The 131432-nt window shown below is 39.1% G+C and overlaps 3 protein-coding genes across 11 annotated transcripts; 2 read left to right on the top strand and 1 right to left on the bottom strand.

Annotated features, from left to right (window-relative positions):
- Positions 1 to 10210: 10210 nt before the first annotated feature.
- Positions 10211 to 45824, top strand: SLC9A2 (solute carrier family 9 member A2; the record flags this gene model as incomplete). The annotated part of the gene is made up of 12 exons (XM_083884926.1): positions 10211 to 10490; positions 15919 to 16382; positions 21683 to 21933; positions 28481 to 28698; positions 30156 to 30358; positions 32902 to 32991; positions 34292 to 34362; positions 35795 to 35956; positions 36554 to 36650; positions 37545 to 37676; positions 39572 to 39662; positions 41719 to 45824. The coding sequence occupies 12 exons, from the start codon at positions 10211 to 10213 to the stop codon at positions 42087 to 42089; spliced, it is 2430 nt and encodes an 809-aa protein (XP_083741052.1). The 3' UTR covers positions 42090 to 45824.
- Positions 45825 to 50070: 4246 nt separating this feature from the next.
- MFSD9 (major facilitator superfamily domain containing 9) lies at positions 50071 to 57356 on the bottom strand. Its single transcript, XM_083884927.1, is given in 7 exon segments — positions 50071 to 50861; positions 50863 to 51256; positions 51782 to 51991; positions 52371 to 52500; positions 53703 to 53746; positions 55026 to 55113; positions 57023 to 57356. Coding segments are annotated over 7 exon segments (1362 nt in total). The 5' UTR covers positions 57128 to 57356; the 3' UTR covers positions 50071 to 50470.
- Positions 56279 to 87452, top strand: TMEM182 (transmembrane protein 182). Of its 9 annotated transcripts, none has more exons than XM_083884930.1 (7): positions 56444 to 56506; positions 66447 to 66532; positions 67541 to 67578; positions 68040 to 68139; positions 69535 to 69633; positions 78692 to 78829; positions 86362 to 87452. In XM_083884930.1, exons 4-7 carry the CDS (start codon positions 68121 to 68123, stop codon positions 86583 to 86585), a joined length of 480 nt encoding a protein of 159 aa, XP_083741056.1. In that variant the 5' UTR covers positions 56444 to 56506; positions 66447 to 66532; positions 67541 to 67578; positions 68040 to 68120; the 3' UTR covers positions 86586 to 87452. The 9 variants fall into 9 exon arrangements, with proteins under 9 accessions (XP_083741054.1, XP_083741061.1, XP_083741056.1 ...); XM_083884932.1 differs by having other exon boundaries at positions 56482 to 56502; XM_083884933.1 differs by lacking the exon at positions 56444 to 56506 and adding an exon at positions 57413 to 57483.
- Positions 87453 to 131432: the final 43980 nt, after the last annotated feature.

Below are 131432 nucleotides of genomic sequence, written 5' to 3'. Positions count from 1 at the left end.
TGCTGTCATTACAGGACTGGCACCAACATGCTGGTCTAGCTGAGATGAGAACCAAACTGCTTATGTGACAACTTTTCTTCACCACAAGACAAGCAGAGTTTAATTGCACAGGACAGATATACAGCCTATGCTCCTCTCCTCAGAACTGACATTTCCCAAGGCACCTGCAAATGGAAAAGGGGATTTGCTTATTTCTAAGTATCAAGAGGTGATAAACCTTGTTGCAAGTTATGTCAGAAATTTTTCTAGTTCTGTATTTTGGCAGTGTGTTCCTTCCTCAGAAGGTATAGACGGAGTGTCACATGGGAGGAGTTAAAAAAATACTGGTAGTTAATGACTGTGAATATAACTGCTCCACCTTTTTTTTCCATGACGCAATGTTCCAAGAGAGACTGTTGCATAAGAAAGTAATCAGAGGCCGGTTAAGTTACAAGGAAATGGATACAATCTTCTCAATAAAGTAATACTATTCTAACGCAGCTTTTGTGAGTAGATTTGTTTCTTGTAGGCATTGGACACACTTTACCGTTCCACTTCACTTTTCTGCTAGGGTACTTAGGATGGTTTTCTTCAGGGTGTAGTTATTTTTTGTTTGTTTGTTTTTCTTTTCTTCCTAGGGTTTTTTGTTTGTTTGCTGTTTTTTTTTTTTTTCCCCGTGTTGCCATTTCTTGGATTAAAAAGTATGTTCACATTTTGGTACCCATGGAAGATATATAAAATATAAATAAAATTATACTCATTTATATGTGCATTTATATGTGCATGTGTGTTTGTGTGTAAATGTATTGATATAGATACTAAATATATACAAAAGGAAAAGGGGCTGTCTTTAGTCATTGAAGAAGCAGTAAATTTGTTCTCTACTAAACTATTAGCATTTGAGTATAATCAAAACCAGGCTATTAGATAGGTGAACAGGGTATGGGGTGTGGGAGCCAGTGATTATCAAAGGATTGTCAATGCTGAAAATGTTCATCAAATCTTTTCAGTGGTATGTTCTGTATATTTTGCATTTCACATTTTGTCAAATGCTGAGAAAGTTAACTGAAATAATTTCACTGAGACAAAGAAAATCTGCCATCTTTCTCACTATGCTAATGTATTCAGTTTGTTTCTATACCAGTGAGAAACCATTAGTTTGTTAACAAAAAAATTCTATTCTTCTCAAAGCTTTCCAAAGAAAGTCCACATTTTCCATTCCTGAAACCTCCAGTATGTATCTTCCCAGTTTAAAATGCTATATAAATTCTTTGAGAAGTTTTATAATATCAGCAATTTTTTGCCATTACTTTTTTTTATTTGGAAAACTCTGCTAATTAAAGTGTTGTACTCCACTCAAGAATACAAGAGTATTTCTTGATACTCTTTTGGAATGTTAAATGAGTCATAGGGTTCAATAATACTGCCTTTGAAATAATGAGAAGGCTCTGTCTAGGAAAAAAAAAAAAAAAAAAAAGATTTTGATGCCTGGCTTCTGTGTACTCTAAAGCACTGCAGCTTTGCTTTCTTAACCCCACACACTGATGCTATTCCACTTTGGAACTGCTAAAACCCAGGCTGTAGGCTGGGGAGGGTTTCTTGTGCAGCTGAATGTCATATCCTTTATCTCTGGAGTGCAGGGACAGAATTTAACAGCTGTAGTCCTTTTGACTCTAAATTCAGGGTGTCTTCAAATCGGGGTCTTTCTTCTAACTCTCACAGCCTCTCTGACTATTCTACCAAACACACCTCCTCTTTAAGAAGCAGTGGGAAAGGTGGACTTTCCCATGATATGTCTTCTTGAATGAATGAGTGATTATCTTTTATTTCTTACCTGATTGTTTGTGTTAACTTTCCCAAGGACAGGGTTATATGAAGAGGTGAAGAAGATTTATTTTTACATTTTTACACATGAATCATAGGAACAATGAACTGGAGTGATTTTTATTGGAAACAAACCTCACATAGCATTCTGTGTAAAATTTAAAGCCAAACTCCACCAAGTCAAGTGGAAAACCTGTGTTCACACCAGCTGCCTTTTGGTCATAGAGCCAAGTAGCTGAGATAAACACTTGAAGATTCTGCAAAGGTTTATGAACCTTCTGCAGTGAAAATACAGTGGCATAAGAGATGGCTAATTGACTCAGTGCATAGGCTGGATAAAGAGAAGTAAGTAATGGAAAACTGAGTAAAGATATACAAAACACAAAGCCAGTGAAAAGAAGAATTAATCAACTCTTGAAATACATCTTTCTGAATCCAAACAGAAATTTATATATAGTCTATTATAATTACCACTTATTATAAGTTAATTTTTTCCTAGATAACATATGCTTATTATTTAAGTCCTGCATGCACAGTATTAGTGTACAGACACTTACTTCTCTGGCTGACCACTGCAGCAATTCACAATTGCAAAACACTTTCTTTTTACTGGGGCTACTTCAGCTGTTAGGAACACTTCCCTGGCTTCAGTGGGATACATACAGTATTACTCAAGACAGAGTCAGCTTTGAGGTTTGTAGAGAATGTAAGGTAGGTTTTTATGCCTTTGCTAAAGGATGGTTCCTTGTAGCAAGTGATGACCTGAGGAAGCACTGGGTGCATTTATTTGTATTTTGCAGGTGGGTTCTTGGGATAAAGAGGGGAAACAAGAAGGTGTCAGAAACAAGGTACAGATGAGAAAGGGGCCATGGGGTGAACAGCTCCCTATACCACATATTAATGCTGTTCCAGCTACTGTTATCAACTGACCTTCATCACTGCCACAGGATGGCATTGTGTAGGCATCCCAGAAGATATTTCTAGACTCCTGCTCAGGACCTGAGTCCTCTTAGAAAAGTCCTTATCAAGGCCCTAAATGTGACCTGAATACCTATTCAATCCAGCTTGTGCTGGTGAGAGGGGAAGCAGTGTTTTGGCTGTGCTTAACTGAGAATAAAGTGGTAGTTGATTTCTTTCAAGACAGAGCACAGCTTCCACGCATTTTTTGCTTGCTTCAGAACTGCTTAAGAAACATTGTAACTTTTATTTTTAAAAATGAAACTTCTTCGGGGAAAAAAAATCCACAACATTTTTGAAAGCAGCACTTGTTCAACACACTTGTGTCATTGATCTAGTGGCAAAGACTGCGCTGAAAATGTAGCTTAGCACAACTGGGTCAGTCTTTACCTAGCCCTTTGCAAACAAAGGTTACACCTCTCAGTTTCAAAGGTTGTCACAGTTGTAAATATGGGCTACAGCACTAAAGAAATCACTTCAGCCTCCAATTTCAACACTTGAACTCATGGAAAAGTATTAAGAAATATGTTTATCATATCTGCCATAATCTATCAAACTCTGGTTTCAAAGGAAAATTCTCGTTGTTGCTGATGGCATTGTAAAGCTTAAACTGGTGGTGTTCTTTTAGTCATTAACTTTTTTTTGCCCCAGAAGTTAAACATTTAAATTAGTATTTCTGTATTCATGGCAGTGACAGGTGCTAAGCTTGAGAACAGTGGCTACTTTTGACAGCCAGCGTGGGGACACAGCCTCAGAAATCACTCAATGACTAAGTGTCCTGGTGCAGAGTGAGCTAAAGAGGGGATTTACTGTTTAAACATTAAACATTTTGCTTAGCTATTAAACAATTAGATTGTTCTAAGCCTTAAGAGAAGGAGACCAGCCTGTCACCTTGAGTTCTAGATTTTCAGCAAATGTGCTCAACAAGGTAATTTTTCAGCGATATCCAGATCACCTGAAACAGAAGTAATAAAAACAGTACAACCACTCTCTGGGCAACTCCTTTTGATTTCGCCTGTCTTATGAATAGAAGGGCACTTTAATTTGAATAGCAGAAATTTACTTCATGGGTTATTAGTCTTCCTGGGTTATATATGTCCCTCTGGAGCTAGAAACATCACTTAGCCCTCCTGCAGCAGTTTATGACATGTCTCTTTTTTGTTCTTTGGGATGATGTTTAATTCTTATGCCCTGCAGTGCTGCTAAAACCTCTCTGTTATTTGTTATGAGGCACAAAAGGCTCTCCAGGGCTTCCTGGCTGCATCTACTAGAGATGCTTACTCATGGTGAGCAGAGTACTGGGTACCCACCTGCTGGCTGGGGAAAGCCTTAGGAAAAGTCTTTAGGAGAGTGTTCACATGGGTGTAATTACTCTGATACCCAGATTAGTCCTGGCTTTGGGGAGGTGTTTGCCTGTAATCCAAAGAAGCAGCAACACATTGCTCCCTCAGGGCTTCATGCTGGAATAACTGTGACTAGTGCTGTGACTGGTGCCGAGTGTGGCCTAAGGAAACCCCAGAAAAGCAGAGTTCATCGCTGAATTCAACACTTCATTTATGGGGCTGCTTTTGAAGATTAAAAAAATATTCGTGCTCCTTCCCTCATGTTCTGCATCTGTAGCCAGACAATCTGCTGCTTCTACCATTCCTGGAGGCCTGGAATATTAGGTGGCTGATGATACCTGTCACCTCTCTCAACTCTTTCCAATTAAACAAAACAAGTTGTGCAGACATAACAGCTAACAGAGCAAGGGCCTTAAAAGGGCTAACCAAAGTTCAGACCTGCAGAGCTAAATTGCTGCCATTAACGTGCCTACATGAGCAAGGTATAATGCCTCTGGTGGACCTGGTTTATATGGACAGTTGCTAAGCAGCCCTGGAAAGGTCTGTGGAAAAACACATCCTCAATGGACTATTGATTTCAGATAAAAAATCATTTGATAGTTGAGATATTAATTCACTAATTAATGGATTTAGAGACAGATCCAAGACCCTGGTGACATCGTCCTTATGGAAAGAATCAAACCCCTGATGGAATAAGTTTTGAGAAATTATTGTTAACATAATGCATATAGATGAGTTACCAGCTCCACTCCTGGAGAAAACCACTCTCAGTAAAGTGTGTTTGTATCTTATAATCCTTAAATCTTCAATGAGGCTACTTTTAAACAAGTAAAAAACAAATCTATGTCCCCTCTTTGGTGTGTGTTTTCACTTAACTCCTGGAACCTCATGGTTGCATGTACTATGGGTACAGGCTTTCCTTGTGTAATAGTGATTCCCATACAATTGCAGATGTCAAGATGAACCATCTCTTTGGCTGATATAGCCCAGAAACTTCCTTCTTTTTTTCTAATGGAAATACTAGATTTTTAAACAAATTTATTTTAGTAACGCACTAAATATTCAGAATATTTCTAATATTCTGAATAAATATTTCTGTATTTCAGAAAGGTGGTCTGTGTTTAAGTCTCCTGTGAGTTAGGGGAAAACACTTTTGGAGAAAACTGGAAAAAGTCTTTGGCTGTTCTGGAGAACTCACTAGAAAGAATGGTGAAATTTATACTTTTCTTCTGAACAAGGAAGACAGGTTTTACAATACTGCTATATGGACTGCATCAGGGAAAATTTGAGAAGTATGCAAGAGTAAGCTTCTCTGCATAGGGCTAATTTCCATCAAAATAAAACATCAGCAGTAGAATATATATATATATATATATATATAAATCTGCTGAAATTGTCTGTCAAACTAGAACAGCAATGGAAATTATGGACAAATATTTATTAATATGTTTATGATTTTCCCTCCAACCATTTTGATTTTTGATCATATTTACAAGAGAAGACTTATAACATTTCTTGTAGGGGATCCAGTTACTGACATAGTCCCATTAACATTCCAGAATGCTTCCCTGATGACCAAGACAGGTCAGAACATCAAGTATGAAAATATGACTTCATGATTTCTAGGGAATCCCTAAAATATGGAACTAAATTTATGATATGGTGAAAATTCTCATTGTTTTCAAATTACTTCTTTTGCTTTTCATTGTGAAAGCAAAGTTTTTATAACAGCAATGGATTGATCTTTCCTACTTAAAAGACAAAGCTGGATTAATACACGCAGACAACATACAACACCGTAACTCAAAGCCATGTTTCCAATAAGAAAGTCCCAGTGCCTACTCCAAAAAAACCTAAAACTAAACTGTCCTAACACCTGTATGAACCACTCAAGCTACTGCAAACTTGTGTGGTGTGTCTGCCAATGCCTCCCTTTCCCAAACAGCATTCTGTGGGTACCACGGGCAGCCCCTTGCTCTGGTAGCTATTTCCAGTAATAGTCAATAAACGGATTAAAAGATAAACAAAGTGAATCATGTGAGTTAGCATCTTGATGTATGAAGTAACATGCACTTTGTCACGTGAAAGGCTGTTAGCACTGTATCTGGTAAAACAGACAATGCCTGCGAGCAGAATTAAAGAGATGAAAGTAGAGCGGGGCAGATGGCAGCGGGCGGCGGAGGGGGCACTGCGGGAAGGTCCTCTATGGATCAGCTGGAATCAGGCAAGTGCGGAGTACGTGCTTTCTGTTTGTGCTATCACTGAAATGGTGCGGAGCGACCTGACAGAAAATTGTTCTGAAGTGGAAGCAGATGCATTGAGCTGTCAGGCGCAGAGCCATGACGAGACACCGCGGCGCCAGGGAACACACCTTCACGTCTCCCCTGGAGCCCTCCCTGAGCCCCCTCCCTTCTCTTCTTGGGCAGCATTGAGGCTCAGGGATATTTTTCTCTGTATGGTGAGGTCCCCAGTCATGGCTTCAGGAGAAGCTGCTCCTTGCACAGATACCTGCAGGGCTGGCACAGTGCGAGGGGCAGTGGAGGGGACTGAAGGTGCTGCTGCTGTCTCATACAGCCTGCCTGGGTGAGGCAGAGGTAATAGGAATACCATACCCCATTCTGCTGTCTTAGGCAAAGTTCTGCCTGGATTCAAATACCTTCCACCCGTGCTGAAACCCTCAGCATCTGTGGGACCAGGGCCAGTGGCAATGAAAAGCAGCATGTGTCAATATATTGACAGAATCTTCGTAAGCACTTCAGTTCCTCATATCATGCTGAGCTTCACTGCAACGCTTTCAGCTAGGTCCAGAGTCAAACAGGGTCCTCTCCCCTGCTGCATCGTTCTGTTCTCTAAAGGCAATTCCTATTCAAATGGTGGATATTCTCATCTATATAATCCATCCATAAAATATATTACTTTGGTGTAATAATAAATTATAATCTCAAACAATTATTTTCAATTCCCATTTTCTTTATTCTCTCCGTGTTTGGGGTCTGTGTCAATGCATTATTTCCCTTTTTATTACTTCTCAAAATTAATGACATCTTTCCCTCATTGTTTTTTATTCCCATTTACCAACTTCTCATTTTCTTAATGTAAAAAGTAAGCCTATTAACCAAAACGACAGCAGTGTCAGAGCTAGAAGGATTCTGCTGTCTATGCCCTTTTATTTTTGGAGTTAAGGAGAGTAAGAGGACAAATTATGGCAAATATCTGGACGGTGCCCCAAGGAAGGGTCCGTTTTCCCATGTGTGGGCGAAACTGTGACTAAAAGCACATGACCTGGGTGCTGAAGCATCTCTCTGTCTCTGCCAGCATGCAGCAGCCGTGCTCTGTCATCCTTCACTGCCTGGGATGAACAGGGCAGCAATGAGGAACATTTTCCATGAGAAGGGACCTTCCTCCACTTTTCTATGACTCAGTCTTTTCCCACTCAAAGTCTTCCTTCCCCTCTTATGGCAAAGTGAAATTCCTCAGGCTGCTCACAAATTTCCAAACATTGGTTGATGCTGTTTTACACTACAATGACACAGATGGCTGAAAAATTACTCTTTTATTTTTGGGATGTGTCTTTCTTATATACTATTTTACACAAACTAATTTCATTGGTGACACAAAGGAAAACCTCTTCACTCACATTAGTTAAACCAGAGGGATGTCAAGAAGAAGTTCCTCCTAAGAAAAAGAAAGAATAACACAGTTACAAAAACATGTCTCTTGTTTACAGAAAATTCCCTGAGAAAAAAAATTTCAAAAAACCAAAACATCTCAGGCACAAAACCAAAGCTACAATTGGTCTGGGGGCAGGTGCACCTGCAGGGCTGTTGCACAGTCGCTCAGTTCCCTGCTCTGTGCTGTGTTTTGGCTGTGTTACTGGATGGGGGTATGAATTCCAGCATAGATCAGAATGATGAGATGATATTAAGAAAAGGGTCGATGGGACAGCTTGCTCTTGCCAATACTTGACACTACTGAAGATAAGTGACAAGCCCCGGTTCAGTGCAGCATCCTGCAGGTAGATAATTAGAAGGGATACTAAGAGAGCAGGTATTGTGTTTCATAACTGTATTTTTCAGAAAGGTTTTCTTCATCTCCAGAAAAGGTCACAAAATGAGACATGCAAGTACCATTACATCTTGTAATTTTCATTAGATCTTGTAATCTTAGACTGAATTATATTTATTATTTATAATAAATAGTGCTATCACCTTCACCTGAGGGTTAGACTTCTCTTCCTATGGATGGTCTGACTGGGACAAGAGGATTCAAAAATGAAAGAACACCTTCTTTTTGAAACACTTTTCCTTTTCCATGTAAAGAAAATACCCTCAGAATTGGCAATGTTTATATGTTTCTCCTATATCAGAGAATCTAATAAAACAAATAAAAGAAGATATGAAAATATTGCATCAAGCTAGAGAATTAGATGGTGTATAATGTAACATGTTTTCATGACTGAATTGTAGATAAATAAAGAATATTTTTTTATTAATATCATGTCTTAAAATTTGTCATTAAAACCACAGGCTTAGTGCCTTTTTTTCAGGTTCTGAAGGGGAAACACAACTACAGATATTCAGCTAATTGATTCTGAACTTTAACACTCTACAGAAACAGCCACTGATAAATTTGTGGGAAAAATAGCTCCTACTTCCTGCTTTAGTTTTATTAGAAGGCAAGAAAGACATGCTTTGCTACAGAGGCATGCTGAATGGTGTGCTCTAAAGATTTTATGAGTTTGAGCTTTGGAATACTGACTTACTCACAAGTGGTGAAGTCATGAGTAAATCATGGGTGAGATTCTATTCTTTCAGGAAATACGGAAACCTGGTGCTCAGTAGTATCTGATGGAATCAGATCCCAGTGCCTTTAGAAACAAGATTTTGACAATCATATGTTCAATATTTGCAACACACACTGTGCACTTTTAACTGCCTGAATTAATAGAATTTATATCTCTTAATTAAGAGATATGAGATTGTGCCTATCCCATGTTTGAGAGGGGGAAACATATAGAAAATATACAATGTATTATTTTATATATTAAATATATACTATACTATATAACTATATATCATAAAATATAAAATATATTATATATCAGACATATACATATATATGAACCTACATACATTTATGTATATAGCGTGTATACATATCTTTTGCTCTCCAAATTAATGGAGTTTTACTCTTATTTACTGTGAACAGAATGCTGTCTTTCATATATGTGGTAGAAGCCCCTTTTCTGCATTTGGTAATGGTGAAATATATATATATTGAAACATATATTAAAATTACTTTATTAATACATATGCATATATAAACATTTACAGGCATATATATATAATTATCATTATATATTATATAATATATATTATTATATATATGCGTGTGTTACATATTCTATATAAATAATATATATTTGTTATATGTATACATAATATATAATATAGATTATATAATATAGAAAAGTATATGTTATATTAGTATGTAATATAGTATATATTATTAATATCATATATAATAGACACTATTATATGTATTGCTATTATACACGCATTAACATGTACATGTATAGCTGCAGACATGCATACACATAGTCCCTAAACTGCTTTTAGGTACACGTGCTTAGAGACTATATATGTATCCACAGGCGTATTCTTATAGAGTGTGTTAACACTTTAGATAAGTTTATATATAAATATGTTTGTGTGTATTTATATGCCTGCATCTCTCTCTGTCTCTTAGAGTAATCTGCAGGTAAAGGAACACCCCCGGCTCTGCCTCCCCCTGCGCAGCCCCGTCCATCCCCGCAGGTTCTGGGGACGGGACCCGGTGCCGGGGTCCCCGAGCGCGGCGCCTGGATCGGGACACAGGAGCAAGGTCCCGCCGGGCCCGGGGGCGGCCCGGGGGCGGCCCGGGGGAGCGGAGCGCGGCGGGGGCGGCCCGGGGGCGGCGGGGGCGGCCCGGGGGGAGCGGAGCGCAGCGCGGCGGGACTCGCCCAGTCGGCGGGAGGAGGCGGGGCCGGCGGGGTGGCGGCAGGTGCCCGCGGCGCGGGGATGGTGGCGGCGGCCGGCGCGGGGCTCTAGGGCAGCGCAGCGGGGACCATGGGCAGCCGCGGCCGCCCCCCGCGCCCCGCCGCGCCCCTGCCGCCCCTGCCCGCGCTGCTGGCGCTGCTGGCGGCGCTGGCGGCACTGGCGGAGGCGCGGGCCACCTCGGAAGGGCAGCTGCCCGGCGCCGCGGCGATGGGCACCGGCACCCCGCCGAGCCCCAGCGGCGCCGCTTTCGAGGAGACGCGGCTCCACGTCTTCACCCTGGACTACCCCCACGTGCAAATCCCCTTCGAGATCACCCTCTGGATCCTGCTGGCCTCCCTCGCCAAGATCGGTGAGCGGGCCGTGGGGCGACCCTCCCCTCCCCTCCCCTCCCCTCCTCTCCCCTCTGTGCCGGGTCTGTCGGGGCGCCGCTCGGGGCCGGCGCGGGGGGCGCGGGGCGCACGGGGGGGCTGATGCTGCTCCGCGGGGCGGGATGAACGGGCGGGTTTGGCTGGGGGAGTCGGGGTCCTCTCAGCTGGGAAAGGTGCGGACGAGAAAACAGACTGGTAAACCCCGGGCTAGAAGGACAGTAAACCCAGAGCTCACCCGGTGCGTGAGTGACTTTTTCTCGATCACCCTGCTGTCATTTGAGCACGGTCTTCTTTCTCTTAAAATAACGCCGGCTATAATGGCAGTCTTAAAGCAGAACAGCGGATCGATGAAAAGCAAATATTTATGAGGGTAGAGTGTGCTTCCTCCTTACTCTGCTTTTCCACCATTCACTTGCGTCCTGAGAAAAATATAGAAGACAGCGCTGTAAGAGTAAGAAAGGCCACCTCTTCCCTCATGTGGAAAACATTTGCATTGCATAGTTTCACTGGGTTTTTTGCAGCTTATATGTCACGTTTTTAGTTAGGTCCTGTGTCCCAAACAGGGAATTGAGTACAGCATAATAATCTAAAGGATGTCAGGTAATGGTGTGCTAGACAGCTATTTAAAATCCAGCAAATCTCTATGAAATATGAACTTTTCTTTCTTACCTAGAAGATAATGTAAGGAATAAAGCTCTGGGAACAAAATAAGTAAGTTTACACACACTACAGTTGTTTTGTTGAAAACTCTGACTTTGCAGCACAGATTACACATAAAAATACCATTAGGGTCATTCTGATAAAGCATTTTTATCAAAGTTAAAACTTTTAACCTTTGCTTGTGACATTTAAATAGACTGTGTCACAATTTGGTTAGTGATCAGGTAATTAGGATTCTCAAAAAACCAAAACCTGCCATGTCTAACATTGTCCTTGGGGGCCTGATCATTGACCCAAGTAGTTTGGTCTGCTGTCATTCCTGCAGAAATACTGTGTTGCAGCCATTAAGTGGGCATGCATCCTGATGCATGTGTCTTAATGCATTAAAGGTGCATGCTTAGTCCTAAGTATGCATTTAGGTATTTGCAGAATCAGGACAGAATTCAAATATGTTACACTCAAATATATCATGAACTGTAATAACCAGGAAATAGGGGAATTTGGTAGAGAATTTAGCCTGTTGAGTATTGAAAATTGCTCTGGCTTTTGAGTTTAGATAAAGCAAAAACTCTTGAATAAGCTAAAACTATTGAAAAGTTTCTATTTTATTAAAGGTTTTTATTAAATGGGAAGCCATTTGAAACATGTAAATACACACAGATGCAATAATATATATTTTTTAAAAACTGTACATTCTAACTATCATGGTATTTTGCTAGTGTGTAGGCATCTAAAAAGTTTTCAAAAAAAAAGAAGTTGCCTGACTAATTTATTTTTCCAGTCTGATTTTAGTAACTAAGCAAGCCAACAGTGTAGGTGAAGAAAAACAGATATAATTTTAAAATCCTTTCAGTTACATCAAATGAAAGCAAGTGTGGCTAATGTAGGGCATGCTGTTGTCAGTGTGTGTGCGCAGAGCAATGAGGGCCAGATCCAGGAGTGGCCCTAGGTGTGGCAGTGCTCAGCTTCACCACACCTATCTGCAGGCGCCCTGACTCCAGGACTGGAATTAGGAACATCCAGTTCTTGCTCCTGGAGCTCTGTCTGTGCTTCATTATCCAGTGAGTGCATCAGGTAAACCTTCCCAGGTCAGGCTCCCATCTCTTCTAAGTCACATTCCATGCCAAATGTTCAGATTTATGCCTTGTTTTCTATTGAAGGTAGGCCAGATAGGCAGTTTTGAACCACCAAGATTCCTAAAATAGTGCTCTGCCATGTCCTGCTGGTTACTAGGAGTGAGCCATGTGTGTCAATTCAAAAGGATGGAGATGGATTTCCCAGCCCAACTCACTGCCTGTGGCCCTAAGAGGGGCCCTCTGAGAGAGGAGGCTCTCTGGTGCATTCCTCTCCTCATCATTTCCTGCTGGGCAGCACAGGCATCTTGCCCCTGACGTGCCAGGCAGCGTGAAATCCACCTCGAGACTCCCGCACTGCCCAGGAAACTTCGGTGCTTAATCTGGCATCACAAATTCCTTTCTGGGGCTAGGCACTGAATGCTTACATTTGGCACTGCTGAGTATCAAACCTTTATGAACAGATCCCTAAGGTCTTTTCAGCTGTGAGGAGCTCAGAAGATAGGGTCCTGTGTAATAGCAGCTCTCTCAGTGGGTGAAAGATCCCAAAGAACACTCAACTGCAGCACCTAGTTATGAATCTTAAAAAAAAATACATTTTCATGGAAGTGTAGTTTCACCAGAGCTGAAATGTTCCAGCATTTGCAAATTTTTATAGGGAATTTACCTGAAAGATTTGTCTGATCCTGCCTGTGATCATGTTGCTGTAAGCTTGGTTTAGAGGGAGCAAGAAAGACAGCATAAGAAAGGAAAGCCTGAGGTTGTCAAGCAGAACTTGAACATTTTGACAAGGTAAATTTTCACAAGGACATTTGGAACATGGTGCTTTTTATTCCAGTATAGGACATGAGCACAATTTGAAATCTAATAAATTGCCTTGAATGGAATTATTTTATGGCTACCTCTTCTTATTTCTTATTTTGTGTGTTGATACCAGAGGTATGTTACATGCTTATGGACTCCATGAGCATATTAGATGGGACCATTGGACCTGAATATGCTGAAGTCTCTAAGCACTGAGACTAGTCTAAATAATCCCCAGTTTTGCTTAATTTATATGCTACAAAACCTACAAAATATTGTGTAACCTGTCCAGATTCCCGTTATTTCTATGTTTAATCACAAATGCACAATGAGAAGTGTTTTTTCTGGCAATTGAGCTGATACCCTTCCAACCCTGCTCTCCTGAAAGAAAGTTTAAGCTGTTCTGAGGTACTCATCTCAGTGGCATTTCCAGCATCAGAAAGCACTGGAATTCACTCAAAAAAAGAAGGAAACTGGGATTCTAAGGACCTTTATCTTGAAATATGAACTTGACTTTAGATAAGTGTCCTAACTGCCATTTTTGCCATGATATATGGAGGATACTTACTCAATAAACATCTTCCCTGCTGTTGGAGCTGAGTCACTGCATAACCTGAAGCCCAAGGCCAGGGTCAGAGGAGAAGAAAGTAGCTGTAGTCTTGCATTCAGCATGAAAGTCTGAGTGTTCCTGTACTGCAGGGGATCTGCTCCCAGGGTGATCCTGGACGTGTGGCTGTGAATCTGTCAGAGCACGGAAGATGTCCCTCATTGGGCAGGGCATCTGCTATTGACTTGACATGCATGGATTCTAAATTCTCTCTCTCTGCCTTCAAATCAGGACCATAGCCTATCCCTAATTGCCCTTGAATACTTTCCAGGTAGGCAGGAAATCTTCCAGGGATTTTGATGCTGTTTACATGAATAAAAAGCATATTTAACTTAGTGGGAGGCTTTCCATTACCTTTAAGAATGAGATGGAATCCCAAACCTCTGAGAAGCTATGAACTTTCCAGAGTGATTTGTAAAGAAGAAAAGATTTCAATTTTTTTTATTCACAGTAGACATTTCATTGCCATTGTATTACAACTGGTTGGGATTTTTTCTTGTTTTTGTCAAAAACTGCATTTATAAAATTTCCTTTCTCGATTTTTATTGAGAAAATGATTTAAAAATTACTTTTGAAGGGTTTAAACAAACTTCTGGCAAAAGTCACTTTCTCAGGAAAAACTTCCTGACCATTGTATTGGATTTGTATTTCTGCCACTGCAGAAACTAAGATGAATCATAAAATGTTTGTGTGGAAGTGGCCAAAAGGTGAAGAGTCAAGTCTCCAGCTGCAAATTCTTGATTTTTCCAGGATCGTTATCTCTTCTGCCAATATAGGGCATTGGCAATTCTGGTTTTGAAGAATGGCATTGAATTTGGCAGTTCTTCTACTAAGTCACATAGACTGTGTTTCTAATTATTTAAAGCAGTCTATGTTCATTCAAAAAGGGGAAAAATGCAGCTTGAGTTGCTTGCTTTTAAAAATAGCCTTAATAGTTACAGAATATATAAGTAAAAAGTCCATGGATTAAAACAACTTTGCTTTTGTTCCTTCTTAACCATATGTTTTTCCTAATTATAAGTTCAGGCTTTCTTCTAACTGGAAAAAAAAGGAGTATTAACAAAATAGGTGTTACAAGATATATAACCCTGAAGCTGGGAAACTGGATGTAAACTATAGCAAGATTGCAGTAATTTAACTGTTTCCACTACAGGTGTGATTTTTACTGAAATAGTTTTACTGAAATAGATGCCCGTTATTACCACACCCAGTGTTTCTGTGCAGCTCGCATTTAAAATAATTAAAATGCTTTTTAGTTAGGCAGGGATTGTGGGATCTTGTGGGTGGGGATCAATTTCTATATAATTATATGTGCCAAATATAGATAAGGAGGAGTCTGGAAAAGATTGGCATCGCTAGGACCTGGAATGTGACCTTGGTGCATAAGGTTGATCATTCCATTAGACTGGCCAGACTAAGTTGCTTCAAAACTTTTCTCATTCATTACTAGAATTATTCTTCTAAAAGTAATTGAAGTCTTTAAATCAAAACTGCATAGCTTTGAGAGTTTTAGAAGGCTAAGTAATATTCAACCTCTAAGTCCTCATTAAGAACATTTTAAAATTAATTTCTTCAGTACTTTGCAGATTTTTATGAGAGAATCCTGACTCTACTACAATTCATATGATACAGAGAATGAACATAATAGTACAGGCTACAACTTACTATCACTTTATGGAAAACATGTTGATTTTTGTGAAATTAATTTGGAGGCTCCTCTAAAAATAATAATTGTATCTGTAAATGCTTCTCCTGGTGGTAAGGGAAGTGGTCATGGGTGACTGGATGGAGGTCACATGTGCTAGTTCCCCTCACTAGCTTTGTGACTCTAAAAGTAAAAATTACTCTTTAAACTCCTTTGTGAAGCTGTGCAGAGAGGAAGCAGTGGTTAGTATGATTTTTTTTCCTCTATCTAGATGTAACTTACCCTAGAGAAGTGTTTGGATTGTATTTCTGGAGGATTCCACATTTAAAAAAAACCCCACAGTTTCACTGAGAGAGCCCTTGCACACAGTTGCTCCATCCAGCCTAGCTGTTGAGTGGAATGTCTAGCTATTAATTTGTCTCTCCACCAAATCAGTTAAATTGACCATGCTAGCCAATATATTTGCCTTGATTCACTGTGGATGTCCAGTTCAGTCTTTGCAATGAAAATCAAATTGCTGTTTGTTTAGTATAGAAATGACAGTAACAGAATCCAGAATAATCTTATGGATTCTGTACAAATAACCATTTCCCTTTCTTCTGTTTGAATTTCCTTTGAAGGCTTTCATCTCTATCACAAGTTGCCCTCAATAGTACCTGAAAGCTGTCTCCTTATTCTGGTTGGATTGCTTCTTGGTGGGATTATTTTTGGAGCAGAGGAGAAGTCCCCACCTGTAATGAACAGTGATGTGTTTTTCTTGTATCTGTTACCACCTATTGTACTCGACGCTGGATATTTTATGCCAACTCGTCTGTTTTTTGAGAACTTTGGTACCATATTCTGGTATGCTGTGGTGGGCACACTCTGGAATGCCATCGGCATTGGAATTTCCCTATATGGAATTTGCCAGATCAGTGCATTTGGTTTGACTGATATCACTTTGCTGCAGAATTTGCTCTTTGGCAGCCTCATTTCAGCTGTGGATCCTGTGGCGGTGCTAGCCGTCTTTGAAAATATCCATGTCAATGAGCAGCTTTATATCCTGGTGTTTGGAGAGTCTTTGCTGAATGATGCTATAACAGTGGTAAGTTACTTGATAAATGATAAATTGATAAAAATGATGAATGATTGTTTACATGCCACTCCATGGTTTATCTTTGTATCTGGTTATTACAGTTTGCTACTAGATAGAAGTCAAGGAGTGCTAGTGTGTCTAGCTAATTCTTTAAACTTTAGATTTAGAAAGCATGGTAGTCTTACTACATGAAAGTAATGGTAGCATATTTACTGTAGGGATTTTACTATTGATCACTCTAGTTTCTGTATCTTTGTAATTCTGTTACTTCTGTAATCTGAAACTGTAGGCTTTCCTCACCTGCACAAATGTTGTTGAACAGGAAAGGGAAAGGGCCAGTGTGGGGTGTTGCAGTGTGTTAATGGGGAGGATAGCAAATCATGGAGATGGCACAGGACTTTGCTGCGGTTTACTTTTTTGCATATGCCCATCAACTTGAAACTGCCCTGAAACCACCAATACATGTATCCCAAGCTACAGATAAGATATGACAGCCACCTGGAGGCAATAATTTCTAATTATTAACTAGCTGAACTGGGGTTGTGGTGCTGACCCGAGAACAGCAATCTGCAAATTCCATTTTTCCCCCCAGTGTCCCTCCTTTGTACCTGATGACACTGTCTGGGGCATTACTCCCGTTTATGTATGCCTTTAAATCCTGCCTATGTCTAGCATGCTTTCTGTTTTGTGAGACATAGAAGTCCAGTTTTTCATATGCTGGAAGGATCAGAAAGATTCATTAATTGGTTTTGCACTTTCCTGTCTCTGGCTTCTTATTCCAGTCCCATTCTATGCAAATTGTCCTGTTTGCCCCTTTTCTTGGACTTTATCTTACCTGTTTTTCCCTTTTCATGGACTTTCCCTCACCTGCTTAACACATGTATAGTCATAATTTATTCTGAGCCTTCATATTGATAAATTCTTGTGTGTCTGTGGGAATACTATATTATTTTTTCAATTACACTGCATGCTTTACCCGAATCTGTTGCTATCCAGTCAGCTGAATCACATCTCCTCTTACAGGCTTGCCTTAAAGCCTGGCTTTTCTCATTAGCTTAGAGTTGAAACTGGGTGCCAATGCTAAACTGGTACTTTAATCCAGTCCTGTAAATAAATAGGTATACATACTGAGTTTCAAAAGGGTTAGCAGTTCAGTCATGGATGGGTCTGTCTCTAGTCACTCTAATGGCCACTTGTGCGATGGATGTCTGTTCATACAATTGTTTTTTTCTGGGGGAAAGGATTTGGTTATTTAGAACTTGTTGTATGGTGGATTTTCCCAACAAAAATCAGTTTTTTCAATGACAAAGTCAGCCACTGGGGCAGCAGTTAGTACAGCATGATTTGCTAGGAAAATTCTGCATCCTGATCACTGGCATATTCATATGTGCTAATTCCCAAAGGCAAATTTATCTAAACCACCATTTTTATAGAGGCTGGCATGGCAATTTAATGTGTAGCTTTCCTGTAGGCATCATTATTGCCTTCTCTGGAGGTTTCCTTATGGCCTGCCTCCCCAGATGCCCTAACAGAGGAAAGATAATCTGAGAAGTCTGTAGGGTCAGTCCAGTAATGCACTGGCCTTACATATATTTATGAAGGAGAGAAAGAAATGTAGACTACCTTTGCTCTTACTTCCTATCCCTTAAAGGTAGCACTGGACAGAGATCAAGTTGTTTCCACATGCATATAATTGGTCTGCTAATGGTTCCTTGTTATGTTTTTACACACTTGCAATCATGTGTTTATACCGAAAACGTGACCCAGGCCGTCATAAGGATTCCTGGGGCTGTCCTTAGAAGACCTTGCCTTCCCTGCCCACAGCAGATACTGCTGGAGCAGTCCTTGCTGGGCTACTCAGCGCTGTGCATGGAGGAGGTGATATTTTGTACTCTCCCTTCCTCTGCCCCTGTTTAACGGGGAGCTGACAAGACCAGCAAAGCTCAGAACCTTTCAGCTTTGACCTTCTGGAGCCCTTGAGTCCCACCTGCTCTGGCAGGAGCCTGCAGTGGGAGGTAGGGATGAAGTAGGAAGGGAGTTGAATGCAGGTTGGCCACCCATGGAAGCTGCCTAATTCCTATGGCCACTGCAATATCAGAAAACCAGGGACTACACAGATAGACAGTGCAAAACAGAGTGGCTTTGTTAAATGTGTCTCTATTAGAATAGCATTGTCATCTATGCTTTCCTTTCCAGAGAACATGCTCCCACACCTTCACTTTGTATACAAAGAAAGGTGTGTTTTCTCAGGAGTATCAGTTCTGCTGCATTTTTCAGATGGTCTTCCATGCTAATAGATTTTGCGATATGTCTGTGCATCTGAATGTTCTTTCTCCTCCACTGGTGGAATTTTGGAACTTGAATTTGGCAAATGTTTGAAAATTGGATTCTTGATCAGAGCTGATGCTTTACCAAAAAGCTGAGCTAGACATAATGAGCAAGGCGATAATAAATTATAAGATTACAGCTGAGTGTTAGCAGTTCAAACTCCAATTCTGGGCTTAAAATCAGAAAGAAGGAGCCAGTGTCATTATAATAATATTACTCCCATGTTGGAAAACATTACGGCAGTATTTTGTACTTTGTATCTGCTGACAACATTATTTTAGTGTGCTTTAAAGTAATTTTAGAATTTAAAACTGAGTAACAGAGAACTGATGAAAATAAGCAATTAGTGTTTCAGAGATACTCTGAGACAAGATTAAAAACTGATCAGTGACTAATATTACTTGGTGGACCTTCAGTGAGTTCAGCTGAAGGCTATTGAGTAAATGAAAATCTTGAACTTCAAAGAAACTCTGTTCTCACATCAAATGCCTTAAAAATGTGACTGGAGTTGGTGTTTGCTGCACTGGAAGTTTAGACAAAGCTCACTAAAACTGAACTGCTGTAGAGTAAAAGGGGAGCAAACTCGATTTTTATCTCATTTGCAACAGTGTAAATAAAAAACAATTAAGAATGAGGTTAAAATCCTGTTCATGACATTCCATAGTTGTAGCTGCTGTTTTAAGCATGGCTGAAGTGCAAAGGAGAAAATTGCTTTTCTTCTTTCAAATAATTTATGGCATTAGACTTAAGATTTATGAGGATGTCTCCATGTGGAGCAGCAGGCTCCATTCTCTTTGCAGAGTGAATACTTTGCTGTGAAGATGAAATGACATCATGGAAAGGCTTGGATAGATCAAAATTCTCTGCTTCTTTACAAGAATCTTGCAGTTCTCTTACATTAGAGACTAGCCTTATATATATTTATATAGTTTTTAAAATATAAGAAATACTGTTTAGAACTCCAATTAAATAAAATAATCAGCTTCCTTAATATGTACCAAGAGAGTATTCTGCCAGGTTAAATTCTGTAGGTGTCTTAGAGAAGAACACAACTCTGGGATTGTCCCAAGTTTCAACAAGTGACTCAGGGAAACTCTGCACACAACTCAAGTCAGCAGTATTCTTCAGTCTGTGATTAATGGAGTCCTAGGAGTCTGTGGAATGAGAGGTCCTTGTAAAGTGACTGGCAAAGGCACTCTTACTGTCAGTAGGTTTAATTCTGGTGTACCTCTCTCCATGCAAATCCATGAGGTCTGCAAATCAAAACAGGTGGAACAACTGTGAAGTCTATGACATCGTTTTCCTGTCTGGTACAGTACATAGTAACAAGGAATGGGGAAAAAAGGCTGGGAATCTGCCTCAGAGCAGCAACGGGTTTGTCCAGATGAAAAAGGACACTTCTCCCAAGTGGACTCATTCTGAGAGCATCATTCCTATCAAATAAATAGTTCATGACCCTCCTCTTACTATATTTGCTGCTTTGTAATGAAAATTACTGGTGATCATTCTAGGTTTGATTTAACCTTCTATTTTCATGCTTGCTCTGGAATATATTTTCTCTTTTCTGTTTCAGTTCTTTCCTTTCACTTAGCCCAAAGGACCCACAATAAGCCATGTCTTTGCATTAAACTATTAGTTTTGCAAGACTTACCCAGTTTTGACGAAGAGGGGCTGAACAGCTAATGTTCTGTCCTGTGAGAGAGAACAAGACTGCAAACATGAGAAATCCTTCTACAGCCACTACTCAAACACCTACTTTGTTGGCACAATGCAAATACTGATAAAATACTGTTCTCTCAAGTAGCATTCCTGATAGTGAAACCTGTTTGGTGTACTAAGAAGTCCACAAGGAAAGCAGAGATTTAACTCCTGTGAGCTGTGTAAGATGAATGGTCTTCACTGGCTTAGTCTGTGAACCCACTGGGACAGGAATAGGTGCCAAAGTTAGCTCTGTGACCAAAGTTAGCTCTGTACGAGGGGACAGTGTAGGCACCCTGGTACAGCAGGGCTGGGAGCATACATGCAGCACCAGGGAATGGTTAAGTCTCCCAAGGGGATCTGCTGATGAGGCAACCCTTTAAAGTTTCTTTAAGAGTAACTGATTCCATTTGTTTATGTTTTGGAGAAACTAAAATACTGGATATTAGAGAAATGTGGACTTTGGATTGTTCTGTTTCCTGTATAAAACAAAACGGGTCTCTGGCTAAGAAAATGTCATAATCCTATTGATCTAGTTTGTTTTGAAGGATGGTTATAGACACTTTGAAAATTAAACTAGTCAAACACATGGCAACAGGCTTTTTAATGGCAATGAAATCCAAACCTCTAGAAATACTTGATATTTTGAACAGTCTTTAAACCATTGGATTCCTAATGGTCAATAATTTTGAGAAAGAGCACTATTTCTTTTACTTCTTGAGGTGGTCACTGTCCATCCCCAGCTGCCTCTACATCCCCTCCTACCTCAGCAGTTTAGATGAATTTGTGGCCTAGTTCAGTACTCTACCTCACAGTGTCATGTAGATCAAACAGATTTGAAAATAACATGATTTTTCACTGGTGAGGAAACTGTTGGGTTTTTTTCTCCTTCTGTTTTATTTCTTTTAGTCTGGGGAAAATCTGAAATGGACATGTGTGAAGAAATTAGGAGTTCTGTAAATAAATGATTTTAAAAGAAAAATTAGATAGATTTATGCTCCTGGCTCCCAGAGCACCACGGGTTAAGAAATCTGTCCCATTTGCAAAAAATGGGAGTAATTATATATATATATATATATAATTTATATCTTGTGTCTTTGTGTATCTCCCTGTAATATATGGATGACAAATAATATGCCAGACATAAATAACAGCATACATAAAAAGCAAATTCAAGGTAGATAGAGAAATTCAATGTTCAATATTTAAGCAGGGGAACATAATGACATGAAGGGAAATTAGGAATAGTTCAAAAAGATAATGTGCTTTCTTTTTCCTCATAGGTCCTGTACAATTTGTTCAAGTCTTTCTGCCAGATGCGCACAATTAAGGTTATTGACATATTCGCTGGGATTGCTAACTTCTTTATAGTGGGGATCGGTGGAGTGTTGATTGGAATCCTTTTGGGATTTGTAGCAGCCTTTACCACCCGTTTCACCCATAAAATCCGAGTGATTGAGCCACTCTTTGTCTTCCTGTACAGTTACTTGTCATACATAACAGCTGAAATGTTTCATCTCTCGGGCATCATGGCGTAAGTACCCCAAACTTCAGTAATCATAGCATCCAAGTAAGAATGCCAAAGAAAATTGGAGAGAGGATCAGATTTTGCAAACCTTGCCATGTGGCATTGTTCCATGGTGCATGGCAGAGCTGCCGGCTTGAGGATTTCCGGCCTCTTCCCTCCTGCTTCCACCCCATTCTCTCAGCTTGCCACCACACCAGCTGTGTCACTAAAACTGCTCATGGCATCACATCATAAGCCATATCTTTAAAATGTTCCAAGTTAAAAATATTCACTTGTATTTTCAGTGGGCTTATTTTTAACCCAGGTCACTTTGGTGACCTGTGTCCTAATGTGACCTTTCAACTAGGCATAAGGGCATGGGTGAGGAGTGGCCCACGGTGGTGTAGGGGCAATGGTGGCAGGGAAGGAGTGGCAGTGGTAGCAGGGAACTTCATGAGCCACCTTCACTTTCGATGCCAATATATTGTGAAACTGTGTTTAACAGTTAGTCATGTGAGCAGCTAGCAAGCACCATTCAATGAAGACAATGTATATATCATTAAGGCAAACCTCTGCTGAATTACAGGCACAATAAGGATTGGGTGAATGTAAAATTTGCAGTCCAATGGTAATATAATCCTGTAGTTTAGTATCTTGATACGTGTGCCTGTGTGTTACAATGTTCTCTGTATACATCCTTATGTATAAAATAATATTTTTCTTCCCACGTCCAACAGATAGAAATATTTTCACTTCTGGTTTTCCACTCCTTGTCTTCAGTAAAAAAAGAGCACAGCCTCTCTCTTCCCTCTGTTTATACTGTAACAACTTCAACACTAAAAAGGGCCTTTGATGACATTTGATATAATTAAATGTTTTGCTCCAGTTCCAAGCAATATTTTTAAAGTCAACTTTCCTTAAAGACTTTCTATTGTTCTAGTGGCAAATATGAGTCATTCAGGCATGAGAAGCAGAGCTTTTTGTGTAAGCTTAGATGTTACTGCTGAGTGTCACTAATACTCGATAATACCTCATCTGATTATTATCTTTTAGGCAAGTGAAGATAGGTTTAATATCATAGTCATGCCAATATAAGGTTTTCTGGGGCTGGGAAGCAATTTACAAGGAAACTTACAGGTGATGATTTCAGTAGTATAAAAATAGGATTATGCCATGAAACCACAGGGGTTGGAACTTTAACGTAAGTAAAGAGCGGAAGATTGCATGGGTTTCTTTCTCTGATATGAGCCTAAATAAAGCAACATATGCATCCACTTTGACCGAGTTCATAAATGTGCCATCTCTTTTCATAGCTTCTATTCATAGCATTTGTGTGGTTTCTAGTTTCCTCCACCTCTTAAGCCAAATGTCCTTGACATCCTATGATCAAATACTTACAGCGTTTCTAAACTAAAAATGTGTGGCTAAACTGTACATGGAAAAAATTGTGGCAGTGTTTATGAAAATACTGATTTGGATCTGCTGCATCCAGGACACAATGCAAAGTGCATGGTGGGTCTGCTGGTGAGTCAGGGGACCCACCACATGCCAATGCCTGCCACCAGCCCACCAGTGCTTCCCACAGCACTTGGAACCTATTCATTTTCATTTGTGCAGTGGCCCCTGAATGAATGCAGAACAGAACAGGAAACACAAAGTATTTTTGCCCTCAAACAGCACGAGAGAAAATGATTTATCTTTAAAATGTTCTGTCTGTTTTTGTCTCTAAGCATTTTTTGTAATAGCTGACAGAGCTGTGTACAGCAGTAACACCCTGGCTGGGATGGAAGGGCTCCCTGCTGCCATGCAGGGTCTCAGCTGCTATAAGCCGTAAAGCTTTCCCCCTCCCAGCAGTGCTGCTGACAGCCTTGGAGCTCCTGCAATCTCTGCATCCTCTTGGACTAAATCCTACCCTGTTGTTGTCACATTTCTTTGGCCTTTGAACTACAGAAAGTAATTTTCTCTCTGTCACAGTGCAAAAACATACACTAGTGTTGAGTTCCCTGGCGTTTTCTGCAGCGACTGACTCATGTAAGGATTCCTTGGGTCTGATTTAAAAGCCAGCCCTCCTGTGAGCAGGTAGTTGGAGCAAATGACCTTGGAATGTCCCTTACAACAGAGATTGTTTATTTATTATTTGCTTCTGTGGTCATTTACAGTTCAGACTATGAGGAATAATTGCCTGACCTCCCCTTTTTCCCCCATATCCACATGAGTTTGTTAAACTACTGATTCCCACTTCTTTCGTAACCAGGTTTATAAAGATACTCATTGAGACTTTGTGGTTACATGCTGTACCATACTTTAGGGGAAGGACATGAGCAGGAACGTACAGTGTTACCAAATAAATAAGATACTTACACAGACTGTCTCATTCCTGGGCAAGTAGGAATTCACTGGCAGAGGAATAGAAGGGAATGAAAGGCACTTGTCCCTCTTCTGATAAGTTTGTGTACTCATTCTAAGGACAAATGATTCTTGAAATGTCCGTATATAACCCCTGCACCAGGTTACTTGGCTGAAATAGTGAAGGGACTGAACCATGTCCCTGTGAGCTGCAGTGAGAAAATCCTCTTCAGAAGGAAAGAGTTTCTACTGTGACTAGAGCTGGGCATGAATGAGGATCACAGATGTAAAATGTACAGGTCTGAATCTGAACTTTATTAGCTTGTGTCCATTTCTAATTATAATGCTGCATTTTCTGCTTACTAATTGCTCATAAAGTCTGTGAAGCAGCAGAACTTTTAATATAGGTTTCTTTTTTTTTTTTTCTTCCCCAACAATGAATTAGCAGGCTGAAAGGAGCAAACATTGAAACTACTGTAAATTTAGTAGGTCAAGGAAACTTGAGGATTGAACCCAGTGGCCTAGTTTATTGCAGTCCTGACAGAAACAGTACTGTTTATACAGTGAGACTTTTATTCTTCAGAAGTACAGAATGTTGCAGGTTAATTGCAATGTAGTGCTTTTCCCTTCCCCTTCTTGACCAGGACAACTACTCAGGTCACAACATTGGAAGCCAGAATTAATGTATGTGGATAAGAACTGTAAAATAAAAACACATCTAAGCTTTGGCTTTGATTTTTGTGACAGTAAAAAATTAGTTTGTGAAGAACATAGTAATATACATAAAATCTTGCATAAAGACATTGATTTTATATTAAATTCTAACACTATATCCTTGTACAATTTTCAAATAAAGATGTCAACATTTTTTCCAATGTAAATAAATACTCTAAAGTGAGCAGTGACTGGCTGTGGAATATTACTTACCTGAAGAGTAACATATCATATACATCTTTATTTCTTACAGCATTGAACCAACTCCTCAATTGCTTGACACTAATTGAATGAATGCAAAATGTGACTGAAAATAAGAGTGTTGTCACTTTAAATTCTAGTGGTTAAGCATGGTAGAAGTTTTAAGTTACAGCTTGCAAGGATTCTGATTAATCTGGTGACAGATTCTTATCAGACATCTATTTACAGTGTCTCCATTACCTCAGGTTCCAAAACCAAACCACGTCCAGAGCAAGATTCCCTGCTCCCCGTGCTGCAGGGCTTTCCTAAATTACTATAATCATGAAAACGATTTATTTTAAGAAGGTAATAAATAGTACTGTGTGTTTTGTTGTGCCTTTGATGCAAACCTGACAGTCCTAATGCTTCAGGGCACTAAGCTGCTGCTTTTGGACTCTAAAATGACTGTGGGCCTAGAAGTGGCTGTTTTCCAGCCCACCCACTATCTTCTTGCTCTTTTGCTTTGCTGCCCCTGCACTTGCCAGCTCCACTGAGAGCACCATGGCTGGAGTAGCCAGGCTGCATCAGATTTGTTACACTTGTGCAAATAAGCAGTGTACACACAGGAGAGTTGTCACAACCCATGGCATAACCTGAAATCTTTGTAGGTGTGTCAGTGCAGTGAAGAGCTGGTTTGCCATTCAGTATGAGACTTTTGGAGGGTCAAAGTGTTAAATAGGTTTGGGAAGATTTGTGCATGTACTTCTGTGGTTGATAATCAGAACTGTGTCCAAACTGAGGAACCTGGGAGTATTTGACAGCTTCTGGGCTTGAGTGTATGTCCTGACCAAGTTGCTGCTTGTCAGGACAAAATCCATGTGTGTGCCAGGTCCTCTCCCAGTTTCTTGCTCAGGCACATAGTGTGGGATCTGTTGTAAGTCCACAGTCTGGATAACTGAAAGATCAGAAGAAGGGCAAAAGCTGTGAAAAACATCATCAGTTTGTCAGTATTGGTAAAAAAATTCAGGACCTCTGTTATCCTAACCACATTCTCAAATTAGAAATGTTACCTTAGCTACTGAGTGTTGCAGGGAGAAAGCTTACAAGCTTATGAAATCTACATTATATCTTCCACAGTGGAACATGTGTAACCAGGATGCTTCCCAGACAGCATGCCACCTGTGGACCACATAGAATCCTTCTGTTCAGGACCGTGGTCAAATCAGCTGACAGTGAGGAGAGGGCTGACAATTCTATTAATACTAAATATTGGTGGGGGTCTCGGATAGTCTTAGTGAGGCTTTCCTCCTCCTTAGATTTGGAGTTTGCTTAGGGTTGGAGCTGGTCTTCACATATCAATGGACATTTTATTTTGTGCTGACTAGATCCTTCTCCATTTGTCCACTACAGGTGGACAAAAATGCTGGGTGAGGGCCAGGTTAGGTGCGCTATTCTGCCTGTATTTGTATTAGCCCCGTCAGACTGCATCTGTCCCCATATCACATCCCCTTCCTTGGGTTTTATTCACTCTGATGTACATTCAGGGTCTCTGCTGCTTGGGAGAGGTCAGCAGAGTACACTGTGTCCTCTCCCAGTGTCCATGTGTCCTCCTAGGCTTGTTCCTTGGAAGTATTGTTGCCCAGCCACTTTGGGGATGTAGATGTGGCTCCATGTAAGAGAACAAAACTTCTGGACAAAACTAACTTTAAATAATCAAGAGAAATGTGTTCAGAGTCTGCCAGTGACTACAAGCTGAGCTGCTGCTATGGACTCCCTCTTGCAAAATGCAAGGAAAATTCACTCTATGAAGGTCCTTTTGAAGTTACTGCTGCTTCTGAGATTCCTCCTGCTTTGCAAAATATTTTTAAAATCTCTTATTTAGAAGAAAGAACCTAGGCATGTGTGTTCATAATGTCATTGAGGTTTTTCTGAGCTCTGCCCCAGTCTGCCTTTCCATTTACATTCACATTCAGGGATGTTTAGTTCAGAGAGGTTCAGAGATGGGGCTCTTGCTTGGAGTCAAGCATGCTTAGCAGAAGTTTCTGCAGTTAGATCTCCACAAAACTTGGGAGATTTCAAGAGAAATTTTCAGAGATGCTAGCAAACCTGCCCTCGTCCCCCATGAGAGAGAGAAGTGTAGAGATTTCATCATGAAGAAATATCTGCTATGTTAGCAAATAATTATGTATGAAAACCTGGTGTAACTGGAATAAATAACATTAGACAAGTTGGCTGTATTCAGAAGGACAATGTAAATACATCTCTCTTTCTTTGTTTAGATTTAGTGTGTATGGTTTCACTTGAGAACCCATACATGAATGTGTATAATTTTTTTAATTGGGAAATCAGAGCAGATATTGTTGCCCTAGACAGTAGAACCAGGAATGACATCTGTTTCACAATGTATCTTAGTTGTCCTCCCTGACAATTATTAGTCACCTCAGACTGTTCCTCCCTACACTGAGACACCACCTTGAAGTTATCCTCCAGCCAGCTGTGCTAACTACCCTTAAACTTGTAAATGTGTAGCTGAGTGGTCCTCAGCCATTCCTGTACTGTGGACAGCCATACTGAGCAAGTGATGTACAACCAGTAATGTCATTCCTTGCTTTTCTTGAGGATTAACAAACTCTGTTTACTAACACAGAAAATGGACTTGTAGATGCATTTGCAGTAATTCCTTTCTTTTCTCTCATGTATGTATCAGCTGAGATACCCATTTCATTAATTTGTAGAAGCTTTAAATGTGCAGCAGCACCATTGTGATTTCTGATGGTATTTTTCTCCTATTCAGCCCTATGTGCAGGCAGAGCAGACCTAAACTAGTGAAGTATGACAAATCGTCTGTAGCCTTGCTGCTTACTTTGTTTGGAAAGAGGAGCTGGGTACTGTCACTGCATTGAGGAGGGACAGCTGCTGGTAGGGAAGGAGGGAAGTCCTGCCCTGCCCCACAATATGCAGTTTCCACCTACGCAGTTGCCCCTCACCAGCAAGAGATGCAGCAACTCCTGTTTTCCAAGGCTGTCCCTGTTTCTCCTCATCTCTGCCCCTTTCAAAATAGAGTTGGAATGACCCCTGCACAGATCATGTGTGTTTAGTATGTGAAAAAACTCTCCATACATTGATGTCCTCTCAGAAAACTTCTCATTGCAGAAAAAGATCATGCCCAAAATTGTAGGTTCACCAAGCCTGTAAATTTGAGATTGGTTATGGAATAAATTATGCTTTGCATTTTAAAGACAACTATGGAAAATGAATAATATTATGTCGATATAAGAGAAGCTAAAAAAAAAAAAAAAAGCCAATGAAATATGGGATAATGTTTGCCTTTCAGGATTACAGCTTGTGCCATGACCATGAATAAATATGTGGAGGAAAATGTTTCTCAGAAATCCTACACAACAATAAAATATTTCATGAAGATGCTGAGCAGTGTCAGTGAGACTTTAATCTTCATCTTCATGGGTGTGTCTACAGTTGGGAAGAACCATGAGTGGAACTGGGCCTTTGTTAGCTTCACCCTCCTCTTCTGTTTAATCTGGAGGGCACTGGGTAAGTAAGTCTCATACTACAGGTCTGTATTCTTTGCAAATGAAATATTTTATCTCTTGTCAAGTGTCAAGTAGAAAATGCCAAAATTTAGATGGAGATCCATCAGTTTGTAGAATGTTTTTTCTATTAGCAATATGTCTTATATCGGAGGGTCAGCTTCCACCTTTCCCTGAAATGGAACCTAAAAATCAGTTTTTCCCTGATCCTGCCCACCTAAAGTGGGAGACAGTTTCCTTGTTAATCACGATACATGTATTTAAGTAAGCATTTATTTACAAATAAGCAATTTGTGGTAAAAAGAATTGGCAGTCATACAGCAATTAAAAAGGTTGTGGGGTTTTTTTTTTGTTTGTTTGTGGGGCTTTTTGTTTTTTTTTTTTTTTTTTTTTTGGGGGGCGGGTTTTGTTGTTGTTTTGGTTTTCTTTCTGTGTTTTTGGTTTTGTTTTGTTTTTAATTTGTGCTTACTAGCTTTGGGATTTTTACAGTCATTGACATAAATAGTTTCAAACTAGGAAATGCTATAATTCTATAATTGAAGTGTAAAGAAAAACTCCTGTAAGAAATTGATCCCTTCTGAATTTTCAGTACTAGCTCTTTTTCTTTTACCTGGAGAGCTAAGTGCAGGGCAGGCTGGTAGGTCTTAAATCTGATCCTCTCCCCAGCTTCATCTCTAATGATTCAGTCCCTGCACATGTAAAGGTGGGTCATACTTTAATCTGCAACCCTGTATCCAGCTCCCAAGTCTCCTTCCAGAGCGGAAACCTGGACTATTTTCCTACTGCACCTGCAACTCCACAGTCAGTACTTTATCCTGAAAAGCAGCCAAATAGCCTGATTGCCATACAGCTCTTGCCCCCTGTGCTTGCTCCCTTCACCTGCCTTTATATCTTTACTCCAATCTGCCACCTCTCTGGAACCTTTTTCCAAGGTACACCAGCATGCACTGGCATCTTCTCCCCCCATCCGCAGTCCTGCATCCTTCCTGTCTGTGTGAGTAAAATTGAGTGAACAGGAGTTTGCAGGATTCAAAACACAGATTGATGGAAGGGACAAACCAGTTTTCAAAATCACCTCAAATTCTGTTAAAAAGCAATTAGGAGTTTTGGTCTCTAGTGACAAAGAGAATTGTTGCTGTTCTAGAGGTGTAGTCTAGCAGACAGCTGTCTTGTAGAGATCTATTAGCTGCTTCAGGTCCTAAATCCAACTGACCCGTGGTATTTAGCTCACTAAATATATTCAAAAATTATGTTTCTAGGGCTTTTTAGTTTAATATTATGGTACTTCAAGCTGCTAAGTAATGTTTCATTTCTTCAATAATATCTATTGAAGAAGCAAATAAGTGGTAAGAAACAAACAGAAATATTTTTAAACAAATATTAATGTAATGGGCTAGTTCTGTGTAATTTAAGGTCCCTTTTTTCCCCTCCTCTCTGTATTTCTGTTTTTTTTTCCCTCAGGTGTTTTTGTTCTGACTCAGATCATTAATGTGTTTCGGACAATACCTCTCACTTTTAAGGACCAATTTATTATCGCCTATGGAGGTCTCCGAGGAGCAATTTGTTTTTCACTTGTATTTCTGCTTCCTCCTGCTGTGTTTCCCAGGAAGAAATTGTTCATCACTGCTGTTATTGTGGTGATATTCTTTACTGTTTTCATTCAGGTAGTACCTTTCTTCTCTTGAACTTCTTCGTTCTCAGACAGGTTGTAATTAAGCCATGGGTAGACAAACAAATGTTCTAACTTACTGTAAGGAACATACTTGAAGGTACTTGCCATAGTCGTAAAAAAAAATGCTATGCATACCACAGGCAGGTAGCAAAAGTATGCCAGACACTAAATACTTATGCTAACATGTAAGTAGTATTAAGTATTTAAGACTAGTGAGGTTGGAGTAGAGACAAAAGATAATCTGGGTACAGCCTCAGCACTAATTCCTTTTTCTAGAACGTTTAAATTTGTGTGTTTAGGAGTTCAGTGTTGGATATAGTGCACAGTGAGCTAAAAACACTGAGGGCCCAGAGTGGTGGAGTCTGGGTGTTAGGAAATGATGCTGCAAACCAGCTGGACATCTCTCTAAAAGCACCTCTAAAAGGTGTGTTTTAGGTCATGAAGAACTTGTCTCTGATGACCACCTGGCCATGAAGGCCTGGTCAAGGGTGACCAAGAGACTGAAACCTGCAAAATGTAGAGGAGGCACAGCCCATCAAATAAACATGTCAGACTAGTCATTATCTAGAGCAGTGAGAGAGATAAGAGCGGCTATTAATGAAATTTCAGGTCTGTGGGAAAAAAAAATAGAATTTTGTTTCTTTGCCTTTTACATGGAAAAAGGTGCTGTGGGAAGCAAGTATCTGTGCTCATGCTTGGGAAAAGGGGCAAGGTGGAGGTCAGTTAGTTGACTTTTACTGTGACAACTAATTTTGAAGGACAGAATAATTTACAATATGGAGCTAAATGGAATGTGCTATGAGATGCAATGTAATTTATCAAAGAAAAACCTGGTGTCGTTCTTTCATAAGGCAATTCTTTTTCTAGAGTAATCTCATTTAACTGGCTTATTGTAAAATCTTTGGGGAGGGGGCTATAGAGGAGATTGTTACTGTAACTACTCATTAAAGTGAGGTTAAGATTGACATTAGGGTGACTGTAAAATGAATGAGGAATGAGCTTACAATTCCTTCTTTAAATGGAAATAGAGGCAAAAGGTCCTGTGGGTGAGAAAGGATCTCTAGGGGTGTCTAGTCCAACCCAGTGCTCAAAGCAAGGCCACCCTCAAGTTAGATCATGTTACCTCAGGGCCATGTCAAGCTGAGTTCTGAATATATTGATGGATGGAGACACCCCAGCCTCTCTGGGCACCTGCTTGAGTGTTCAACACCCTGGCCAGATAATAGGCTGATGAGATGATTAAAGGAATTCCTCAAGGATAAGTTAATACCCTTGTTAATTGACCATGGCACATAAATGTAGGAGTTTTTGTTGCTCATGTTTCTTGATGACAGATTTTGAAAAGTGTTCTCATGGTGACCATGAGATAGAGTATCTTGTAGAAAGAACTGAGGGGCAGTATGAAAGGAACAGAATGAAATTGAACAGTAATGTGTTCTTGCAAGGACATCCTTATGAAGAATTTCTCTTGTGAAATGGGAACCTTTAATTTGGAAAAAAATAGAAAGGGGAAAAGATGCAGGTGTACTAGCTGGTAATGGAGTATATTTTAAGTTAACAACACAGTATGGACAGAAGAAAGGCAAATCTGATCTTAGGACACACTGAGACAGGTATTTCCATTAGGGCATAGTGGCATGTTCTGGAGTGATCACAGGACTGGTAAGCCTGTCATGTAAAAGGAGACCAGGATGCCTTGGCCTTAGCAAGATGAAGGAGAAGAGGGACTATAATTACTGTTTATATGAGGGAGTGAACACTGTTTAAACTAAAAGGACAAATGTTGGCACAAGAGCAAAGTGGTACAGAGTGACCATGATGCAATTAAGAAGCAGCTTTCTAATTATCAGAACAATAAGGTTCAAGATGAGTGTTCCATTATGAGCAATGGGGCAAAGAAACCTAACTACTTTTGAGATAAAGCTTGATTCATTTACGGAAAGACCTGGATGTCTGGGATAGTAGGGACTGATCTCAACACTACAGGAGATTCATTCCTCTCCCCTGTGCCAGTGTGTCTGTACAAGTAAACAAATTATGTTAATTCTTCCACAAATAATTGTTGAAAACCATTATATTATTCAAGGATAGCCAAAACTTTTTGTTCTTTCTCTGAGAATGGTCAGGCAAGGATACGTATTTCCAAAAAACCTTAGTTTCATGATCTTAGATATCAATAATAGTACTGTTTACATATCTTTGGATATCTATTTTGGAAGTAATCACTAAAAAAGAGGACTTTACATGTTCATCTTGAAATTGCAGAGTATCAGTTTATTAATTCATGTTTAACAAAACTTGTTTGTGTTGTTGAAAAAAAGTGTTTAAAATTACTATGGAGGGATAGGTAATGTATTCCTGATAGGTTCTGTTAGGCTGACCCTCTTGGAGCTCTCAGTTCTAGGGTGCCCCTTTGTTCCTCCCATTTCATTAATGGAGTCTGAGCTGACAAGGACTTCATAACTCAGTGCAAAACCTGCTAATCAAAAGAATGAATTCACTTTTATAATTATTATGTTCTTTTTTTCTTCACAGGGAATAACAATTCGCCCACTAGTGGAGTTTCTTGATGTCAAAAGGTCGAATAAAAAGCAGCCTGCTGTCAGTGAAGAGATTTATAACAGGGTATGTTGAAGCCTCAGTATCATAGGTGAAACACTTGTATAGATGAAATTCCTAGTCACGTTCAGACAGGCAAGCATTCAGCATCAGTATTATGGAAAGGTTGTACTAGGTTTCTTTTTGATAGCTCTTATAAGCACAATAATTGTAAAGCTTATATTTAACTTTTGGCAATTACTGAAGTTATTGTTACGTATCATTATTTTGGAATCTCTCACTTTCTTAATTGTTCAGATCTAGAAGTAAATTAACTTTCTGTAGTTTATTTCACACATGAGATACATGTTATTTTATAGTTTGGCTACATCGGGAAATCTCTGGCTTATTTAATTACATTATACTGCATTTGAGTTAATCTAATTAAACAAATGCAAACTTCTCCTAAACACACTCTTAAACTTACTTAACTCTTGCATCATCAGCCTTTTTATGGATGTATGTTTGGTACATGTGTGTTTCCAATTGTTGCAGATTATTAACCATGCATCTCCTTGAAGGTATTTCTCCTTGCAGCATACCTGAGACAAGTGGTTTGAAATTTCAAAAGTGAGGAATAGTGAGGGCCACATTTGGGAAAGAAGCCAATTTAGGCATCTAAAAGTCTGTCCTTTTAGAGCTTATCCTTTGGACATGTCTACCAGAGTTTTTCCCTGAGACTGAGAGACCTGTACAATGGTTCCTGAATTAAAACCAAACGTGCTGCCTCTAGGATCAAGTGAGACCTCAGCTGAACCGGTTCAGTTTTTCATAATTGATAATAGATTCAGGAAGAATGTATTTCTAATATTAGGTGGACAGGGTGCTTCAATATTAGGTGGACAGTTGATACAAATTCCTAAAATAGGAGCTCAGGACCTAATGCTAGCTCTCAGTTCTGTCTGTGCATCCTGAGGGGCTGGTGCTGATGTCGGGAGCTTCTGTCCACTGAGATTCTCTTCTCCACAAAGTCATACTTGCCTCACTGTCAGGCCTTGGTAGGTTCCAGGCATAGCAATGAGTGGTTAGACAATTTCAAATAAGCAAAAATATGGGAAAAACTTCTATTTCGGGCAGGAGCTGAGCAAGATTGACATCAAGGAAATTAGCAACTGTTCTTTTGTGGCTGTGAGCTAAGGAAGATTCAGGGGGAAAGAAACAGATTCTCTCTTTGAGCTTGGTTTGGACTGCTTTTGGTAAAACTGAAGCACTGTCTTGAGTTGTGACTAGATGTTTCTGTTTTAAAGTAAGTTGGAAACTAATAAGGTCTGAGGACAAGCCAAGTGATGTCTATAAGTTTATGTAATGAACCAATATTTTCCTTTAGTTCTTTGACCACGTGAAGACTGGAATTGAGGATGTCTGCGGACACTGGGGTCACAACTTTTGGAGAGATAAGTAAGAGTGGCATTTGAAACTCTTTGTTATACAGGAGAGGCTGAAATGGCTCTGCAGCAACAAAGACTGTTTGGCATCATATTTAAGTTTCAGCATTTATTCTTGAGAGCGTATGGTTGTTTTTAGAACATGTGGGTTTCAAAGGGAAAGTAGCAAAACAATGTCTTTTACTAAACCACAAGCAAGTAGAACAGAATCTCCAGCTGGGAAGAAAGGCAGCCCTCTGATCCCAGGGTGAAGTGTGGTAGTTTCTGAGGGCGCATGTTTCTGACTGTTGCAGAGCATTTCCTGTGTATCTGCAGAGCCTTTCATCCCACCCAGCTGTCTTCCTGCAAACTGTATTTCTTAGGGCAGTTAAGTGATGGGTTAGTTCCTATTTGATGGTAAACATACAAAAGCTATTGGATTTCTTCTAGAAAAGATCGAGGCAGCAGCTGGCATGAAATACATGAGATCCAAATGGCAGGCAGCTCCACAGCTCTTGATGGTATTACTTAAGACTTAGTATCAGTTAAGAAGATTACCCCTGGCAATACCTGAATAATTAATATTTTTACTTTATCTGCTGAGTCATCATCATTATTAGGTTGGATCTAATTCTGTTTACACCCAAATTCTTTAGGCCCAAAGCATGGGCACTGCTCACCACCCTCTAGTCTCTGCTCCAAGAATTTAAGTGTTTTCTATAAAGAGAGAATAGCAGCAGCAGAAATGGTGGGAGAGCCCTCTCCAAATGACCTGGGGACAACACAGTGAGGACACTTTGCTGACAGATGTGTGACATGGGTACAGCTTTTTTTTACTCAGCCTGGTTGTCCTCCAGTCTATGTGAGTTCTTTAATGAAAAGATTGCAAAACAAAAGAGAGTCCCACCTCTTCATGACCTTCACACCCAAATTCAAGAATAATTTCAGAATGTCTTCAGGGCAAAATATTTTCTGACAAGCAAAATCAACACCAGCTGTAATCCGTATTTTTTCACTAAGCATCCAAGAGGGTGCAGTTGCTTTAGAGAAAGGAAGAACTTCCAAAGTTTTACAAAAGCAGGCTGAAATTTCAAAGGAAAAGAAGTTGATGCAAATTTTGGCCTTTTATTTGTTATTACAGTAAATATTTAATGTTCTCTTTGTCTTGATGAAAACAGAGAATTAAAAATAATATTTTCTAATAACAGAGAATACCTAAAAGTTCAAAGTTGGTTCTAGGGAGACTGCCCATTACCATATTAACCAAAACACAGCTTAAGACTGTCTATCTGAAGTAAAGTTGAAATTGACCCTTTCTTAGGTTACTCAGCATTACATTGTTAACATGAACAGACACATTCCCAAACAATAAAGTCCTTTAAAATTTCATTAACTGCAGTATATTGACTTTCCTTACCTATGCAGAGTAAAAATTAACTGTTTGGGCTGGTTTGCCTCATGTACAGGTTTAAAAAGTTCGACAATAAATACCTGCGAAGACTTCTAATCCGTGAGAACCAGCCCAAATCCAGCATTGTTTCTTTATACAAGAAGCTAGAAATCAAGCATGCCATTGAAATGGCAGAGAGTGGAATGATAAGCAAGGTCCCATCATCAGTGTCTCTCAGGTAAGCAAGCAACGCCAGCATGGCCAAGCCTCTCATCTGGGTCACATAATTTATTTCACAGCCCAGGCTGTAGGCAGGATAATCACTTTGACTTAGGATACTTTGCGTCCTAATGTCACCAGAGCAGTAAGAGGACAGTAAGAGAATGTGAAACCAGAGCCTTTTGCCTGTAGCTTCACATGAAATGCTGTGTTCTTCCTGGGTGTGCAGTTTTACTGGGACAGCTGCTCATGGAACATTGATCTGCCGTGTAGAGTGGAGGTGGACTTGAACATGTGTCTGCCTGTCTGCTGAGAATAGCTACAAGGGAAGCCTGAGGGGCATTCTGAATAGTACCTAAATACAATGGACAAATTATTGTAATTTTTATCACATTTTGTGTCTTACCACAGATTCAAATTAAATCAAGGTCCCATTTCTACATGTTACATTTTCACGTATTACTTGGTTGTTTTGAAAGGTTGTTTCCACCTCTAACAAATGAAATAATTCAAATGTCATTCCTGACCATAAAAATAAAAACATTATCTCTCTCTTCTTTCCTCTCTCTCTCTCCCTCTCCCCTGTTTTCTTTTTTTTTTTTTCATTCTGCCACAGTGACTATCATGAAGGAAAGATAAAGCCCCTTTCTCCCACTGAAATGGAAAACATGCGAGAAATATTAACAAAGAATCTCTACCAAATACGACATCGAGTAAGGATGAACTTTTGTCACATAAATATCTCACTGCTCTTCTAATATACTGATTATCTTCCTAACACATCTTTGAGCTAGTACATCTGCTCTATCATATAATAACAAATAATGCTCTTATTTACTTCTGTTGACTTGAATCCATATCCTGTCATATGTACAAGTAGCATATTCACATTCCTTTGTGTACTTGATCTTATACTATTTATAAGGCCTAATGTTTTTGTCTTATTACCTCTGATGTACCTACAGTATTAAAGTAGGATCATAGGTGCCAATTCAACCCAACACTGTCTACTTGTATCTCACTTTGTGATATGGGATTAGATTTCATATTTGCCTCCAGTTGTAAAGTTGTTTGTATTAAGAGCAGAGATGATGAACTGGAAAAATAGTGAAATAAAAGCAAAAGGACATTTCACATTTATCTTCCTGTGGCTAAGTAGTTTGAATGCCTGAGCCCTTGGAAAACATTCAAAAATAGAGCAAGCTTCAGCTTGCTGGAGGTAAAAATGATTTCCCTCTAGGGGATTCATCACTTTCAAATGTATCCTCTACTGACATACTGACCAAGCCACTGCAGTGTGGGAGTAAACACAGTTTTAAGCCAGCTTCTCTCATTTTGTCTTTCTTTTCATTTTATCTATTATAAATATCAGCAGGTTAAAAAAATGAAGCAAAATGAACAAAAAAGCCCAGGTGGTTGTGAAGCAGATGAATAAAAACATTCTCAGCATAATTATTTTTCTTGTTCTTAATCATCTTCAATATGATCTTGTTCACAAGGATTTATGATGCTTATTTAAAGCAAAAAGCTTCTTTTTCCCTGTTCATATAGTCCAACACATTTGACATCGTGCTTTTCAGGCTGTGATCACTGCTTTTCTATTTCAGACAATGTCCTACAACCGACATAGCCTGGCTGCAGATGCAAGTGAAAAGCAGGCCAAAGAAATTCTGATCCGTCGCCGGCACAGCCTCAGGGAGAGCCTGAGGAAAACAAACAGCCTGTCAAGAGAAAGACCGGTACTTGCATTTTGTGGTGTTTTTTGGGGATTTTTTTTTTTAAATTTTAATTTTTACTTTAAGCAGCTCTTTGTAGCTAACTGTCACACAGAGAAAACAGTCTTCTGACATGCAGGAAAAAATCCTGAATTTGGAAGACAACTGCACATATAATATCACATTTAGACCTTGAGTTGCACGCATGAGCCCCTTAATTTGTGTTGATACCGTCAGCAAAGTTTCAGTCTTGTAGAAGGGGTTATGGGAGTGGGATCTGCTGCCATAATTTTACCTCAGAGAAGCTGGACAGGCTCTGTACGCAGTGTAGGTATGATCAGTATTCTCTATCAGAATTTTGATGAAGTGTGGATCATTAAAGGTTAAAAATGAATTTGAGATGAAAAAGCTACTTACAATAAGCTCCAAAATATAGGAGAGGGATTTTGACCGCATCAGTCAGAGCAAGCTCTTCACTTGAAAAATACTGTGTGCTCTTTAGTATTCATAAAATGTAGTTAGGCCTTTAGATTTTGACACTGGTTAGGAAAACTTCCACTTAAAAGAATTGCTGTGGCATGATAATATTTGGCTCTTTGAGGCAATCCTGCTATTCTACTTCTAACCGTATTGAAATGGAGCACAGTAATTAGGCAGGGAAACTGATCCTTTGGGCCATATCAGGTATCAAGAAAATTAACCATCCTGTGAATATGTATTTTCATGTTACAGGAATACTTAATGACTGTTGTCTTCATTGATACAGTTGTCCTTCAGAAGTGGAGGCTGGAATAGTATCTCCAAAAGGGCTGTGTCTCATAGGTGATCATTACCAGAGCTACTGTGGTGTTATGACAATAAGACTGTTCCTGAATGATTTTTTTTTTCCTCTCAACCACAATTACATATGCTATCTTTTTTCATACAATTAAATTGTTTACTGTGTAGAATAGTGAGGAGACTCAGCAGGACTTTTGGGGCACGGAGAGAAAAAGGATGTCTGATAACTTTATAAAACACACTGGCTATAATTTTAAGAATAATTATCCTTGGATAAATCTCCACAGAGGGAAGAGGAGAAAGAGGAGAAGAATAAGAATACAAAGAGGAAAAATCTCTGAGGGAAAATAAATTTCCTTTCAGGGTCCCTTTGGGTTTGCCACAAGTAATTGTATGAGCAGAGGAGAGCGGGTAGACTGTAAAGATTTTAAAAATCTTGTAGCAAATGTAAGAAAGGATGTACTTGAGAAACTTTTGAATTTAAAAAAAGCAACTTGTCCTAGAAAGTACATCTCATGTTCCAGGAAGTATGAAGTGTGGTCTGCTCCCAGAGTCTTTAAATCTTAGTCTGGGGAAAACAAAGATTTTACGCCCTGAACTGGTAAATGATCATGCTGATGCCTAACTTCCTCATCAACTTCAATGTGACTAGTCAACTGTATAAAGTCATTTATATGTATAAAGTGCTTGCAGGATCAGAATACAGATTAGTTCTTGAGCCCAAGCTTCAGTCTCACCCAAATTTTTGCAGCTGACTAATAAAAAGTTTTAATCGAGTTTTAAACATGGAGCTGCATGAAGTGCCATGCTTGCAGCATTTGCCTTTCTGGGAAAACCTGTGCAGACAAGGTTGAGGTTAGAGACCATACATTTATTAACTCTGATCTCAGAGGGCATATCACTAGGCTTTCATTTGATTAAACTGCTTGAGATTATTCAGTCCTTACCTTAGCACAGACTTCAGCCAGCAATCAACACTGACTGTGTAGTAAAAGATCACGTATTAGCTAATCCAAAACTACTCTCCAGCCCTTTAGCTACATAAACCTGTTCAAGCCTCAGTTGTGTATCTTAACATGCAATATGCAGGTACACTAGGCTGCAGTGACTTAAAATGTTTTGGTTTTCTTTGCATGCAGGCTGCAGCAAATACAAAAAGATTCCTTTCACTTCCTAAAAACACTAAACTCCCAGAGAAACTGCGAGTGAGAAATAAAACATCTTCCAGAGGTAATGAAATTTTTCTGCTTTTCTCTTACTGTGCTGCAGTCATTTTTCTTACATAGAAGGAAGGTTTTTGTAGGGATGATGTAGAGAAATCAACAAATTAGAGCATTTAAAGCAGTGTGTCCTGTAGCAGAAATGTGAGTGTAGAGAAATGCCCTGGACAGCAGGGTTTTGTGGGGCTTCCTCACTTCCTATTCCATACTGGCATACTCCTCCCAGCACATCTCCTCATGTCAGCAAGCAGCAGCCTGCTGCACTTTTGCACCAGGAACACTCCCATGGCTCATTCTCCTCATATTTATTCCATAATGTCCAGATATCTCTCCTGGACTATGAGCCTATTTGGTTCTTTTTCTTCTGGGGTCAGGGTAGAGGACACTGCTCTGAGAACCAAATCAGAGAGGGTAATGAGGACATTCATTCTAGTTTATTGTTCTCATGCTGAAAATGCTGTGGTTTACAGCCAAACTGCTATTTTTTTCCCTGCCTAAACTCACAAAGGTTTTATATTGTACCTCTAACCAAAAAAACCCCACCAAAACTATTGGAGTACAAATATTTGATGTGAAAACTTTTCCCAGTTCTCTATATTACTTTTGATTGTTACTGGTTTTATTACCATGCTTATATCATACCCAGGAGCAATTTCTTTCATGAAGAGTTGTCTTGCTGGGAAGAAGTATTCTCTGCGGAGTTGCTAAAATTTCCTGATCTCCACCCCAGTTAGTTTTCCCAATTTAATTATTCTCAATTAATTTAACAATAGAATGTGGTTTTGTCTGTTAATAGTGATATCTTTGCTCTCCTGAGTGTAGGATGCCTTTTATTCTGTAGTTAATCTGCAGAGGTCACCTACTGTCACCTAGCATTAAAGAGAAAATATGCCTGCAGGTTATTCAATTGTCAAAAATATATTATTTGACATATTTAGAAGGGAAAAAGCCTGAAAACACAGTCTGATGAAGACCTTCCTTGATATATAATTATCTGGGTGAATGGATAATTACATGGTGATATGTTTTGTTGACTTCTTCCTCACCTTTTTAAAATAAATAACATGAAGGCTAAGTTGTTCTATGTTCTAATTGAAGGCTAGTTGTTCTAAGTTGTTCTAATCTAAGTTGTTCCTATGACAGTTACACAATACACAGTTGTTTACTTTGATATATTTAAAAACACCATATCTGATTTAAGTCTTAAGAACAAATCTGAGGCATTCACAAACTATTGTTAAAATGATTATCAGATGACTCAAGTGTGCAAGTTTCGATGAAGATGTTAATTCTTTTTAAAGAAGTCTGCTGGGGAAAAATATATGCACATGTGCACATCCAGCCAATCTCCAGCTTGGTTTACCTGGCAATGACCATTTAAGGGCATTCCCTAAACAATTGTTCCAGCTTTCCCTAGAGCATATCCTGCTCTGCTGGGAGTGGGAGGAAGAGTCTGTAGCACCTGAACCTATCAGATTTGCCCTGTTCATTTTGTTTCATGTCTTACATTCAGCCTTATTAAGGATGGGATATTTCCACCCATCTGTACATTGACCTCGAGAGATCCTTTTCCTGGTACTGATGCTTCTTTTCCAAAGTCAAGTTTCTAGAGCCCCTGTACACGTGTGCTCTGGAAATGCCTCTCGGTTTAGATTTCATGAGATGTGAGGCTCAGAAATCTAATTTTAAAATCCTGCTTGGATGTAAGCAGGGACTAGACCCTAAGCTCAGAGAGGGGCAGCTTGTTTCTGTCCAGTGTACTGGAAATTTCCCAGAACTGGGGAAATGTTACTTCAATCAAGGGAACATTTTGGCAATCAAGAAGCAGCTGAGTGAGGCCTTTCTAAAAATCACACATTTGAGGGTAGGAAGGTTTTTTAATCATATTTATCCCCTATTTTGGCAGAGTTAAGAGGCTGTTACTGGGTCTAATCAGAAAGCACTGAATATAGAAAAACATGGGGAAATTATTATATGGCTGCAAGGGCTCAGTGTGCCGTTAGTCAATTACTCCTGAAACAGTTATATTCTACACCTAAAACTATACTTTTGTTTTCAATTAACAGTGGGTGACAGCAGTGACTCTGAGTTGGATGCTTCTACCACAGTGCTCAATCTGAGGCCCAGAGCAGGGAAAATCTTGAGAGACCAGAGACTGAGACAACAGAGGCCACTACCTGAGTTTAGGGTGGAGTGGAAGAACGAAGTTGATGGGAGCCAGGACGGCCGAGGGGAGCAGCAGGACCCAAGCACGTTGCCTCAGCCATCCATTGGGTTCAGGCAGCCGCTGCTGACCAGACCAAGATTTGGCACTTTGAGCAGGGAAGATTTGACTGCAGACCACGGCTCAGCGAGACCCATGCCACCACCACGGTTAGTTAGGCAGGCATCGCAAGGGGACAGGCAGAGAAATAAGCCTGAGAACCAGCTGTACTGAACATAGCCAAAGGAGAACTATTGATAATAAACCACAGACATATTGAATTAGGTTTCTAAACTATCTGATCAGACTATGGGATCCATCAAAAAACAAAACAAGCCTCAATCTGGGTCTAACCACTTTCATTTGAGCTAAGTCAATGCCATTAACTAAGTGAAAGGAATACTGGAACAATTGCAAAGTTAGACATAAAAAATGTATCTCTTTTATAAATAACCTGTGGCAATGCTTTAATTTAATTACACTGTTTCCACTGTTAAAATAGTATGGAAATGTGCCTTATCACATCATCTCTCATGGAACCTAGTCACGAAGGTTCAATACCCAGTTTTCCACTGAAATCATTGTTAAAAGTCCAGTGATGAATGGATTCTTAAAAATACCCCCAAACTTGTGTATCATTTCAGATTTTATTTATAATCAATAATACTTGTTTTAACCAGAGCTTCAACAAGAATAACACTGAACATTGCACACTGCACCTATCATATAGACTTCTAAAGAAGAATAATTATATTCCTGAAGCCTAGTTTGTTTGAAGACCTCTGATGCAGAAAAAGAGGAAGAAGAGAAGAAACAAGCTGTAGGGGCAGAATTGCAAATACAGCTTACAAAAAGGACTTGCAACAAAGACCTGAATAGCTTGAATTTTTACTTTCTGAATTTTTGGCAATATGTTACCTTCTAAAGGTACTAAGTATCACCAAAGAAAAACTGAACTACCTTGGCTTTCACTCATGTCAGCAAGAACTGAGAGCACTTAGCAAGACACCAGAAGGCCTAAAACCAGAAAACTTCAAGTGGATAAATAATGTTCTGAATCAAAATTGCTTTTTTGCACCTTAGTTACTTGGTTGCAATGTAATGAAAACACAGCAGTAGAATAGTTGCAGAACACTGCGCGTAGACAAAGCGAGCAGTCTCCTGTTTGAGTCGGGGACCACTGAGACTCAAGAAAGTTCATTCAACTCATGCTTGTGACTCTGGTTAATTTGTTTTACTTTTTGTTTCCTCATCTGTAAAAGGGGAAAGATAATCTTTTCTTTGTCTGAGCTATGCACTCCAAGGAGCAAAAATGTTCCATCTAATTTGTTTTTACAGAAAAGTAGCACAGTGGGGCCCTGGAATGAGCTGAAGTCGGTGTGCACCTTAATAACATGGACTTCTTGATCCTAGCATCAATGGTTGCCATTTGAGGGCATATGGGAAGGGAGGGTACATTAAAATAAATGATACTTAACTGTAGCTCTCAGGAATTTGCACTTTCTGTCCCACTTAAGTACTGAGCTTGCTTTAGCACAGATACACATTTCTGTACAATGCAGAAATAATTTTCTTTCTACTTGTTACAAAATTGATAACTTTCATTGAAGAATGTACACTGTGAAATCATAACTTTTCTCTTTCATTAGCACATTTCTAAATCTGTGGGCAATAAGATTATTTTTTTTATTTAAGCTTGTTTTGAAAGAACTATTAAAAATCAGAGTTTCCTTTTAAAACCACAAAGTAGATTTCTTTCAAATGTTCGTGGGTGGGGGTTGATTAATGGGGATGTAAGACTTTCCTTCTTCTAACAGCATTTCCAAAATATTTATTTCATGTATGTATTTGAAATATCAAAGCTTCCTAAACTCTTTCATTAGCACAGGTCTTTTAGTGTTTTTCCTCTGTTCCAGCTATGGGAAATTCTGCTGAGTGGCAAATGCATAGTCTAAGCTGTAGAGGAATGGCTGTGTGAACCCCATAGACCTCAGTTAAATGTTCATGGCTATTCTCAACAAATTATTATTGTGGAAATCAATACTTAGCTGTTCTCTAATGATCAGTTCCTATTTGGAAATAAATTTGGGTTCAAACAAAGCCAGCAAGTTTTAAAAACATATTTAAATTTGCCTTTCAACAGGAAAGTACTTTCATCTGTAAAATTGTCAGGGAATGCTATGTCACTGCATTATTTGGATCATGTTTGAAAAGAAAAAAACCCTTGAGTTTTGATTTCAGTTTTGAAACAACATTCTCCTTACAGATCAGGCTGTTTAGATTAGCTGTTTTATATTGAGCTGATCTGAAATCTGACCAAAGTAAATGAATGTGAAATGCACATCAAAATTTAGTTCACTCTCCATGGAATTTTCTTTTTCATGTGCTGGTAATGACGAAGCACTTGGATTCTATCTGGGGAGAGCTGCCTTTCATTTTTTTTTCCAAAAGTTGTTATTTTTTATGGCACAATTTTAAATAATGAATGCCGGTTTCAGGAACCTTACTGCTATGCTGGTTGCCCATTAATGCAGGGCATGCTCATATTATTTGTGCTTAAAGTGGTGCCCCATAGTACAAGGACATCAAATTGAAGGTCGTTTTTATGAAATATGGTCTTAAGCTCTTGGTGCTTGAAAACTTAACAGCATGTTTTTACCTTTCCAAAGCACTTTGAAATCCACAGAATACCACAGAATGGTCACATTGTGAAGCAGAATTGCAAATCTCCTGGGACTCTGTGTCCTTGAGAGTACCCTCTGCTTCCTCAGTTCTGGTCTTCCCACCCTTTTAAGGCTATTTTGCACCATTGCTGAATCAGATCTTCACCGTATCTGGGAACTGATTTCTGGGTACTCTCCTTTTCAGTAGCAATGACAGTATCAGGTGACACAGGTGTTGTTCCAGGTAGCTCTTACCATTCAACTGTTACTCTGGTTTGGGTCAGAGGTTCACTTTTTTATTTTTATTTTATTTTGTTTTATTTTTTTTTTCATTCCTTTTCTTTCCTGCAAAGGGAAAACACATGACCACTTTTTTTTTGAGCCTGCAGAGGAGCCACATCCTTCATGTTGTATCAGTTTGTCTGCTGTAGAATGAAATGCCAATAAATCTGTCCTCGAGCACCATCTGATGGGGAAAGTCGTGTATTGACTGAGGACAATGTTTCTTCCTTTTTTCAAGGAAACCAGATCTTCAGCAGTAACTGGGAAACTTGCCTAAGCCACATACAAATACTTTGTTTCCAGATGGACTCCCCAGTTCACTCTGTAGTATAGATAGATATTTTAATGCATTTTTGATGAAGAAAGTACAGTTTTAGGGCCAGTGGGAAAATACAGTTCCACACTGAATTAGGGTTTTCAGGATTTCCCCTTCAGCTCCTGAGAAGTCTATAAATTGAAATAGGATAAGAAAGTAGGTATAACAAGGCCTAGATGAGACAGACACCCGGTTACCTTTTTAGGCAGATACTTGAAAAAAACCCAAGAATAATTTGCTAAAAGAGCTAAAATTTTAAGGGCTGTCCTACTTTGTACTAAAGTATAACTGCAAGTTCCACTGAAACCAGTTCAACAAAAGAAAACCTTGCTGCATAACAATTTAAAAATTTGAGAATATCCTTCTGTGCTAAAGCCACATAGAAATAACATGGAAAAACAAAGTTAATTTTTTTGCCAAAATGACATGCCTGCTGTTGTGAAGGGTATCTTGGGCACTCTGGAAGTAAACACACTGCACCCTGCACCAACTTTTTCAAGAGCTGCCAAGTCTACCAATTCCAGACAGCTGACACTCCAAGAAATGCTTCAGCTGCTCATCATTTCCAAAATTGTCCAAGTTCTGTCAATATCCCCCACCCCCTGAGGAAAAGATGAAAGATTTTGAAATTGGATGTTGGAATGCTTTTTGTACCACAGGAGTTCTGATCCAATAAAAATATCCTTGTTAATGTCCATAAATAAGGCACCCTAATTGCCATGGGTTTTGTTTCAAAAAGTAATTTTTTGCCTCAAAAGAAGAAGAAATTTTAAATATTTCAGCTTCATTTTTTCCTCTCTGAGACCTCCTATTAATTAGCTATCTAACAGAATGGAAGACTGATTCTTACTGTGTATCACATCTCAAAAAATATTTCCTTGGTGCTGAGATTTAAAAAAATTAAAATTTTACATGATTTTATCTTTGTAAATTAAAACAGAAGTTTTTCAAGACTTCCTTTAAAAATAAGCTGTATGCTCTTTCATTTCTAAAAGCAGTCTGACCTCCATTTACAATCATATGACTCTCAAAGTTCAGGCTCCAGTACACTCCTACAAAATTCATGAGCTTACAAGATTCATGATCAGCTCTTTGTGAATTAGTCTTCAATATTATAGCAGTAACAGCACAGGCAAGTCTTGGGTTTTCAAATGCCAAAGTTCCAGGCTATAAAGGATCCCTTACCCAAGAGTATCCTGCAACACCGATAACCAGATTGGCACTGGCAGCACCCACAGAGGTTCCCAGCAGCAGGAATGTAATGGCACTAGAGAGAACATGAACTAATGAGCAAGCCAGATCATAAACAGTGCTGGTCCTATTTTGTTGCTGCATTATCTACTCAGAAGATGAGAATGGTACTGAGCACTGTGATGGTGCTGCAGTGAGTAAATTCAGAAGAAAGAAAACTGGACAAGAAATGGAAGTCTGCTGAACTGGTGTATTGGGTTTGCATGGTGAGGTTTTGGTAGCAGGGGGGATATAGTGGTGGCTTCTCTGAGAAGCTCAAGAAGCTTTCCCTTTATCTAACTGAGCCAATGCTAGCTGGCTCCAGGGTGGACCCACTGCTGGCCATGGCCAAGACAATCAGTGTCTACTAACATTAAAAAAAAAAAAAAAAGAAGTTATTTTGTAGAAGCAGTTGTGGCCAGAGAAGAGAGGAGTGGGAAAAACAACCCTGCAGACACCAAGGTCAGTGCAGGAGGGAACTGCTCCAGGCTCTTGAGCCCTGCAGGCTGTGGTGGACACCATGGGGAGGCAGCTGTGCCCCTGCAGTCCTTGAAGGTCCACAGGGAGCAGAGATACACCTGCAGCCTCTGGAGGACCCCATGTCACAGCAGGTGGATGCCCAAAAGAGGCTGTGACCTCATGGGAAGCCTACATGAGAGCAGGCTTGTGGCAGGACCCATGGAGAGAGAGGAGCCCATGGTAGAGCAGGTTTTCTGGCAGGACTTGTGGGTCTGTGGGGGACTCACACTGGAGCAGTCTGTTCCTGTGCCCTGTGGAAAGGGACCCACGCTGGAGAGGTTAGTGAAGAACTGTAGGGAAGAACTGAGTCACTGTGGGAAGGACACACATTGCAGAAGTCCATGGAGGACTATCTCCTGTGGGAGGGATGCCACGCTGGAGCAGGGGAAGGACTCTTCTCTCCGAGCAGCATCAGACACCAAGTGTGAGGAACTGACCATCTCACTCCTTGTCTCCCTGCACTGCAGTAGGGAAGGAGGTAGAGCCCAGGAAGGAGGGAGGGGTGGCAGGAGGTGTTTTTAAGATTTATTTTACTTCTCATTATCCTGCTCTGATTTTGATTGGTAATAAATTCAACTATCTCCCCAAGTTGAGTCTATTTTTTTCATGACAGTAATCAGTATTCTTAACTCATGAGTCTTTTGTTATATTTTCTCTCCTCTCTCCTGTCCAGTTCCAGAGGGGAGTGACTTTGGTGGGTACGTGGTGTCCAGCCAGGGTCAACCCGCCCCCAACATGATATGTTTATAAAGGATCTCTTTGAAAGTACACAGCCTATCCCAAAAGAAAAAAAAAAATCTTACCTTTGCTTCATCATTTAAAAGCAACAAAATCAGTACATATACACAGCCTCTTCAAAATAAGCTGATCAAGATTGTCAGAAAAGTCACTTACCAAAGGGAAAGATTTGAAGGGCAAAGACCAAAAAAACTAACAAACCAAGCCAAACCCCAACCCTTCCTAGAGGCCCAAGAAAACCAACCCAAAATAAAGTAACAGCAAGAAAGAGAAAAATCTTAATTTGCACTGGTTTGCTGGCAGAAACTGTTTTCCTTTAGTCCATATTCAGATCTGGTTTGTTAGAGTCTCCTACAGAAGATACTGCAACTGGATTCAAGAAACAGCCGAGTAATTCAGTAGTTTGCCCACTAGATCATGGCAAAAATTAGCTGCAACTGCTCCTCCCTCAAAACAGGAAATCACATCTCTGTATCTGCAGGAATGTCATTGAATCTTCACTCTCTGGACTTCCATGGTTATGGCAACTAAGAGGCAACACAAGGGGTGCAAATGTGGTCTCCAGGCACAAGGAACAGTAGCTGTAAGGACTTCATCTCAAAATTGCAGAATTCTCCATTTTATTTCTTCTTTTTCATTCACTGCCAAGCAAATTCTTGGCTGAATCCTTGGTTTTTGTGCCCTTTGTGATAAATGTAGGCAGGTTCAAATGATTTTCACCAGCTTGAGGAAAAAAAATAAAGAATCCCCACTTCATATTGACTCGAACACTTCTATTTTATGCTGTAGTTTCAGCAGAAGATGGGAAAAAAACCACAGTGACATAATAATACATGTGGAATGTGACTTTGTTTTATTTCTAGTCCTTACAGAAAAAAAATATATAGTGCAATTTTTCTGTACCTGTACAGAAAAGAAATGTTTCTGTGGCACTTCAGGAATCATTCTGGCCCACAAGTGAAAAACTTCTGTAAAATGTGTTGCAATGTGTCCCTAAGACCACAGGCTTCCACAGATTTCTCAACAGTGAGGCTTCTATAACCAATAGTCAGTAGGATATTGGTTAGATATTATTAGGATGGATGTTCACAGAGGTCAGATTAAATCAGTGCAGCAATTTAGAAGGGTAAATGTTATGTCATATAATCAACAAATACTGGAAAATTACAAAAAAATTAATATATATTAATATTTGAAGCTTTTCCAACCCTCTTTCTTAATCCCTTGCTATAGATGGAAAACAGAATTTCCTTACTTACAAAAGAGTGGTTTTAGGTAAAGAAAAAAAAAATTAAAAGATGGAAAGAAAGAAAATAGGAAATTTAGAGCAATAATGTTTTGGGCATCTACCAAGAAAGGCAAGAGAAGATAAGAGACTTGAAAATACCTCAGGTTCCTAAGGAGAAATGAAACACATATTACTGTAATAAAGAACTCTGAGGATATGTACTGAAATCACAGTAGGAATAAGACACTGATTATGTCAATAAATAAAATTAAAACAATTCAGAGTTCCATATATGAATTCCTATGGTGCTGCCACTGGAATCATTGAGGTTTCAAAAAATATTGAATGCTAGTAGGCAGTGGAAGAGGTAAAGAAGAAAATGAAAATAAAAAAATGCAAGCACCATCCATGACCCACCTGAAGCAGGATGGGTGTTAGCACTGATGTGCTCAAGGATGTAACTAAATTGCATAAAACCCCCCCATCGAAACACTTACATAGTTGACTTTGTACTTTCACCAAGTAATACAGTGAAGATCATGGAGAACGTTATCAGAGCAAAATACATTTTTTCCATGTTTCATATGAAATACAAACAATGATGACTGGCAAGTAATGAGCTTGAACAGTAAATAGCACAGGAGTGCTACAACTCTGTACAGCTCTGAGAGTAACCTCTCTTCAGTTAAGCCATGCACACAAATGATGACTAAAATACCAACAAAACTGTATTTCTCTTGTCACTGAGATGTCACTTATGCCTGAGATAAGACATATGAGATCAGGATGCCTTAATAAATATCCATGAACTACTGCTAGATGCTCACATCTTTATGGTCATTTGAGAGAATTAAGAATGAAATTTATTCTTAAAATGAAGGTAGAAAAAATGGACAGGAACTATAAATAAAGAAATCATGACAAAGTTCCTCAGTAGAAGTTATTACTAAACAGAAACCACCAGTTCAAATTTCAATAAAACTTAAATTCAGCTTCAGTTTTTGAATGGCCTTGTATTACTCTAAGATTAGGTCTTCTAGTACATGAAGTTAGCATATACCCAATTCTGTTACTTGAGAAAGACCAGGAAATCAGCAGGGGTTGCATGATTACCCCAAAGTGCCTAACCATGGTCTGCGGCAAGTTTCGTGGACAAAATATGCTACACAAAAATCACATAAGCAAGCATTCTGCTATGTAACTGTCAGAACAGACAAAAGGAAAAAGACCACAGCATAAGAAATTAAAGCCAAACATATTGCAAATTCTCCTTCTGATTAAATAACAAAAATTCACCTTTGATTCCCCTTTTTTAACAATCCTTCAATCTAAACACTGTTTCAAAAATGAGTTACAAGCAGGATTTGTGCGTTTCCTGACATTCCTCTTTTTCCTTTAAAAAAGTTAAAAATCAATTTAAAAAATCACAGCCAGTACAATATAGCAACATCTGCCCCTCTTAGAAATCTCCTAGTGGTACCTGTTAGAATAACATCTGTCTAGACTCAACATCCCTGCAGCAGAAATACATATATATACTTGCTTCTATGGGAACATAATGTGCTCTCTTTAAAAATCATGTAATTATTCTCTACAAGCCTGGCAGGTGAAGATACATTTGTACAATCCAAAATTGTGACTACTGATCTTTTAACTTCACACTTCCATGGCTACGGTATTTTTGTTTGTTTGCATTCATTATCACAATAGCAACTAATGCCAGTCCCACAGCTAGACTTGGAGGGCCACAAGGACTGAACTCCTGAGCAATTCCAGAAAGGAGTGGGGCAATAATTCGTCCCACTGATGTCACTGACTGTCCAACACCCAGGAGTGTCCCGCTGGCCTCATTCCCACCAACAGTCAGCTCCAGATCAATGATACACGTACGGCCTATGGTAGTGGAGAAGGCCAAGAAGGTGGAGGACAAAATGACCATCCATATGCTCAGTGCTGATGTATACAGGAGAATCAGCACGCAGGTAAACGTGCTGGAGTGCAACAAAAGTCTGTAGGTGTTGTGCTGATAGTCTTGTTATTGGTCCCAGCAGACAACCAGCCAGGACTCCAAGTGCACTGCTATAGCTTATTAGGTATCCAGCAAACAAGGGTTTCACCCCAAATCTCTCCTCCAAGGCCAGAGTAAAATTACTGTAATACAGCAGTATAGCAACAGACATCAGGAACCGCACCAAAAATACATCCCACAAATTAGAGCACGCGATTCCTTTAATCTTCTTCAGCACTGCTGCAACTTGGATCCACGGAGACTGGAAAAAACTACTGTCTGTCACAGCTCTACTAGTTGCTGATTTCAAGTGAAGGTCATGGTTTGATTTTGCTGAGAAACTGTTTGTTTCTTTGTCTTGGTAATGGTCCCTATTGCTAGTGTTTTCTTCACTCCAGGGTAACATCCAGACAAGACCTATACAGATCAAGAAATTAGTTGATTTCATTTAATTGCATCAACTTTACATGGAAGACATTAGTTTGACTGTAACCATTTAAAAAAAATACTTCAACAATACTTGTCCTGAAAAAGTTTGCAAATATTAAGTCTAGTGTTATTCACAGTATTGGTTCAATTTTAAATGCAGTGAAAGCAAGAAAGGAAAGCACAGAAATGCCACACTCACACCATATAAACAAATCTAATGGCTAAAGCCAAAATTCTGATTTCTAATCTTCATTTTCGGGCACATCAAAACCTCCCATTTGTGTCTGAATGTAAAAGAGATATGGGAAAAACAAAGAAAAAGCACCTGGAGGATAACTGTTTCAAAATTCTCACCCTTCCACACAAGCTCAAATTCTAACAGTAATACTGGCATACAAAATACTTATACCTTAGAGGATACACACACTATGAATTCAAGGAATTACAGATGGCTTAAAAGAACAAAATGAGGAATGAAGAGACTCAAGATGCAAAATGTGACATACAACTTACCACCATTCAGAAAGAAGATAGAGGCACAGATGAAGGATGTTTGGTAAAAGCCACCTTCAAATTCTGCAAGGTAACCACCAACAACAGGTCCCAGAATGAAGCCCACGCTGGAGGCTGCGTTGAAGCGCCCCATTACTAAAGGGCGATCCCTCTCTGAAACCAGGTCAGACAGCAGGGCTTTAGAGATGGAAAGTGTGTGCTTGAAAATACCTGCAACAAAATATAAACATATCAATAAACAAGTATTTCTCAGTAAAAAAAAAAAAAGACAGAAGTTATCTCAAGTAACAATGATTAAATTTGTACGATTTATATTTTTAAAATTCCATTCATCACACATCCTTCAGTGATAGAGTAAGCAGCTTTGTGGGGTTTGGATGCCTGATGGGTTAAGGCTCAACATTTCAAATTATTTTCAGGAAAAAATCATGAGAATTCTTGATTTGCAGAGACTTTTCCAATACTAAGGTTCAGTGCTACTGGGTGATGATGCTATGCAGCCATCCATATACCACAATTTCTCCTGTGGTGAATTCTCAAGCTGAGACCACATGGAATTTAAACTGGAAAAAGCCAAGTGTTTACTCACCTACAGGGACTCTAGAAATAGCAAACAGGAACACTGTGGTGGAATTTCCAAGAAGGAAGTAACCCAGGGCACTGAGAAGAATACAAGCAAGCAGGGAATACCGTCTTCCTACTATATCACTCCAGCAGCCCTTTCACAAAGCAGAAAAGAAAGATTAGCTTTTTGTAACACTAAGCTGTGTGCAATGATCAATCAGTACTATTAAAATGAGAAAAGAGATCAAAGGACTGTCAATGAAAGCTTAATAAGCTTATTACACAACATTCCTAAGTGCTCAAAATCTGGAAGTCACAAGCAGAGTTCTGCCCTGTTGGCAAAGTACCTGCCAAAACTATGATTCCATTTAATGTTGTATATGGAGCTTTTTATTAGAAAAAAATCTCCCTTTTTAAAAGACAGTCCTACAATAATTACCACAAAATATTGCCAGCAGAAGCTTTCTGAAAATCTTATCATAACCAACCACAAGTATTTGTTTGCATCACTCAGGTTGTTATGTATTAGACACTTGTTGAACATCCTAAAAGTATTGATCTTGGCTATGAAGAAATTGTCATCTGAGCGCAGACAGCTAAGAAGTAGTTTGCAGAGGGGAAACAGAAAACTTGCATTTATCATGCTTATAAATCAGCTTGATTCTCAAAACGAAATAGTTTTTATAAGAAAGTAGACAATGGTCTCACACTTCCAAGAAAATGCCACAAAATTATAGCAGGAAATTATCCCTGGTATCCTGCATAACAAACCCTGAAACAGTTCTTTACATTCTCATAATCTGTTCTCTTTAAAACTAGAAAACTAGTACCAGGGTAATATTAGGATATTAAAAAAATCAATAGCTAATACAAAACAAAACCAAACAAACAGCAAAAATGCAATGACTAATTTAGACCATACAGTGAATTACAAGGCACTGCTCATTAAGCAGGGAAAGCAAACTAGATCACAGGTTATGAAGAGCTGACTCATGAGACTGCTTTTTGGATAGGCTGCTGCCCTGAAGGAAAACTGCTTTAGTAGCACCAACACTAGAGGAGATAACCCTGTGCAACTGTGACCTGCTCAGTAATGTATCTGAGCACAAATTGTATTCTAGTTTTTTGTCTAAAAACTGTATTCTGTTTGGGTCTGAAAAACCTGGCAATTCCCCATAAACAAAACCGCCATTTCTCATGCAAACTGAAATTTGGCTCCTCCAACCAAAATGCATATATGGACACTTTATGCATTTTTAAAATGTCAAGAAATGCTATTATTAACCCTACTCTTTTTCTCCCTACAATCCATAGATATACCAATATGCTCTGGAAGGAATACAGTGTTAGAACTCACCACAAATGTGCTGGAAAACAGCTGCATTACACCATAGAGAGATCCTAAAGCAAACAAAATACCAGTGTTTAAAAATTAAGCCTTTTTTTTTTAATGAAAACTCAACAAAATTTTAAATTATTAAAAATGCGAAATCATGGGAATCGTTTACTAGAAGAATGAGAAGAGGGAGGAGGACAAACCAAGGGTGGAGCTTAACATTTAATAAAGGAAATAGTTTCAGGGAATGACAAAATAAAAAAGAAAAAAGTGCTGAAAAGCTGCAAAACTATGTAAAATGATGTTGCATTGTATGGTGTATTAAACAAAACAGATCTTGGCATTTATAATTGCTTTCTCAGAATCAGGAGAGAATTTCCCTACTGGAAAGGACTCTCCACTTGGTGCTTCAGTTTACTACAAGGCATCACAGAAGCCCTAAAGAAAACACAGACCCTACTTTCTCATTTTGAAGGCCAGGAGTTTAGCAGCATTTAGTGACCAAAGAGAAGGAACCAGGAGAAGCAGAGAGAAACATCTGCCAGACTCTTTCATTTATAAGAATACACCTCAAACCTATTTTTTTTCTAATGTTAAAAGTCAAAGCAGACTGTTGAAATGAAAACATATTTTTGACTAGTTGCTGCTTAAAATAATACTATCAACTCAGTGTAGAAACAGAATAATTTCATACAAAGTGTTAAATAAAAAAGCAAAAGAATAGAACTGAATAACAGCTCTCATGAGCAGGAATAAAGAATATACTGTATCACTCCAAACCATAAACAATACCATAAATGGTACTTTAAAGTCACAGAACTTACCTTAGCACTAAACACTTTAAGATAAAATTCCAAATCTTCAGAATTTATTTGTAAACATTCCTAAAAATGAATAAATATTTTGCCAAGACAGCTGTAAGGGTTTTAATCAAACTGGGAGCAATCATGGACATTGGAAAACTTTGGAGAACCAGCTGCAAAATTACCATTTTTAAAGTCTAAACAACAATAAATCTACAAGCAACACCTCTGGCTCCCTAAATTGCTAATCTATTAATTCTTGGATGCTGGAAAATTAGCTGTACAAATGCAACTGGCAGACTTCCTTGTTCTTTCCAATTGTGCTTTTTCCCAAACACATACTTTTGGCTACTGTCAGTGCACAAGTTTGGACAGGTCTAGGTCTAACACAGTATGGCTGCCCTTACAGTTTTACTTGGAAATTGTCTTTACTTTTTATTATGCTATTAGCAAGGAAGAATTATGTTACAATGTCCAATTTGCAGTAAGGCAAAATCCAGGCCTTATCTTACTCTTTCGTAAATCAAGTACTGCAACTCACCTATGATTCCAGCAACTGTATGACTTGCTCCTAGAGATTTGATGTGAAGATTCATTAAAGGAACAACCAAGCTCACACCAAATAAGTCCTGAAAAGAAGGCAGGAAAAATTTTAGTAACTTTCACAAAGACAATAGCAACTTGGCTTAATAACAGTCAACATTAGAAAAATAAATAAAAAAGGTAAATTATCTCCATATCAACACTCCATATCTCCATATCAAGGTTAAAAGAAAATTTTTCATATTACAAAACACACAAACAGAAAGATAAAGAATTGCCTCACAGAGGAGTTAAACCTATGAAAACATCAAGTCTCTCCCCCCACTGTAGATGCAATCCTTCTGAAGATATATATTTAAACATTAAATATTCCTTTAATATATATTAAACTTTAATAAACTTTTCTTGTTGAACTAGAAAAGTACTTTGTATCAGTGCTTTCAATTGAAAGTGGTCTAATTTCAATCACCTAAAAATACTTTTTATTTGCGCAAAGAATGCATATTTTAAAAAAATAGTATTTTAACCCTACCACAATGGGGAAGGAGCTACAATAGATCTAATCCTACTTTTGGATTGCCTTTGTGTATAGCTTAAAAAATGTGACAAGACAGAAGCTTGAAAAAAAAAAAAAGAATACAAGCAAAGCATAATTGAAAAACATTTTGTAAGAGGAGGGTAAAGGACACTGCCCATCCTGAGAAATACAAGGATCTCCTACTTATTCCTTCTGCTTTATTACTTTTTGTTAAGCTCACCACATTGACCCAGTAGCTTTTGCAGTACTACTATAATCTGGCACAGCATCCAGTGTCCCTTGGAGATCTATTGGAGCAAGATCACCTTTCACCACTGACTGCTTGAACTGAACTAGACTACCTCAAAGACTGATTAACTGTAACAATGTGTGTCACTGTGAATCCTCACAGTCTGTCATTAATTATTTTTTGACGGTTGAAATTGAGGCTTGCAAGGTTAGAATATTCAATACATTAGTGAGAACAAACAGAGCACACCACTAACAAACACCTTCAGTAATACAATCCTCATTGTCATCTGTGAACCTGAAGAGAGGTTCAGTGACCTCGTCTGGTTGTCAACAGAGACATGAAAAAGTACAAGTCTCAGACTATACCCTGGCAGTACTGGACTGTCACTGGCAGGCAGCAGAGCAAGACCCGTGAACCACTATTCCCTGACGAGTACTCCACGTGTAATTCCTTTTGTGGACAGATAGATGTGCTGTATTTATTTGTCTGGCTACAGGAAGCTTGCATCCCCACACCCTCTAAAAGGACATTCACTTGGTTGATTTTCTTATGTGCAGCAGCTCAGTGTCAACAAGCTATTTCAGGGCTGGAGAACCACAGCGTCTAAAAGTCAGTAAAAAGGAGCAAAGTTCTAATGCATGTTTCCCTGGCGTATTTGCTCCAGGACACAAGCCAACGGGGTCGTTTCTATTGTCCAGCCTAAAAGTAGGTAAGACAGTATCTTGACATTTCACAGTGCAAACTCATACTCATTCTGTATTCATTTTCCAAATCGTCGCTTTTAATTTCTAATTAATTAAACGGCACTTTCCTGAGGCTCAGGAATCGCTACAGAATATAAACCTTCTTTAAAGTCTATTCTTTCAATAAGGGACTTTTTTTTTTTTTTTTTTCTCCTCAGAAAAACATATTTTAGGGGTTTCTTTTGCTGTTTTTTGGGTAAATTTACAGGAACCACGGGTATTTCAAAGAAACAGGGAGCAGCTCTCTTATAAGCAACAAGGCAAGACTCATTTTTTCGGGTCCTGCGCTATTCCATGGCATTCACAGGATAAAAATCCGACCTGTGTATCGAACTGCGTGGCTGTTTGCAGGGGTAAACCAGCCACCAGCGCTGCAAACACTGGCGTTCGCTGCCCAGGCGCAGCTGTGGCCATGCGCCCCGAAGCCAGCAGCCTTTGGCCTGGAAAGGAGCAGGTTCCCGTTCCCGGGCCCCGTGGCTTACCAGGAATCCCACCGCGTAGAGGCACCGCACGAAGCGGGCGGAGGCGGCCCGGCCCCCCGCGGCCCCCCGGCCTCCGCCGCCCTCCTGCTCCTCCTCCTCCTCCATGCGGGCGGCGGCGCCGAGCCTGCGCAGTGCCCGCGGCAGGGCGGAAACGGAGGGGCGGCCGGGCCGCGCCGGGGCAGAGCCTGCGATTGTTCGTTTGGCGTCGTGTCCTTCGCCTGTCCGCTTTCTCGGGCGAAGATGAGGAAGAGTGAGGCTCCCCGTCGGCCTCGGGAGCCGTCGGGATCCCTGCCTCCACCCTCCCACACACGACTCTGTAGGACTTTGCCCTTCCTTCCTCTTCCGTGTTTGCACGGGAAAAATTTTGCAACTCGTCCCTTCGGGGCCTGAGGCTCTGTGGAAGGCGGGAAGAGCCGGGTGGAGCCGAGGGGCTTTGGAAACAAATATGCCGTAGGAGCGTGGTAATGGCCCCTGCACAGTTCTCGTGGTTGCTGTAGAAATACGGCTTTTTGTCCCTTGCACCTGCCATCGTACCTGTCCCCTGGAGAGGGGCCGTGTCCCAGCGCTGCTGCTGCTCCTCGGCCATCTGGGCTCAGCCCGGTGCCTGCATCAGGTGTCACCGCAGCAAAGGGTGTTCTGCCTTGTTACATGCCTTGCCACGGTAGTGCTGAGCAGGAGGGCCATCCCTCTTTCTGCTTAGCACGTTCACTGCTCTGCTGCGTTTTTAGTAAAAGTCAGGGGTCGCTGGATTCCTTGACGACTAGTATGTTATAATGCATTTGCATCCAAAGCATAAAACTTCATAAATCTTTCAGATGCACCGGTGGAAACGATTGTCACATGCAAAATGTGACCACCCAACTTTATGTTGGAGTCAGAGGTGCTCTTTTATGTAGTTGTTTGACCAGGGATCCGTAAAACTGCTGTAGTTTTAAATACTTTTAAAAACGCACAAGGAAACAGGAGATGCTTTAACTTGTTTTTAACTATCAGTAAGAAGAGTCTTTTGAAAAATATTGATGACTCCTACATCTTAGAAGTTAGCGTGACTTACGAAGTTTGAGAAAGATCATTCAATAACCGACAATAGTATAACTTCAGTTCTATCTTCATGTTTTCAGCAGAAATAAATATCTCAGGGTTGAGGATCTTTTACAGATTTAGGTCACAAAAAAGAGAAGGAGAGAGGAATGTGATTTTCCTTATGATTATTAAAAATTAAGCTAAAAAAACCCCAAACACCAAAACTGTAAAACCCCCCATATTTCTAGATATGCAGCTTATTTATAAGGTACCAAGGCAAAACTTAACTTAGTATCTACATAGGAACAAAGATTTTATCAGAGTCCAGACAAGAGTAACTCAGTTGTTTAATATCCCAGTAGCTGTGATGTTTTTGTGTTGGGTTAACCAGTCTATCCTATTAATTTATCTCTTTGATGCCACTTTGAATAACAAATTCTCTGAGTGAGATTTTTAAAATTCTGGATACAACACTAACGGAGATCAGTTGCACACAGTTTCTCTGAAATCGACAAAATGGTGACGAGATGCTGAAATATTAGAGCATCTTGGGAATTGCCACTACATTGTCTGCTAAATATTGTGCTAATTTTATCCTCAGTCATTTTAACTGATAGAAGAAATTGAAAGTGCCTGAAAATTTATTGGAAGAATGTATTAAAGAGGTGGACGATTAAAAAATGTTGCAAGGGTTTAGGTACTTTTCCTGGGGTCTAAGGGACATTGACTTCTATGCAAACACTGAGCCTTACTGAAATTTTTATGTGTTAGTCTCTGCCTTAAGTCTCTGAAACCAGTTAGCCATTCTGTATTTTTCTCAGGTTCTGAAGATCAGAATGATCAAATTTGATGAGGACAGATTATTGCAGGCAGGAATATTGAATTCCCTAACAATGAAAACCCTTCGGTTTTGTACATTATTTCAAGCTATCTCCATGCACAATGACTTGCAAACCAGAGAATGACCAAACTTTATGACATCAATGCAAAGTGTTCACAGGACAAAACCAAGCATTTAGAGAACACATAGGTGTCTCTTCCTTTAACAGATCTCTTACGGCTTTTTTCCTGGCAAACTTGATCATATTGTTAAAGAATTGTCCATCTTACATGCTGAAATAATTTACATAATATATAAGAAAAAGGCATCAAGAGATAGTAATGGACAAATATCTCTGTTACTTTGAACTGAAGGCAGATGATTTCACCTGCCTCAAGGTTCCCACTCATGTTCTGTACTTGTAATTACAAAATTTAAGATAAAGGCTCCCAAATAAAGAAAACTTAATATAAATGTTCTCAAATACAATGGGTTTATGACTGATAAGGGAATTGACAAGCACTTAAAGGAATGAAATACAATGAAGACAATTTATCAGAGTCGTAACGAAAATAGACCTAGTTTAATGTCTTTGGGAGCAGAATTACATAGTTGACTGATTAAAATGATATTATCAATATAGTACACTTACATTACTTTAAGGTGTTTGACTTGTTACTGGATGATTCTTAAAAACAGGAATGCAACAAATACTCAGAAGTGGCCAGCAGCATGTGTGTTCAGGAATGCCTAGATGTTCCTCTTATTTCGTATCTTTTTTTCTGCGACCTGGTAGTAGCAATTGAATGAAAATTATTGATTGAATGGATAATGCTAGAACCAAGAAGAATATGCAGACAGTGTCACTACACAGAGTACTCTGTTTCCATTATATGTAAGTAATGTCAGTGTGAAGTGCATCATGCTAGAAAGAAAGCATGAGGAGGTGCACCTCTGTTGTGACAGTGAGTATGGGATGAATTTAGTAGTCACAGTACTCAGCCAACAACTGTGAATTTTTCTTGCTATTTTGTTGCCCTCCCCAAAAGTGCCCATTTTTTGATAAGAAATAGAGAACCCAGAAGTAAAAAAGCAGGAAAACTATTACATTTGTATCAGTTTTTCAGTTTGTACACTAGTGCAACATTGTGTCTATGCTTGCTGTCCTAATTTGAGATCAATTTCGCATATAGAGGGTTAAAAAAAAGGAGAGATATATTTTAATGGCAGAAGGAACATTTGTTTCTTCCACTGTTGGGCTGCCAGAGCCCAACAGATTATCCACAGCTTTGTTGGGCTATTCTTGCCTCAAATTATGAAAGGGAGGAGAGCTAGTCTGTGGGAGAATATCTGAGATTCAGTTTGCTCATGGGGGGAAGGGGTGAGGAATCTTCAGCCTTTTAGTGAAAGGATCTACTGTAAATAATTGGTGTCACGTGCCAAGCAAGGGTTTGAGGCAGTCTGCAGCTGCCCTTCCTCAGCCAGCTCTGTGGCTATGTGTGCTCCAAGCCCTGACATAGTGAAAGCACTGGTGGAAGTCATCTGAAATCTGGTAAAATTCTCTTTAAAAAGATTTTCACATTACTTCAATACTGGAGAAAAATTTAAAGATTATAAATTCCTAAATAAAGTTTGTAAAATACTTCTGTGAGACAGATCTAAGACAACTACACTGATTTATTCCAGTAAATGGAGTATGTTCTTGAACTCCTGCATTACAAATAGGTAAGGTCAAGACCCCCAGATGTGCAATTTGTCATCTAATTTAGTGAATCTAACAATGACTTATTTCATTCTGGTTTACCGCTTCAGATCATTAGGGTAACTTCAACAGTCATTTCAACTTTTCATATAGAAATTGAGCAAAGTAGAAAAAGTTCCAATCCAGTGGTCCAGAACATTTTAAGAGGTACTTGTAAATGAACTTGAGTTGGGAATCTGCTGTTAATCTTAAAGACATTTAAAGTGTAATCTGTCTGAAAAGATCTGCAAATGTAAGAAATGAGGAAAGAAACTTTTTAATTGATGCCACCCTCAAAGCTGTAAATGAATCAGGTTGGTACGTCAGAGAGACTTAGAAAGCATTTATGAAACACCTTGTTAAAGCAAGGAATTATTTCAGACGTTGGGTCTACATCTTCCCGTCTGGAGTTTTTCATGGCAGCATAACTAAGGCCACATGGCTTTTTGTGTTTCTTTCAATTAATGTTTAACAGTTAAAATAAATACATCACAATGGTTTAGATTCTATTGATCCTTCTCTGGAGCAGAAGGTGGCTGACTTCTGTTGATCTCAGTCTCTTTTTTGGTGTATTAGAGTACCTTTACATCACACACATCATTCCCCACTCTCTGTGCTGGATCCCCCCAATCCCTCACCAAATCTATGATTTCATTTATTTAATTTTTTGTTTTAAGGTCAGTGGCTCTGTAGAAGTTGGAGGGGCACAGAAAGACCTAAAGGCAAGTTCCTCATGCTGCCTGAATAAATAAAAAAATATATATCAGAAAGTGTCTATGCAATAACTGGAAGGTGTTATAGGCTCAGAATGAGATTCATAATAGCATCCTGCTGTGGAAGGACCTATGTAAGGCAGCAACAAGGATGGTGAAGAAGACTCCAGCTTTTAATTTCTGACTATTTATGCATAACTACTTTCATAGGAAACTTTCTGGAACACCTCCTATAATTAGGCAACTCATTAATTTCTGTAAAAATTGCCCATGTGATGTGTCATGACTTTAAAGTATTGCAGGCAACATTAATGGGCATTGGCTTGGCTTTCCTATAATTGTATGAAAAGTTTAGAGCACTCACAATGGTGATGTGATAAAGAAACTCAGATGCATGTTCTTGTACTTCTGATGGTTCTGGTTATTTTGCCCAACTTGCAGGGACATGGATTCATCACACCTTGAATCAGTGTTATGACACAATTGAAAAAGAAATTATGCTTTGCCTTCTTTTTACCTATTTTATCTAATATAAATGTAATGCAAGATATAATATAGAACAGGATATATGAGACAGTGGTCCACTCAGTCATACTTTCTATGGCTGAGTAGATCTGTGATGCTTTGTAGTGTCAAAGGCCTGAACACAGAGGGGGTATAAGGCAGGGTCCTAATGGGATGTACGCCTCCCAGCTTTGTTCATCAGGGTGATTGCAAGTCTGTCATGTGTTCCTGAAGGTGCCTAACAGTGGGTTCTGGGTACAGAGAGATGTGTAGAAGTAATGCCTCATAAAGAAGGTTTTTCTTGTTGGTTTATCAGATTTCCTGGTGAGGCTTTTGCTGACATATGGGCTCCTTATGTCCCTTTTGTTCTTACTATCATCTTTGTGACCTTATTATAGCTCGTGCAGAATGAATGACTCAGTGATCCCTGTGTTCAGAATGGCTTGATTTCCTCCTTTTGTGGGGGACTTCAGCACATTTCTGTAATCTCCACTCAGGTTTTACCTGACCCAGCCATGTACCCTCTCTGCAAAGAAGGTAAATGGTAACCAGTCCACATTAGGCGAAAGCATTGCCAGCAAGCTGAGGGAGGTGTTCCTTCCTCTCTACTCAGCACTGGTAAGGTCACACTTGGAGTGCTGTGTCCAGTTCTGGGCTTTGCAGTACAAGAGACACATGAACACTCTGGAGGGAGTCAAATGATGGACAGCTAAGGTGATGAAGGGACTGGAGCATCTTTCCTATGAGGAAAGGCTGAGAAAACAGACTGTTCTGCCTGGAGAAGAGAAGGCTTAGAGGGAGTTGTATATAAATATCTGATGGAGCCAGGCTCTTTTCAGTGATGGCCACTGACAGGACCAGAGAGAGTGGGGACAAGCTGAAACACAGGAGGGTCACTTTGAACATCAGGAAACCCTTTTTATTGTGAAGGTGACCAAACACTGTCAGGTTCTGGAGTATCCAGTCTTGGAGATATTCAAAAGCCACCTGGACATAGTCCTGGGCAATCAGTTCCAGGTGGTCCTGCTTGGCAGGGAGATTAGACAAGATGGCCTCAAGAGGTCCCTTCCAACCTCAGTCCCTCTGTGATTGTGTCACTCGTGGTTTGATTTACTGTAGTGCTAAGAATGAAGTGGTCCTATCTCAAACTAGTTTTTCCAGACCCTCTCTTGGTCAGTGAAGAAATCAAACCAAACCAACTACCAACCAACCTAAGTAATTGTACTTTTAGGGCATAGTTGCTTGTACATTGAGGTGGTCATTCAAAAAAAGGTCAGATGGACTGTGTCATACATAAAAGTGATGTATGACTGTAGAGGAAACCTGAAGTGACCAGCTTAAAGATGAACTCCACCCACACATTTAATGGACAAGGTGTGTGCAGGTGTTCTGTGTAAGGTGTCTGGCTGTTTGTCTGTCTATTACTCTGCTGACAAGTGGTTGTGTTGGTAACATCTGCCCAGCTGGGGAAGATGGACAGGATGAGGATCGGAATCAGTGGGTGAGATACTCTCATTACTGTTCAGAACAGTAAATGAGCACTGAGGTCTCAGAAGGACTCAGCTCCGAGGCAGTTGCTGAAATTGTTTCTTGCTATATAGTGAGACATGCAGCCAGTTCTAAAAGGCTGTTTTTAGATCATGGACATATCTGCCAGCACAGATAAGGAGCTGCCTGCCAATTCCAAACATACGCACCCGACACTTACTCAATCACACACAAACATAAACAAGCAAATAAACAACATCCCCTTCCCATAAATATCTTTTTTTCCCCTTCAGATGGAAAAGGAAAAAAGAAACAGTCTGCTGTTGTTTTTAAATTTTTTTTCTTTTCTATTTTTAAATACAAGGAAGGGCTCAGATACTATGTTGAAGCTGGAGCTATTATATGCATAAATAAAATATACATATTCAGGACTTAGTTTAGTCCTATCTATCTGGTGAATAAACAGAAATAAAATCAAAAAACTTGCAGCTTTGTTAAATGAGGCTGGATTTCAGCCATTATGTGGGTTCTTCAATCTTCACATGATGAATCAACAAAATCAATGAACTTTGGGCTTAATTAGCCAAATTGATTGAATATTAAAGCTGATTTAATTACTTCATTGTCATTAGAGTAGGGATAAATTTGACTAAGTCATTTTAGTTTAAAAGGACAGTATTTCTTGAGAAATTTAGGAGTTTTGAAAGGAGTTGAGGGATAACTTTGTTTCAGATTCAGAATAATGATTATTTTGTCTTGATAAGCTTGGCCCTGTTTTCTCTGCCTTGAAACTTTCTCTCTTCTATTAAGGAACCTTCAGAATTTAATTTAATTAAAGAAAAAGTGCCCTGAGACTTTCTTTGGGTATTCAAGTGGTGGATAACATGAATTTTTAAGCTGACATAACAAGTCTTAACATGGCTTCTGATTCATTCTTGACATAGACAGGCATAATGCTGGCAATGTTAGAGTATTTGGGAGATAACACTGCCAGAGAATGTGCCATAAATATAAAAGAGAATAATTAAATTAGATCCTCTCAGGATGAACATACTAAACTGAGACCAGAGTGCATGTACAGTATATTAAAATAAATACTTGCACTGCACAGGCAGTAATTCAGCTGTCATTTGAATCAGTGAAACTTTCTATGCAAACTGCTTTTAGTGAAGATATTCACAAGAGTAAGTTACTCTCATGCAGAAACAGGCTCACAGAGTCATTTCTGTCCTGAAGCCAGGTAGGTGCAACATGACTAGAACTAGCCTTTTGATTTTTTTTTTTTTGTTGTTTGTTTTATTAATTATGGTTCAGTGGCTGAGACAGGGGTCTGGATTTCTGTTTTTTCTTCTGTTTTAATGTTGGAAAAGTTCACTGTTGTGATGTTAGAAGACCTCCCATTATTTAGGATGGGCAAAGTTGCATAATGTTAAGCAGTGCATCAGAATTTATTTTTTAATCAGTATCATGAATAACTTCATAAAATGGCTTTTTTTAATGTTGTGACTATCTATATATTTGAATTTCAGTGTATGAAATCCTTGAACTTTGGGCCAATGATTTCTATGGCCACCCATACAGCAGCAAAATGGTTGGGAGCTCCAATTCACTGAATAGGATTCAGTTGCAGATTAAGACCTTTGCATTCAGACATCTCCACGTATAATATGGATCTTTGCTGAGGTTAGAGTTGATTAAGATCTGGCTAAAACACTCAGTGGTGCCTCCAGGATGGCCTGACAAGCTAATGGAGCCTGGCTTCAGAAGTAGCCTGGATCACACAGGTGGTGTCAACCTGGTCTGTAGTTGTCACTCAAGAAAGGTGTCGGCCTCCTCTAATGCCTTGTCATACCTGCCTGCCCAGTGTAGATGCCCTAGACATCCTGGAGCACCTGACTGTGGGAGAGGACAGTAAGGCCACCAGATCTCTCTTTCCAGACATGACTCAGTCACCATCATGTAGGGTCCTAGTGTCATCCAAGGGGTGAGGGGGTATATAAGATCCCACGTGGGGCTAGCAGATGTTTTAAAACAGAGAGGGAAATACACCCTTCTGGCAAGGCAGCTGAGAGCCAGCAGGATACTCTGGAACTGGCTAGAGCTAAGTGTCTGAGCAGCAATTGAGCAGAGCCCTGTGACTCTGATCTAGGTTGTGATGAACTGTTCTCTGGCTCCACTGAGTGTGATCACTATTGATTATGATGGAAAGACATTTAGCTTGTATGAAATTGTCTAAATTTGGGCATGTTAGTGCTGAACAGAATCCTACTTTTTTTTTTCTTTTCTTTTTTGATTTGTTTTCTAGACACATTAGAATAGGATTGAGCAGAACAGAATGGAATATTTGCTAGAGGGGACCTACAACAATTATCCACCTGCCTGACCATTTTAGGGCTGACCAAAAGTTGAAGCATTATTTCAAATTGCAAGTAATCATTTTTTTTTTATAGCACACTCCATGTGTTCTTCCTTTTCCTGATTTTTTTTTTTTTTTTTTTTTTTTGTTTTCTTTAATAATGAACAATAAAACATCATTTTCCAAAATTAGGTTTCCAAACACCTCTCTTCTGCTGTATCAAAATGAACTGCATCAGTGGCTGTCAGGAAAAGCAAATATGATAAGAAGAGTCTGTTTGAATATTCATTTGCTGCTCTGCATACACTGAAACTCTGAATTGCAGAAAGGCCACAAAATATTGGATGTGCTTGTGTATGAAATTAGCATAGTATCAGGTTTGAATAAAACACGATTCATAACAAATGTGAATATGATGTTGGGCAGATTGTGTGGTGTAAATCCACTGAGGACACGACACTAGTTCATCTGTGTAGAAATGAAGGGAAGTGGTAGAAGCAGTGTTTTCCTTGCTGTCCTCAAGCATGCTGATGCACTGTCCAAACCAATATTGGCATACTGAAAATAGGAGTCTCTCTGGATTCCTAAGTCTATTGCCCTATAATGTTGTGGTAAGTGTTTTCTGGAGTAAACTGGCTTAATTATTTTGAGTCCAACATTTCCCAGTATGTGGTATCAATGGAAATTTTTTACTCTGGTGATAAATAATTCCAATGAAGTTTTACTGGGTAAGGATTGTAGGATCTGGTGCGTGTTATAAATTCTATACATTTCTATAGGAGCATGCCCTGTAAGCCATGAGAGATGATTAGGAAGGCCTGCTTGGCATGAAGTGAAGTTGTTGAAAAAGCCTTTTTCTTTTACAGTGAGTACTTGTAATTTAAATGTCTTACCTCATCACTTTCCAAAATGGCCAAAGCATGTGTTTGGGAAAGCGTCTTCTTATTTTAAAAAGATTGAAGTTTTTTATCAGGTGCTTGAAGGAATTTTTAACTGCATAAATTTTTGATATATGCAAAAAAAAAACCCAAACAAAAAAAACAAGGATCTGAATAAATAAAGCATTTCAGTGCTTTTGTGTTTAGTGTTGCTAAAGTTATTACTTTAAAAGTAGAATGTAAATTTTTAAAGACAACTGTATTTTTATTATATAAAATTTTTCAGAGATATCTCTTCATTTTGGTTACTATATTTTAAAATTCTGTAAGAAATCCTCAGCCTTCTTTATATAACATGACTTATAGTAACTTCCAAAGTGTTGCAGGTGTTTCCTTTCCTGCTAGCAGCTAAGGCAACATTCACCACCAGGCCTGAACTTTGGAAGTCCTTGCTACTACTGTGTGCTCTGTAACACTGCTCACGTAGATGGACAGAACCATTGCAACTCCATCCACACTGATGTTGATGCACCAGCTGCAATAATATTTCAAGTCAATCCCTGATTAGTTAGGGGAAGGTCAGCTATTTCTGACTGGCCTCGCCCGGACAGCGAAACAGAGCAAAGCTCTGCCATCAGTGTCCTAAAATAGAAGGCCCTTTTCATCTGTCAGACTTGAGTCAGCCACATGGAACACAAATTTGGAGACACAAATCAACTCACAAGGCATTGGGAAGAAGGGCACAGGCAGAAAGTCAAGTGAAGAGAAACTTCCTCAGATATGAGCTGTATTCTCCAAATAGTTTTTTAGTTACTTTCACCAAAAAAAAAAAAAAAAAAAAAATTACTGCTAACCTTTTAAATAATTAATTTTTAAAAAAATAACTTCAATAATGAAACTGAGTGTGGGGATATTTTTTGGAGGTTTCTTTGCAGCTCTGGGGGTTTTGCTGTTTTTGGTGGCATTTGGAACTGATTATTGGCTTCTTGCTACAGAAATAGGAACTTGTTCAGAAGAACCTGAAGGTGCTGGGGTTAGTATGAACTTTTGATTTATAATGAGAATGATATATGTAGAATTCTTGGACGTGTTTATTTTCTATAAATTTACTTCTGTATAAACTTTTGAATATACTAATTGTGTTTATTTTCTAAGAATTTACTTCTGTATATACTTTTGAATATATACTCCTTTTGGCCTTCTGAGGCTTACAAGCCTGCCTCAAAACCTCTTAAAATCATTTGTAATCAGCTCTAAAATTATTTTTTATTTTGTGATACTGCTTTTGCAATATGATATTCTTTCAAAAGAAGAATATCATACTCTGTTTATAAATGTTTATAAATGCTATAGCTGACCTAAATTCAGACTGGTTGTGTGTCATTATGATGGTGGTGTTTTTTACCTCAACATCTAGTTGAACTTAATTCTATCAGCCGTGCAAAAATCATATGATAATGGCTTTATTTTTGTTTTTATTTCCTCCCTCTGTAGGGAGAGAAGGCCACTTTCCATCATGAAGGTTTCTTCTGGAGGTGCTGGTTTAGTGGAAATGTAGGAGATAATAATGCCAGCATGTGGAATTTTTGGTATAGTAAGTAATTGTTAACCTTTTACATTATCTGCAGTAATTTGTTCTCAAAGTTGTTGGGGTTTGGTGTGTTTTTTGTTTTCTCTTCTATCTTATGAATCATTAGATTTCATATGGCTTCTTTGGGGATCAGGTTCTTCAGCTACCCTGAAATAAATTCTTGACACACACTTTTGTTATTTGTACTATAGGAAACCCCAGGACAAAATGATGCAAGTTTAGCTATCAGATTACACTGTGATTGTTATGGATGCCCTATTAACCTGAGTCCATTCTAAGCTACACAGTCTTTTACGACTTACTGTTAAACAGTTGATTTATTTCTATTGAGTAAGTGAAAAAGAGCTCAGTGGTTAGCCTGGTCCACAAATTTTTGCTTGGAGACTTTCTCTGTCTGTTTGTAACTGACTACAAGTGGGTTAAAAAGGGAATGGGCAACTCCCCAGTGAAAATGGTGTAGGACACACCATCTCCAGAAGAGTTCCTTTATTACACTCACAGATGACCCGTTGTTTTTTTTCACTACATCCAGGATTCTAAGATAGATAGAATTCCAAAATCAGGTAGTGTTTTACAACCAAAATCTCCCATTAAGAACTCAAGCAAAACTTCTTCTCCAGTCTTTGGTACTCTCTCTGAGATAGGGAGCTCCCTCACCTTATTGCAAGATTTCCATAATCCTTGAGAAAAACAGGTGCCATCATACAAGTTTGACTTCAATAGCCCATATTTTGCTGAATATTTTGCTTTTTCTTGGGTGGAAAATGTAATATTCACTGTAGTTAATTTCCCCTTGTTATTTATCTGGAAAATTATGTGGTCAGGAATCTGAAATTTAGATGGGGTTTAAATTATAGTCAGCTTTTGTCAGGAAGAAGTTGTTATTTTTAGAAGTATTTAATGTAAAGGGTAAAATTACCTTTTCTGGAGGATATTCATTCCGTAGACTAGACTCATATTTGTGGACATTGTAGAAACTTTCTGAAGATACTTGATATTTTCGTTGTCCTTTCACAAAAGAAAAAGTAATTGCCTGGATTTTGTTTGTTTGTTTTTTTTTTTTTTTCCTGCATATGTAATGAGAACATAATTAACCCTCAAATGAGAAAGGTAGATATGCATAAAAAGGCATACATGTGCATCACATATAAATTGCAGTGTGCTTTCAGCAGGGCTCGTTTACTGTCCCAGAGTACAAATCTGTATTGCTCTTTAAGGAATATTCTTGTTTGTATAACAAGGCTTGTATCTCTTACCAAACCAAATTCACTCTAAGTTGTTGCCTAGGAAAGGACATGAAATCTTGACCTATGAAGCTCAGTTTGCCCATTTGAAGAATAGGCACACAATATTGTTAAGGCAATAAAATATTAATCTTTAGCTTGCTTTCATTTTTAGCCAACCAGTCACCTTCTAAGAATTGTACACATGCTTACCTGTCTCCATTCCCTCTTCTCCGAGATGAGCACAACTCAACCTCCTATGACTCTGCAATCAGTAAGTATTGTTTGGTGCAAGTGAATACGATGCCTATAGTTTCAAGAAAACAATTTGGATGCTTCAAAATAAAACAGCCTTATCACTCCAGACAGTTTAATGAACAGAATGTTGGTATTTCATACTTCTCATAATTCTACAACATGCCATATATTTAAGCCACTGTTTAACAAAGGACATAGATAAATGCTTAGCTTTAAGCATGATGGCAGAGTGGAGGTAATTTCTGGGGCAGGGGGTGGGTGGGGGGGAGGAAGCAAAACCAAAAAACAAACCAAAAACTTTTCGGTTTTTAGTGCTTTTTTTCTCCAATATAGTAAGTATCTTCCTCAGGCTGAATGCATTAAACAAGTACTTCTTGTCATGTATTTCAATAAAACTGATTTTGGTTTTGGTTGGATTTTTTTTTTTTTTAAATAAATAACCACATATGGAAATGTATTGCATTTTTACTTTATGAGGAAGGAGGAGCAGAGCCTTGATGCTGTCTAAGTTTATTTAACTGACTGAGATATACTTCACTGAGAAACTCTTGTACTGTAACAGATATACATAAAAGTATATATTTATATAAATGTGAAAGATAAACATAAATTGATTATCTTTGAAAAGTGTCTAAACAGCTATGTCTTTACTACACTTAGAAACTACTTAAAAATATGAGGTGCATCATCAGATTAAGAGCTTTATGCAAACATATTTGAAGTAAATAACTTCCGATACCTATTTGTATGACCTACTTTTTAAATGACCTGTGATGTGTGCATGCTACGTCTTTGAGCTCGCTGAGCGACTTAAGTGATCCCTTCCTGTCCTGAAGCTGTAATTATGCTTTTGCTAACCTTGAAGTGCCTTTAGAATCCAATTTTTATGCTGCAGACATAAAAAAGAAAATAAACTAGAATTATAATGGTTCTGTTAATCTTTAGAAATTATGAATTGTTTGTCCAGGAAGAATTCAGACCTCACCATTCAGAGATATAATCTGTAACTTCACAGCACATCTAGAACAGTTTATCTTTCCATTTGAAAGCGACAGAGTCATCAGCTCCTAATAGCCTAGACAGAGTTTGTATTCCACCATTCACTCATACATTCACAAAGGTTCCTCAAATTATATTGTATGATTACACAGAAGTGGACAAACAAAGAAAAAGGAAAGGAGAACGAATATCATCAAAAGTTTAATTAATTTTAGTTAATGTTTGCCAAAAGAACCACTGCTCAAATATAATTTTCCTATCTATATTTCATATTAGGAGATTAAAAGTAGGCAGAACTGTGCTGTAGATGCTGGCCCAGGTAGAGTATATTCAGAGCCATTCCTGCTATATAAATAGATACAGTTGGATTGCTTTTGAGCTCATTAAAACTGAAGAGGGTTTGGGTTTTTTTATGCCTACATTTCATTTTCAGCATCCAAGCTGAGTTATTTACTAGAACAGATATGATTGTTCAAGAGTCTTTCACAACTTTTTATGAAGAAGGTTATGTCATTATCTCTTCTGTTAGTTCAAAACTTGTTTCTCCTTTAGTCTAGTTTGACAGTCTTGCTCATGGTATTTGGCAAACAAGTTTTAAAAATCTTGGTTCAACTGCAGTTGCTAAATTAAGAAATGCTGCAAAGTTATCCTCTTCTTCTTGATTCCCAGTGCAGGAAGTGGTTCTCTATAAAGCCAGTGGCAAAAGGCTCCAGTTTGGTTTCATGAAGAACAAGATTGCATCTATGATTTGTATATCCAGTTGTCTGCATCTATTGCTTTGCATCAGCTAAGCATGGAATAAAAGGGCACTACCAAAACATTGAGGTTATTGTACCCTTTTTTGGTTCTGCTACTGTTTCTTGATAAAATATTACCATTTTCATGGCTCATGGCTTTCTTGACATACTCCTCTTTGGGGATGATAAAAAGCCCAAATCTCCTCTCTAGATTTATCAATGCATTTTTAGTGAGTCCATCAAGTTCTGTTTTAACAAGATATAATAAGATAAGAATTTTCTGTCATCTTCACTTGTTCTTTCATAGAAAAATAAACAGCTGAATAAAGAGCTTTAAACTTCATTAGAAAAATTAAACATGTATACAACACATTTTCTAAAAATCTCTAACTTTCTGTTCAGAGCACTATTAGTTTCTGAACAAGTAAAGGCATGTGACTTCTTCACAGAGTGTTTGGCTTAAGAAACTCTTGGATCTTATCAGAGGAATTTGAATTTAACTTTAGCCCATTGTGCAGTCCCTTGTGTGGAGACACAAGTGTGGTTTGTTGTTGGAGTGCTGTGTCACCATCCAGCTAGAAGAGCTCAGACAAAGATAAGGTACCTGAGGAACATGAAATCTCTGATGCTTTTTGAATACAGTATCTGGACTAAGTTCTCTGTTGACATAACGCCTTTGGCTTTAGTAGGAATTTGGCTCAGTGCGGGGGTTTGGAGCTGGGTGTTGGCTAGCTCATCACCAAATCCGCATTCAGGAGTACAGCTTAGTACCTTTGCAATCTTGTGGGTCTGAACCTCAGGGACAAGCGTGGCAAACGGCATGGAAGAAGAAAGGAGGACTCCCACATGGGCTTCAACTAGGCTTTATTCCACCCAGAGGGCTGCCCACGTGTGAAGTGAGTTTTGGCCCTTGGGTTTCGGCTTAAGTACCGGACAGAGCAGGGGACAATCTGTAACCAATCTCAGGGAAGGAGGGGAGTGACCCAGAACAGGGGACAATTAATAGAACAATCTTATACATAAAAGAGGGAGGGGAACTGAGAACTTGCCAAATCACCTCACAGCCCCACCAGAATTTTCCAGGCTTTTGGGCAGGGTTGCAGGGTGACAGACAGGACCTACAACCAGGGAAAGACCAACAGGAGTTTTAACATGGGGATAAAGGACAAACCATTACAAAACAAGGAACAAAAGCATGCAGGACTTTGGTAAATCTCAAATGCACCACAACAGCTCAGAGCTTTTCTGGGCCAGAATTCAAAATAAGATCACCTATCCTCTCATAGTTTATTTATGTCTTTTTGTGTCTTGGCTTTGGGTTTGTATTATAGTTCCCAAAAACCTTAAAGCACTGAGGACAAGGAACTCTAGTTTCAGTGTGCCTTACAAAGCTTTAGACTGAAGGCTTGGTTCATTCTGACATACAAACCTGGACTATGAGCTCTTGGTGTCACGGACTACAGCCTTAGATGGAAATGTAAAGATAGAAAACTCTATAGGGGGTGCTTATATTGGAGGTTTGAATGCATGCTTTAATGTATCAGATATCTTCTAATTGTTACAGTTAGATGCATGATCAGTTTCAAAGGGTTAAATAGCACTGCTTTGAAAAAGCAGTTTGCCATATCTTTTAATCATGGTTATAATATTTTTGTGCATTCATTGGTTTTGTTAAATGTCTTTACAGAGTGGGGAGGGCTTCCCCTGGCTGTAGTGTAAGGCATCATCAAAAGCTGTGTGAGCCATCATCTATGGTTAATGTACTTTTAAGAAATTTGTTGGCCATACCATTTATCTTAACCTGAAACAGGTTCTAAATTAACTCAGGGGAACCCTGACTCAGGAGACTTTCTATGATGTACAGAGGTTTAGAGTGACAACTTTTATAGTGTGCAACTCTTAAGTTGACTTAGCATCTCATTGTGTTGCTACCAGATTCATTTTTGTGATGATTCACATATATAAGTGCAATAAACTAAAACCTAGGAATAAAAAAAAATAAAAAATTGGACCATACAATAGAAACACCACACCAGCAACATATATATTTTAAAATGAACATATATTTGCATAATTATAAACAGATTAGTTTCCCCATCAGGTTATTCTGAAAACATAATAGTATAGTACTTTAATATTAATTAATTGCTAGCTAGATTCATGCATATTATGCCATTAGATTACTTAACACTGATGTTCAAGGGCTGTCACACTTTCCTAAAGTTCTTTTACTATAGGACAATAGTAGGCCTGTTTTTAAAAAATGTGCAATGTTTTTACACATGGAAATCGTTCCATTTGCCATAGTGAGATAATTCCTAAGAAAAAGAAGTGAAAAATCTAACACTTAGTCACTAATTCAGTCTTTTTATTTTTGAGGAGATTTTTTTGAACTTAATTTGGAAATAAACAATAGTTTCCTAACTATAGTAAATCACCTCAACACCTTTTGAAGCTGAAGTGGAAGCATTTTAATGGGGCAGCACTGGCACATTGGTTTAATACTCTGATTTGTAGCTGCTAGTATTTTTTTTTCATGACTATTGGTACCTTATTTTGTCCAGCACTGGGCACATTGCCAGTATTTGAAGTAATGCCTAATGGATAATACACAATGTTTATAGGACTGAAGCAAAAAACTGATTCAGCAACTGTTAAATCTAAAATGGTGAGATCAAATTTATTGGCAGGTTTGTTAATGGGTTGAAATTAACCTATTGTAAACTGGAAAATATCAGCAATGTAATCTGAAAATAGAAGCTGTACAAGTGAAATGTTAGTAGTAGTCTATTTCTAGGGGAAAAAATGCTCTTATGTAATAGTCATATAACTGCCCATGAGAGATTGTAATACAGTAATTTATAAGTGTGTTGTCCCCCAAGCAGCAGGAAAGAAGCATTTTTAAAAGCAGTGTATCTATCTTATGAATATTGTATTTGTTTTACTGTTAAAGTTATTTTTGAAAAAAGTTATTACTAAGGGATAGTAAAGGGTGCTGAATGAAGCTGAGAAAAATCTCACAAGGTTCACTGTGTTGCCAGGTGTGTTTCCTGTGCTACTGCTGAGATAGGTGATGTCATTTACAGTTGTTTATCTGCAGAGAAGATACTTCTGGTTGAGAGCAGTTCAGGCACTTTGCCTTTCACTGTATTGGCACTGTGTGTGGTAATACTCTTGTCAAAAGCATTTCAATATCTCTTACATTGAATAGAGGGGTCAAAAACCACACATTCTAAAATACAATCCACTGTGATATCACAGGAAATGTTCCCTTTCAGATGTGAGCTTGTCCATGCTAGTTCAAGGAAACTTTTCCAAGTCATTTTGCCTACCCCTGGAAATTTTTATGCACCATTGTACTAACATGTGTCAAAAGGCTTTTCATCCTTATAGCGCTTAATAATTCATATTGATTTTAAAATTAAGATTAAGTGGCTGGGGTTTTATAGTAGACCACAGTACTTGTATGGACTGATGGCTGTGTTTTGAAAACACTAAGTCAGCAAGGGCGGTGAAATACTTGGTATGTTTTCATGATGCTGATGTTAACATCTCCAATGATGGAAGGCTGTTGCTTTGTGACATTAGCTAGGCTATTCCTGACTAACTATTAAGGAGCTCCAGAGGTGTCCATGACTGCTACACAAGTGTGTGTTGTAGGTGACACAGCCCTGTAACTTTTCAAATATATTATTTATTCTCTTTCATATCATGTATCAGTAACATCTTAAAATATGAATCTGTAACTTCAGTTTGTAATCAGCTGGGATCTACTATATTAGAAAAGAAGGCTTTTGGTAAGTTTCAGCCATTTCTCTGAAATTTGGCCCCTTGTACAAACTTAGATACTTCTAGTTTTCAAATAATGCAAAAGTCTCTAGAGGGACCTAAATTAGGATCTTTAGAGAGAAAAACAAGTAGCAAGGGAAAACTACAGGTCGTGCAATTTTGGAGGAATATAATGTTCTCATATAGGCCTGATGGTGCAATTGTGTGTACTCCTGTTTTCCACTTAGTCTTTTTTATTTTAGGTCTGCCTGCCATTTCCAAGGCAAATGTTGTACTCAACAAAGGGGCGGCTTACCAAGATGTGTTGCAAAACCTTCTGTTTAGCACTCTTGCAACATAGAGCAATGGTATCTAGGATTTGAAACACTACAGATATGTTTTCTTTGCACTCTGCAATATTGCTTGTACTTTATTTCTTCTGTTGTAGGAAACACTTGAATAATGCATGTGTTTGAGGTGGATAACTCTAACATGTCTGTGAAATACCTGGAAGAGACAAGTGTACTCCTTGTCATCTGGACCACAACATGGGCTATCCTATGAAATACCTCAGTGAAACAAGTGAAATTGTGCAAACTTCTGTTAACTCTTTGTATAGATACACTCTGTATGGGTTCACCAACCCATTGTTTCTTGAAACAGACTGTTTGGAACACAGTGTCAGCCCTTTTCATGGGTTTCAGTAATTCAGAGTAATTAAAAGCTGAATCTTCTGTTGCATTTTATCTATCATTGTGTGTCTCAACCTCAGAGAAGCAAAGTCTTTGACTTGAAGAGTAATTTCGTTCTTAGGAGGATTTAATTTCAGCCAGCTCTTTTGTGTTCATCTATAGATGACAGCTAAGCTAAATGACAGCAGTAGGCCTGAGCTATAATTTTGAATGACTAGCCCTGTAGAAATTGATCTTGCCCATCTAGGCAGAGAAGATGGGAAATGTGATCTAAGCAAAAATGGAGAGATTAAAAAATAAGTGAAGCCATCTTTGCAGGAAAACGATGGCTTTTTAATTCCTTTACAAAAGTAAAACTCTAAGTGCTCATAGATGTTTCCTCAGACCTGTGCCACAAATGAACCAAATTACTTTCTGCTTTGCAGATTAGAAGGGGTAGTATTTTGCTTGAAAAGTCACAGATTTGTGAGCAGACTTACAGCTGTCAATTGCCCTCTATTTTTCAATTGATGTTTAATGACTGAATAAGGTTAATAAACAGGTATTAGGATAATCAGACTTTATCCATGTTTCTTTAGAGTGAATGACTGTTTTGGAGAAATAGAATGAAAACTTCTGTCAGGTGATAGCTGGCTGAAACCAGTATTTCACACATAAAGCATAAAATGGTTACAGTGTTGGAGCAGAGAAACATCTTTTCTCTTGTATAGTTACAGAGAGGTTGAAACAAATTTTCATCAGTTACATTTGTACTTCTTTTGTGCTCCGTTTCTAAGAATATTTGAGCATCAAATCAAGCTTTTCTCATGAAATTTCACTAAAAGCAGGCTTTAAAGCTTCCTGTATGAAGAGCAGATAATGAAAATCGATGTTGGTTTTGTAATGCTGGAGAGCCTCATGTCTTCCTCCATTCAGAAAAAGGAAACACTGCTCCAGGACTTAGGTGACTAACCATAATAATATACAAAAAAGCTTTTTCAAGGTCCATTTTGGCCAATGTGTCCTATTATGTAGTATGACTTTGAAGTACCTTGGGCCACCCATGTAAAAGAGTTGGGTGGTTATAGATTGATTTAGTGGTATTAGGCTTTAAACAAGGAAGTAATGTCCCATGGACTTGGAGACTGCAATGAAGCTTATCAAAGTAGCCCCATGAGTAAAATAATATGAAATTGCTTCAGAAACCCAAGACTGAAGGACTTGAGAGATTTACCTTTTTAGGTCTCTATTCAGTGTCCATTTGCATTAAGTGAATCATTTAACTATGTGTTTAACTTTAAACAGGTGCCTAAATCCCATAAGACGTATAGTACTTAAAGCAAAACACACATTTAACTGCTTTGCTGAGCCATAGCCTTATTTCTTACCTACTTTTCCAATAATTTTTTGTTTATATGGGGACTTGGATATGAACCAAACCACAATTTTAACCCTTCTGCCAGGTACTTTCAGACACATTTGTCCTTTTTATGCCCAAATCTGCTGATCAGTGTGGTGGAAAATTATATCTCTGAATGTTTGCCTGGATTAAAAAGGGTGTTATTTAAAAAGTGTGGCTAATGTAATGTGGCGAGTGTGATCTAGCTAATACGTTTACAAGGCTGATGATGTATACTTTAACTTGAGTTAAGCTGGTCAAGTTAAAAACCGTAGATTTTGGAATACATTAATAGGAAACACGAGCTGCTAATGCCTAGAGCACCTTCAAATTTCAGATGAGAGCAAACCTGAATTATTACTGAATAGCTGTCTCTAATAAGCTGTATGAATTTGAATCTTTCAGGATATGAACCAGTATAATAGTTGCTTGGTTGTGTTTTTCCATAACAGTAAGTAGGTGCTGTCAGATGATAAGTGGCAGTTTCTTTTGTGATACACTTTTCCTGACTTGCCAGCTGGCTTATATGCTTTCCCTCAGTTGGGTGGAAATGTTTTTCACTGACTGAATTGTCAGTGCTTCAAGATTTTCAGATCTGACGATGGAGATCTTTACAACTCATAATTTTACTAATGGGTTGTGTTAATGTACCAATTTTTAAATTCATGGGAGAAATTTATGTCACTCTTGTAGCATTTGTAAAATGATGACTTTGTTAAATGGATGTGCAATTAACCAGCTAAAAACTAATTGTTAGAAAGACTCTTTTGGCCAGAGTATGTCACAAAACTCTCAGCTCATTTATCACCAGCTGCATCCATTAATTCAGCACTGCTTGGCACTGCCTAACAGGGGCTTCTGAAACATCACATTTTACATTTAATAAAATACAAAGAGCTTTAGAGCAGAAATAGGCTGGTTTAAGACACTTAGCTGTTTTTCAGAAATACAGTTTACATTTTCTTAGTTTCTTCCTGCTCCTAGCTTAAATTTCTTTCTGCTGAGTATGGCTATATATAAGGAGTATTATCCAGCCATAAATTGTAGAGAACTTACAGAATGTTATTGGTCATATAGTTTGGGCACTAAGAGTGTCAAGATGCTGCCGCTCTCCGCTTCTTCCACACAATTTTGGTAAAATAATTGTATCTGTCAATCCAATCCTTTATCTCAAAGAATCATTGCTATAGCTTTGCTGTACAATCTTCTAAAGAGTGTCAGTTTGGTCAGATTGCTATCTTACAAGGTACTGTTAAATATTCAGCAGATGGATTTCATTCACAATAACTTATATGCTTTTTTCCATGATCACCAGGTAAGGACTAGTAATCAAACCTATTTTATACCTATGATATATAATGTATATGCAAAATATAATTAATATTTCATTTGTTAATAAGGCAAGTGATAGGAGAAGGGGAAAGGAAAATCTTTGTTAGCCAGCTTGGATAAGTTCTAAAAAACATTGTATTCTTTTTCTTCCTTCTTCCTTTTCTTCAGTTTATCGAGGTTTCTGGACAGTTCTTATGCTCCTGGGAGTGCTCACTGTTGTGGCAGCTAGTTTCCTCATCATCTGTGCAGCTCCTTTTGCCAGTCACGTTCTATACAAAGCAGGAGGAGGTGTTTTCATCATTGCTGGTGGGTATACTGTTTGCTCAATCAATTATAGAGCAGAAAGTTTAAGTTATTTCTTCCATTTTCTTTAATGAAAAATTGTATCAATCATGGTTAAAGAGAAAGCATATGCTTCTATCAGTTGGCTTGTGGAGTGCCTGTCCTGGAGACAATTCTTTACACAGTTATTTAGTCATGAAGCTATTATAAAAGCTGTTTTTGGGTTAAGGTTAAAAAACCCCCCACATTCAGGACAAATCATGGAATTACACTGCAGTTTCAATCTCCTTTTTTTAACAGGAAAAAGAATACATATTTAAGGATGTTGTTTTATAGGATTCTCAAGGGCTTTAGCTAAGGAGAGGGTTTTGTCCTTTATCAGCGAGGCAAAAGATGATTACAGTGGACTCTGAAGAAGTTGGGAGACAGAACACATTTACATGACCAATTCAGGAAAATGCTTTGTATGCGATAGGAATAAAAAAAAATAGTTGTCATCTATGAGTAAGTAGGAGCACTAAACCTCTGTGAATGAAAGATAACAAATAACTGAATTCCCTCCTTCCTCATAACCCACACGTACGGTGGAGGATATGCCCTCCCAGGATTCAGCTGATACGGACAGCGCACTGGCACACTGTTTGCTTAACCTTGAAAAGTCTGTGAAGGTGTCACACCGGTGTGATAGATATAGTTATATAGGATGTAAATGATAGTATGTGCTCCCTTGCTGCTCTCCTTGGTTTAAAGCCTAGTGAGAGGCAGCCCTGTGAGAACATATTGTGTTACAGGGCAGAGCCACCTGTGTCAGGACCACAAGGCCTGGGCTCTCTTTTTGCTTCTCATACTGACCCCCTGACCTTGCTTACCCGCTGCACCTCTAAGCTCTTCATACGCAGCTAGTGATCATTATGCTCTTCTAAAGGACTCTCAGTGAAGTGTGGGAAGTATTTTATAATATTTTAGTTGAAGAAAATCCTGCATACTTACATTTTATCTCTCGAGAATTATTCCTCCACTTTTAAAAGACATACAAAAAATATTCATAGGCTGACGGAGATTCTAAGATATTTCAATGCTTCTTGTCACTAATTTGCAGGGCAAGAGCCCATGTGAGTCTTGCTCTTTTTCTGCATTTGTAATGCATGAAAAACCTTAGCTGTCAGTAGAAAGTAGCTGAAGCTGTTTGAGAAGAAAAGGGCACTTGAAAGATGTGGAACTGACGGGCAGAGGTGCAATGCGATGCTTGTGTTCTCCACTCTGGGTCAGTTCATCTGCCCTCATTTAGGTAGGGGAAAGTTTGATCCTTAAGCCTGTGCTAGCCTCCCTTGGCTTCCCTAGGAGGCCTGCAAGAGGCAATACATTCATTGGCAGTAAAAACAGTAGGTATGTAAGAAGTTCCCCCAGCTGGGGACTCATTTCATACTGAAAGAGGGGCCTAATTGGATCAGATGAATGTACTGTAGAGGAACCCTACACCTCTCTTTCCTTTACTAGGAGAATCTAGAGAGACTATTTCTTTAGGTATGTGAAGTTAAGTGAGCTTTATTATCCTAGTGTGTGACCTTGGGTCTGTGTCTTTGCCCCTTTCACCCTTTGTCCCTATAGAGCCAAAGTTCTTCAAGGGAAATTCTGATTTTTTTACTCTCTCTGTATGTAGCATGTTTCAACTTCAGGACTGTTCTCAATCAGGGAGTTTAGAAAAAAATGTATTTTTTTTTTTACTATTACCATTACTGTTGTTGAAAAGCAAAGGTCTTTAGCAAAATCCTGCTATAATGTGTCAAAAAGTAGTGGTGGCAGGAGAAAATAGGATCCATTCAGCTTGCTCAAGACAGAGAAAGATAAGATAGAACCTGATGCAGAAGAGGATGTTGTGCTTTACTGTGTCCTTGCTGCCCTGATCCCTTTCTCTGCCCATCTCCTTCAGGACTAGAGAGCCTGTTCATTTACTGCCTGCCAAATCAAAACAGGGCGTGGAAGGGGAGAGTGATGAGAAGTGGTGCATATTTATCTCTTCTCAAACATGTGATCAGGATGCAGCCAGTGTGCATCTACTTAAGCACAGACCTAATGGGAAAATGAAAAGATGTAATGGGACTTCGATTAATGTGACTTAGATTTGGTGAAGTTAGAGTTCTTCTAAGACAGAGACTGGCAGGTTGTTTCGAGGAAAAAGAAAGGAATTATGCACATTGTTTTGAAAGAGCCTGGATGCTGTCTTACCACAAAATTCAAGTATGTGTTGTACTATAGACAGTAGTCTTCTGAGAAGGAAGTTAGGCAAGATGACTCTTCTTTGGAAGTTAGGAAGAAGATAGGGAGATCAGTAATTTTCCTTCTTACATGTCTTAAAAAAAAGTTAGATGAAATAATTTTAATACCTGTTATTGGACATAAGTATCTATTTCCTTCCACAACCTTAACTTACAAATTAGCAGCAGATAAAAGCTCTCCCTCAACTGAAGAGTACAGCTTGTAGCATGATCTGCTGTGATGTCTTAGGGCTCAGGAAGTAGCTGAAGATACTGTTGAGAATGAGATTCATGCCAACTGTTTAGCCATCTGAAAGCTGTTTTGTATGAACCAACTGCTTAAATTTCCATTGTCAACAGTAAGAAACACTCAGATGGATACCTCACCTTCCTTCTCTGTGATCAGGCAGATAGACTTGTCTTTTGTAGGGACCCATTCAAGAAGCCTAAACAGAGTGACAGAAATAAATTTACATTGAAAAGGATCTCTTGTGGCAACCAAGCCTGACATCCCACTTAGAGCAGGGTTGTCTTCAAACTAAGATCCGGCAGCTCAGAGCCTTATCCAATCAAGTTGTAAAAATCTCCAGTAACTGATGTTCCACAGCATCTTTGGGTGCTTGCCCCAGTTTGACCAACTTCATTGTGAGAAATATTTTCTTTTTTCCTTGTTTTCACCTGATATTGCCCTTGATGCAGTTTGCAACTATTACATCTCATCCTGTCAAGTCTGTCTCTGAAAAGTCTATCCCCATCTTTTCTATAACTCCATTTAGAAAAATGAAGACTGGATTCTTCTCTAGACTAAAATTCCCCAGCTCACTCATCCTCTACTTGTTTCCCATTCTCCTAATCATTTTGGTGGTCATCACCTCAGTTTATCAGTATCTCTGTTTCACAGGGAGACCTCAAACTGGACCTAGCTTACCACATATGATATCACAGTGTTGAATAAAGGGTGATAGTAGTATTTTCAAATCTGATGACTGTGTTCTTGCTAATGCAGCCCTATATGAGGTTAATTTTAATTTTTGCCAGACCTGTTTGAATTCTTGTACACATAAAGAGTAACTATTCTTGTACTTTAGGGAAATTGTCTATGAGCAACACCAGATTCTTCTGGGTCCCTTTGCCCTTTAAGGCAGCCTCTCTTGGGATCTTCCTACCAGTTCTCTTCACAGATTGAAGTGTGTTCTCTAAAATTCTGGGTCTTATCTTTTGTATTCCTCTTGGGATATTAAACTTTGCCATTCCACGGCCAATATAGCTACAATTAACAGCATCTCTCATTTTCTTGACCCTTTTTTCCTTAATTGGGAGTAGCAAAACTCTGTAACCTTAACCACCTGAGGCCACAAGTGAAACTACACCTGCAATACCTGTGAGGAAAAGTTCAATGATACTACAGTCAGTGACTTGAGTGCTGCCTTTGCAGCCTTATCTTCATGTCTGCAACATCAGAGGATGTTCCAAGAGCAGCTACAGTACTGAAAACTGTAAGAAGTCTTACAGTTGCTTCAAAGGTCTTAGGAAAAGAAGAGAAAGCTGCCATAAAATGATCTTGTAGAGCAGCCTTCAATAAAGTCCATTATTACCTTGTGCCTCTTTCTGCCTGGGGGTGGTGAAAACTGTCCTCTTGTACTGATATCAATAAGCAATATACCAGGATGTCTACAGAGCAATACAGAATCACACCCTGGTGAGGAAGCAAGATTAGAAGTATGACTGCTGCTTCCTGCCAAAAGAGTGACAGGAGATGGCACTTTAATTTGAGATCCTAGATGAGGACAAAAATCTGTTTTCAGAGACATATAGCTACTCCCATAACTTTTGCATGGGATCCTCTGCATGTACTTCAGCAGAGAATGACAACCATTATTTTTAAATAAAAGTCACAAGAGGCCAAGATAGGTGGTAGAATCTGAAATAAGGACAAGAACAGAAAAATGCATTTAATAAAAAAAACTATTCACACACACACACACATAGAAGTTTTCTTTAAGTGAGATAAAGAGTTCTAAACTTTCAGGCATAAGTAAAAAGCTCACGTCATTCTTTCCAGCACCTGTTGTCTTCACGTCTGCATAGTAAAAGATTCATGCCATAAACAGCCATTCACCATTGACAAGTGAAAGGCATTTCTACGTGGGAAGAATCAGTACTAAAGGCCAGCAAACTGCTTCTTGAATTCACAGACATTTCTAAAGGTTCTGTATTCTTTCTCCTCTACAATATGCAAGTATTTGTTTGAAAGAAATTCAAAAGAATGAATGTGAAAGACAGAAAAGAGTGACCTCAGAGAAGTCCGTGTCTTATCACACTGGACAGAGCTGTGTTTCAAACATGTGTGTTTATTAAAAAAAAAGCAAAATGAAAAAAAAGAAAGAAAAAGGAGCAGGAGGAAAGTATTTATTTGTCTTAATCTCTCTCAGACATATTTCATGTTCTAGGAATAATTTCCCCCATCATTACTGACTCATGCAACTGCTGCTCTATTTTTTATTCACTAAAAGGCAAAGGGAAAAGGATGCCTGCACTCTATGAAAAAGGTCTAAATGCCAAAAATATAGAAATATATCACAGCACACACTGTTCCTAAAAATATTTGCTTCAAGAAATTGTGGATTTTTTCAATCAGTAATTTTGTCTTCGAGCTTGCCTTTAAGAGTTCACAACATTCACAATAGATTGTCAGTGCAGGACTGCAGGAGCAGATTTCTCAGGATAAATATACATTCAGTAAACTCTCTAAGTGGTTAACTCCCATGAAATCATAACTCTGTGAAAATTAGACAAAAGGAGTGCTAATGAATGAAATACTGATGGAGGCAATAGGACATGGTCAGTTTTTACTTAGTCTGATTCTATTGTTCGAGATATTTTTTGAATGTGCTAAGTAATACACCTATTAATTAGTCTCCATTAGCAGGTGATGAGAACTCTTAAATACTCCTTAATTAACTGAGGGTTTACATACTCTTCCTTTCTTTCTTTTTAAGGAAGGACATTTATCTCTACTTGACGTACATTTCTTCTGCAAATTTCATACCTGACAATTTGCCACTCACAGGTGTAACAGCTTGCTGTGAAATCACACCCGATGGATGATACCAGTTGTTTTACCACTGGCACCACTGGCTTGCTATTTTGCACCTACATGATACTGACTGTAGTTTAACTACCTAGGTGCTTCTTCAGAGTTCCTGAAAAGCAAGAGATGCCCATTTCTAGATTAAGGCACCTTTGATGCAGTTTTGTTTTAATGACAGATGTCTTTGACTAACTGCTCTACATAACTTTGCTTCTACCCAGGATGCCAGAGGGCTTTCCAGATGTGCAATGCCTGGTTATATTTACCTACTGCTATAGTAAGGGAATATACTTTATGTAATTATTATTGTTTTGGATTAAGTTTTCCACAATGTAGAGGTTAAATAGAGGACTAGTTTGAAAATGTGTAGGCACAGCCAGTTGAAGAAGTAAATTATAATGTCTTTATGGATTTTGTCCAATTATTAATGTATCTTTCCAAATCTTAGGGCTATAATTTTTTGTTCAAGTTTTGAAACCTTGGACAAAATCCATATATCTAATAGCTCCATTTATGAATTTGTTCCTGAATCTTTCTACTTTTTAAATCAAAAGTTACTAGTTCTGTTTTGTTCTGATTTTCCTGTGTTGCCTACATTATCTGTTATCATTAGATGTTCTTTTCTAAGAATATTCTGCTCAATTTGAATTATATTTGAAGAATCTTCAATTTAAATTCTCATTCTTCATGTCTGGCCCTAAGGCAATTCTTCTCTCTGATTGTTTCAGTGGTTTTATGTTTAATACAAGCACACTACTAAATTCCATCAAAATTGAGTTTTACTTAGGTAAAATACTTTTTAAATCAAATTTATGCCTCTTAGAGTTGAGTGTTGGGTTTTTTCAAACTTTGTTAGGAATTTGAACCTTAGCAAAAAATGTAATCCTGGAAGTGTATTTCATGGATATGAAATGTATCTGCCTCCTTCTTTATTTAATTTTTCTACTATTATTTCAGCCTCCTAGAAATTGCAGATCCTTTGGGAATGTTTTGATTATGCCTCAGGTTAAGTACTTCAGCCCTTTTTTTGTTGGTCTTCAAAACAGTATTTATAAGGATTGAGCCCTGAGCTTACAGCCTGTAGCCTCGAGTTTGGCAGTGAAGTTCCCAGGACTGTGCACTGAGTTGTGTTTTAATGAGGCACCTAAACATTCTGGGATAAAAACGTGATGGGGTCCCTCAAATATTTTAATGTTGGAATAGATGGTCCTACTGCTGTAACTCTGCTGTGACAGCTGGAGCTCAGGGAGCAAATGGGTACAGGCTGAAGCATGCAAAAAATTTAGGCTCGTGCCCTCAGTCCTCCAGCAAATCTTCTTCTGGAGCATCTGCTCTGCAGGCTTGCATTTCTCAAGTGTCCACATTCCTCTAAAGTGAAATGAAATATTAGGAATGCAACTGATACTTTGGAAAGCACTTTCTTCTTATATCTTCTTCTGGTGTATAGTAACAAGGAGATTATCAAAGTTTGTAAGGACATGTGCTCCTATTACTATCATGTATAATCAATTCAAAGGCCTTTCAGAGGAGTGGTTGGGAAAAGGCTGTGAATTATATGGTGGATTAATTTCAGGAAACTGTTGTATTCAATTTGAGGTTATTACTAATATTATTTTTCATAGTTTTTATTTAATGATTGTTTGGTTTTGTTCCTCTATTAAGAGCTTTTTTCCTAAATATGGATGATTTTGAATTAAATATATTTGAATTTTTATGCAAAATATTTAAGTAGAATACTCTGAAGTTTTGTGTTCCAAATACAGCCTTTTTCATAAGAATAAAGAAGAAAATGCAGAGAGGTGAAGATAATGGAAAGATTTCTCATTCCTTTCTATATCTCATAAAAACAATCTCTGATAAAAAACAATGCCAGAGTTTGGGAAGCAAAAGTACTTCTTTTTCCAAATTGTCCCATTCTATTCCCCTTCCTTCCTTTCATTCAAAACAGTAAATACCTGCATGAATTTTGTCATTAAAGTCTGCCTACCAAAACCAGTTATCTCCTTTGTCATGGGAGTATGCCTTTCAATGCAAGGAGCCAGGTGGAGGTAATGCTAGTTAGAGGAAGCCAAAGTGAAAAATTATCCAGTGGTAGCTGACTGTGCCATGCAGACAGAACCTCAAGCATTGATGGATTTTTAGGTAATACAGTAAATGCACCCAGCATCTGTCTCACACTCTGTTGTTAAAACTTGGTGTTTCTTTTCCAGGTGTCTTGTTTTCGCTGGTAGTCGTGATGTATGTCATCTGGGTCCAGGCCATGGCTGATCTGGAAAACTACACAAACATGAAAAAAATGGATTGCCCAGACTTTGCTGTCTATGTACGTTATGGCTGGTCATTTATGTTGGCTCCTATAGGAGTATTTTTTGCTTTATTAGCAGGAATGCTGTTCTTGTTGGTAGGGCGTGCCATTTATTTACACTCAGACTAGTCAGATGCAGCTGAAGGGAATACACCAATGCTTGTGAAACTTCAAGTTTGAAATGACAAATGTAAACTGGAGCAAAATTTTGTAAATTATTACAATTATGGCAATCCTAAGTGTGCAGGCAGACTTTTGGAATTTCTTCTGTTACTTGTTTAAGGGTAAAGGACACAAAACTCAATACAGGAAGAACCATCTTTAGTCCCAACTAGTTCTTTTTAATTCTTTAGAAAGTACACTTGTGGTTTTTCACATTGTACTATTAGCAGCATTTTTGTTGGATAACAACCAGAAGAAGACAAAATTTTCTGCAAGTAAAACATGAACATGAATTGGCTCAAACCAGCATTTTATACATTTATCTTTTAGCTTTTATACTGTACTTCCGTTTGTAGAGAATGGCACAAGGTAGAGGAGAAGGCAAACATTCAAACACAGTAATTCAATCTACCCCCTCTCCTGTTTTCCTCTACTTGCCTTAGCTTTAATGGCAGCAAACAGTCTGCACTTTATAAAAATAGAGTGCAGTTGTTCATGCAGCATCCATAGGAAGAGGACGAGAGAGAAGACAATTGCCATGAATGTGTAAAAGCTTAACTGTTTTATTACCCATTTCTGTTCTCTGTATGCATTTGAAAGCTGTATACTTCTGTATTCTGAAATCCATGTGTTGCATGATTCTGTAACCCAAAATGCCATAGTACAATCACTATCTAAAGTTATGCCAAAATTGTATTTTAAGTTATAGCATTAATATTTTAATTAAGTTTTAACCCTTTTATTTTTCAGCGGAACAATTGGCTCCTCTAACAAGTATTTTCATGGTTGTGTAAAATCAATTTTTTATTAAAAAAGATTTATATCAAGACAATATCTAGGACATGAAAATATGTGTCTTATGCAGCCTTCATTTTCCCACGTATTAAAAACCTGCATTATAGACCAAATCCAACTTGCCTACTAGGCTTGCTAGGGAAAGCAACGAGCCTAGCAAAGACAGCAAGGGAGATGGATTTGGTTCTGCATTGTAGGAGTGGCTGGTTCCATGTGTGTGCGTGTACATCTTTGTGGAAGATGGGGTAAGGATGAGACTGTATGCATGGTATGGAAAAGATGGGGTTGAGTTTTAACAATGGGAAAACTTCACCTGGCATTGGGCCCAAATAGAAATTACATCCATCTGAGAGTGTGCTGGTTTTCACTTTGTAACTCAATGCAGAATAGTTTGGGGCTGATGGGGAAAAGTAAAGGCTGCATGTCGGTTTGTTCTTGTTCATAATGCTTAATTCCACAGCTGTTATGAATACTGAAAGCATTGCTAAAAGGCAGGAAAGGAATGCCCACAGAGAAGATGTGGTGGGCCAGATTGGATGTTACTTCCATTTTGGGAGGTTTTGTGATTGGAAGCTTTCCAGCCTTTCCTGCTACTTATTTATTTTTCTCTCATCAAGATTAGTGTTATACATTATAGAACAGGAAGACAACAAGAGTGGGAGGTAGGGAAGCTGGGACTCGGGGGGTTTAGAATAATTACCAATTCACAAAAATATTTTTGTTGGCAAATAACATGGTGTTTTTAATTACTATGTCAGAGAGTATGATGGGTGAATTTTAACCAAATATTCATAAGCATATACATGAACCTCACATAAATGATAGCCATCCGGAGAACATTAGGGTTACACCATAATGCTGTTGGTTAGTCAGGAAATGCTGAAATTTACCCTGCTTGTTGTGCATATGGTATTATATTCCTGCCCTTAATTACACAATCACATACTGTTTCTCAAATAATACATTCTGTTGGTATTTGCCCTCTTTACAGTCTAGGACACTCACAGGTAATTGTGAAGGTAAACTCAATATTCAAGAGTTATTGACTAGGTACCCCCTCCCAAACCCTCTCTGCTTCTCTGCAGGGGAGCGTCCTTCTCCACAAGAGCCTAAAGAGGGAAATATGCCTGAGCCACTTTCTTGCAGCTTTTGGAAGCTGGAGGAATTGAGAGGTGCCTCAGAGTTGGACCTCTTCCAGCAAACCCAACCAACCATGTGTGCAGCAGCAACTAATAAACTCTGCAAGGATTGAGCCAAAGGCTCCCGTGGCGCCCTTAATTCAGCCCATATGCATCTTCAGAACTCTCTCCATTATGCAGCTAAATTAGTTACACTTTTGTGTGCAAGACATCCTCTCTTGGAGGCAACCCTTTGGGTCAGACTGTGGATGTAATGGCTGTTGAGATCCAAGGTGTTTCTGAGGATTCCCTTGGAAATATCTGGGAGCCTTTCCAACACCAGTTGAAATTTCCAGTAGAAATTTCTTGAGTCCTCATAAATTTTTCACTCAAACTCATACTTTGGCAGCAGTCTGTAGCTTTATTGATTTGCATTAATTGGATTCCCTCTTAGTGGCAGAACTGAAAGTCAGGTTCTTTCTGAAATGGTGGGGGTTGTTTGCTCCCTCCAAAAATTGTATGTAGGTAAGCATGTGATATGCAATAAGAAGTTCCTGCAGACCAAGGAATGGTGTTAAGGGTGGTGGGGAGGCATTTCTGGATGCATATTGCCTAAAAACATAGTTAAACTCTTGTTCTTCTGATTTCATTAAAGAGCTATATGCGGGGGAATGGGTTTGTAAGAACTTGGGGAAGACAGGCCAGCTAAGGAGACTTGTTTTGTGGCATTCTTCCAGATATGCTTTTGTCTAGAAAATCCTTGGCAGGGATGCAGGGATTTTCATGAGAGCTGAATAAAATATTGTAAAGAGGATTAAACATGCTAATCAAAATATTCTGTGAAATTGGTCAAAGAACTGTGTTCCTCACAAATCCATAGGAGTTTGAGAGTTTGGTTGGGGTTTTTTTCCCTTAATAATTTCCTAGCTGGCTTAATAGCCTGTGATCATATTGGAAGAAAAGAGATTTATATTTTAAGAACTGTGTTTGGAAGAGTGAGGAAGAAGAGTAAATAAAAAGCATTTTCTTTTTACTTTCAATCTGTAAATCATCCATTTGTCCAGTGCAAACATGGCAAGGACTGAGACTGCCCACAAATGAGGCAGTGTGGAAAGGAGGAGAAGGAGGTGAGAAAGGAGGGAGAAAAAGGCAGGTGAGTGTCTCTCTGTTGATGCCATCTGCCAGCCCTCTATACAGCTGTTGTTGATCCCTGGGGGATGCACCAACGCAATGTGGCAAAGGCAGCTGCAGACACCAGTCAGAAAAGGATTTCCCCCAGTTTATTCTTTTCATTCATTTGGATGGCTGCTGTAGGTTTCACTGGAGCTGACCTTCATGAAATTTGTGTCTGTTTATTGGCATTTACATTAGTGAGGTAAAACAGTGTTCTCCTCTGAGGAAATGCAAAAAAGAGGCCTGCTTTATTTCTCTGCAGGGTGCCTACCTGCTGCCGCTGAGACTATGCTCTGTAGTGTGCTAGTAAACTGCTAGTAGGACAGTTGTAAGTAGTATCTATTGTTGTCTTCATTCTTATCCTGGTTGTGAAATATGTTGTGCTTATTATCTTTTAAGAAGTCATATTGAACATCTTAAATGAGCTATTTACCTTCTGATGCAGCAGCTGGCTCTCTGGGTCTCCAGTTCCTATTTGTCCTCTTGGCAGTGATTCCCAGGCAGTGAAGGCTAGATAAGGCATGTTCACATGAAATTCTGCTGTTAACTTACAGTAAGTCTGAACTGATTCAGCTGAAGTTGGTGGAGACACTGAAATTGAAAACAGAAGTCAGTCATCTATAATCAAGAGTGACAGAAGGGCTGAAGAATCGCGAGTACGTACAGCACCACTTTCCCCTCCATGTCTCTCACTCACATTACCAGTTTAAGACCAAAACTGGTCTGTCTTTTCAGTCCTTATGTGCCTTCTTTACCCAGGAGACATATTTACAATAGTGGTCAGGAGAGCCATTTGACTTGAAGGTAAGAAACAACAGAGGGCTGGCAGCAACTCCTATATTAGATATCTTCAAATTCCACCTGATTTCCCCCTATGTTCCAAAGAGCCCAGAAGGGTCTCATAGAGTGCTGCAAGTCTCCACATTTTGCTGCGAGGATAAGGAGAGGGCTTGGAGTACAAATCACCCCATGTTACTTGTTGTAGTTCTGTTCCTTATCTGTTCCTGAAATCTGGCAAGGATGCATTTGGTACAAACTAGGGAGGTGGGGGAATGGTAGCGGGGTGGGAGGTGGAGAGCGGCTTTGCACAGGGAAAGGTGCCTTTCACACTGAGAGGCAGCCACTCTGTACTAGGTTAAATCAAGGGAACAGTCTCTGTGGTGTTACTTCACATTTGTCACACTGTTACTCCCCACCTTGTACCCGAGTGACATAGGAAATGTTATCTGAAATGACCTGGACATGGTTCAGGTTTTAAACCAGTTGAGAGAAAGACCTTAAATTAATGCATCTTTGAGTTGGAAACACATTTAAACCAGAAAGAAACCCAGAAGGATAATGAAAAACGTTCCCCCCTCCTCTTCTATACCACATCAGATTGACTAATCCTCTGTTATGTGGCTTTACTTTGAAACAGATCATTCTCGTTGCAACACGTTTAATGCTGCCAGCCACCACATGGTTATTTGGCAGCTATTTAAAGCTCAGATCATATTACTCTGTCGCAGTGCTAGGCACCCATGTTCCAACTGGTATACAACTGATCTAAAGAGAAATCAGCTTCAGGTTTTGTTCTCTGAAATTAAATGTGACGGCATGATCTCTATGATCCTTTCCCCCCCTTTTCTTTCTCTCTTTTTTTCCTTTTTTTAATGCATTATTACTTTTTGGAACAGCATTTTGCTAGCACCACAGGGGAAATTCAGCTAGGTTGTCAGCCTGATATAGTGTATTATCAGACACGTTAGCTTTTCCTCCCTCTTACATTTGCTTAAGAGCTTATAAACCACAGAGAATAAAAAGTGCTAAATAGAATGAAATGACCTGTCAAGGGTAGATATAGTATTTGTGAATGACTTAAAAAAATTCCAGCAGCTTCAAGCACTCCAGTCTCACTGTCTGTGTTATCTTGAAATTTGGCCTCTTCCTTTATTCCTCCAAGTAAAGCTCTTTGATGGTCATTGATCTTTGATGATTCTATCTTGAAAAGGACTAATTTTGTCTTCCCATATTCAGTTCAGGGTGAGATTTTGTAGCAGGAGAGGATATTTTTATGAGATTTGAAATAGATTTGAAACCTCCTCTTAATATCATAAGACTAATCTTGAATTTTACAAAACATTGAACAAAGTCAAGAAAAGCTTGTCCCAGGAAGAATTAACTAATAAATACACTGTATTTAGTAGGGAATTTAGTTATTCTATTAATGGAGAACAGTAGAATTTTCCATGGAAAACTAAGTGCATGATCCCATGCCCAGCTCATTCAAACTCTGATCGATGTATTAAATTGAGGAGCTGAAGTGATCAGCTTGCATTTAACCTCTCTCAGGAAATACAGGATAGTGCTTTCAAAGAAAGTGACTCTTGATTAGGAAACTGAAGTTTTTTATGTAATCCTTTTTTTACTCCTATTTTCTGACGTCCTGCCTATTTGTACGTCATCCTCCTCCCCCCCTCCACTTCCCCCTGCAATTATGAAAAACCTTTTCAGGGTTTCAATCTTTGCCCTGAACTTTAAATAACAAGTTGCTAGTCAAAGCAATATGTACAGCATATTCCTGTATGTTCTGGGACTAGTGCTAAGTAGCTTGGTTCTTTGGCATATACACGACATAATCCAGTACAAGAGCACCCTTTCAGCCTTCTCTAAGAAGCAGGCTTTAGGGAGGGAAGTGTTAAGCTTCCCTTGAAGCACCTTGTCCTTCGAGGCACTGGTGTGCTGTGCCATGCACACAACAGTCCTGCACTTGCCTGGTGCTGAGAGGAGCCTGAAGAGCTCTGTGAGTTGCTCTAGGACTCACATGTGGGACAGCTTAGAATGCAGTCTCCAAGACATGTCTATGTAGCAGTGCAAGTGGACAACTAGCTTGAAAAAGTTAGTTTAAATTACTAACTGTTACTGTACTCTGCCAGCTGATGGTGGCTGTGCCTGTGGTGTGCAAGACAAAGAGAGGAGGAACAATAACCTGGGTTATGCTCTCTGCCTTCCCCACAGAAACAAGGCCTAGGGTACTGGTGCTGTGATCCTATCACTCCAAATGCCTGTTATGTTTTTGAAGTTGCACAATACACCATTAATTTGTGGGTTTCCCCAGTGTTAGTTGTGCCTGAGGAAATGAGACTGGTGGGATTCAGAACAGAACATTGTATGAGTAAGTTGTAGCTCTTTAGCTGGATTGATACACTACTATAGAAAAGCTGTGCAGAGTTTCATATTTCCTTGGAAGATTTTTCTGGCTACTCTCTGTATCTACAGGGAATGCAATTCATGGCACTTGCTTCTAGTATCTATCAGAAAAGAAAAGTTCCAGCCTGATTAAAAAAAAAAAAAAAAAAAAAAAAAAAAAAAAAAAAAAAAAGCTAACTCCTGTCAGCCTAATTTTGCTAGCTCTAATGAAAACCTAGGAGTACCTTATTGTACAGATGATCCTGTTGGTATCTGTCACAAGGCAGTGACATGCACGCTCAAAGACAGGATGGTAATGGTTCTATTGCATAAGATCTTCTTATATGTGTAACCTGCAATTCACACAGTGAATATTTCGATAACCTTTCTGCAATAAGAACATTGCATCAGATGTATGGGAATATTAAGCAGTTATATTCCAATTATGAATTGCTGTAAAAAAGCATGTCTGACATTTTTTCTCTGCAGAAAAGAAGCCAAACAACTCCTATGCATATTTCAATGGCAGTGAAATACTCTTCAGATTGCCCTTGGTCCATATCTCCACTGCTCCAGTGAAATGACCAAATCCATTGAAGACTCTGCATGAATCAGCTATGGGCTCTTTATTTTAATTGAGAGCTTCTGCAGTCAGAGTAGGAAGGCATTTATGAACTAGAGAGTTCAAAGCAGAAGCTCCAGTAAGAAGCTAAGGCCCTACTTCTTGGTATCGGAAACTCCTCGATCAGCCATTTGCTTGGGATATTTGGTCAGATCCTTATTCCAGTACAAACAAACTGCCTGTTCAGTTGTTGCCTGTATGCCTACATGCAGGAACACCAGTAGATGCAAGAATTGTCTAAAAACTGCTCAATAAGAGAAAAAGATGGGGCTTTGAAAAAGCAATTTAACAAAAAGCATTTGGCCCACACCAGCTTCTCAGTGCACCTGGATCTTGCCGGTGAAGAATGCCAAAGGTGTTGCTTTTAAGTTTGAAAAGAACACTTGTACTGTATCAGTGTTTGATCTGAACTACTCCAGCGTTAAGAGAAATGGTCGGCAAAACCAAACTCTCCCCTCACGAGACTGTTTTAATGACAGATTAAAATGTCTGCCAATTTCATCCTCTGTGAAAAGGAGAATCTGTGTCGTGTTTATTGAGATTAGTATTTATTGTTTATCTCAGAGGGAACATGGGTGGCGTTCACGACCCCCCCTGTGCAACCTGCTGCGGACAGGACGGAAATCCCCTCGTCTGAGAGGTGCTTTCTCTCACTTGGCCGCTCATAACGGCGGGCTGGAGAAAGACGGCGGCGAGGGGATGTGTGGACCAGGGCTGTGCTGCTGTGTGCGCCGTGGGGCCGGGCCGAACCCGCAGGGTGCCCAGCAGAGCCGCGGGTCAGCGCGGCCGAGGCGCGGGGTGGCGGCAGCGGTGCGGGAGCAGCGCCGGAGCGGGGGCTGCAAGGCATCCGACGGCCACCGGGGGGCTTCATTTCCCCTCGAAAGGAGCTCTGCCGGGAGCCGTTTTCCCGGGAAAGCGGCTTGTTAGCGCTAATGAGAGCCCGGCTGTTCTGCTCCCGCGGCTCAGCGCTTGCTGTTAGCTCAGGGTTTAGCCATTTAAAGGTATCTCGGCCTCCCTGTTTATTTTGAGGGTCTCACGTCTGTCAGCCTTCACCGAACAGAGGCTAATACGCTTAAGCACGTTTTACCCTTCGCGGGAGCCTTAATAACAACCAAGGCCATTAGTGGGGCAGGACGGCCCCAAATACGGGGCTAAATGCTCCTTCCAGCCTGCCAGGCTCCTGTGACTGCGGTGCTGCTCTACTTCTTGCGGTAAATGGGTGCTTCGATAACTTCTCACTTAAATAATTATCCATAAGAGTAATACATATTAATAATTATAATACATTGGATTTTTAAAAAACACGTATAATTAATTCATAAGATCTCTAAATGCTTTATAAATGAGGTTAGTGCAATTAACCCTGTTGAACCGCTGCTGCGAAGAAATTCCAGATGTGCCCATAAACTGATGCTGTCATTTGGCATCAGCCGGACAAATGGTCCTGTTTCTAGCACCTTTAATCCAATCTGGAATTAAAACCAAAACAGCCAAAAGCTTCCATATTAAATATAGTTTTTTGGTCATAGAAGCTGCCGTTGCCTTGAAGGGAGTAAGGTAATAGCCTGGAAGAATTTGGAAACTGCCCTGCTGTGCTAAAGTGGTTGGGGATCACTGAAAAACTGAAATAAGGAGAAGCAGCAGTTGGCAAAAACTTGAAGAGGTAGCAGTGAGGAGAGTGAAGTTTCTTAAGTAGCATGTAGCTTAGAGAGCTGTGACAGTTTTTGAGAGAGACTCCTGCCCTTCCTTGGAGGAAACGTTCCCAGTGATCTGAAAGAGTGAGGGGGCTAAAGCCCTAAAAGGAGGCCTCCAATTTTAGAAATGTCTCTCCTCACCATAATCCCTCCACTTTTATAACATTTTCTACGTATGACATTATACGAACTGCGTAACTGACAAATCCTTCATTTGCATTAGATTTAAGTGGCTTCCCTCCCATCACTCCTCACGGTTAAAAATACATTACAGAAATTACTATCCTGCCTAGGAAAATGTGTGATGACTCTGGTGTCTGTCGTTTATTTCTAAAACATTTTGGCACTTTTCCTCCAGAGTTGTCTTTTTCCCTTTAGCTTCAAGAGGGGGAAAGGCAAGTGCAGGGTTAGGGCAAGATTTTTCCATTTCCCTGGTTATTACATGCATGCATTGCAGCCCACATGCCAGGCATGACGGAATCTAAATGTTGAGCAGGAACAGTGAAATCCTCAGGAGGAAAGCACAGAGAAACCACAGTTTCAGCTGCCATCACAATGACCATATCGAATCAGACCAAAGGTACTGGCCCAAGATCTTTTCTTCCTACACTGCCCAATATTTTCAGAAAGACTGTTAGCAAACAGCAAGTGGAGCATGACCTTTTCCTTCATATGACCTTTCAGCTCCTGCAAAGGGGAAAAATTCAACCCTGCTTTTACCTCCCTGCTACATGGGCTAAATTTGACCCTGTGCATGCAAACAGCCCTCTGATGTTCTTCACTCCTTTCTCCTGCAGGCCTCCAGCTGGTGCTTCAGTGTCTTGTCTCAGGGGCTGCTCATGTGGGGTGTTTCTGAGCATTAATCATGCTGCAGACATCCATTTTCCCTCTGATAAGAGCCTGGCTCAATCTGTAAGGAAAGGAGGGAACTCAATCTGCCTGATTGCCATAGACCCTTCATTTTGCACTGCTCAGCCCCTTGCCAAGCAGAGCAGCAGGGGAGTCTCCGCTCAGTTGCTCCCAGCAGGTGTCACTATGGAATGGGAAAATGCAATTCCAGGGCTGGGAAAGAAGTCTGGCTGCAGGCGGAGCATCCTCTGACACTGCCGCCGAGGTAGCGCGCCACTGTGGCCCGGAAACTTTCATAATTAGATCTGAAGCAGACGCGCTGCCACCCTCTGCTTTCCCTCCTTTTTTCTCCTTCATCGCAGCAACCATAATAGAGGGTTGGGGGAGATCTTGATTTTTTTAAGGCACTGCTTAGCAATGAATGCAGAGACACCCATCTTCATGGATCACTACCCTGTGTAGTAACACAGCACAATAATGTGTAAAGTTTCCAGAACTGTTGGTAATTACTGATAAGCCCAGTTCAGCTCTCAGTTACATACAAAGCTGGGTAAACAATGGGAGGAAAAAATTAATTAGGCCCCATGTTTGCTAAAGCTAACTAGTGATTCTGTCTGATCACGTTCCTGCTCCTTTTATTCCCTTTGCACAAACATTTGGGTGGTCAGGTTTTTCTACCACCTAGGTGTGCAGGGGGAGCTTTAGTCTGTGCAAATAAAATGTCTCTCTCTAAGGGCATGGGCCCTTCTGGCAAGTGCTTGCCCATGGTCTGCCCTTGTGTTTGCAGCTGGGAAGGTGTTTGGAGGCCTGGGAAAGTAGAAGTCAAATGATCACCTCTCCTAAGCAATACTGGAAGTCTATAGATCAGCAAAAGCAATGAGAGAAGAGAGAAGAGAGGAAAAGAATGCATGGGAGACAGTGGGAACGACACTCATCTAGAGATATTTCACATGTGTCTTGACCCCAGAGTACCTTTATATAGTGTGTCTTCTGTGACAGCAAACACAGACTATATGAAGAGGCAGAAGGGAATTGGCCATGTCACAGAAAGTTCCTCTTAGGCATGCTCTGAACACACAGGTATGTGAACATTGGGTGGGCATGGCTTGGATTGCCTCACTTGCTTGGAAAATTGAGGTAGACCCAGTTCTTAAGAGTTTTATCCCAGTGGGAAGGCTCAATATGTGCTATGCAGCCACTCCAACACTGCATGGGCCCTTTGTCCCTCCCTGGCTTCTCATCAAGGACTCAGACAGCTTCTGTGTGTTCAAGGGGACTGAGGATGTCAGAAGATGCTGCCAGGGCTTTAAAATCCATGTTGGCCTTTATGGCTGGTTGAGCCCCCTTGCTATGGTAGGTCCTACTTACTAACATCAAAGCAAGACCAGTCTTGGGAAGGTAATCAGAGCAGACGACCTCTAAATGTCCCTTCCAGCTTAAATAACTCTGTCATTCTATTAATGTGGGATCAAATTTACTTATCCATACCGTTGAACAATGCCCTTATTTTTCCTGCATACCATTTACCATTTTTTTGCAGAAGCAATGCCTATTCTTCTGCTCTGCCATTCTCAGAGATCAGGAATGTGATCAGGATGAATGTGACATCTCCTCAACTGATTATAAATATTGTGTACATTTTTCCCTCTTCTGCATCCTCAGAGAAACTCAGATAACTCTGCCGGTGAGGACCATGTTTGGTCAAGGATAAACAGAGAAAGGACTCGAGTGGCCTTAGCATCATCTCCTCACATCTCCATTCTCTGAAGTGCTCCCTCAGACTCAGTGCATGAGTGATTTCCTCAGATTCATCTCCAATGTGTAGCAACCAGGTCAGGCCATTATAGGTATGGCTTGGTGTTTTGCTGTCAATGAACAGTGTGGTGAGACCTGGCATCTGCTTAGACTCATAATGTGTTTCTCCTCTTGCAAAGAAAGGCTTGGCAGATGGATCCATAAAATCCCACATGTAAGTGCACCCTTTTTATTGCTGTTGTTCATGCCCTGGTATGCAAAGCTGTGTTTTATGGGGTGTTGGGAAAGGCTCAGTTCAAAGCTAATGTGATTTACCCATGATACCTTCAACAAGAAGAGGAGTTCAAAAGATAGGAAATCATCTATGAAGACAATCAGACTTCACATATCTTTTCCTGTTGGGACACAGTAAAAAAAAAAGGGTTCTGGGCAGAGGCCTAATATCAGTCTCTCCTTTTCCCACTAGCATTTTAGACAACAAGGGCCCCATCTAACAGCCTGCATGGTCTCCCCTTGGCCTCCAGTCACAAGTATCTGCCCTGGCAGTATGCTTCTAAAATGAACTCGCAGTGTGTGAGTGTAAATAAATTCTTCCCACTTCCTTATTTGAGATACTTTCAGAAAAGAAAATATCTTTATGTTCTAATTTTTGTTTATTCTGAATACAGTTGCTGGATGTAAGCCATTCTAATTAAACTGCAAACTTATTTTGTAGAGAGCTCAGATGTTGAAGAAATCTATGTCAAGTATTACACAAGTCTGTATCATTTGTACTCATCTTTTTAAATTCCACTGACATAGAAGAGTAGCAAAACCCACCACCAAACTCCAAAACAAGACCTCCAGATCTGTTTGCTCTTGCACTTTACACTGGGGTCTTAACGGAATTTACAAAACCGGGAGCAGAGCCTGACGCAGGGTGTCAGCTGGCAAATGTGGGTGGTACTTGAGTGTCAGATAAAGATCCATTTAGAAATGTAGCCGAGGAGAAGGAAGCCTCCTTCTGTACCCAGCACAGCCCCTGCAAATCAGGTGTCAAATTTGATGTCATGTAGCAAGCAAGTGCCTGGCAAGTCATTCCTCCTGCATAGGTTACAGAGGTGGTGCTGCTCTAACACACATAATTGTGCTGGGTGTCCAGCAGAAGACCCTGAGACACTTTGCTCACTGTGCGGTAGAGCCCGGGCTGGCAGCCAGCCGAGCTGCGTGCACTTGCTCATGCTCAATTAGCAGGTTCAGGCTGTGTATGCAATCCACACTGACTGCAGTGCCAAAGCACCAGTTGCCCTCAGCAGCTAATAATACAGAACTGCAAAGTACAGTTAATTAAATAGGTACAATTTATTCCATAGTATGCTGCCTACATGTGGAATGGTGTGTGGTTTTCTGCTAGTGATGTAGGTTGTTGCTCCCAGAGTTGTCTCTTGGGGTCCTGTTGTCAGGTGCTGATTCCTCCTCTCTGCTCTGTGCCAGACTGTGGCCTGCACCCGGGGTTCAGGAGGCCATGACTAACACCAAAAATGTGAGGTCTTCTTTTGAACTAAACTCTTGGGGAGTCTGGACTTTGGTTGGTTTTTCTTTGGCCATCTTTGACATCTTTTGCCTTCTAAGCTAGGATTTCAAAGTTCTCTGCTGCTGGAAAACAATCTAGCATCAGGATTTCTGTGAAAGCTTCCTGCTGATCACTCACTGTCATCCCCACCAGTGTTTTTTCAGTGCACAGTTCTCTGCCTAATGCAAAGATTCTTGTTTGGCTTCAGTCATTCACTGGCAGAGTGAGGCAGAGAGTTATGACTTATATGTCCAGAGGATATATGGGAAACACTTTAAAAATGGAAAGATTCTTGTTTATAAGCTTCCAATGAGTCCCCTTTCAGAGAGAAACGTGTTTTCCAGACTACACATCATGTTTGAGGGAATACTGGTTACAAGTGCTTTGTTAGTTTGGGGCGAAGAGTGGTGCTTTATAAGGACACTAAAAATCATTAAAGAAAAAGCAAAATCAAAACAGCATAGGAGTAATTTATGAATGATCAATAGTTATCTGAGGGCAATGTATGATCAAACCTTGCTTTCTCCTCTGTCTCTGGTTGCTACAGTAAGTGTTTGGCAGCATCTGTTGCTTGTCTGGGTCAAGGTGAAATATTCATTTTATTTTGAGGAGGAATCAAGCATTTTTACAGTGCATCTCAGTAGAAAAATTGTTCTTAGGTTGCAAAGAAACCTTTACTGCCACACTGTAAATGAGGTGTAAATCCACTGAAATAAACTCAGACTGGTTTAAGCAGAGACCAGAAAACACTACTACATGTTTCTTTTAAAAGGAAAGCAAATAATAAATCGGCTAATGAACCAAACAACAAAAAACCTGGGAAAGACAGTGAAAGATAAAGATATATTTGAATGATCTAGTAGTTATATCTACACCAAGAACCACTCATTCATTAATCTATTCTGGCTTTGCCAACATTGTTGACCAGGTAGAAACCAAACTCTTCAAACCTTCTCTTCTCACCTGCTTTCCAGTTTGGAAATCAAACACCTAGGTCTCTCTCTGCTATGGACATTTGAAAGGGTTCTGTTGTATTCCTTTCCTTGAGTTGGCTTCCAGTTCAAATGGCAGTGGGCAGGCCAGATAGGAAAGGTTAAATGGCTAATTTGTAAAACGGAATTATTCATTTCAGGAGAAAATAGAAGACCCTGAATCCTGGGTACTGGGGATGTCACTTGCAGCTACAAGGAAGGCATCCAGATGCTAGTGAGAACTGGTGGACATGTGAAGGACCCAGCCCTGTGCTGCTTATGTACCACTGGTGTAGGAATAATTGCTCTGCACAGATATCTCAGATGTCAGGAAGGAAAAATGCCTGACTGCAGCAGTCTATGGTCTGACAGAACAAAACACAACAAAGCTAGGCAGGAAAAGAGCAAGAATTAGGACAGCAAGTAATAAGATCACACAGTAAGTAACTGCCTACATGCACAATTAGACAGTTCCAAGCCATTTTAAAGAGGAGTTGTGTGAAAATTGATTTTTCAGTTCACTGGTCAAACTGAAGAAAAAAACCCATTCATTTTGGATTGACCTGAAGCATAAAATTTTATTGGCTTTCTCGGAAAAATTTTAAAAAAAAAAAAAAAAAAGTTAGGGAAAATGATTTGGGGTTAAAGTCAAAGTTAATGATTCATTTATTTGGGGGAATTGAAATGCTCATTAAGTGCATTTTAAATTTGGAGAAGTTTAGAAATAACTTTTGAACTTTTTTTAAAAAAATATGAAAAATATTATGAAAATATGAAAATAATTTCTCTTTTTTTGAAATAATGGTCCTTTTCAGTCAAAATTATTAGCCAAATCAAGCCAATTTCAGAAACAATTTTGACCTGGCTTGTTTGCCTAGTAACTGACAACACTGTTTCCCTCTGTCCTTCAACCCTACTTTCACAGGACATTTGTTGGGAGATAAGTTGTAAACAAATTCTGAGGAAATGGTGCCTTGATTTTCAAATGAGGATTTTAAACTTACTTTTGTTTGACATGAACAACATAATTTTAAATCTATTCCTCTATTATGAAGCTAAGATTAGAGAGAAAATATTCAAGTGAAAAAATTAGTTTTTATTTTAAAGTAATAAATAAATAATGTAAATAAAGCTTGACAAATGAAGAAAGTTTTACTTAAACAGTCCATAACACCCACTACTGGCAAAATTACCCGTCACCAGTCCTGAGGAAAAAAAAAATAAAATAGCCTGTGGTGTCATTGTATTCATATAAGCATCATGGGTTTTCCCTGTAGTTCCAAAGTCATCATTCCTGTGGCAAGCTGGTGGTTTCCCGAGGTGCAGGGGGTGGTTTGGGGGTCCTATATGGAGCTGAGGGTGGCTGAGATCATTGTCTGGTCACGCTGACTGCCCAGGTGTCAGCTCTGAAGGCTGGATCTCTCTTTTTCACTCCCAAAGGAAAAGCTGGCGTGCCTCCTGTGGACTGTGCTTTCAAGCTTGCTCTTCTTCCTGCAACAGTTCGGAGATCAAAGAAGGATCAGAGGCTGTTTCCCAGGAGCCAAAAGACACCCATCACACTGACCCTGTGGGAGATGCCTGGCAAAGGATCAGAATTTAGTGATCATTTTATTTGGTAGTCAGTTTCTTCCAGTCTTTTAATATTCATTACATTGAAAATATTTTCTCTCTTATAAATACCATCTACTCTTTACTGCTTGTCTCTCTTAAGTATGCTTTATTTCTGCTTTATTATATTTGTATATACACTTAAAGTTTCCTGAATGGATCACTTCTTCTTACATTAGCTAAGTAACTTTGAGCAAGGAAAGGAAAGAAGCTGTCTAACATGACCACCTTTCTCACATCCACCTCCCAGAATCACTGACCTGGTATATTTGGTGCCCAGGGCCTCTGTCTGGGTCAGGGCGTGAGATCTTTGCTCACAGGGACTGTATTGACCCCTGCTCATGTGGGCTCAGCAGCAGAGCACAGGCAGTTATTTATGGCTCTGAAGCCTAAGCAGCTCTCCGAAATGAAGACACCGTGATCTAGTTAGGATACGGGAAATAATGGGCACTATACATGTGCTTTGATACATTTGCTTTTTTTTTTGATTTGTCTGAAAGCCTCTCATTCTCTCTCTTTCTTCTCCCTACTGTCATTTTCCTTTTTTCTCTTCCCATTCCCAGTTCAAACCTGGCTTAAAGAGTTTATAGGGAGAACCAGACCCCAGAACAGCTCTTGATCTTAAGGGAATCAAATTTCTGCCCATATCAGTCCGTCCTTTGGGTGCTGCTTTATTTTATGTTGAAAGTTTACTAGGGACAACCAGTCTTGTTTTTTTGTTATGTGTTTCTATATATTTTTTTTTCCTAGAAAAAATGGAAAGAAGCAATCACACTGAGATGGATTCATTAAACAATTAATAATGATAAAAATAATATCCTCACTGTCATTAATGACCACACTCTGATATTCCTTATAAGGCAATAGATCACCCTATTATGACTTCTGTGGTTCTCTGTGCAAAAGGAAAAAAAAAAAAAGCCAAAAAACAACCAGCTTCTCATGGTGTATAAAGAAATTGAAACCTGTTTATTTATGACTGGATAAGAATGAGCTGCCTCATTAATGTGGTATAAAATGGGTATAATTCAGCATTCTGTACAATCCTCCATGACGTGTTGACAGGTGCTGTCATGCACTATCACTTTTAGGTTATTGCACTCTAATAGACTACAATTATAGCTCATTTAATATGATATGACAGTGGGGAAGCACGTGCAAGGTTACAAGCAGTTACACTTACAAAACAAGCTGGTGGCAATGTATACAGCTACAGGTAAATATTGCAGGGGGCAAATCCCCTTTCCACTGTCACAGAGCCCAAATGTCTGCAGCTACAGTCTTATGCATACAGTTCTTGCAGTGAAACATTTGTGCCTCGCATTTTCTCTTATTTTCCCCACAAATGCCAATATTACTGCTTTCAGTTGTGCCTCCTAATGTTGCTCCAACAGTCGAAACCACAGCAGGGGGTGGAGTAGACTTGAAGAAAAGCCGAAGCTGTAAGTAGCACAAGATTTATAACAGTTGGCAGCCCAACATCTCATCTCATACAAACAACTCGGTTTCCTTTTGGCGGCCTGCTGTGCCACTAACAAGGCAGGCTACAAAATTCACCCACTGGGTGATGGGGAAAGGCAGTATGAAGCACACACCAGCATCATTTTCATATGGTAGGAGAGCAGCAAAAAAGTTGGGCCCTGCGCATTGATGTAAATCATTAGAGGGGAAAACTGCAGAACTGGATAGAAATGCTGGATGGAAATATTTTAAACCGGTTAAAAACAAAAGTCCCCTCAGGGGACTTAAAATTTCTCAACAACATTTCCAACCCGAGTATTGCAGGGTTTTGCCAGGGCAAGTTTTGCACTGTGGCCATGTAGGTGGTATTATAAGCCAAAAAGACGCCAGCCAGTCTGTGTTTTTGTCTAAGCCATGTACTGAAGTGATTTTGCTACTTTCTTGCCTAAAATGTGTTTCAGATATTGTTTTAAATGTTGAAGTCATAGCTATTCTTTCACACTGACCAACTGTATGATATATTCCTTCTGGGAGTGGCCACACACCTAAATTCAAGGGTTTGAATATAAAAACTTAGGTGCTGACTCTGTGCAATATTTTGCACAGAAAACCATCTTCCTGGCCCTTGCGGCCGCGGTGCCTCGACAGCTGGGTCACGCCAGCTGGGTCAGGATGCCGCCTCTCCGTTTCACTCACCCGCAGAGCCGGAGTAACACTCCTCAACCGGTTTGTGATGAAACATCTCCTTTGCATTACAAAGAATGTGCTTGTTCGCTGAAACTCTCTCCCCATCAGCAGCAACCGTATGCTTGGCATACCTCCTGGAAGAGCACACACGCTGCCTCCTCTGCTCCTCTTCTGCAGCATGGAAGGCTCAGCCTGGTGAGCTGTTGCCTTCCTCCCTCCCTTCCTGAGCAGCCTCGTGTCTCCTTCAGAATTCATTTTTCCCTAACATTCCTTACGCGTTTCCAAATTTCCAGCTCCCACCATGTTCTCTGTGTGTCTGCTTTGGTTGCTGCCATGGGCTCAGTGAAGGAGAAGGGAGGTGAATCTCAGGTGAGGTCCATGATGAGGCTACTTTCTGCTTCTCTGCCAGCGGTAAATGATTCCCAGTCAGCCCTGTGCCCCTGAGAAAGTGGACTTTTCTGACCACAGCTAGTTTTCAGGGAGAAGTCTATGCTCATTTCAGCTTGATCATCCCAGCTTGCTGTGTCCTGTGGACTTGCCCAAAGGATGCATACTGGAGCCATTGTCTCATGCAAACCCCGTTAAACTAACCATGCCCTTTGGCTCTTCGGGTGATTACAGTCCTAAAAAAAAAAATCCCCTTCTAAAAATGGTGGCATGTTATTTTGCATTTTTTCATGCTATTTTCTGCCTCCAACCCAAGGGAAATACTGAATTAATTCAGTATACTGGGGTGCTGGAGAGAAAATATGAGTAGTGCTGATATAATCATGCAACACTTGCCATTTAATATTATTGCCAATTTGATGCAGGACTGAAAAATTCTTGTTACTCTTCGGGGAAGAACCTCTTCTGCAGACCAGTGACACAAATTCTATGGTTCTCTCTGACCATCTTGCTTTTAGTGTCATTGTTGTTTTCAAATTCTCCCACAATAAAATATAAGTTATGAATATTAAGATAATATCAAGATAAACCAAATATTATCTAAATATTTCGACTATATAATTAGTAATGTATGCTTTTAAAAAAAAGTTGATCTCATGTAACAGCTCTCAGCCCTTTTGTTTGTGACAAATCTCAAATCTGATAGCATTTTTTTTAAGTTATAAAAGTACTAAAATGTTGAAGCTTGCATTAGTATACCAGTAATGTCACATGGCTAAGGTCTACTAAGAAAGTGTGAGTGCTAACATTGTCTTAACAAAGAAAACTCTGCAGCATAAAAGCTACAAACAGTAGCATCTATTATGCTCCAAACAATATTGCTACAAGAAGAAAAAAAAAAAATCCCCAAACCAAAAAGAAAACAGACTGGGGCTGAAGGGGCACAAAGCAGAAACCTTCACTCCTGAATTTTCTATTATTTTTCTTGTTTGGCATAAAAAGTTGTCTTTGGAAATTGAGGCCCAGTTGGACCCAAATCTTCTTCCTTTGATCTGTGTTTGGTCGGCAGGAACTGTACTTTTTTTTTTTTTTGTCTATACCTGAATAAAGATTTTTTCACTGAGTGGGAGGGTTAAGAAGGCGACTACGGGTTAATGCTGCTTGGATTTAAAGTCCTAGTGAATTTCTACAATTATCTACTGAGGTCTCCTGAGGGTTGCCACAGATGGCATGTGATCCTCCTGCCTTGGATAGCACCCAGAACCTGTGGATGGGGCTGAGGGGTGAAAGGAGCAGTGCCAGGAAGAGCATTAGACATGGAGATTTTCTGCAAACCTGTTGTAAAACAGCACCAGCAGCAGAATCCCTGCTACAAACTTTGGTGATTATGTAACTTGCAATAAGCACCCTTCTTCCCCCTTCTCACCATTACTTTCACAGTCCTGGGAAAGCAATTTATTTAATGCCCTTTGCTATGTACAGAAATTCAATTGTGGCTGTGTGATTTTAGTCAAGATTTCAGGAGAAAAACAATGTGTTTCACCCTCCTACTGTAGAGTGACTTCTAACACATTTCATAAATTTCATTATGAAAGAAAACGTCAAGTAGAGAATTCAAAGTCCTCTTTTTTGTGTCTGTCTTCATGAACTGCTCACAGTGGATAATGCCATAACCTCTACCAGTATAATGGAGCATTATCAAAGGCAGGCATTTGCAAATCAACAGAGACATAGAGACCTGAAAGGCTTTTTGTTTTGTTTTTAGTTTTGATGAAGGATGATCAGCTCTTTGCAAGTACCTCTAGGTTTTAGGCTTTGTACCCGACTTGATAACACCATGATGAAGTGGTGAGCATTATCTTTCCCCTCTTTGTTCCTAAGAGCTATGACCTGTAGTTTTTGTATGAATCAAATATCTGGACCTATGCATGTGTGACAAAAAGAAAATCTGGTACATTAGTGGGGATCTTTTTGATTACATGCAGAATTCTTCTATTTTGTCTTTACATAAGGAAGACTTTGGTGGTAAAAAAGTAATGAATAGAGAAATTACATTTTTCAAATTTTAAGTTTAAGATTATTGAACACTTTTGAAATCAGATTCCCTGTAAAATCAGCATATTATTCCTTGCCATATTCACTGAAATACTCAGAGTAATATTAGAATTTGTTTAGTTAGACAGATATCTTTTTCTTTCTCTTAATTCTTTCCATTTGCTGTATTTCTTTCCTGTCACCTACCTTCCTTTTGTCCTTCTCTCCCTTTCCCTTTCCCTTTCCTTTTCCCTTTCCCTTTCCCTATCATCTTCATCTTTCCTTCCTCTTCCCTTCTTGCCTCTCTCCTCTCCTCTCCTCTCCTCTCCTCTCCTCTCCTCTCCTCTCCTCTCCTCTCCTCTCCTCTCCTCTCCTCTCCTCTCCTCTCCTCTCCTCTCCTCTCCTCTCCTCTCCTCTCCTCTCCTCTCCTCTCCTCTCCTCTCCTCTCCTCTCCTCTCCTCTCCTCTCCTCTCCTCTCCTCTCCTCTCCTCTCCTCTCCTCTCCTCTCCTCTCCTCTCCTCTCCTCTCCTCTCCTCTCCTCTCCTCTCCTCTCCTCTCCTCTCCTCTCTCTTTCCTCTATTTTCAATAGAGGATAAATCCTGTCCTTGCAAATTTATAACTGACAGGGCTGACAACTAGAATATTTACTGGAAAAACAAGAACACACAGCAAGACTTCATGATTTTATTTCTCGTATATATTTCTTTATAGGTTGCGTTCTGCAGTATTCGGTGCGTGTGTCAGTGGAGATGAAAAGATACTTTACAGGGAAACTGAAATCTATTCCCAATGTCATTGCTATGGCACAAAATGGAATACTATGAATGACAGACACTCAGATTTCCATAAATGTGGATCCTGTATAAGCAAAATTCTGAAGTGATTTTTATTTCTAATGTCACCCTTGGAGGCTCTGCAATGTCATTCTCATTTTTGTCAGAATAATTATATTTAATTTTGGGGTTTGGTCTATCAGAGGTCTACAAATTTATTTTATAAGTTAATACTACTCATTTGTCAAAACTAGACAAGAAGCAATCATTTCCCTATTTCCCTTCTATACTGTATCGACATTCTTTAATGGTTAAAATATTATCAGGAGGGAGGAAGGGAGAAAATGTCTTTTATGAGTCTTTTCCAGTGAGCACAACAGTCTTTGCTTGCCTGATGTGGAAAATCAGTTGAACTCTGTGTTACATGAAGACCTGAATACCTGCCAGTCAAAAGGGATAGGTTACTCAGTGAGGGCTCTGTAGTCTTGGAAGTCTGAAGTGTGTGTATGTGGGAAGCTAGATTTAGAGATTTTTCTTTAGCAGCACGTTATGTAGAGTTTCAAAATGAGATCAGTGAAGTCAAATCAACCTTCCAAGTCCATTTCAGGCTTTTTTTTATTATTTTTTTTTTCTGCTTTGGACATAAAACACTTCAAATAAAAGTTCTATTAATAAAGCTCTAACCACAGATTAAATATTTCTGCTGACATTATTTGACTGATAATATCAATTTCAAAGTTCAAATTTTAATAAGGTATTACAAAGGATAGGAAGAAACAAGCTAATCAAGCCAAGTTTCATATTTCCCCTCTTTGTATAAAATGATAAGTGAATTTAAAGCTCTGCTTTGTCTCTTTAATATCTGCTAAATATGGATGAATTACTGAATATATATTTATTCTTAGCCTCATTTGAAGGCAAATATTTACAAGGCTTTTCTGTTGTAATCTGATTTTAATATCTCAACTGAAAATGATTCATAACATGTGGCTTCAAATACCCTGTAGTTAAAGAGGCCAGAAATTAATTAGCTGATTCTAGCAAGGGTTTCTTGGAACTGACCTTGAAAGAAAAAAAAAAGCAGTACTGTTTATCTGATCATTGTACATTGTTGTTGCTTGTGCAAAGAATTTCAGGAGTAAATAACAGAGAGTGGCAATAACTTGTGTCTGCTCCTTGGTACTGATGTGCATGTGCATCCTTTGGTTTTCTGTGATTCCTCTAGTAGGGCTTCAAGGGCCAAGTATCTTCTGTCCTTTTGGCATGGAAATTGTTCAGACAGGCATGGACATGTAAAGTATGTTGATGACTGTTATGCAAGCAATGGGAAGCACCTCCCTTTAATCCCTTGTCCGGATTAAAATGCAGTGAGTGCGGAAATATTTGCAGGTCCTTTTTTTCTGCATCTTATAAATATACTCAGGAAGCCATCTGGGAACCGAAATACTCCCTAAGTACCGCTGACCTGAAACGCAAGTGTCTTTGTGAAGTCAGTTTCTCTTCTTCCTTTGAAAGACAATCTTGCTGATGCTGACTGCTAAAAATAAAGACGCAAAATCTTTTCCAGCATCTGGAGTTTTCTGTGCTTTAATCCGTTCATTTCCTTATGTATTGTTATATAGGTATTTCTGTGCACACTCTGATTAATGTACAAATATATATTTTACTCAGTAGGATTAGAGTCAAGTGGGCCTGATTCTCCACTTCCTTGCAACTTGCATCGTTAGCTATAAGTGTAGGTACAACCCTTTTAAGAACTGTCGTTTTATAAGGAGCTTTAGGGAATTAGATTAACTCTTGCTTTGCCATTTTGCAAATAGTCCATCTATTGTGAGCTGAAAACAAATCTTTCCTCGGCCTTATTTTTTTAACTGCTTTTCTAGAAACCTGAGCAGTGGGCTATCTTCTGTTCCATTGAAGCATCTGTTTCCAAAGGATATTGCATGGTCCAGGACTTCCTTGGGACAGGAGCATTCTTGTAATTGTGTAGAAGTATTTGGTGGAGTATTAGATACATATGTATGACATCTAATTGCTAATCATAAAGGTTCAAATAAGGTGTTTAACAGCTCTTGCACATGCCTCCAATTCCTGCCGTGAGTGATTTGCAGTGTATTTGGGGAGGTCACCAAATTACAGGGTATATTGACTGTCTTTGTGTTTTGTGGTGGCTGTTTGTTCTGGGCAATGCTTCATTTAGCTTTACATTAAATCACAAATTTGCTTTGCTTGTGTCCATTCTCCTCCCCTCATGTGAAACTGGGTATCATGGTATGTGTGTTCTCTTTGGTTGCTACAGCCAAGTTACCTCAGTGAAGTTGTGTCAATGGGAAACACTGCAAGAGTAAGTGCTCTCATATAATCCTGTATTAGAGTTTAAACATGTATAATCTGCATATTTCTGATACTCTCATTTGCATATTAGGTTGGCAGTAATCATCCTTGGAAGAATCAAACAGTGAAAAATATTTGACATCATTTCTCCAGCAGCAATGAGCCTTGGTTTGTCATGGGAAAGATTTTCATGATCATTCTGAGTATGGCAGATAGCTGTTACCAGAGTGCTGATTCAGCTACAATTTCAAAAGGGTGAACCAGCTTGGGAAGCCTTCCAGGATTTCAGTTTTTCACAGAAAGGAAACCAGGACAAGGTTTGTGTATTTTACCAAAAAGGGATGTAGCTTTAGCTCTAGGATTTGGGTTTTCTCAGCAACTCAGCATCTGCTTTGGTCTTGATAACACTAATTCATTTCAAAAAAGCTGGTGGAATTTGCTCAATATTAAAGCATGAGAACTATGTATGTAATTCTCATGCACTCTGTGGGATTTTATCTTTCCACATGGGTGTGTATGTGCACACATGTGTGTTGTGTGTCTCTAAGGCCCCATCTGCAGGCTGGCAAGAGGGTGTGCTGAGGTAAAATGATGCTGATGAAGCTGAGTTGATGTGCACACTCCTGGTATCTGCCCCAGTGTGTCATTCATCTTAGTTTGTCAATGAGGAACCTTTCTAACAAAATGTAAAAATTTAGGTGTACTTGCAGGACTTTGCCAGTTTCTTGTTGTCCAGAGTTGTATTATTACTCCCTGAATTAATATATTTAACAGAAGTTCTTTATGGCAGTAATGGGAAAAGTCAAAACCTTGCTGCTGCCCCTGATTTATTGAAGGGTTTGTATTTCAAGGAACATGAGGGATTTAACCCCACGCTTAGCACTTTGGATGAAGTTGCATCTAACAGGAGTAATTGCATTTCTTCAATGAATGGATTAATTTTAAATAGCTTTTCCTCTTTCCACAAGGCTAACTTTTTCTTGGAATGTAATTGGTAACTTTTTGTCTTCTCTTAAAACAGTTTCTGGAATGCAAGATACATTTTGCTTGAGAATGAAGTTGAGGCCCAATTTTAGGCAAGCCTATATGCTTATTTAAAAGTTGTACATTTGCTGCTTAAAAACTGCTTTTATATACAATGCCACATCTTGCATTTTATCAGTGCAATGTGATCTAACTGCCACAGGAAAGACATATTATTCTGAGCCACCAGCAACTGCTACAGGGCAATATGATTTGGCAGAATCTTACTTGTAATTGCTGATCCTGAGCTGAGGCAAGGAAATATGGACTTAAGATGCAAAATTATTTGTGCCTTCCTTTTTTTTTTTTTTTTTTTTTTTTTTTTTTTTTTTTTTTTGTAAAAATGTCAGGCATTGCTGCAGAAGTCTGGGCTCCTGATTTTTCACTCCTGTTGCTTTAACAAAATCAAAGAAAGGAGTGTTTTGTGTGAAACTTTCGGTGTACAGTACTATCTGTGGTTTAGATATGGCTTTCTCATTATAGGAGCCACATCATTCCTATCTCATAATAGCTCTTTTGTTCTCATCCATAACACCACTGTGTAATTTTTCATTATCTTGTGTAGTGGATTTAATGGGATCTCTTCTTTTCCATACAACTAGAGGACCAAGGCTGAACTAGCAATAAAATGCACGTGGTGTGGGAATACCAGAGAGCTTGTTGTGATCTCTGACTGATGACTTTCTGCTGAGCTTGCTGCTGCTGAATAGTTCCTTTTTCCATAACACCCTCCTGCCTACTACCATTACCACTATAACTAAAAAAACCTCAAACCAACCAAAAAACAGAAGAAGAAAGTGTTTCATTGCAATGCTTTGAAAATCAAATATAGAATCCAAGGTTGTAGCCACTGGACGGTTAAGATGTTTTGACAAAGATAACTCCAGGAAGATAGCTAAATACACTACTGAATTAGCAGACCTGTCCACAGCCCCTGCAGAAAGTTTCCTAGTTTATGGTTCTTCAAATGCTTTGAGTCATCAGGTATTAGCCAGTTGTGCTACAGAGTTTACAGCATAGCATATACACTTCATGGCCTGTTATAGCCATAATCCATGTTTTAATGCTTTGTGTCAGGCATCCCTGCTGCCCTCTAACCATTCTTTAATAATAAGACAAAAGTGATATTTTAGGGTAACAGTTAATAAATAATGTGACTTATCCAATCATACCTTTCACTAAAATATTATTATCTTTTGACAGGTTCATTACTGTAGAGACATCAGGGACTGATGAAACATTGTCTAATTCTACCACTAGTACATTTTCTGTAGTTGTCTTTCTTTTAATTTAATTCTCCTACTCTGAAAGCATACTGTCCATTGCAATTATTCAATGAGCATTTAATCTAGCATAACTAAGGCATTTTAATCTTTTCTTATGGAAAAACGATTAAATGGTCATAACATTGTTATGATGTGCACTCATCTACTCCTGACTTTGAGAATCAAAGTTTTCTTCTTTCTGATAACCAAACCTCAAGTAAGATTTTAGCTTTAGTGCAGCATGCTGGCTGCCTGAGCAACAGGAGGACTGTTAGTTTTTTCATGATACTTCAGAGTCAGAAAAACAATTTGTGGTTATCAGCCACTTTTTGTAGGATTGTTTCTGGGCAAATTCTGCATATGTTGGCACCCTTTGCTAAGTACTATTTAATATATATATATATATTTCTTAAATTGGAGGCAAATGAATAGTATGAATGCAAAAAAATCACAGATTGAAGCAAAGCAAGAAGAAAAAAGAAGTATGCTAAAACCACTTCCTGCATACTCATGTGATCATGTGCCAAGAAAAAATATTTCTTGCAGTCTAAGTGTCTTTTTTATCTGACATTACATATATACATTTAATGGGAAGGGGATTTCAAGTGCGCAAATATACATGCAGTAAATAAAAAACTTTTTTTCAATTTTTGTTTGTAAAATTTGGCTAGAAGCACGGTTCATCCCCACCAAAAAAGAGATTGAATAAGAAATGCAAATTGACCATCACAGAACAAAACAGCAGTTCTCAATCTTTTTTTCTTACTGAGATATGGCTGCTATCTGTCTAGGACAGGAGTTTCTCTTGACTTCATGGAAAGGGGCAGTAAGTTCATTGCTCTTTCAGAACATGCTGCAATATCTAAATTCCCCTGGAGAGAGTATATCGGATATCCACAGAGTTCTGCTTCAAATCAATTCACAGACTCAAAAAGAGATTTTAATAATGGGTAGAATTGTGAAAAAGAAAGCTAAATTTAACAGTGATTTACTGCTCACTCCAGTGTCCAAGATATCTGTTTTTCAATGGCTCACTATTTTGCTCTTAAATAACTGAATCTGTAATGTTATATTAAAGGGGGATATGTAGTACCTTGCCTTCTACCCACATAATAAAAAACCCCTAGGTACTGAGTCACTGTCTTTGCACAGAACCATAAGTGAGGTCATGCTTCTAAATTCAAGGAGAAGATGCTGGTATGTTTGTAACAGGTATATACTAGAAGTACAACTTGAGCAGAGTGACATTCAGGTTGTCATCATTCAGTAATTTTTCGTACCAAGCAAGAATGAAACATCTTAGTCCACCCCTGCAGGAAAATACAACTGTTTACAAAAAAATCAAATATTAATGTTTTAGTTTTTTTCCATTTAATATAAATTTTGATTTGGAAATGTAGTGAGCAAATGGTCAGTGTGAGTCAACTGGGGTAGGAGACCAGCTGTGCATTCGATGGTTGTTGCTATTGCAGCTGACTCTGACACAAGAGCCTCACTAGAGATTATAATGCTCCAAAATCCAGCAGAGGTAGTAATGGCCAAATTGCATCAGCTCTTAGCCTCCAGAAATTTCTTTTAATTTCTTTCCTAAATTCTTAGCTCATGGTTTTGGGGTACAACAGTCTTTTTTTATAAGATGCTTCATGAACACATTTACTGCCATGCTAGGCAGAAAAAGGGGTAAATTCCTGTTTCCATTGAAGGATTCATCTGATATTTCTCTTTCCTGACAGATACTGACAAGAATTGTGGTTTCTGTGAGAGCAGCTTCATCATGAAACTGGGTAAAATTTAGCTTTAGCAGAAGCTGTAGAAAATTACCTTAATTTGAAGGTAAACATTCATAGGCAACTTGTTTCATGCTGACAATGTAAACTCTGAAAAACTCCTCTATTCCTACTAGAAATGAATGGAAAAGACTACTTCTGTTCAGTTTTGAACCTTCTCAGTCATTAAGAGTTTGCGAGTTCAATTCAGACTTAAAGGTTACAGTGCCTGCATGCTACTGGGAAAAGATCAAAGCATGGAAAGGAACAAACACCTAAGTCATGTCACGGAGGAGGGACACTTTGCAGGCTTGAACATTTACTATGGTATTAGTTCATGCTTTTGATCTTTGAAAGAAAAGGGTGGGTGACCTTTAAAAACATCAGGGAAGACGTGCATTAGCTTTGCATTAATTGATTTCTTAAAACCTAAAATGATTATGAAATAAGCAATAATTGCCCACATCTTCTCTCCCACTAATACAGAGAATGCATCTGCTTTTAGATCTATGTTGCATTTTTAAGCAGAATAAGATCTCTCTTTATGAGTTTTCTAAGGGCTTATCAGGAAAGGGACAACTTGCTAAAAAGAAGAGCAGGCCCTCTCTGTCCCGTCCCGTCCCCCCCCCCCGTCCCCCCCCCCCCAGCCCCTGCCCCTTTAGCTCTGGCAAGGTGAACATCCCAGGTGTCTTCTTTCTTAACATGGAATAGAAAACCAGGAAAATTGTTCACAGTGTTTGATCATGTAGGTGGATAACATGTTTCCTAGCCATGGCCAGTGGATAGGGGCAGTTCTTGCTGCATTCTGCCCCAAAAATGTGGCAGAGAAAGAGTATTTCTGCCTTGCAATGTGGTGGACATAATTTCTGCAGTTTTTTTACCATCCTCTTCAGGTAATCAGTGGTCTTGATCTTTTTTTGTGTCTATGATCAAGGCAAAGATGAAGGATCTCTTATGTTTTCTTATGTTGAGAGATGGACATTGGTGAGAAAATGCTAAAAGGAGGCTGTCAGTCATCCATCTAGCTCTCCACTGTTTCTCCCTTCATTTAGGAAGGAATTTCTAAGAGGAGATGCTCTGACTGCTTCTATCATTCTCTACAAAGCTAGTCCAGGATCAGGTGCATCAGCATTTTATTCCCAGCTCATAAAAGTGCTGTTGAAACAAGTCTGTCCCTGGCTCTTCTTACCAGTCTACCCAGGGGTAGACTAGGGATCTGTGAAGCTGAACCTTTAGCTTGAACCTAAATCAAGAGACACAGAAGGTATGAAGTTAGTTGCCATTACCACCCATGTGGCCCATTTCAATGCTCTCTTATGACCATATGGTTTTATGACTCAAATACAAAGTAAGGGCAGCAATTTGCTTGAGTCATAGCTAGCTTAGTGACAAAGTACAGACTATGTATTTTCTCTCCCAGCCACATGTGAAGTCACAGTCCTTACCAAAGCTCATTTTCTTTTGTGTTTTCTGCTTTTACATTCTTGATTTATTTGCTCATTTTATTTGCTTTTTTCATTTTGTCCTGATTCATGCCTGATTTGAAACCTCTGATCTTATACAAAATCTACCACTGGCTACCTTCCCTCTCCCACTTTCACATTGCACTAAGTCACTTCCTGGACTAAGAAAAAGCTTATTGGCTTCCCTTCCCTTATAATAAAGCATGCATTATGTTTATTTGACATGACTTGAAAAAGTTTTCAACTGAAATGGCACTTATTTGCTCATTCATTTGAGCTCAAACTTTTCAAAAACCTGATAGATTATCAGTCTGTTATAAATTTAGCTGTATTAAAGCTATCACTATTTCCAGCACAAAATAACTGATTGTTTAGTAAGCTAGAGTAATTTACTGTAAACTGTTGTGAAAGTTTGAGATGCAAAGGAAATATTTTAACTTCTTTAAGACAATTTTTCCCTGATTCTCAATGTGGGAAAAATTTCAAAAAACTGACATTTGTCCCAGCTTGAGGATGAAAAAAATAGAAATCTAGAAATATTTTGCTTAGCAGTAAAGCCAAATGGTTAAGAGCAGCAAAACGCACATATGGCAACAAGATCATCTCCTGTAATTCAACCCATTAGTGCAAGAAATTTGTTCAGACAGGTATGGAGTTGGATTCTCATTTATGTTTCTGCCAGCCCATTCTTATACAGCTATAAAAAAAGGTCCTGAAATGCTATCGGCAAATATAGCATATGTTCCCAATAAAAGGTGTCAAAATCTTCTCGCTTCCTTACACCAAATTAGTGTGTGTGTAATGTACATGTATTTAGGCAAAAGCTGAGTCTCTTTTCTGTTTTTTTTTTCTTTTTTCTTTCTTTTTTAAAATGATTTTATTTTATTTTATTTTATTTTATTTTGTTTTTTAATTTTCTTTGGTCTGAAATTAAACAACTTAAACAACTTTAGAAGAGCCACAAGATGACTGTAATATTTTTACACTGAAACAGAGTGAAAATCAGTGTATTCTCTATTTGTGCATACTCCCATTTCCTTACAGGGAAATCCCTGTTTTGACAATTCCTTCTTGTGTGAGGTGTCGATCCCACTGCTTGTGGAGGTATTTCTTCATGATGAGGCCTAAACACAGTCACAGATTAACATCTTTAGTGTCAAAGGGGTTTTTTGTAAGGGTGTTTGTTGGTCAGTAAAATCAACAAAAATATGTATTTCTTTATATGTGTACATTATATATGTATATATTTGTCTATATCTTAGACCAACTGCTGGCTTTGTTGACGTTTCAGTATCTTCAAATAATTTCTACATGTTTATCCCAGTTTCCTGTAACACTGCTGACAATTCACCTTGGCAAAGCTGAAAGACTTGCTAGTTCAACTGTCAGGTTGCAAAATACTCTGCATGGGGAAGCTGTGTGACAGGAGGAATGGGAAAGAGCATCCCTCTGGTCTGATGAGGGATTTCACGTAAGTCCCTTCAATGCTGTGTTTCAGATACTGTGTTACTAAAACACTCTGCTGTCTTTCTAAAGCACTTGAAAAGCTGGATACTATTAATGGAGAACATTAAGTAGACCTGGTATAAAGTCATGGTTATTGCAGATGGCAACAGAAGTATTGTTTCCCAAAGGGAATCCTCAAAAAAGTACTGCTTACAGTGGGAAATATTTATCTCCAAGGAAAAGCTCATAGTTTGGGGCTCCTACATACTCCATCTCCAAGTTTCAGCAGATCCCTGCCTTCCAAACTCTGCACAGGCAGGTGAAATTGAGCTTTTAGAAGTGTAATACTAAAATGTATTTATTGCAGAGAAGCCAAACAGGAGACGATAAAGCACTTGATAAAGTAAGACATGGAGATCGCAAGCAGGACACAATGCTAGGAACACCCCTAAATGATTATTATTACCCTATAGAAAGTATTAAAATTAATAAATTATGCTCAAATTTAACAGAAGTTATAGAGCTCTGATACTGTGAAGGAGAATGTAGTGGCAACTGAACAGTGGTTAGTTCTAGTGACTGAATTTTGTGTATTTATATTCAAAGACTAACCCTTCTTCTGACCTTATATTCTCTGTAATAAACTTCCTGGCCACTGCCAAATTAAAGGCTGAGCTGAAAATAATAGGGTTTTGTAAGCCCTTTCTGAGAAAATTATCTATCTAACAGAGTAATTTTATTTAAAAAATAGCTCTGAAAATCACAACAAAAGTGTTTAAACACATTGCCAAATTGTTCCATAGATATATCTCATTTCCTTTTGTTTGTTATTTATTTTCATGTTCAACAGCTTACTATCATTCAGTCTTTGCCCTCAGGTTTGTTTGGGAACAAGGATTAAGAAGACTCTCCCAGGAGTAGATTTTACTGTCAAAACCATCAGGATCTGTTGCAAATCCATTGCATATGTTTTAGAGGACAAATTAACAATACTATCTAAGTCTTTTGATACTGCAATAGCTAGCAGGTATGCATAAGGAAAAAACCACAAGCAGTATCTGACATTATTCAGAGAATATGTTATTCAGAAAATGACGTTATTCAGAAAATGGTTGTTTAAACATAAGAAAATTTTACCAAAGTTTGTCTGATTTTTAATGCCTTAGCTCACAGAACAGCTAAGAGAGTAAGTGAAATTTTCTGCAGGATATAAAATTTTTCTGGGCAAGAGGCTAGAATGACAAACATGTATTTTCTGAAGTTGTGGAAGATTTTAACTGGCAGACATGACTTCTGCCTTACATATGCATCTAACCCCAGTTTTGCCCTAATGCAGCTTTTGAGTTGTTTTGTGCCTTAAGATTTTAGAAGGTTGTCTGCAAAAATGTTTGTGAAAAGACTCCCAACCAAAATGGTCTCAAATATGTTCACCACATGAAACCAAGCAGGCAAGAGAAAATGACCACAGGAACAGTCAATATTTAGCCTGTTTTTAGTTCTTTTATTGTAAACAAAGCCTCTTCTGACTAAGAATGTCAAGAAATATTGTCACTGGTGCTATGGTAAATCACTGTGAAGGTATTTATATAACACAGGTCCCTGACTCCTGCTCTAGCCCCTGGACCATGCCAGTTCAATGTCGTTCTGCTTTCTCCTGTTTTTTTCAGAGAGCATCAACTGTGTTTTGGCTTGCTTCCCAGACAATGTTGTTCCAGAGCAGAAATTTTGACCCTCACTAGAGACAAAGACATTTGAAATAAAAGCAAAAAAGAGGTAGAAAATAAAACAGTGGAGATGCAGGCATGGTAAGAAAATTGTGGGTGGTTTGAATAGTAGACCTTACCACTAGTCTGACCTCTGAACTTCTGGCAGATTTGTACACCTCTAAAACTTGGTTTTGTTTTTCATGGCCATTACATATTCTTGGGATGTCTTGGCTTTGAATACCAAATATTCTTAAGAACAAAAATCTTTTACAGCTCCCCAGGACTGGTCACTTGGGTTAGTGGTAAGGACCCCTATAGTAGCAGATCAGAGGTATTTTGAGGGGTCAGCTGAGTCTAGCCTAGCTAGACTTTACCAAAAATGTACCTATCTTTTCAAGTGCCTGGCTTTGGAAAGACATTAATCCAGGTGCTTAAAAAACTCTTCAGTTCAAGCTGTTATGTGCTTGAATTTACACGCTTGGAAGCCTAGGGCAATCTGGGACTTAGGTGAAAGTTCAATGCCATTCATCTACAATTTATGGATTAAATCAAATGATTTTTAAAGGGATTAAATGTGTTCCACTCCTGTCAGGAAGCAACAAAGAGGTACCCAGTCCAGTGAAAAACATTGACTAAGAAGCCTCTCAGACAAGAAAAGTCAGTAAAATTGGTGTGAGGGATGTCCTTCAAATGACTTTTAATGGAACCCCTGATCCAGCTGATCCAGCACTAGGAATCACAATGAACTATTTTGTTTAACCTATGAAGGTACTGTATATATGTCTGTATTAATTGTCATCTCCATCAAAGGATGCCTGCTGGCACTGCCAACATTTTGAAGCATGCACATAGGAATCAGACATTTCCAGGCCTTTGCCCTTTGCTTTTGTGAAACTGATGTTAGTATGAGCAGCATGAAAGAGGGAGTTGGTGTCAACCAGTACAGTCTATGGGCAGCTCAAGTGCACTCAGGCTCTTAACATGTGCATTGGTGTAGGAGGATTGGAGTCGGATGAGCATTTTTAAATTTCTGATTGCTGGATATCAGTATGGCATTGGAAAGGCATTCAGTGTCTTGTCTTTGTTTCTCCATTAGGGAATATAAGCTGATCTTAAAAGTAATATTAGCAGGAGACTGAGTGCTGTGAAATTAGTCCCCTTTATAGGGTAGACAAAGGCTCCTGGGTAAAAGAGAACAACTCCAGACTGGAGAATGGGCTGGCTGAGGAGTGTGATAACCTGCAGGGAATGGTGCCGTTGGTTCTTTTCTTCACAAGCTGTGCTGCCGGTCCTCCATTTTCCACCTCTCCATTTTTGTCCATTCCAGTTGTTGAATTTCTCTCTTCCTCACTATGGTGAGTCAAGCCTGTCAGTTCCCTTGTGCAGCCTTTTGTGTTCCTTGATGGGATGCTGCCATCTCCTCCAGTATCCCTGTCTGCAGCCGAGCCCTCCAAACCTGCCTCTCCGCCCTCCCGCTCCACCAGCCCCTCGCTACCCCTTACCCTGGGCTGCTGGCATAATGAGGGCTTGATTTCAATACTTCCCCTCATTTCTCTGTTCACTGCTCTGCAGGTTAATGCAGATTCCAAACTTCAACAAGCAGCTGTTAAACATGTCATTAACACTGCTTCGGCTGCAAATGAAACTCTGCTATTGGGATTATTCCGGGAGCTATAGTTTTGTGATGAGCTTTGTCAATCACAGCTGACCTGCTGTGTACAGAATGAAACTCAGATTATCTTCTTTCTTCCTCAGACTCTTGTCATTTTTTCACAAAGAATTACTATTCTACTCCCCGAAAGATTGATTACTTGCACAAATAAGAGAGTCTGAGACATTAATACAAAATTCACAGGCTTTTCTTTATCTCAAAACTGCAACTCCCTCTACATTTCCTCCTGGTAATTATATTAGAATTGTGTACACTAGGAATTGCCATCTGATTATTATGAAACTAGTTTTGTCATGACAAAAATGAGCTTAAGTCTTGTTTTTTTGGAAAATGATCAGTACAGTGCACTGGATGAGAGAGAAGGAGATTAAATCCAACTTGCTTTCATCCATGAATGCTTTCATCTCTTTTTCAAACACAGGAAATGATTACCACTGCTATAAGCTGCAGTTCATATGAGTGAAAAAGGATAAGAAAATATTGAAAATTCTGTAACCAACAGTAGGACATAATATAGGTCCCTGGTACCCACTGAGAGACATGTACTTTATTTTTCTATTCTGGCAATGTCAAGGGTTTCGCATTTTAAGAGTTGCTTTCTACTGAGGTGTCACTAAGTACTGGAGAATATGTTAATTAATTTGCCATTTCTCCAGGTTAGGATTTTCTTCTGTTGTAAGAGAGTAAAATATTTTTTAAAATTTCACTCAAATAGCCCGTCCTCATCAGTCACTTAATGAACCCTACTCTTGTTTCTTCCAGTAATTCTGGAATTGTTGAATGTCTCATGACAGTCCAAGCTGTCCTTTTTTTCATAGTTCTTGGAGTATATTTGAAATTAGGAAACGTTTAACATTGGTCTGTGAGGCAGACTTTGGTTCTTTCATGTCCTATTTTAATACATATATCTAAATATTGATTTGATTTGGTTTTAATTTCAAAGGTGAGGAAAATGCTTGACCTCTTGCACAGCATTTTGTCTTTTACTGAAGCATGAATCCTAATGAACTCTACCCCCCAAGATATAAAACTAAATACTTGGAATCAGAAGCCACTTTGGGCAGGGGATATATTTAAATTTGAGCTCACCTCCTCTAATACCGCAGTCCAGTAAACAAAACCATTTCAAGTTTCATTGCCTTTGCCCAACAGATTTTCCTTTACAGGCCCTCTTGAGCTTCTGCTGAAAAATATCTCCTGGTATTATTTCCTTCAAATCTCCATTTAAAGCATTTGAGTTTATTAAATGGTATGTTAAAGTCAATAAGAAATTCAAACCCTCCCTGGCACCTAAGCCAGGGAGCTGCTAAATGTAAGGACATCTTCGAAGTCATATCATCACTTCATGAATCATGATCACACCCAGAAATAGTGAAAAAAAGACTGAGAGGAGAGAGAACATGTTTCAGGGAGAGAGGAAAGCAGCCAGCAAGAAAGCAGCAAGCACAAGGTCTGAATCAAAGGGAGAGACGGGGATGATGAAGAGCAATGAGTTGGTGAAATCTGGATACCTCTTCACTCTGGGAACTGGAACTTGAGCTGCTAATTTTCTTTTCTTTTAACCCTTCTGTCTAGAAGAGAATGAAAGGAGGAGGATGTGAAGTGTGGAGTGAGTGACACAATGCTCACCAAACAAAACCCCACAATTATTAGTAATTGAATATTTCATATTTTGAGTCATTCAAGCTCTATGAGCCCCAAATAGCACTTTTAAGTATTCAATTTTTTTCTCCATTGACTTTAATTAAGTTTGCCCCAGGCTGGCAATCCTGATGAACGTGGAAAAGATTTTTTATAAAGGAGTTAGCTTTCTACCAGCACAATTTTTTTCTTTCTGAAATCATCCAGCTGTTATTTAAACTCAAACTCTTATTATGTCATCAGGTACAATCTTAGAAATATAAAATACAGATATATTAAACTACTGCACCATAAATATTTTCCACTTGGTGACTGTGAAAATTACCATATTATTTCTTGATTTAGATATGCCTGATGAAACCTAGTATTAGTGGTAAGTGACTTTATGTATGGTAACTTCTTTGTAGGGACTAGAATCAAATGCTTTAATGATAGGATTCACATACATATGTGCATATTAATGCACCCAGTCTCACATTTTCTTCTTCTCTGTCACTTAACCAGTACTACAGCCTTAAGAGAAATATATCCAAAATGATCATAGGGTAAGAGCATTTGGAAGCAAGTTTTCCCCATTATCAGTGACATTCTTTTGCTGGCATACAGTGAATTTATTGTGTCCTCCAACTGTTGAACTCACTGACTTAACTGCTCTTGATGGCAATGCACTCCTGTCACAGAAGCCGTATAAATCTGTGCTGACTGCATTTATCCCTCTATCTGTCACTGAAATACAGCCAGTTTGGTGACTGTGATCTTTCTTCTGAGATGTTGGATATTCCAGTGTTAAAGTAAGGCCTTAGAGCACATAGGAGTCTTACAGAAGCAGTGACACATATATATTGAAAAAGAACTTTCATCATTTCAGTGAGTAGGATTTACTGTCTGGATTCTCTCTCAATACTACCTGCTGTAACTGTTGACTTCAGTCTAGGTATACTGATTTATACTGTTGATGAGCTAAGATTCAAAAAGCACCGTGACCTGGAGTGCTGAAAAAACTACAATTATGACAGAGTGAGACATCAAGGGGAAATAATTGCTGCAGTCACGCAGAGCTCGCTGTAGACACCAAGGGCCGGCTTTCATGTGGTTGCTGAGACAGTGCCGAACCCAGTGCTAGGGAAATAGATGGAATATCTTTGGGGGTCCTAGAAACCCCAAGCTCCCCAAGAGATCAATAGTAGTGGTAGAGGCATATGTTAGAAATGGAGCCTTTGGGTGGTTGAGGAGTTCCAGGGACAGTGTAATGTGCTTAGGGCTTTGAAGGTGGTACTGGTGTCCGCTTATCCTGGTGACTGTCCTGTAATGAACAGGTAAGCCTCTGCATCCTGCAGCACAGAAGGCTTGCTATGAAGAACTACTTTCTCTCATAGCCTCCAAAATTATTCTTTTACCTAGTTTTTTTGTTGAGATAGCTCAAGAAACAAAAGGATATGCTAGGCTCCTTCTGAGATGCTTGAACATTACATTAGAGTTAATCTGAACAACTCTGCCCTTTTACCCTTTTCCATTTCAGTCCATCTGCTGCAAATCTTCAGCTCTCTTCAGTTAAATGACATGGCACGTCAGCAATCCCTTCCTCTGGAGATCAACATCAAATCAAACTCTCTTCATTTCTGACCATATGGAATAGCTTCCTTGTGGGCTTCTGAGGCTATGGATGTTTTTTGTCCTTGTATTTACAGAACTGGACTTGCCTTTTCAACCTTTCAATGACCGTTTTGGCCAGATTTATGCCTGACTATGTTGGGGCACTGACTCACAAAGGGGAAATGCATATTTTCACATAACCTAGCAGGACTATCTGCAACAGTGCCACTTAAGAAGAGGATCCTGAATCACCAAGTCCTCCAGAAATTGCCAAAGGTGTTACTGCCAGAACTTTGTTACAGTGAGCCAAGCAATGAATGGTAGGGCACTGGGATTCCAAAATGTGGGCTGCATAGGCTGGCTTACCAAAAACTGCTTTATGTACAACCTTATATGATTGCTTCTCTTGCTGATGTGGGAGTAATCACAGTATAGAGGCTGGGGTGGGGGGGTTGGGGTGGGGGGGTGTCTTCTGCTACAAATCCTGCTTTGTGCTGATGCTGCATTAGTAGGATAGAGTATTAGTAGTAGTCAAAAGCAGAATCAACTTTGAGTGGGTGGCTTTGCAGCTTATCCATATAAACTCAATTTCATCTGTGTACCAGTCTGAGCTGATATCCATATTGCAGTAAATGCTAATTAATTTTTATAACAGGCAAAGTGGTCACACCAAGCCTGACATTCAGCTGCCTTGTTTTGGAGTTTTTTGTGCCAGACTGTGAGTATTTTGCTCTGGAGTCCTTGAACATAAAATGCCAAAGATGAACATGAAAGTTGAGTATGAAAACCTCATCTACTATATCTTTCTGAATGTTTTTAAAAATACTTTATTCATGGAAATAGGGCTAGTTTCTTTCCTATGGGCAAAATAGCAGGAGTTAGGTGGTCCCAAAGCCTCCCTATCCCTTTTTTTAAGCATTCAGGAGACTGAACATTCAATTTCTCATCTGCCTCTAAACTTTTGAGATTTAGTGGCATAGTCAGCAGCAACACAACTCACCCCATCTCCTTTATACTAGGAGGGAGACCAACATAAGAATCTGACTTTCTGTTGAGCAAGCAGAATTTAAATGGCCCTACCCAGCCTGCTGACAAAAATAGGTACAAATACATTCAGTGTGAGAAAACGTGGAGTTTTTTTACTGTTGCCCTGTGCTGGTTTTGGAATATTTGGAGTTACCCACACTTACAGATCTCATCATACCAAAATTATAAAATGCAAAATTATTTGACTATTTTCTATATCAAAATGCAACATATTAAAAACAAGTCACAGACAATTATTTTCCTGTAAAGGTTAGGGATTCTCAATGTACATTCAGAGCCATACACACAAGTGCAAATAAGTCAACTACCACAGCTATTTAATCAGGAGCGTTTGTTGATTTGAGCAGAGCCCCTATGCTGTGAAATGAAAAAAGAAAACCAAATTTTCTTGAGCAATCTTGCTGTTCCTGCTTCAGGTGCTAGGCCATTTCACTAAAGCAGCTCAGACGAGAATGTCATTAGTTCCTAAGCCCCAGGTGAATTTGCCACTGTTCCACATGATTAAGCCAGATAATTGTGTGTTGATAGCGAATGTGGTTGGTGAAATACAATTTCTAGGACCTTCCTAAACAAACACAATGTAGAAGTGAGTCAAAGTGCTGTCATTTCAGTCCTTTGTCACAGGCTTTGCACTTGCAGACATCTCTGGTGAGGACTGGCGAATAATTCTGTGGCATGTCAGTGTGCTCTTAAAGGTGACCTGGCTCAGAAAGTGCATCCTACATCTTTTGGCATGCAGTTTAGGGGAGGAGGAGGGAAAAATGGCCTGACTAACGTGCCCACAAGCTGCACAGACTTCTAATATTAGTCCATTTTAAACTATCCATGCTGGAGATTGCTTTGTCTTCAAATAACTTTACAATTCCAGACAGTACTTTCAGAAGTGATTAAAATGCCATGGTAATGTGCAATTATAGATCCTGTGAAGCTAGTTCCTGAAAACTTTTAAAAAGCTATTTGAATAGCATTTCTCTATCAGGATGATGCAGACCCAGTAAACAAACTTTGGGACCCACATACTGCCTCTACTGACTTTCTCTGTGACCTTGACTGGGTAAATAAAGATTTGATTTTTGACCCTGATCCTAGAAGAGGTAGAACCCCATATGTAATTTTTTTTTTTTTTTTTTTTTTTTTTTATTCTTTGGTAGATATGCAAAGGGAGTGATAGCTAGCTTTAGCAGCCATAGCACTGCCCCTTTGATCTGTCAGCAAATTGTTTCTGCCCTGGTGCTGTCCTGGCACAAATGTGCGCGGTGAAACTCAGCTGGGGACTGCCTTGGCTGAAACACAGCTTCCTTTGCCCCCAAAGAAAAGGAGTTTTTCAGCATACTTAGTTATCTGATACAGTCTACCACATGGCTCAGCAACATTTGTGCAAGGCTTAGAGGTTGGAGCAACCAAACAAACATGCTTAGGACCTTGGAAAGGGAGAATAGGAAAACAAAGGGGTTAATTACATTTCCACTGCTGCCAAAAAGCAGTTGTGATTTTATTTGTAAAAAAGAGTGACTCATACTCAAACTAGGATTGTGGGGATTGCATATTGTAGTGGCATCCTCTGATGACTTTAGATGAAAGTGACAGTAGAGATGACGAGCATTAGTGGACTGATTCTACACACTCTTTGCTGGTTGTAAAAAGTGCAAAGAGAGTAACTCTTAATAAAAGAATCAATCTATTTTTACAAAAGGAAACAAAACAGAAAGGAACATAAGAGAAGCTGAAATTTTTATTTTACCTACATACTTTCTCTAGCTGGCAGTGCCAGGAAATTCTGTCTTTTGATTTTTAAATCACCTGGTTTTTTTCTAGTTACCATGTTTATTTGAAGCTGGGAAAAGTGGTTTATTTGAGTCAAAGTGGTGCCTCCAAAACATACTGTAAATGTGTGTTTGTTTCTGGAGATGCATATTATTAGTCCACCAGACTTTGCACAGCAGCCTTTAAAACAAATATCAAGCTAAAACATGTGTGCATGCATGGATGCATGTGTGTATTTCTGTGTGTGTGTGTGTGTGTGTGTGTGTGTGTGTGCATACTTTTGTCTGTGCCTCACTTAGAGCTGTGTTTGTCAACTGAAAGAAGAGAAGGGAAAAAATTGGAGGTGCAGGAAAAGAAGGCAGCTCCTTCCCTTTTTGAATACTGTAGAAATATTTATCAGATTATTATTTTAACTCTCTCATTTCCTTCAATAAGCAGGCATATATTGTGTACAATCAGAATCCTGTGGTATTAACTGGCAGTCCTGGTGCCAGATGAGGAAAGGAGTTATGCCTTGTGATTTATGAAGACATTAGATGTTGGTTGTTTATCTACGCCAACTAAACACTTCCACTGTCCTTTCCTCATTCTCCAGTCTGCCTACCCCTCCCTTTTCCATAAAAACTCACTTTTAAAAATCACACTTACCATGTATCTCTCAAGACACTGAAGGAAGAGTCCCTTGAAAGACCATTTCAGATTCATTTCATGACCTGGCTGAGGTCTCTGGATAGTATGACTTTTGTTTTACTTTCTGAAAGTATTTTTCACCAAAAGCCAAAGCAGTGACTGAAAAAATTGTTCTCACCTGCCTTCTGGGTAGTTTATTAATATTCAAAGGCAGGAGAAGAAGCCAGAACGTGTGTACTTTTAGCAAGCAGATATGGCTTTATCTACAATAAGACAAACTGATCACATTGACAGTATGGCAAGCTGGTTTAAAGCATGTGCTTTCAATTAATTTTAATTAGATTGAAGTAAAAGGAAATTTTAATTTTGATGTAATTACTGGAAACTTTGTTCATTGTATTTTAACTATGTTCCTTGATTCAGGACAAATTAGATTTAGGGAAAAACATTATTGTATAAGTTTTGAGCAAAGGTGCTCAGAACTGCTGCAGGGATTGATAAGCTCTATAAAACCTAGGCAAACTATATTATGCACCTAGCTGAGTATACATTTAATTAATTCTGGTGAAAAAAAATGTAAAAATAAATTTTTAACTTTACTCTGATCTAAATTTTGTGAACATTCCTCCTGCTGAGGAGAAAAAAGTTCCTGCTAACACCAAGTCTTTTTAAAGACAACTTTTCAGTTGGAAAAATTTTGGACTGTAAGTATACTCATCAGTATCAAAAGACAAATGACTCTCTGATTCTTCACAAATTGCTACTAATAATTCTCAAGGGAACAAGACAGATGTAGATCCAAATGGCCAGACTCCTTAAAGCAACTCCAAACAATACAAAAAAAAAAAAAAAAAGGAGACGGAAAAACTATTCATTGTCTACACTCCTTTAAGACATGCCCTAATGGCATCACAATGTGAATTTTAGAAAAAGCAGAAGCAGATCTTAACAATTTCAAAAATTGCCTGAAAATAGCCTTGATCTCTCCTTAAACTGCTAAATCTTTTTAATGCTTCTCAAAAAACCCCCAAACCTCCAAATGGTTTAATGGTTTTGAACAGCTTTGATGAATGTGAAATTTATCTCTCTGCTTGTAATATTAAGTTTATTTGTACCTGGATACAGATCATTAGCAAATTGGACCCTTTATGTTCAAAAGGTTCTAGTCAGTCTTTAACTGTTATGGGGAAAACTATACCCAAGCCTGTTCTAAACAGGCTTGTAGAATATAGGCCTTGAGTTCAATAAAATGAGGCATTGATCTCTCTTAGCCTTAATATTCAATGTCATAGGCATTGCATGTCAGAAACTATGTTGGTCACTGACAGAAACTTGCCTTTTGCTTATGCCTGAAGGCAGTTAACATCCGTGTGCTGAGCACTCTTCTGACACCTCCTGAGGCAGAGAGGATTTTTCCATCTATCGCTGACATTCTTCTCTGTTTATTGGAGGTGATTGTATTCCTTGAATTCACATGGGAACCAACCACAGGACCATCCACAGCTATGATACACAAGCCCACAGATTTGGTCCCCAGACACAGTTCAGTGCCGCCATCTCTTCCTCTTCCTTCTTGCCTTTATTTTAGTGAGACAGTTTTAACTTTGGGTGCTTGGAAACCTATTTTTTCCTTTCTGTCTCTCTTTCTGCATTCCCAGAAGACAGGCTATTTTAATGCCCATCTGTATCTAGGGACAAGAGAATAACACAGTCCCCAGCTGCCATGTCATTCTTTTTTTATTGCTGTTTAATTAGTCATTGCCTTTTACTTTATCTGCTAAAGAAGAACAATCATTTGGCTTTCATAGTATTTCAACAGTGTTCCATACAAAGACTAATGTCACATTTTCTTGAATATAAACTAAATGAGCTAAAGCCACAGATCTAGTCCACTACCCTTTTGTCTAGCAGATTCAGACAGATGGTATCAACCAGTTGGAACACTCGTAGTTATAAGCCATTAAGATGATCAGTGGGTCAGAGCCTTAAAAAATAGGTAAGTACGTATTTGCTTATAAAATGAGTTTCTAACTACTGAACAGTATAATTTAGTAAAATGGAGGCAAACCAATTTCTGTTATGAAACTCTTGGAATACCAATTTCGGACTCTGGTGATCAGAACTATTCACATTTTCAGTTAGCTTTATTGTAAAAGTATTAAAAAAAGAGAATTAGTAGTGAATGCCTTCCTTTCATTTACAGTAGGATATTTCTCAGACATCTGGACAACTGGAGTTCGATTTTTAAAAGAGTACTTCAAAACTTTCACAGATTTTAAGAGGTTTTGATTGCACCTTTGAATACCCATCTCCACTGCAGGTTTTCTTGCGTTTAAATGAAAAGGAGAAAGAAGAGAGACTCTTACAGGCAAAGAACAAATTTTTAAGCTGTATTTTCCCCTAAATTTATAGTTTAATTCAAGCTCTTCAGGACAAAGACTATCTTTTCTCATCTGCCTGCAATGCACATGCAAACAATGAAGTCCTGTGCTCGATGGGGTATCCAGATTCTGTTATAAGGCAAATAATGAATCCTACTTGGTTTAGATTTCTAACACATCTCGACTTTCTTGTTGTTGCTTGTTAAACTGCAGGACTCTTGAGGCAAGGGCTAACTTTATTTATGACAGATAACATGATATATCATGTTGGAGATTAATTAGTAAAAGAAACCAAAAATGTAATAAAGTCTTCCATAGCAAGGAAACAATTCTAAGGAATATTTTGCTGTAGTTTAAAATGCTATATGATATTATGAGTATTAACAGCTTTATTATAGCCTTGTATTAACAAGTTTTAGTACTGTATATTAGTAGCAGCTGGCTCTGCATTAATTATCTACTGTTATAAATGTGACAGCAAAATGTATTTATAGTGGTCAGAAAACTTGTCATTATCTTAGCTAACTTTATCTCAGTCAAAAACCTCATAGTATTTTAATCTCTAATGAAAAAATGGCCCCAGTCATCTATGTACCTACTCAATAATGCACATTATTTCACCCCAATGGAGTCCAGAATACCTTTATGAATGACCACTCTACAGAGACATGTAATTCAATATAATATTTAACAATTACATTAATGTCTTTTTATAAGTCTGGAGAAGTGTGTCTTGCTTAGGATTGGATCAACACATTCCCAAATCATTTGTTTTGTTTAACTATGCTAAATATTTGATATGAGCTCTATTGAACACTTTTTGGTGCTGGTCTGCAGTGCTGTTGTACGTAACAGCCCAATGATCAAGATCCATATAGAAACATCTCTTCAGTTGATTACGCTTCACAAGATGCAACTGGATGTCTTACCTGGGATTTGTACGATGGGTGATGTGTACCTTGTGGCACTGAGAAATTGATAATGCAAAACATCTAATCTCCAGCTTTTGTGAGGTATCAAGATCATGTCAGGGAGACATACACTGGTACTGAACAGAGCTAAAAAGAAATGCTTTGGTTTCATTCAGAAAATGTTATTCACTGTTGCAGTTTTGTTATATTCAGCATTTTCTTTAGATCAGAAATACTAAAGTGGCATGTTTTGACATTTCTGAACTTTGTGATTTTCAGAAGTTTCAGTAGTCAATGTTTAACTTTCTGTTCCGAATTGGGATAAAAGCAAATATGAAGACAGTGAAATTTTCAGTGGGACTGAAAACACATGTTCTTTCAGCCCTGGCTGTATCCTTGTTCTACATAAAAGAGTTTCAGATATTTGCCAGGGATACTGAATTTTTACTAGTTTTTTACTTTATTTCCTGGCAATATAAAACAGTGGGGATGCAACATTGGTACAACTGTAATAGGTGACTTTGTTTATTAGCTGGCCTTCTTAGAAGTGGAAATATGAGCATGAGAAAATTGAAATTCAGCATATGTTTGAGTTTTTCTGGAGATGTATGAACTTGAGCCTTTCTTCTTGCAATGATTTTGTCTTCTTTTCCTCAGGAGATTCAGTGTTTCTGTCTGCTGCATCCCTGTCCCTGCACGCTCCTTAAGCAGAAAAAAAGGGAGTGGAAGATGACACTTCTGTTGGGAATATCTGTGCCATGTGGGGATATATCAGCTGCAGGCCTCTTTTTTGACAACATCCTTGGAAAAGGTTCGGGCACAGGGATTCCTGCAGAGACTCAGGCCAATAGAAAATTAATTTCTGGTAATTTTTTATCTTCTAAGTTTTTCATCTGCTAAGATGAAGCATGTAATCTGGTCTTCAGTGCCTTTTACAAACAAGGAAATGAGGACAGTGGTAAAGAGAGGAGATAAATGTCTCTCCAGTGTCTTAAGTGAACAGCAAAGGAAATTAGCTCATTGCAGCCTATCTATCTAGTGTGTCTCTCCCATGTATACAAAGAGGCATGTTTGCAAGCAGTCAAGGTGTTGCTCTAGATGAGAGTGAACTTCTTCTCATACTTAACTTAAAAGCTGGAAAGTTTATCTTGCTCCTGTAGAAAGAAAGGTGAGTGTAGTATGTTTGATTGCAGAGAGATGTTATCTATAACATCACCATATTCTGCCACCATGAAATTGATAAAACTGCATTACATCTCCAACCCCCACCCCATTCCTAAATTTCAAGATACACTCTCTTATTCATTTCACATGCAGTGCAGAGTGTCAAAGTAAGAATGCATGTACAACAATGTGCAGTGATTCAAAGTGTGATGGGGCAACCTGTGTGATTTGCTCCCCTCATTTATCCCTGGAGCTTCACCATTTGGGAACAGTTCAGGTTCCACTGCAGCAGGCAGGGAGAGTTTCCTTCTCCAGTGGGGATGATCCCTTACCTATCTTTGTCTTTGTCATCTCTCCAGTA

This window comes from Zosterops lateralis (assembly GCF_965231275.1).
Source record: "Zosterops lateralis genome assembly, chromosome: 2".
Classification (NCBI taxonomy): Eukaryota; Metazoa; Chordata; class Aves; order Passeriformes; family Zosteropidae; genus Zosterops; species Zosterops lateralis.
The sequence above is the reverse complement of the archived record's forward strand: the minus strand, read 5'-3'. Positions and strand labels throughout refer to the sequence as shown.

Bases quoted from the DNA above. Each gene is read 5' to 3' on its own strand.
- TMEM182 (XM_083884928.1), top strand. From the start codon at position 56,347: ATGTGCAGCAGCTCAGTGTCAACAAGCTATTTCAGGGCTGGAGAACCA. The intron at 69,634-78,691 runs GTAAGTATTGTT...CCTTTTCTTCAG, and splicing joins CTCCTATGACTCTGCAATCA to TTTATCGAGGTTTCTGGACA. The intron at 78,830-86,361 runs GTGGGTATACTG...TTTCTTTTCCAG, and splicing joins AGGTGTTTTCATCATTGCTG to GTGTCTTGTTTTCGCTGGTA.